At 46.1% G+C, this 110,925-nt stretch overlaps 2 protein-coding genes across 2 annotated transcripts; one reads left to right on the forward strand and one right to left on the reverse strand.

The window, feature by feature from the left end:
- The first annotated feature begins 955 nt into the window (after positions 1-955).
- On the forward strand, positions 956-19,194 carry NIPAL4 (NIPA like domain containing 4). The gene is made up of 6 exons (XM_043913412.1): positions 956-1,268; positions 4,471-4,710; positions 8,783-8,839; positions 10,922-11,012; positions 14,943-15,103; positions 16,484-19,194. The coding sequence occupies exons 1-6, from the start codon at positions 1,232-1,234 to the stop codon at positions 17,110-17,112; spliced, it is 1,215 nt and encodes a 404-aa protein (XP_043769347.1). The 5' UTR covers positions 956-1,231; the 3' UTR covers positions 17,113-19,194.
- Positions 19,195-19,863: 669 nt separating this feature from the next.
- ADAM19 (ADAM metallopeptidase domain 19) lies at positions 19,864-106,135 on the reverse strand. The gene is made up of 23 exons (XM_043913411.1): positions 105,797-106,135; positions 103,094-103,179; positions 98,388-98,458; positions 72,386-72,464; positions 66,951-67,027; positions 57,030-57,213; positions 56,172-56,237; positions 50,557-50,628; positions 46,970-47,136; positions 44,927-45,011; positions 44,112-44,251; positions 42,018-42,195; positions 40,108-40,197; positions 37,528-37,723; positions 36,189-36,297; positions 34,761-34,965; positions 33,700-33,777; positions 33,473-33,581; positions 32,254-32,398; positions 31,338-31,422; positions 30,822-31,046; positions 24,271-24,423; positions 19,864-23,446 (listed from the first exon to the last, which is right to left on the reverse strand). Exons 1-23 carry the CDS (start codon positions 105,861-105,863, stop codon positions 23,393-23,395), a joined length of 2,721 nt encoding a protein of 906 aa, XP_043769346.1. The 5' UTR covers positions 105,864-106,135; the 3' UTR covers positions 19,864-23,392.
- Between the last annotated feature and the right edge of the window lie 4,790 nt (positions 106,136-110,925).

The raw sequence follows: 110,925 nt of genomic DNA on the forward strand, positions 1-110,925 counted from the left end.
AGAAGCTATTTCCTCCAGGAGGCCAGTGACCTAACAGAACTGACCACAACATGGCACTCCCATGTCCTCACTACTTGGGAACACACGATTATTTTGGCCTAAAATGCCAGGCTTGGTGTGGCTGCTAGGAGCATGCATTTCATTTGGGCTCTTCCACTTCCTAGCTGGGACCCTGGGGCAAGTTGCTAGATCTCTCTGTGCCTCAATATCCTTTCTTTAAATCATAAAGCTGCAAGTAAGGTTGTCGTGAGGATAGAATGAACTGGAGACTTTTCAGCACTAACGGCGGTGACTGGCCCATAAGCAAGGACTGCCCAAGTGTTTTTATGGTCCAGTTCAGTGTTTCTTGAACTTTTTACTAGCCCCCACAGTAACAAATGTACTTTCCCTCACCTCCATTTTTCTTTTTAATGGTGATTTGGAAAGCCCCAGTCTCTGGGGAGTTAATCCCATTTTGTTTCCCCTATTAATGATACATAAGGGTCTTAGGGGATAGGGAATATTTCTGATTCATTTTGATCTCTAAGCATTTCATTTCCCTCTCTCATTCAGTTTACAAATTTTCCACCCCTCATTCATTCCACATATATGTATGGACCATTTGTTGAGTACCTACTTTGTTTGCCTGTTACCTATTAGTGTCCCCGTGCTGATCAGATGTAGGTTGAATGAATGAATAAGGCAGGGAGGCGGGAAGGCAGGCAGAAAGGGAAAAAAAACCCAGGATCCCAGACACCCCTGGCCCGAGAGGGCTGCAGCTAGCAGCAGAGCCCCCGTTTCCACCCCCACATTCCCACTTCCACCTCGGCCAGAAAATTGCTCCCTCTGCAGCCACGCTGCAGTTCATCGACTGTGTCATCGGGACGGAACTGGGTGTCGTCTGGCATCGCGCGGCGGGGCGGCGCCCGGGGGCCCGCCCTCTCGCACGCTGTGGTGTGCGGTGGTGATCCCTCGCAGTGTGCCAGGCAGCCTTCACACCCCAGGAGGGCATGCACCCCTCCGCGCGCAGCTCGAGCACAGAGCCCCCGGCCGGCGGAGTTGCCCAAGAGGCCGGGTGGCTCCTCCCCGGGGACCCTCCCCCTCTGGGGCGCGTCATTCTCCCCACCCCCGGTCCCGACCCCAGCGGCTCCTCGCACCCCGGCCACGCTGGGACAGTTCTCAGCCACCTGCTCCGGAGCCGGGAAGCCGGGGCGCCGGCAGCCCGTGAGTCGGTGCGTGTGCCCAGAGCCCCATGGAGCTGCCGGCCGGCAACAGCAGCTGCGAGAACGGTGCGTGGGGCCGGCGGGGGCCGGCGGGGACCCGATGCATCCTGCGCTTTGCCTTCCCGTCGCGCTGCTCCTTTCTTCCGCGTCCTCTCCTGCTAGGGGACCCCAAACGGGGCAGGGGGTCCTCACTTGTCCCCCCACCTGGTTCTCAGGCCCGTCTTGAGAAGGAGCAGGATTCTGGCTGACTTTCCCCCTCTTTGGACCTGGGGGGCGGGGAGGGGGTGAAGGGGGAGTGGGAGAAGGAGGCGTGGCTTGATTGTTTGGAGCCGGTCCATCTAAAGGATTGAGGGGAGGGTGTCGGGGTTTCTTTTATGTGTAGTTGCTTTGGATATTAGTACCTGCCCAGGCCTGTCTCCCTGGGGCTCACCAGAGATAGGGGAGTGGGCACAGAGCCCCACCACCCCCAAACCCATATCCACCTTTTAGGAAAAAGAGGGAAGGAACAACCCGGGAAAGGAAAAGGAAAGATGCTGAGCCTCATGCTCGAGTTATGAACCTGGGGAGTGGACTACGCTCTTCACTTGTATTATCCCAACTAATCCTTAACACAGCTCTAGAAGGCAGGTAGATATTACCACTTTTGTCATCATTCCAGAGACAGACAGAAGTTGAGGCTCTGAAAAGTCCGATGTTCTTGCTCAAAGTAATACAGTGAGGATATGGAATATAAAACCAGGGCTCTTGAATTCTAAAACCGGTGCTCACACCACTGTGCTCACCCCATTTTCTGGCATATCTCCATTTTTCTACCTCTCTTGGTTTTGCAGCCTGTGGAATATCCCTGTTTTTCTAACTTCTCTTCTCCAGTGAAGATTTCAAAACAGGCCTGTTGGGTGTTAGCTGTCTTTGGTTTTCTGAACAACAACATTTTCAGCCTCACCTTCCCCTGGGGATACTTTCCCGTCCTAGCATATTCTAGGGGAGAAGTAGGGATCATCTGACCCAGCATCCATTTGTCAGCGGCGCATCCTCCTCAGGATTGAGTTCCTTTTGGCCCTCAGCCTTCCCCCCGCCCCCCTTTTCTTTTCACCCCTATGGGAAGACTTGACTTGATGGAGGGCACTAAGCTCCTTGGCTCCTCAGGCCTCCCCCAAACTGCCAAGTCCACCCTTTGGCTCCACCTGCTGGAAATGTACCTTCAGGAGGGCAGGGGAAGGGCATGGGGATGGGCTTCAACTTCTCTGGGGAGTTGCCTTCCTTGGCCGGCATCCTCCTAGCTCTGGCTCTTTTCCTGAGCTCAGGGAACTCCCAGGACTTGACTCCTGTCCAAGTTGAGGAACAGGAGTGAGCAGTCAGGACAAGTCTGATTAAGGACTCAGATGGTTTCTCGTCTCCTCTTCTCTGGATTGTGACACAGGTGTGGGGAAGAGAGGTCTCCCACTGCAGAAGATGCCTGGGTGTCTCCTGCTGGGTTCCAGACCCAGTTCTGCCTCCAGGCTTTTGTGAGACTCAAGCAAATCCTTCCCCATCTCAGAGCCTCCGTTTTCCCAGCTGAGAAGAAAGAAGGTTAGATGGTCTGCTGCTATTCCATGCTTTCTATGCTGTGGAAGAGAGTTCAACATTGCCCTTACTTTGTTCCACTGAAATGCCACTCTGTGCTCCAGATGTGCCAGAGCTAAAGCTGCCTCACCTTTTGGGCACTGAGGCTCTTCCAGTGCAGGCCCAGAGGTCTGGCTTGGCCTGAGGAGAAGTGCCAGGCCCAGCCTTATATCCTTGGCATGGGAGCTTGGGTCTTTGTAACACACAGTTTGTAAAAGACCTTCTACCACCAAAAGTCACAAATTCAGATGTTTCAAAGGGCTGAGAACATAACAGCAATGACTGAAGAGAGCTGGGTCTGGACTCTGGGGAATCGGAAAGATTGTGTCCTATCTAGGGGCAAAAACCCTTGCTGAGCTGCGGCCAGCGGTCACCTGTGTGAGAGTGTACCCAGCAAAGTAAGCAAAGGCAGCCCTGAAGTGGAGTTTTTGTGGGAAATCTCCTGATTTTTAAATGTTAGCAGTGAGTTCATATTTTAAGATAACCTTCAAGAGGCTAAGTGGAACCCAGCCCCCTTGCCGCCTGCTTTGTGGAGGGTATGTAGTGACCAAGAGCATGGGCTTTGGCATTCTATGCACTTGAGAAATAATTCTGGTTTAACTGCTTATCAACAATGTAACCCCAGGTTACTGAGCTTGTCAGGGCCCCAGTTTCTTCAGGTAAAACCCTGGACACCATCACTGTGCCATTTCTATGACAAGGATGCTCCTGGAAAGTCCTGGAGCAGTGGGCCCTGTGAGTCCCAGCCTGTGTTTTCTACTGATTTCTTGAACCTGAGCAGCTTCATTCTACTGACTAAGGGTCTGCCCCTCATGCCCAGGTTTGTCCTCTTGTCCTTGCTGTTTGGGCCAGAAGAACCAGCAAGAGTGTGCTGGCTGAAGGGCATGAGAACTGATGACTCTTGCAGACTCGGGGACTTGGAAAGAGAGCCTAGACAAAGCCTGTGTGGGATGGCAGGGACCCTGGTTCCTCTGAGGCCTGAAGGAGGCCCCAGCCACTGACCATGCGCATGAGAAGTCTTCGAAGTAAGACCTGGGATGGTTGGTTCTCATAGACAAAGGTGCTGGTATTTCATCACCTTCAGGCCTCAGAGGGGCTGTGCACTCCAGCCTCACTCCCTCCTGTTACTTGTAGGGACTCCCTGCTGTGGCTGGAGTTAAGTATATGTAAGTGAAGAAGCCTCTGGAAGGGGAGAGTATGTGTGCTCCTGAGCTGTTGGAGGCCTCTGTGCCCGGAGGGTGAGAGATGTTTCCTGTGGAGGCTAGGAGGTTGGATTCAGTGATGCCTGAGAGCTGGGGGGACCCCTGTTTGGTGTGTGGGAGCACCTTTCTGGCTTAATGATGAGGTGCTGGAGCTCAAGAGTCAGACAGCCTGTGTTCTTAGGCAAGGTTCCTGACCTCTCATGGCCTCCATCTCCACATCTATGGAATGAGAATCAAAGACAGTGCTTACCTGACATGTGGTTGGAGGGACTTGATGAGTTCATAAAGTCCCTTGTCTGGAGTAAGCACTCCGTGAACCTTAACTGTTCCTTTTTAGTTTGGAGCCCGGGATGTGGATGAAATGCGGCAGTAGCTGAAGGGTGGAGTCTGAAACAGTGGCCAGTCCTAGTGCTTCTAAAGCATGCACATGTCCCCACCTGACTCTCTCACCATGCTCTTCCCAGGTTCCCTGATCAGCCTGTACTGCTCCTCCCAAAGAGTCCTGTGCCAGATCGTCAGTGACCTCCAGCCCGAGGTGCCCAGCAATGTCACCTCCGACAGCTGGCAGGAGAGGTTCAGGAAGAACTACAGCTTCTACGTCGGTCTGGGGCTGGCCATCCTGTCCAGCTTCCTCGTCGGCAGCAGCGTCATCCTCAAGAAGAAGGGCCTACAGCGACTGGTGGCCTCGGGTGCCACGCGGGCTGGTAGGCTCCTGAGGGGGCAGGTGCGGATGGGGTGTTGGGTGGCGAGCCCTCAGCCAGCCCTGTGAGCCTCTATTCATGGGCCCACTGGAGCAGCTTGAGAGTTGGTCCTAGATGGGCACAAAAGGTTTGTTGTCAGTCCCATTGGGAATCTCCTCCAACAGCAGGAGACCCTCCTTTATAATCCAGTAGTTCATGAGAACTACATGATCAGTTAATTGGGGTGAAGACAGGGAAAAGTCCCAGGGCTAAGACTAAGAAACCCCATGTCTAGTTCCATTTTTTGTTTTTGGCTGCCCCAGGTCTTAGTTTCGGCACTCGGGATCTTTGATCTATACGCGGGATCTATATCTGTGGCATGAGAACTCTTAGTTATGGCATGTGGGATCTAGTTCCCTGACCAGGAATCAAACACAGGCTCCCTACATTGGGAGCATGGAATCTTAGCCACTAGACCACCAAAGAAGTCCCCTGGTTTTATTTCTTACCAGTTGTGTCATTGTAGGCAAGTCGTAACTTCCATAAAAAATGGAAATATAAAACTTCTGCCCATAACAGTGTCAGACAGTAATGTATCCTCACTTACTATCAATCTGAGCTCCTCTATAGGCTACAAAAGAATTACTGAGTCTCTGTCCACTGGGATTTGCTTGTTTGGAAAATAAGATGTGTATCCATGAAACAGTTGTTGAGAAAAGGAATCCTATGTAAAAGAATCTCTCCATTTAGGGACATCATTCATTATGTCCCTACTGTGTGTCAGGTGTCATGCTAGACCCGGGGACACAGTGCCCTTACTGGTCATTGGGTTGAGTGAGGGAGATAGGCAAGTCAATGAGCAATTGTTCTGTAGCATGTTAAGTGCTATCATGGGGAAAATGCTATCATGGGGAAAATGGTTTTTCCAGTAGTCATATATGGATGTGACAGTTGGATCATAAACAAAGCTGAATGCCAAAGAATTGATGCTTTTGAACTGTGGTGTTGGAGAAGACTCTTGAGAGTCCCTTGGACTGCAAGGAGATCAAACCAGTCCATCCTAAAGGAGATCAGTCCTGAATATTCATTGGAAGGACTGATGCCGAAGCTGAAGCTCCAATACTTTGGCCACCTGATGTGAAGAACTGACTCACTGGAAAAGACCCTGATATTAGGAAAAATTGAAGGCAGGAGGAGAAGGGGATGACAGAGGATGAGATTGTTGGATGGTATCACCAACTTGATGGACATGAGTTTAAGCAAGCTCTGGGAGTTGGTGATGGTCAGGGAAGCCTGGAGTCCTGCAGTCCATGGGGTCGCAAAGAATCAGACACAATTGAGCAACTGATCTGAACTGATGGCAATATTTTGGAGGGGCATGTAAATCTTAGGCTTGGAGGGTAGGGGAGGTTTTCTGTAAAGGCTAATTTGAGGAGCTGAGGCTATATGACATGGAGATAACAAGGTGGGAAAAGAGAAAGATGTAGAATTCCAGGCAGAAAAACAGCATGTACAAAGAAAGGCCCGGGGTAAGAAAGTGTGATTGATGTTAGAAGTTGCAAGTATCACGGGATGGCTGGAGCATGGAGGCATAAGGGATGGGGTGAGGGCCAGCTCATGAAAGGTCTTGTAAACTAGACTCCAGGGTTTAAGTGTAATTGCAAGTGACGGAAGTTTTAAGCAGGCATAAATGATGTAGTTCGATTTATGATTTGAAAAGACCGCTAGCTTCTGGGTGCAAACGGGATTTGGGGGTAAGACTGGAGGCTAAGAGACAAGTTAGGGGAGAAAAACAACAGAACTTGGGCAAGGAAACTGCGGTGGGGATGGAGACAAGTGGTGAAGTCCAGGGATAGTCTTTGAAGGTAGAAGGTACTGAGTTCGATGGTGCCTGACTCGAAAGGGAGGGTGAAAAAGTGAGTCAGGATGACTCAGAACTCTCCGATTTGAGCAAATGGAAGATGATGGTGCTATTTTCTGAGATAAGGGATTCAGGAGGAGCAGGTTTATAGGAAGATGATGTGTTCAGGTTTGGACGTGTCCAATTTAATGTTCTGCTTGACACTGAGCTTTGGAAGCAGACTCCTTGAGTACCAACTGTAGCTCCTTGGTTCCTGGTGATGTGATCCTGGGCAAGAAAACTCATTTTTCTGTGCCTCAGCTTCCTCGTCTGACAGACTAGGGATAGGAATGGTCCAGGCTAAAGGACTGTTGTGGAGATATGTTGTGGAGTGTGTTTAGAGAGATGCGTGGCATAGACTAAGCACTAGTATAGTATTACTGTGATCCAAGTGGGAGGGCCTGCCACACAGCTGGATACCCAGGACTCGATTCAGATGTGCTCTAAAAATGAAGAGCTATGAGGTTTGGGGATAAAGTCGGGGTCAGTAGTCATTGCTGCTCTATCTATCTCTACTTCCGGTCAAGTGTTCCAAAGGCCGGAGACCTCCTAAAGTCCTAGAAAAACAGCTGCTTGCACTCAGGAGAGAGCAGGGCAAGTATCATTGATCATTCAGAAAGGCAGCTTTCCTGGAATGAGTTTGTTTTGTTTTTTTTTTTTAATCTGCTATTTCGATACCTTCTGAGATTTCAACTCAATAAAATGCTCTCAGAGCTCTTAGCTTTTATGAGAGATTCTGACTCCTTTAAGAACCTGATGAAAGCTAAGGGCTATCTTAGAAAAAATGGGTATTTACAGAAAACCACATTCAAGTTTTAGACAAAACTGTCTAAAACCCATCCTCCTTCTCCTCTTCCTCATCGTTAACCTTGAGTTTTGACTGTGTGCCAGGCTCTGAGTCCATCATGTGACCAAAGCAGACACAATTCTTGGCTTCGTGGAGCTTCCATTTTAGTAGGGGAAATGCCAGAAAATAAATAGATCAAATTATAGACAGTGTCACTAAGGAGAAGAACGGAGTGTGATGAGAGAAAAACCTAAGGGAGGGCATTTTAGGGGAAGCAACATTCAAGCGGATACCTGTAGAGTAAGTAAAGATACAGGCAAGTATTGTTAAGAAGACTATTCTGAACACGGAAAAACACACACAAAGCCCTTAAGGCCAAAACAAACTCATCATTTCTGAAGAATGCAAAGACAGCCGGAGTGGCTAGACTATAGTAAGAAGAATGGTGGGAGATGCCTTTGGAGAGGTGAGCAGGGTCAGAACTAGAATCAAGCTTGTTAGGAGTTCTGGTCTTTATCCTAAGAGTATTTTGAAGCCACTGGCCAGCTCTAAGCTGAGGAGTGACATAATTGTTAAAAACCCCTGGCTACTATGAAAGGGATGGATTATAAAGGGACAGCATTGAGCTGGAGGAATCCTAGGAGGCGGTTGCCTCCACCCAGGCCAGAAGTAATATTGCCTGGGAGCTGGGTGGTAGCAGTGGAGTGGATAGTGTAGACGCTTTTCGGAGACAGATGCACAGGATGGACTGGATGCAGACTATGGAGTAGTGGGAGGGGCCAGTGTGATTCCCTGGTTTCTGGATCAAGCAACTAGATACACGGAGATGCCCCTTACTGAGTTTCATTTGGCGGGTTATTGTTGTTTTGGTTGCTAAGTCTTGTCAACTCTTGCGACTATATGGACTGTAGCCCACCTGGCTCTTCTGTCCATGGGATTTCCCAGGCAAGAATATTGGAGTGGGTTGCCATTTACTTCTCCAGGGGATCTTCCCAACCCAAGGATCGAACCTGCATCTCCTTCGTCACAAGTGGGTTCTTTGCCATTGAGCAAACTGGGAAGCCCTCATTTGGTGGGTGGGAGCATTTTAAAATCAAGAGTTCCATTTAGGATAGAGTTTGAGATACCTGTGACAGACCCAAGAGTTGTCGAGTAAGCAACCGGATACACATCAGGGCTCAGAAGAAAGGATCAGGATGCATACATGAACTAGAGACATGAGCATCCAGATGGAATTTAAAACTTTGGAAAGGATGCACTTGCCCAGGAGAGGGCCCAGAAGGAAGCCTGGAGGATGCACCACAGCTGATGTGTATTGAACCTTTAGAAACTGGGGAGTGAAGGGAGGGAAGGAAAGGTCCTGGCAAAGTGTGACCAACCTCTAACTTAGTTCCCATTGCTTTCTACAGTGGATGGAGGCTACGGCTACTTGAAGGACTCAATGTGGTGGGCTGGATTTCTCACGAGTAAGTAGGTTCTTTCTCTCTCTCTCTCTTTTGGCTGTACCAGGTCTTAGTTGCAGTACACAGAACCTTCATTCCCCAAACGTGTCAAACCTAGGCCCCGTGCTTTGGGAACTCAATGTCTTAGGCACTGGACCACCAGAGAAGTCCCTGGTGAGTGGATTCTTTGCTACTAAGGACAGTACCCTATTGATGATAGAGGCAGAGATGAAAGAAGGAATAGATGTCTCTATTGTGCAAAATATGCATCCAAGGGCCAGATTTCTAGGAGGGGAATCCTTGATAGTCTTTGCAGGTAGAACATTTTACCTGGCGTCTCAGGATACTTTCTCCATCCACAGTCAGTCTTTCATCCACAAAGCATCTGTCCCCAGAGAGGTTTGTACAGAACTGGTAATGATAAATGTATAATTTTTCAACTTCCCCTGAAAGGCAGGGAGCTATGACTGCCTGTCAGAGTCTCCCAGACTCCTACAGGGCACAGCCCAGGACTCCTAAGTCAGCTGTCCCATTCCACAAGCAGTTGTTGTCTCACTTAGGATGTGACTGGTCTGCCACCTAAGGTTTGTCCAAACTTGCACGTTCACACATTTCCCCCCACTTTCCACCACCCTTTCTGGCTTTCAAACCCTAATTTTTTGGGTTGGATGGAGAAGTAGTGAGCTTTCTGTTTATAATCCCCTTAGTCAAGGCTATGGTTTTTCCATTGGTCATGTATGGATGTGAGAGTTGGACTATAAAGAAAGCTGAGTGCCAAAGAATTGATGCTTTTGAACTGTGGTGTTGGAGAAGACCCTTGAGAGTCCCTTGGGCTGCAAGGAGATCCAACCAGTCCATCCTAAAGGAGATCAGTCCTGGGTGTTCATTGGAGGGACTGATGCTGAAGCTGAAACTCCAATACTTTGGCCACCTGATGCAAAGAGCTGACTCATTTGAAAAGACCCTGATGTTGGGAAAGATTGAGGGCAGGAAGAGAAGGGGATGACAGAGGATGAGACGGTTGGATGGCATCACCGACTCGATGGACATGGGTTTGGGTAGACTCCAGGAGTTAGTGATGGACAGGGAGGCCTGGCATGCTGTGGTTCATGCGGTTGCAAAGAGACGGACATGACTGAGCAACTGAACTGAAGTCAGGTTTTAATCCCTGTCTTAGCCAGAGTTATCACATTCATTACCTGCTTTCAAAGGGCAGACCCAGGTCATTCTCTATGAGCAGAGTGACAGGAGTCTTCAGACTGAAAACTCATGTGGGGAGAAGACCCTTTAGGAATATCTGTCTAACCACCTGCCTGTCAGCCTAGACTATCCACAACTACACTGGGAAAGACAGCTCCATAGACCATTTGGTACCTGGAGAATTGATGACTGTGGCTGTTTCCTTATTTGATAATTAACACTTTCTAGTTGTTGTTGTTCAGTCACTAAGTCATGTCCGACTCTTTGCGACCCCAGAGACAACAGCATGCCAGGCTTCTCTGTCCTCACCATCTCCCAGAGTTTGCTCAGGTTCATGTCCATTGAGTCAATGATGTCATCCAACTATCTCATCCTGTTGCTTCCTTCTCCTCTTTGCCCCTTAATCTTTTCCAGCAACATGGTGTTTTCCAATGAGTAGGCTCTTTGCATCAGGTGGCCAAAGTATTGGAGCTTCAGCTTCAGCACCAGTCCTTTCAATGAATATTCAGGGTTGATTTCCTTTAGGATTGACTGGTTTGATCTCCTTGGTGCCTCACTTTTTAGAACTTACTTTAATCATACAGACCAATCATTGGTCTGAGATACCCTTAACTGTGCTTAGGCTAGAAGCCAAGAGACCTCTAGAACAAGAAGATGCCATGTGACCCTGGACTCTAGGCTATCTCCTTATCTTTAAAATGAGAGGATTTGGTCAGGATGGTCTGGGCCTGACCTTTAGATGAGATTTTGCAGGGAGAAAACGTAAGGATCGGGATTATAATGAATGCTGGTCTGGGATTCTGTGAAGGGGTGAACACCGAATGAAGCTATCTCCACCCATATTCATTTGAGCTGGAGATGGTGCATCAGAGCCACGGTGATCTCTTCTCTCCCTTCATTTCCTAGTGGCTGCTGGGGAAGTTGCCAACTTCGGGGCCTACGCGTTCGCTCCTGCCACAGTCGTCACCCCTCTGGGAGCGCTGAGTATCCTCATAAGGTTAGTCACCTCTCCTGCTCTCTCTGACTCCTTCATGTTTTCAGTTGATGTCTGAAACTGCCATATGGGGTCAATTGCTACTTGCAGTCAGGGACCTGGGTCAGTCCCAGCTCCCAGAAAGAGGCTCTACACTGGGGATTGCATGCTGCATGTTGTTCTAACATCCCTTTGGCTGCCTGGGCAGTGAAGGGGCAGGCCAAGCTCCATCCAGGGAAAGGGCTGTCCCTGCCACCAGGCTGAAGGTCTCATGTCAGGGTTTTGTTGCCATAGTAGGAGCAGCACACACATTGAAAGTACAAACCCTAGATTAACTGTCCCTGAGTTCTAACCTTATCCCTGACACTTTGTAGTTATAATACATGGCAGGTCACTTAACTACTCTAAGCATCAATTTCCCATCTCCTAAGTGGGGATGTTCATAATACCTGCCTGAAGGCATTGCTTCAAGGCCTCCATGAGATAATGCACAGAAAGTGCATAGTACAGAATCGTCACTGAAGAAGAACCATGGCTAACATGTGTTTAGGGTTTTTGTTGTTCTTGTTTAGTCAGCAAGTTGTGTCCAACTCTTGTGACCTCGTGGATTGTAGCCTGCCAGGTTCCTCTGCCCATGGAATTTTTTTTTCATGTATTTTTATTAGTTGGAGGCTAATTACTTTACAATATTGTAGTGGTTTTTGCCATACATTGACATGAATCAGCCATGGATTTACATGTGTTCCCCATCCCGATACCCGCTCCCACCTCCCTCCCCATCCCATCCCTCTGGGCCATCCCAGTGCACCAGCCCCAAGCACTTGTCTCATGCATCCAACCTGGACTGGGGATCTGCTTCACATTTGATAAGATACATGTTTCGATGCTGTTCTCTCAGATCATCCTACCCTCGCCTTCTACCATAGAGTCCAAAAGTCCGTTCTATACATCTGTGTCTCTTTTTCTGTCTTGCATATAGGGTTTTCGTTACCATCTTTCTAAATTCCATATATATGCGTTAGTATACTCTATTGGTGTTTATCTTTCTGGCTTACTTCACTCTGTATAGTGGACTCCAGTTTTATCCATCTTATTAGAACTGATTCAAATGTATTCTTTTTAATGGCTGAGTAATATTCCATGGTGTATATGTACCACAGCTTTCTTATCCATTCGTCTGCTGATGGGCATCTAGGTTGCTTCCATGTCCTGGCTATTATAAACAGTGCTGCGATGAACATTGAGGTACACGTGTCTCTTTCAGTTCTGGTTTCCTCGGTGTATATGCCCAGGAGTGGGATTGCTGGGTCATATAGCAGTTCTATTTCCAGTTTTTTAAGGAATCTCCACACTGTTCTCCATAGTGACTGTACTAGTTTGCATTCCCACCAACAGTGTAAGAGGGTTCCCTTTTCTGCACAGCCTCTCCAGCATTTATTGCTTGTAGACTTTTGGATAGCAGCCATTCTGAGTGGCATGTAATGGTACCTCATTGTGGTTTTGATTTGCATTTCTCTGATAATGAGTGATGTTGAGCATCTTTTCATGTGTGTGTTAGCCATCTGTATGTCTTCTTTGGAGAAATGTCTGTTTAGATCTTTGGCCCATTTTTTGATTGGGTCAATTATTTTTCTGGAGTTGAGCTGCAGGAGTTGCTTGTATATTTTTGAGATTAATCCTTTGTCTGTTTCTTCGTTTGCCATTATTTTCTCCCATTCTGAAGGATGTCTTTTCACCTTGCTTATAGTTTCCTTTGTTGTGCAAAAGCTTTTAAGTTTAATTAGGCCCCATTTTTTAATTTTTGCTTTTATTTCCAATATTCTAGGAGGTGGGTCATAGAGGATCTTGCTGTAATTTATGTCGGAGAGTGTTTTGCCTATGTTCATCTCTAGGAGTTTTATAGTTTCTGGTCTTACATTTAGATCTTTAATCCATTTTGAGTTTATTTTTGTGTATGGTGTTAGAAAGTGTTTGCCCATGGAATTTTCCAGGGAAGAATACTGGAGTGGGTAGCCTATTCTTTCTCCAGGGATCTTCCCAAACCAGGTATTGAGCCCGAGTCTTCTGCACTGCAGGCGATTCCTTACCAGTGTACCACGTTTAACCCTCACAGTATCCCTACTAATTAGAAAGGAGGGGAGACCTGAGGCCAAGAGAGGTTAAGCATCTTGGCCAAGGTCACCCAGATCCCTGGAGACTGAGCCAGGATTCCCTCCCAAGCAGTCTAATTTCAGAGTCTGGATGCTTAATCACTAGGCCATGTTTCCTGGAAAATGTTTGATGATTTTAAAGATAACTGCTATCACACGTGTGTGCTTCCCATTGCCCTGTTCCTACCAAGCTATAAGACCCCTCCTCTGTGGGGGTCCTGAGTCCCATCTGAAGCTGGCTCTGATTGTTGCCCTAACCATGGTGCCAGCCCAACACACCCAATACCTGTAATTTCCTGTTTTGTTTTACCAGCTTGAAGGTAATCTTGCAACATCTATACAGTCAAAAACCAGATAGAGCCGTGACTCATACTGCATAGTTGGCTGATGTAGCTGTGATACCACTATTGCATATCTGGTTAGTTTACAAATTCCCATTCCAGGTAGTTAGGAGAGGCAGGGAACCCTTCACTTTGTGACCCTTGCCTTTGCTAAGGCCACCAAATGCTGGTAAAAAGGAATCATGGGTAAGATGCTTTTGGTAGTTTTAGAGGAGAGATGGGAGACATTTAGAGGAGCTTAGACAACAGTCTCCTCTTTCCTGACCTTTTTAAGCAGGACTCGTCAAGCTTACTGGCTGACCTTAGGTCAGCCAACAAATTTTTACCCTAAAGTAATGCCACCCTTGTAAAGAAACAGAAGCATGCCCCAGTGATCATACTTGTCTTGTCCCATTTCCCTCCCATCTTCCCTCATTTGCCAGCTCATTTGGAGGAATGAAAGTCATATCACCAAAGAACAGCAAGGAACTAGATGTGTTTTGCCCAGAAAAGACTCAAGTCACAATTCTTCTCAGTGAGATGTAGAGGGAAACACCATAGGCTTTATAATTAGAATTTGAGCTCAAATTCTGGCTTGTCTCTTACCAGTTGTATGATCTTGCCACCATTTAAGCTTCTATGGGACTCATTTTCTCATCTATAAAGTGGGCATAAGTATATTTTTTACTTCTCAGAGTTATAAAATGTTAGTGAGGCAATAAATAGAAAGTTCCTAGCATAATGCCAGTGCAGGAGATGCAAGATACATGGGTTCGATCCTTGGACCAGGAAGATCCCCTGGAGTAGAAAATGGCAACCCACTCTAGTATTCTTGCCTGGAAAATTCCATGGACAGAGGAGCCTGGTGGGCTACAGTCCGTGGGGTCACAGAGTTGGACACAACTGCACATGCAGTGCATGCTGATAAAGTGTGCTCAAGACACAGTGCCTGTAATGGTCATGATGGTTGTTTATACTGGCATATACAAATGGAAGAGGGAGTGGATTTGTTCCGTATGTTGCAAGGAATAAGATATGGGACAAGTAGAAATTACCACATTTGGGTAGTACCTCATAGAATGAACCTACAATGGATTCATCTGCATTGTGAAGGGGTGAGCTGTTTGCCATGAGAGATATACAAGCCAAAGCTGAAAGCATTTAACATTTGTTTGCAGTGTTACAGAAGATGTGCTCATTGGGTAGGAAGTTAGACAAGAGTGCTTTGAAGGGCTCTTCCAACTCTTCTGTTTGGGGATACTCTCCGTCTCTAAAATGAAAGAAATTCACGTGGCTGTTGTCCGCAGTTCCTCCAACCTACACTGTAGCCCTCCCATAAGTAAGTTTTTATTTCAGACATTTTCAAGGGGTCCAGAAAAGCTCCCACGTGGGAGAGCAGTGAGCCCTCGCTCAGACCCGGCCTTTCTCCAGGATGCTGGGGCCAGCCTGGCTACTCTGAGCCCTTTCTCCTCTTCTGCACACAGTGCCATCTTTTCCTCATATTTCCTGGGGGAGAGTCTGAACCTCCTGGGGAAGCTGGGCTGTGTGATCTGCGTGGCCGGTAGCACAGTGATGGTGATCCACGCCCCCGAGGAAGAGAAGATCAGCACCATCATGGAGATGGCTGCCAAGATGAAAGACACAGGTAGGTTCCGACTCCCCTTGAGCAGGAAAGCGCTGGGGGTGAACCCTGGGGAGGGGCTGACTGGGTTATGGCCGTCTCAGGTGCTGCCACCTGAAGGAGGAGGAGGAAGCAAGTTTGGGGAAGAAAACTGATGGGCTGGTACTAAGGCTCGTTTACAGGGTCCCACTCTGGTAGGTATTGATGCTCTTTATTATGTGATGGGTACTGTTCTAAATGCTTTGTTTGCATTGTCTTAGTTCAAATATCATAGACTGGGTGGCTTATAAACAACAGATATTTTTCACAGTTCTGGAAGCCATCATCAAGTCCTTGATAAAGCCCTATAGTTTTGTTCATAGACATCTGTGTCCTCACCTGGTGGAAGGGACAGGGGAGCTCTCTGGAGTCCCCTTTAGAAGGGCCACTAATCCCTTCATGAGGGCTCTACCCTTATGACTTAATCACCTCTCACCTCCAAATACTGTCACATTAGGGATTAGGTTTCAGCATATGAATGGGAGGGGGAAGTCAGTCAATTGAGTATATTATCTCACTTAATCTCACAAAAAAAGCTCCTATAGGGAAGGTCCTATTATTATTCCTATTTTACAAAGAGGAAACTGAGATCTTGGGGGTTTAATGAATAACTTGTACAAGTTATTAAAAAGTTGTGTTGCTGGTACCAGAACCCATGTTTGGTTCCAGAGCCTAGATTTCCTTTTTTAACAACACAGATTTATTTGTCTTTTTATTTTTACTTACTTTTATTTGGCCATGCCACAAGACGAGCTTCCCAGGTGGCGCTAGTGGTAAAGAATCTGCCTGCCAATGCAGGAGACATAAGAGACCTGGGTTCAATCCCTTGGAAGGGAAGATCCCCTGGAGGAGGGCACAGCAACCCACTCCAGTATTCTTGCCTTGAGAATCCCATGGACAGAGGAGCCCGGTAGGGTCACAAAGAGTCAGACACAACTGAAGCGACTTAGCATGCATAGTATGAAAGGGCTTCCCAGGTGGTGCTAGTGGTAAAGAATCTGCCTGCCAATGCCAGAGATGCAAAAGATGTGGGTTTGATCTCTGGGTCAGGAAGATCCCCTGAAGGAGGGCATAGCAACCCACTCCAGTATCCTTGCCTGGAGAATCCCATGGACCAAAGAGCCTGGTGGGCTATGGTCCACAGGGTTGCAGAGTCAGACACAACTGAAGAGACTTAGTTTCCCGACCAGGGATAAACCCACACCCCTTGCATTGCAGGTGCAGAGTCTTAACCACTAGACTGCCAGGGAAGTCCTCCAGAGCCCAGATTCTTAATGTGACATCCCGCTGCCATGGTGGGGGGGAAGCTCTAGATGCTGATGGCATCCTCCCGGCTCAGGTCCTCTCTCTCCCTCCCCCACAAAGGGTACATCGTGTTCGCTGTGTTTCTGCTGGTGTCCTGCCTCATCCTCATCTTCGTCGTCGCCCCACGTTATGGACAAAGGAACATCCTCATCTACATCATCATCTGCTCTGTGATCGGGGCCTTCTCTGTGTCCGCCAGCAAGGGTCTGGGCATCACCATTAAGAACTTCTTCCAGGGGCTCCCAGTTGTGCGGCACCCTCTCCCCTACATCCTGTCCCTCATGCTGGCGCTTTCGATCAGCACTCAGGTCAACTTCCTCAACAGGGCGCTGGACATCTTCAATACCTCCCTGGTGTTCCCCATCTACTACGTGTTCTTCACCACGACAGTGATGACCTCCTCCATCATCCTCTTCAAGGAGTGGTACAGGATGTCGGCCGTGGACATCGTGGGCACCCTCTGTGGCTTTGTCACCATCATCCTGGGAGTATTCATGCTTCATGCTTTCAAAGACCTGGACATCAGCCAGAGCAGCCTGCCCCACATGCACAAAAACCCACCTGCCACTCCTGCCCCAGAGCCCACTGTCATTAGACTTGGAGACAAGAATGTCCTGGTGGACAACATGGAACTCTCCAGCACCCCATCACCAGAAGAGAAGCCCAAAGTGTTTACAGCCCATTCGTAAAGCCTGAAGTAGAGAAGTGAGAGGATGAGCCCCATGGTACAGCCTGACTGCTTGATTTCAGAGCCACCTGGGTTACTTCCAACACAACTCTTACCAATAGGCTCTTTTCTTGAGACTTTCATTTATACCTCATCGCTGTTTCCAGGAGGAAAATCCCTACTCAATGAGCAGTGGTGGTATAAGTTCCTGGAAACAGCCTCAGTGACCAAATACCCTACTTTATTGGTGCCAGCAGGTCCCCTGGACCTCCCTTCCCACTTGTTTCCTCTGTGTTGTGGGGAAGAAGACCGGATTTGACCCACTGAATGTAGCGCAAGCCAGGAACTTCCCTGAAACGTCTGTCATCAGGAAGTTCTCCTCCTGAGACTGACTCACTGGTCCCGAGTCCAAGGCTGAAGTGCACCTGGCTCCCCGAGGCCCAGAGAGCAACTCACCATGCCCCCCATCCAGAACTAATAGACACACAACTCTCGTCAAATGTCTTGTTGCTGTTGCCACCTCATCTTCGGGGACGGAAACAAGACCTCAGCTGACCTTCTTACTGTGAAAGCCGCCTGATGTCTCAGGGAAACCCTGCCACCAGCCCCATTCCCAGAGCAGCCAGCCTGGAGCTTAGCATCTGCTTCCATCCACCCCACCCCCACCCTTCCCTCTGTGCTCAGACTCTTGCAACCCCGCTCCTCTGTCCATGGGATTCTCCAGGCAAAAATACTGGAGTGGGTTGCTGTGCCCTCCTCCAAGGGATCTTCCTGACCCAGGTATTGAACTCGTGTCTCTTATGTCTCCTGCATTGGCAGGCGGGTTCTTTACTGCTAGTGCCACCTGGAAAGGCCCCTTCCCTCTCTAGATGCACCCCAAGGAGTTGGTCACAGAGACATTCAGGTGGTTGTCCAAGAACTCAAGACAACACAACCACCACCACAACAAAGGGTGCTTCCCAGCCGAACTGTGCTGGCCAAGCCCAGAGTTTCATTCTGCCTCACTCTAAGAGAATAACAGTTGCACCATTCTTAAAAGTAGCCTGGTTGTTGAGTAGAATGCACTTTCCTTTTCCTCAAGGAGTAAACCACAATATGATTTGGGGAGACAGGGAGAAGAGTGAGGAGCAGAGTCAGAATTTGGCAGAGAGCAGACACAAGCTCTCTGGAAACCAGGGGCTAACCTGTGTTTACTCTGGTGGCCGACCAAGAACCCCGGTGGGAAAGGTAACCTCTGGGTGTGTGTGTGTTTTTTTTGAAATGCAGCATGCAGGAGCTTAGTTCCCAGACCAGGGATTGAACCCATGCCCCTTGCAGTGGAAGCACGGAGTCTTAACCACTGGACCACAGGGAAGTCCCCTTCTGCAGTGGAAGCTCAGAGTCTTAACCACTGGGCTGCCAGGGACGTCTCCTCTGGGTAACTTCTGGGCTGAAGCCTTAGAGGCTTGGCCAATGGGATCAGCTTTGAACTTCAGTGACCAAGTTGGGGGTGTAAGCTAGGTACAGGGTGTCATTCTGGCCATGGACCAGATTGCCACCAAGTCCCCACTCTACTGATGAGCTGCCCACCCTAGGAGGAGGTGTGTCATAACTGCTGTTCCACCACCTGCTTTGGGGACTGCCCGTGGTCCCCCCACATATGGCTGGAGGCAGTCAAAAAACCAAGAGCAGCTGGAGAGAGAATTAATATCATCTCCCTTCCCGTCTTCTTTCCAGCAGTAAGAATGTGACAGTTGATTCAAGGACCATTGATATGGAGGTAAGGGAGTCAGTATATTTGTCAAGAAGGAAGCCCTGGTCTTCAGCCCCCCGAGATGGTGTAGAGCCCCCCTGTGTAACTCCATACCTGTGCCTGTGTTTACGTCCCGGGCCCTCAGCACAGCCAAGCCCAGGCCAAACTCCTGCTGGCCTTAGAGTGCCAATGAACAGACTGGCTTTCTGCACGCATTGCAGCCTCAAAGCTCCAATTTTGAATGACTGTGGATTTCTCTCTATAACTAAAATCAATGCAACCCATTGGATGTTGAAAATGGCCATGATCTGAGGGCCCTGAGAGTGTGGTCTGCGGGGTCAGTAATAAAGACCTCTGAGTGTGTTTACTTGATGCTTACATCTCGGCCCTCTTTGGACATGGAACAATTAAACTGGTTCTTCTAGTGCTGGGGGTGCCAGGCCAGGCCCCAGTTTCTGGAGAGTTGTGGCTGTCAAGGAGGTCCTGTCCCTCCCGTGTCTTCTGCAGCACAGCCTTCACTAAAGAGGGAAAGGCTGTCTGGGGAATACAGTCCGCTGAAGACTTCTGCACATCCCTTGTTTTTTTGTTGGTTTGTTTTTACCATCCCTTGTTAATGCCTGAGCCCTTAGGAGGAACCAATCACAATGCTAAGAGCCTCCCATGAACACTTTGAAAGTGAAGTCGCTCCGTCCGACTCTTTGCGACCCCATGGACAGTAGCCTACCAGGCTCCGCCATCCATGGGATTTTCCAGGCAAGAATGCTGGAGTGGGCTGCCATTTCCTTCAAATCCTCAAGGTAGGTCTGTATCACTCATGTCCCGAGTGACCCCAGACCTACTTAAACTAGACCAGCCTTTGTCCAGGTGCAAAGACCAGCAAAGACCCCAGGCTTCTCTGTGGCTCAGGTTCTCCCACGGTGGTCTGACAGGCTGGGTGGATGGTCCCTGTGGGAAATCTTCTGAGGAGTCCTCAGGGATGGATCCTATCCAGGCTAGCCAGTACAACATGAAAACAAACAAACAAGAGCTGTCAAACCAGCCAACATTTCAAATGACAATTTAATTAAATACAAACAAGGAAAAAAGGCACCATGGCCCATTCAAGTATTTTGCATAGATATACAAATATTGTAAACAATTAATAGGTGAATGAGAGAAAAGAGGATCTGTTTTCCGTGAACAATCTCCCAAATAAAAAGAAAATTCACATTGCCCTGGATCCCAGACACATACGTACGTACACACAGTGGGTAGTGAGAGAGGGTGTGTGGAGGGGTGACTCTGGGGGCATTGGGCATGGATTCTGCAGAGCCTCTCCTTTAGCAGGTTCCCTAGGGAGGGGTGGGGCACCATTCCAGTTGGCATAGTCTTGGTTTTCTTGGGTGTCCTGCAGAGCTGTTGTACATACATTTAACGCAATCTCTGACTTTAAAACCAGTCCCCAATTTAAAACATGAGAGTCTTCTATGCCCCCAGCAAAAAAAAAAAAACACAAAAAACAAATCCTGACATGGGTAAGAGGCGGCTTTGTTCTAAAGGATTACAGCAAGATATGGAGAGGGGTCATGGCCACAGTGGATGGGGCTACGACATCACTGTAAGATCTACAACGAGACACTATAAGGTCTGCAAGGCTCTCAGAGCTGGGGCAGAGAGAAACTTTTCTTTTACAGGGAGTAGTAAACAAGGCTAAAAAGAACTGGAGGTAAGCAGGCAGTTACCACTGGAGCCTAGTGCCTGGGCTAAAACCCACTGAGACAAGGAGAGCCAATGCGAGCTCCCTTGAGATCCCTTGAGGTTTACATTTCAGAGATGCCTTCCAGGCTCTTAAGGAAAACAAGTCTAGGGTTGAAAAACTGGTAGGAGGCTAAGTCAGCTTCTAAAAAGATTTACAGTCTCCATCTGAACAGAAGGCTGGTTAAATCACTCCACCAAGCCTCAGTTAAGATCCTTTCCTCCCCATCAGACTCTGAGCATGGACTTGCCCACGTGGACTCGCCCTCGGCCAGAGCCAGCATCAGCCCCTCCCCCAAAGGCTGACCACAAAGTCTGTCCCTGAATGTGGTTCTTTCCAGCCATGCTCCCTCCTTCCTATAAAAGGCCTCTTCCTTCCGAGCTGTGAGATGCTTACAGATCTTGCAGCCGCTCAGCTCACCCGAGCATTCTCCTAAAGCAACTGCCCCATGCCCCTGACTCAACATTCCCTTCCCCAGTCTTGCAGTAATCCCTGTGAGTAAAGTCCTTCCTTCCCTAAATCCATACTGGGTTTTGTCACCTCAAAGCAGCACATGGACACAGGAGGGGAAAAGCGGGCCACAGTAGCCAGTCTTGTCCCCCCCTGGGCAGCCTCCCTGGCCTGCCAGAATGGTGCCTCCTGCCTCCCTGAACAGAACCAAGAGAGTAACAGTAAATAGAACAGGTTGCAAAAAGTCTTACCAGATTTTAAAAATTCAACCATCTTCCAGTTCACAGTACAATTTTTATCACATGGAGGTGGTATTAAAATAATGGAAAACAAACACACAAGAAAGCAACAACCCAGGTCTCTTTCCGGTTTGGTTCCAGGGAGGGTGGATTTCAGATTCAAGAGGCTCACACCTCACAGCCTTCTACCTCCTAATGTGGGGGAGGAAAGCTGCATAGAACCACAGGATCATTGGTGAGGCATGGGATTGGGATTAAGGGTGATTTTGGTGGGGGAGGTGTTTTAGCCTTTCATTTTCTGGGACCCAGCCTTGAGGCCTGGGGCATCTAGAGTAGCATGCTTAAATGGAAGGCTGTCCCCTGACTCCACCAGGAAGTGAGGATGATGGACATTGGGTATGGGGCGCAACCAGGACCCTTGTCAGCAAGACAGAGGTGTGAATATCACCAACATCACAACTACCTGATTACCTGAGGGAGGAGAACTTCATTTCCTGAGCTCTTCCTAAATCCACCCCAAGAGTGCCCCAGGTGCACAGCCCAAATCTCCCACCTGTCTCCAAACCCAGAACAATGATTAAGCACCCATTGTGTATGGAGAGCTAGAATGGGGCCCTGGGCTAATGATTGGGGGTGAGAACTCAAGCCTCTTCCTTGAACTGAGGTTTTCAAGAGCAAACATCTGTTCATTGCAGGAGGTGGGCAGCCCCCAGATGCCCAGCACCTTTCTGGGGTGGGAGACAGCCCCAGAGAACCTCACCGGTGACTCTGACAACTGTCCCAGCCTGCAGAGCACCGCACAGCCCCCCTCCCTGTGGGGAGGACAGGACCAGAGGAAAGAGCACAAAGAAGTGGATGAGGAATCGTCTCGCTGGTCCCGGCACAGACTCTGTTCCATCAAGGCTGCTTCTCTAGGGAGCGCTAGAGACAGGTCTGCTCTCTGCTCAGAGGACAACAGACCTGCCTCATCGCTGATCAGCCTGGGGATAGTTGGGGTTCCCAGGACATCCGCTCCCTTCCCTACACCTGCTGCTGTCCCTGAGGACCATGCTTAGATTCAGGGCAGGGAGTGAGAGGAAGACCTGCGCTCTGCTGAGGTCACAAAACCATGGACAGTAAAGCCAGGAGCTCACAGCCATGGCCCGAGGCCATGCCAGTCATCACTCTTGAGAAACCAGGAAATCCCGGGGCCAGCTGTCAGGCAGGACCCTGACCTGCAAGTCACAGCACCAGGTCCCAGGAAGTCGGGACTGCTGGGGAATCGCGTTCCACAGCACCGCACATTGGGCAGGTCCAAGCACGCAAAGAGAAATCAAAAGCATGAGGCACTTGGAAAGTGCAGAAAAGAGAAAACAGAGCAAGCAAGAATCAATGGCGAGCGGATGGCGACCTTTGGCTTGACGGCTCAGAGGGGCCCAGGCTGTGCTCCCCCTGCTGTCTAAACGCCTACAAATAGTACCTGTCTGAGTCAGAGTGACCCGTGGGAATATGGGGAGGTAGGGGTTTGGGGGTGGTGGGGGGTGGTAAGGAGAGGACTTGATTTGTTCACATGTGAGCACTGAGCCAGGAGTTATGACCTTGACCAAGCCCTGGGCAGTGGGAGGGACCCCTCGATCCCAGAGCTAAAAGGGAGGCTAAGTGCCCGCCTCCAGCCAGCCTGGGACCATGGAGGAAGACAGAAGCAATAGAAAGCTCTCACGTGTACCCTCCGCCACAGACGTGGATGGATGGCTTCTCCAAGCTGAGTCCTGGCCTGAAGGTCTAAACCAGCTTCCCAGCTGGGCTCCAGCTCAGACCACCAGCACCAGCTGGACTGGCACCCCTGGGGGGACGGCCCAGCTGGAGGGTGGATGGGGGAGACGCAGCCATTCGTCCTCCTCCGCTTTCCTGTTCCTACCTGGGGCTGCATATTGCACAAAACAACACTTGGATGCCATGGGGTAGTAGTCACTCTGGGCCCCTGAGGAGGCCGAGGAGGCACTGAGTCGAGAAGGAGATTTTCAGAGATGCGCTGGTTCCAGGAGGAGGGGGTGGGGGAGGAGGAGCTCGGAGGTGGCCAGACATGCTTCTTCCAGAGCCCATGGCTAATGGCTCCTCTGTGGTATTCAAAGTCCTCAAGGGAAGGGAGAAGCCCCTTTAGACGAGTCTAGATTTTCGAGCTAGTCATCCCCACAGCCCTCTGTGATCTGTATTCAGGAAACTGGGGCAAAAAAGAGAGGAGGGAGAGAGACGTCAGATCCGTGCGGATTAATGGAATCAGTGGGGCGCTTTTCTCTTGCTTGTGACAGGTGAGCAGACATGACAGACAGTTGGGAACGATGGTTTCTACAGAAGTCTGCCTACGTGTCTTCTTGTCCATCAACTCTCCAGTGAGAGGCATGATGACGCCCCCCCACCCCTCCTGACCCCAGCTGATCAGCTATCCCCACTCCTCCCTCTCAGCAAAGCTGTACCTCAGTCTGCAGAGTTTGCAGGGCCTCGTGGGAACACAGGGCAGTCAGCCAGCTTCCTCACTGGCTCCTGTCTGCCCCAACCCCCAGGACTGGCCGCACAGAATACGTCAGCTTCAGGGAAGATATATTAGGAAAGGCCATTGTGCACAGCCTACCAAAGGCTGGCAGTTAATGGCAATTAACTGCCTTGAGCTTCACAGCAACCCAGGATGGGGGTTGTCTACTGCTGCTTCCTAAAACCTCTTTCAAGATAGGGCATCGGAGACTCAAGAGTGACTTGCTCAGGGCCGCTCAGCTCATTAGCTGCAGAGCTGGTTTGAACCAGAGCTCAGCCTCCTTAACATCAGCTTTCGTGTGAAACTAGAACTCCTCTATCACCAGGGGGTGATACCACCAATTTAAGGGACAGTCATTCAGGCACCAAGAAACGCTAAGCTTTTTGTCCTTGGCTTTTGTTCTGGAAATTCAGCCTTACCCAAGAAGCATGAACTGGTCTGTTTTCTCAACCATATTTTTGCCCCCTGGATCCCTCTGCTCTCAGCTTTAACCTCAGGGGTTTCTGAAGACTCACCTTTGGGGCAGCTGCCACTGGGGTCCGGGTCTGCTGAGGCCCGGAGGGAGGGGGCCATAGGATGGAGGCGCCGCCTGGCCTAGGGAGGTTCTTGCGGCCTGGCACCGGGTTAGCCGGGAGTGCCTTCTGTGGCGGCCGAGGCCTGGAGAGATCCTGTGGAGAAAGCCACAAGCCTCACTCAAAGGCCAGAGGCGCCCGTTCAAGAGAAAACGTCCTCAGTATGTTACAGGCCAAAAGCAGATGAGAAGAGGGATATACCGTTTAAAAAGAATGGTCCCATTTATAAAAACAGATTGTATGTGTACATGTTTACCCGCTCAGGAAAAAAAGCCTTTTTGGAGAGCAAGTTGGCATCTATTAAAATCAGAAATCATGCTCAATTTAGACATGATCATTCTCTGACCTAATACATGATTCCACTTCCTTTTACCCATGTTAGAGAACTACTTGCACAGGGCCACAGAAATGAAACTGCAAGGATGTTCCTCAAAGCACTGTTTGTGACAGCAAAAGAAATTATAAATAATTAAAATTTTCATCAACAAATTACTAAAATTACACAGTGACATATGACACAGCACTTTAAAAGAATGAAGCAGGCTGATAAGTGCTGAGGTGGGAAGATGCCCAAGAGGAATGGCAAGGTGTGGTACAAGCTGCAGGGGAGAGTTGAGAGAAACAAGTCACCCTCCCTCAGCCCCCTGCCAGTGTAAATGCAGAGGGACGGGGGGAAGTCAGAAAGGATGAGGACCAAATTGATAACAGAGGTGAGAGGTTACGAGTGGGCTGTGCATGGTGAGAGGGGTCGTCCAAGTGAACATTCAATTTTTTTTTAACATGACTATTACCTGTGCAAATAAAATTTTTAAAAGAAGAAATCATATTTTCCATATTGGTTGTCTGTGGGTGGCACAATTCTTTCCTTTGTACTTTCACATTACCTTCATGTTTTACTACCTTCTCAATAAGGCCTTCCCTAATGGCCTTATTTAAAATTATAACACCCTGCAAAACACAACCATACACAATCTATGGGGTGCAGCAAAAGCAGTCCTAAGAGAGAGGTTCATAGTGATACAGGCCATTCTCAGAAAACAAGAAAAATCTCAAGCAACCTAGCCCACTACCTAAAGGAATTAGAAAAAGCAGAAACTTGGTTTAAACAAAACTTAAAGTCAGTTTATGGAAGGAAATAATAAAGATCTGAAAGGAAACAAATAACAGAGATTAAAAAACAATAGAAAAAAATCAATAAAACCAACAGCTGGTTTTCTGAGAGGATAAACAAAATCAATAAACCCCTGGTCAGGCTCACCAAGAAGAAAAGACAGAGGACCCAAATAAAACAAGAAATGAAAGAGGAGAAACAATTACAGACACTGCAGAAATACAAAAAATCATAAGAGAAAACTGAACAATTTTATACCAATAAATCAGACAACCTAGAAGAAATGAACAAGTTTATAGAAACATACTGCCGTCCAAAACTGAATCCGGAAGAAATAGATAATTTGAACAGATAATTCATCACTAGAAGTGAGACACAATCTATAATAAAAAACAAACAAACAAAAAAACTCCCTGCTAACAAAAGTCCAGGACCAGTGGCTTTACTGGAGAATTCTACCAAACATACAAAGAAGAACTTACACAAATAATTCTCAAACAACTCCAGAAGATTAAAGAGAAGGGAACACTCCCTAAGTCATTCTATGAAGCCACCATCACTCTGATACCAACACCAGACAAAGATCATCAAAAAAGAAAATTACAGGCCAATATCTTTGATGAATGTAGATGCAAGAGCCCTTAACAAAATATTAACAGACTGAATCCAATACATAAAAAAGATCATACATCACGACCAAACTGAATTCATCCCAGGGTCACAAGAATAGTTCAACATATGCAAATCAATTAATGTGATACACCACACCAAGAAAAGACAAAACCCACATGATTGTCTCAGTGGATGAAGAAAAAGCATTTGATAAAATTCAAGATTCATTCATAACAGAAATTCACCAAAGTGGGTATAGAGGGAACATATCTCAGCATAATAAAAGGTATTTATGACAAACCCACAGCCAACATAATACTTGACATTGAAAAGCTGAAAGCCTTCCCAACTACAATCCCGAAAAAGGATGCCCACCCTCACCACTTCTATTCAACATAGCACTGGAAGTCCTAGCTACAGTCGTCAAGACCAGAAAAAGAAATACAAGGTATCCATTATATGCAGATGACATGATACTACATACAGTAGTACACATACATGATACATACATATAGAAAATTCTAAAGACTCAAACCACTACAGCTGGGATGTTCAGTGGTTAAGACTCTGTGCTTCCTGCAGGAGTGCAGGTTCAATTTCTGGTTGGGGAATGACACGCCCCATGGGGCAGCCAAATTTTTTTAAATAATAAAAGGGAATAGGATTTAAAAACCTGTACCACCCCCTCATTCAGCATTCCCAGACCCCTTTATCCTAATCTACTTTTTCTTTCTTGGTATATATCACTTATCCCATTCCACCACAGTATACTCCCTTATTTTTGATTTTCTCTCTGTGTTCCCCATTAGACCAGAAAGAGGAGCAGGGGTCCTTTTCTGTCTGATTCAGTGATACAGCTCAAGCTTCCTGAACAGGGCCTCGTATACAGCAAGCACTCAACATACATTAGTTGAAAAAAAATAATAAAACTCTGCACTAGTCAGAAAAGTTTAAATAACTATATTTCTTCTGTAATCAAAAAACAAATTTTAAGGGGCAAAGACTGGACCATGCCACCACTCACAGATCCCCAGGCTGGTACGAGAGAGAAGCTGATTCTACAAGCGAGGGTTTCAGGGCCTGCTGACTTGGATGGTTCCCCTTCTTGAGAGGGTCACAAGCGAGCATAAAAATGGCTAAATGGCAAGCATGGGGAGAGGGTGGGAGTAAATCAGAGATTTTCTGCAAGAAGCTTCTCAGTAAGCAGAAAACTGGAAGCAGAAATGAGTAAGAGCAGCAGATTCTTGGGACCAAAAAACCACGCTGTCCTGCTCCATTCCTTCCCCTAAGGACCAAGAGATCCAACACCCTTCCAGGCCAGACAGCTGCCAAACCAGAGCGGCTGCTGGAGGCCAGGACAGAGACATTCTGGCGGAAGCAACAGCTGGGTGCAGATGTCAGGATGCAGTGGGGAATGCTGTGCGTGTGTGTGTGTATGTCCGTGTCCACTAACAGAGGTGATCTGGGCAGGAACCTCGTCAGCATGGCAACACTGGGCCTCCCCGAGCAGGGTCGTGCCACTGGCCACGTACCGGAGGCCTCACCTCCAGTATGTTTTTCTGGGGTAGAAACAGTCCGTGAACTGCTCTGGCCCAATGTTCCCATTCTCAGCAGCAGCACTTGTCAGTCAAGCTGCACAAACCAAACCAGACATCAGGCAGCTGTGCAGGGGGGGATCATCCCCTCCCAACCCTCAGCAGTAACTGTTCCCCAAGTCCTGTCTATTTTCTTTTCTATACACCCCTCATGGGCTTCACCCTGTCAATGCTACCATCACCTCTCCCCTGGACACAGTTTAAACCTTCTAACTGATAATGTCTGTGCACTCAGCCTCATCCCCCTCTGATCAATTGCCACCATAGTGGGCCTTTCATTTTTTAAAACGACTTTTTAATTAAAGTGTAATATACATAAAAAACATGAGTCATAAATATACAACCAAATGAATTATCAGAGTGAACACATTAACATAATCCTCACCCAGGTTTAAAAAAAAAAGGGAAGATTAATAGCCCCAGAAGCATCTCTGGGCCCTCTCTTAGGCACTGTGCCCCTCTCTTCCCTAAATGTAGCCCAAAGTGAGATCCCAAAGCAAATCTGATCACATCACCCACATCCCACCCCTGCCCTGTTCCCACTGAATGCAAATCTGATTTGTAATCCAGGCCCATTGCACAGTCTGGCCTCTCCTGGCTCTCTAGCTTCTTATCATAGTTCCTTGGGCCCCAGGCAAAGGGGCTCTGAAACTCCTTCCATCTGTGGGCTCTCTTCATCACAAAGCTTCCCCACCAGCAGATCCCTGGTCTAAACCTCTCCTGCCCTTCACAACCTGCGAACTCCTGCTCACCCCTCAGGTCTCAGTTCCAATGTCATCTCCTCAGGGAAGCTCTCCCAGATTTTCCAGACTAGATCAAGTCCCCGATAACTCTCTTTGTAAGCAAGCTGAACCTCTCCTTCACAGCACTTACCACTACTGTAACTACACACATACCAGTGTCTTCCCCAGCAGGCTGTGAGCTCCAGGAGGCAGAAATGGCTTCTGCTTTGCTCACCACTGCCAGGTACAAAGTAGAAGTTCACACACATGTGCAGAGAGAGCAGAAGAGGTTAACAAAGCTTGGCCTACCACCTCTCAAGAGGGGTCCATGTCACCAGGCTAGGTGGTGGTGGAGCTGAGACCTGAGAGTGTGGACCCCCCTAGAGCCCAACCAGGACCTGAAACTCCACATGGTGAAGGGTTTGGACTCAGCCCTAGGTGCAAGTCCTGGCTACCCTACTTACAAACCGCCCCATGGCCTGGCCCCTTCAGCCCTGGGAGACAGCCCCCCCAAAGAGAAACCGAGGGCAGCAGAGACTCAGTCCTGGGACAATTCCCAGGAAGGGCGTCTGCCCAGACTGAATCCCTGTAGCCCGCCCTTAGCACTGTTGAGAAATCCCTGTTTGGGCCTGAAGCCATGCTTCGGGTGTGTATTTTGGGGTCCTCTGGTCTCCCCTCATACCCTCGTCTGCGCGTGGTTGCTTTCTTCCCTCTTATTCCCTTTCTCTCTCCTTCTGTGCCCTTCAAAACTCACATGTGGCCACTCTAACCCCAGTGTCTCAGAATGAGAGTGTATTTGGAACATGGCCTTTAAAGAGGTGATTATGTTGAAATGAGGCCATTAGAGTGGGCCCTAATCCAATCTGATTGCCGCCCTTATAAGAGGAAATGTGGACACACGGAGACATTGGGGCGTACACGCACAAAGCAAGCACCACATGAGGACACAGGAGAACGCAGTCACCTGCAAGCCAAGGAGAGTTGCCGCAGAAGAAACCAAACCTGCTGGACTTCCAGCCTCCAGAACTGTCAGGAAATAAGTAGTCTCTGTGGTTTCGGCAACCACCTCCCATCCCCCAGTCTGTGGTGTCTGTTACAGTTGCCCAAGGAGCCTAACACACTCTCCATGTCCTCTTCTCTCCTCCTCTCTCTTTCTTATTGCTTCTTCTCTCCCTGTCAGTCTTTCTTTTCTCTTTCTGTATGGAATTTTCTATCCCACTCCTGCCCCAGATGAGAAAAATGAGAGAGCGGCAGCTTTGCAGGGCTTCCCAGGTGGCACAGGAGTAAAGAATCTGCCTGCCAAATTCAGGAGATGCAGGTTCGATCCCTGAGCTGGGAAGATCCCCCCTGGAGAAGGAAATGGCAACCTGATCCAGAGTTCTTGCCTGGGAAATTCCAAGGATGGAGGAGCCTGGTAGATTACAGTCCACGGGGTCACAGAGTCGAACGTGACTGAGCAAGGGAGCATGCACTGCAGCAGCTTTGCATCATCAGAGAACCAAACCTGTTGCTCCTGGCTCTGCTGAACCATGACACTGCCATGTCCTGGGGACCCCAGGGCCTGGAGCCAACCACAGTCCTTAGGGGCAGGGACAGCCTGGGCCCCCTGGAGTCCTCTGGACCACGCCCAAGAAACAACAGTCCCAGGAGGGAAATGGGCAAGTCCCCTACCCCAGCTGAGGGTAAAACACACAGGTGGTTCCGGAAGGCACCACGCCTGGCCAGCACCCAACATCTGTGTCTGTGCTGTAGGAACTGCTGCCAGAAGGTTCAGCTGGAGCCATCAGAGCACAGACATGCGGGTAAACAGACTGCTGGGCAGGACAGCTCTGCTTCTAAAGAACACCGGTGATGGGGGGTGGCCCAGACCCTGCCCACCCCTCCCAGAGGCCAGGCCCTTTGACCTGGCCCCCAGATGAGCAAGGCATCACCCTACATCCCTCACGAAGACTTCCCGACTGGTACAAGGTACTGATCGGCACAATTTGGTGGAGTAAGTACTATGATGAGAGACATACAGGGACACCAAACTTGGGCCTGGGGGTCACAGAAGGCTTTTTGGAGGAAGCAGCGTTTAACAGGAAATCTAAGAATGAACACAAGATGTTGATGCAAAGGGAAGAAAGTGTATGTGGCAGAGGAAACAGCATTTGCAAAGGCCTAGCGGAGAGTAAAAGACCATGGGGAACTGAAACACTAACTGAACATGCATATTTGGGGTGGAAGATGGGCGCTGGCTTATCACAGAAGAGGCCAACCAGGGAGGAAGTCCTCTGTAGTATATTTCTCATCTCCTCACACTGTGTGTGCCCAATATGGACCAGAATGCAGAAAAGGCAGCCAGCCCAGGACTCAGCAAGCTCTCTCTTCCCTGCCTCCATCATTCCTCATTCCTCGTGGCTGAGGGCTTGACAAACAGTGCTCCTGATGCAGGGTTTCTGAGAAACCACTTACCTGGGAGAGGACGCACTTAGGGGCGGGGGGCACTGGTCGGCTTGGGGGTGGTCCCCTGGATGATTCTTTCCTCTCTACTGATGGTCTGGGCCCTGGGGAGTTTCTAGCAGCCTTGCTGAGGTGTGCTGGCGATGGCGCAGGTGGTGACACGATATGCAGGTAGTCTGGAGGGGGCCGGGGAGGAGGCTGGGAAGGCTTCCGTAGGGTCTCAGGGGTGTTGGTCACCTGTAGGCATAAGACGAGGAATGCCTGAGACACAGGAACCCTTAATGCACTTAAAAACTTGGGGGTGGCCTTGGGTGTCCCACTGGCACAAAGAAAGACCTTGGATTCCAGAGGTCAGATGCAACTTTTAAAGTCATGAGGGGATGGTAGAATCAGCTGACCATCTCTCAGGCCAAGAAAGTGTCGTTTATTACCAATCCCAAGGGGCCCACAAAGGTGCTTAAGGGAAAATCTAGCAGAGTCCTAAGAGAGAAGGTCAAAGTAGCCAAGTTCATGGTGCAAAGCCCTTACCTTTCGCCTGCCCTGGGGCGTCTGCAACTTGAACGTTGGGTTGGCGTGGCCTGTTCCACTGTTCTGAGACACCCTGAAGGGACAACTAGTAACAAGGAAGGAGAAGCACAGGTTGTTCATTGAAGGTCACTGCCTGAGTTCGCTCTGACCCAGGTGTGGCCAGCGAGCAGCTCAGTCTTCCCTGAATCTGCCCTGGTGGAAGTGGGATTGGCCCTCCTGAAGCCCAGCTCCTCAGCATGGAGACAGTGGCCAGTGGAAAACTCCCAAGGAAAGACAGTTGGCCTCATACACGGCAGTGTGCCTCCGTATCTTTTCTTCATCCTTTTAAGACCTTTTCCCCCCAAGAAGACAAGGATGTTACCAGCCATCAACCAATCTCCCTCAGGCATCATTCCAGGAGGACCTGGGATTTAAAATTCTCCTCTGGAAAAAAGTATGATTTATAACAGAGGACTTGGAGACTATACATCTTCAATACCCACAGGAATGGATTACTTAGGGAAAAAATTCCTCTTTGTCTTGAGTTGATGTCTAGCCACCTGTGTGACTGACTTGAGCTAATCAGTTTTCCTCTGTTGCCTCACTTTCTGGGCTTTAAGATGGGGAGGAAATCCATTAGATACAGGATAGGTTTCATTTCATATTTCAGCTTGAATTGGTTGAGGGCATTCTGCTGAGAACGCTTCTGAAGTGATGACCAGGCTCAATCAAGCTTACTTACAACATAAATCAGGTAGTAATGTTTGCCGTGGTCATGGAGTGTAACAGAAGGGGAGAGGGTGACGTGCGCTGGGCATTTGCCTTCCAACTAAATGAGACCCACCACCACCAACTTCTTTTTTTAAAACCAGGCACTGCTTTCAGAAAGCTGTGACCCCCAAGTAGACCTCAAATCCCTCACAGCACCCCATCATACCTGAACTGTTGCCTCAGCTTGGAAGGGAGGGCTAAGGACTTGAGGTAGCCCAGTTTGTTGTTCTGTTTACAGCAGCAGTACATCAGCATCAGGGCCACCAGCACAAAGATGGCTGAAAACACTCCGGCTACCACAGGACCAGCGCCTGCCAGAAACAGAACCCAAGCGGCAGATTTAGAAGCAGTTGGACCTTCAGTAGTGGACTTCAAATAATATGTTCCAGATACTCTTCAGATCCTTGATTTTCATTTACCTTGTATTACTTATTTTAACTTAAAAACTAAAAAAAAAAAAAAAAAAAACAAAACAAACTATAACAAAAAAGCACATAATATGTCCCACTGGGAAGTCACTAATATTATTACTAGCTTCAATAATCAGGTCAACTTGCTTGGCAGAGACTTCACAGTAAAGTTTCTCCAGCTACTTCTGCTTAATTGAAAAGCATTCCTTTTCATATAAGGCAAGGAACTCTATTATTCCAGCTCTATTATTATTTACCATTTGTTTTCTGCCTAAATCATGATTTTCCTGGACACAAACCAACCACAAAACACTGAGACATATAGATTGATCTAAGATTAGAAGTCTCACACATAATCCACAATTTCACATTTGGTTTCACCAAACTCGCCTCAATGTTCTCATAATTATAAATCTAAATGTACAAAATATATATAGACTAGTGACACACTACTTTTAACTGTTTTATATATTGAAGTTTCTTCCTTGAAAGATTTTGCTCAAAAAAAAAATTTTTTTCTTTTGCTATTATTTTTTTTTAAGTTTGGAAACCAAAGAACTAGAATCCCTGAAATACATTTCTGAGTTTCCAGCTCCTCATTTTAAGCTTTGTCCATCAAAGGGCATCTGAGTCACTATAATGTGACCTAGGTTCATGATTAATTTTAAGTGGCTGAGAAGGGGTAGTTGCTACCACTGACCCCCAGATAGAATAGATTATTCAATAACCTGTGGTCTGTCTTAATCTCTCTGTAAGCAGGAACAGGCTCCTCAACAGAAGGGAGACAGACAGAGGAAGAGCAACTGAGCTGGGCCCCACACCAGGCTGGAGCCTGGGCCACTCATCCCACTCAGCCCCTCTTGTTCTCTCATTTATAAAAATCAGGATGACAGTGCTGACTTATTATTCCTCTGCATTACGCCACCCATCCCTCCTCACAAATGTGGGCAGGAGCCACGCAGGCCAGCCACTCACTCTCGGGGGGCATGGGCCCGCTGTCGATGCTGCCCCCTTGGCCCGGCGTGTTGCAGAAGGGTGGGGCCCAGCCCCGGAAGCAGTGGCAGTTCTGGTTGTTGTTGCAGACCTGGAGCAAGGGCAGGGCAGGGAAGAGGTGTCAGCACCCTAGAGAGCTCTGGCCTCCCACAGGGCCTGCCCCCGTGGACATCATCGCAGAGGAGCCCCAGAACCCCCAGCATATGTACCCCATGGCCATTGCACTTCTTCGCACAGCCTTCCATTTCAAAGAACGAGGTGTTCCTGCACTGCCCCTCAAAGCAAATCTGTAATGAGAAGAAAGCAGTCAGTGCAACAGAAGGGACACTGGTTGGCGATCGGGAGACTGAGGTTTTGCATTCAGAACATATGGGACACAAAAAGGCAGCCTGCTTCAGGTTATTATAGTGGAAAAAACAACCTCAAAAGCCAAGGACAGGATGGCAATTAACTAAGTTCTGCTATTTCTCTCGCGATGAGGGAGCAAACAACAAATATTATATTTTAAGAAAATATAATAATATAACGTGTGCATGCTCAGTTGTTACATTGTGTCCGACTCTTTACAACTCCATGGACTGTAGCCCACCAGGCTCGTCTGTCCCTGGGATTCTCCAGGCAAGCATACTGGACTGGGTTGCCATTTCCTTCTCCAGGGGATTTCCCTGACCCATGGATTAAACCCGAGAGTCTCCTGAATCTCCTGGCATTGGCAAGCAGATTATCTACCACTGTGCCACGCCTGGGAAGCCCATATAATAAATATGTGTTATTTCATCCTATATTACTATATATTGGTTATATGTTAATTACTCAATTGTATATTAATATATGCTAATTTAAATATTATACTTAAAGATAATGACCATGGTGACAGCCGTTTACTTTGTGCTAGGTACTACACCGAGTGCTTCAGACGTGTTTTACAACATTATTCTCAAGAGTTTACTCTCAGATAGCCGCTCCAGGCTTTCCAGACTCCTAGTTTAGACCATTTCATAATTCATGTGACAATTAATGATGAGGACAAAAGAGATATAATAGCCAATCCTTCTAAATGGTTTACAGGGATTATCTCATTTAATCCATACAACAATTCTATGCGGTGGGTCTTGCTCTTAATAATATGCTCTATAAAGAATGCAAGCCACAGGGCTAGAGAGGTTGGAGAAGCTGGGATTTGAACCCAGGCATCCTCCAACCAGACTCCCACTTCAACCACTGCCTTCTGCAACCCAGAGGCTGAGTGAGGCTGGAGGAAGGAACTTACGTGATTATGGCCACACTTGGTCCCGGTCATCACCAGGCCAGGGTCCAGCATGTCACCCTCCTCCTCAGGACCTCGGTAGACGTGGGTGCCCCGACATCGGATCTGCCTTCCGTTTATCACAATGACGGTGTCGATGGGCACTGCATTAGACTCCAGGGGCCGGGCCTCGGAACTCTGACACTGGATCTTCCCACACTTGGCATCTCTGAGCCCAGGAGAGTAGGAGGGAAGGAGATGGAATCAGAGACAGAGAAGAGCTGGGATGCCAAAAGCTTTGATCTTTCTTGACTGGGACGGCAGGTTTGTATGGGGGAGAGGCAAAAGGCAATGAGTGTGCTGTAGGGACTTAGCCAGAATTCCTCTGTGTGGTCTTAGACCAAGGACAGGATGCTACATCCTTATTCCCAACCAGATGTAGCCAGAGCGCTGGCCTTGGGAAGTCCTCTTTACCGCAAGAACAACTGCCTGACCTGAGCGACCTAACCCCTTATGCTCTTTGTACCCCATGCACCCAGGTGCTGCAGCCAGAAGCCTGGTGTCATCCCCGACCTCCCTCCTCCGTCCTACATACCAACCCAAGTTCACACCACCATCCTCTCTCACCTAGACACCAGGAAACTGATCTCCCTGCTCCAGTCTTGCCCTACAAGGGCCTAATTTCCAGACTGCTCTTAAGCCAAAGTCCAAACTCCCCTAGCCATGTACTCAAGGTTTCTCATGATCTGGTCCCTGCTTAACTAGCCAGGCTCATTTCTCAGTAGCCGCCCCCCTCCCCACTGCACCCCAACATTATACTTTAACTATGTCAAGTTGCTATCAGTTCTTCCTACCACCAGTTTTTCTTTACTCATTTCTCTGCCTGGGACACTCTCCCAAGTACCAGCACCATGCCTCATCCTGTTCAAATAGATACTTTCTCTAGATCGCAGCTTAAGCATAACTTCCCCTGGGAAACCACCTCAGTCCACTAAGGTGGGTTGGGTGGCTCCCACCATATTTCCTTTTATTATACTATCCTGCTAAGTTCCATATACTCAGCCCAGTATCTGGCACATGGTAAATCCACAATAGATAGTGGATGGGTGTGTAGGTGGATGGATGGTTGAAATGAATGAATGACTGGGCGAATGACAGGCTATTCAGATGAGGGTGTAATTAGTGCCCTGCGGAAATGACCCAAGGGGGCTGATGGGCTGCTCTAGTATAAGGTCCCAAAAGGAAATGTGACCAGCCTTCTAGGAAGCATTGCATCCACACCCTCCCTCTGACTTCCTTAGGGCTGAATGGTGCATTGTCAAAAGGGCCTGGAAGAGATTTACTTAAGGGCCCGCTCTAGGGCCGGCCAAGCTGATGAGTCGGCGGGAGTGACGAAAGAGCAAGACTTGCTTTGTCACCCTCATCTCATGGGGTCTGCCCTATGGTCATCACCTCATGTTGCACTTCTTGTGTTTCCCATTCATGTCCTTCCCACAGTTTCCAAAGGTGTCCCCTGCCACATTCACCTTCTCGAAGCAGAGATCAGGAGCAGGCCAGGCCCCTGGGTGGGCAAGAAACATTTATCAGCACACTAACCAACTTTAGTAGAAGTCAGAAGCCCCCAAAAGACAGAGCTAGCCCTTGGCAAAATCAGGAAGTTAAGGAAGTTTTGTGGAAGGGAATATTCAGCCTTTTCTTTACCCCTATCTGTTATTCCACCCCCACCTTCTCAAGACCTACTCATAAAAAAGGTTTTATATCAGTTCTTTACACTTTATTGAGGTTTTATATCTACAGGAGGTTTGTGTGCTAAGCCTTCGTTCTCATGAAGAAGCCCTGTCTTTTTCAGGTGTTTTTGTTTTTAAATAAAGGTAATACCTGCAGAAGATTTTTAAGAATAAAATATGTCTTTCAGTTTTTTCTGCTTAGTCATTCCAGTTCCTACATCCCTAAAACTTGGAGAAGCAATCAATTAATAGTGTATTTTCTAAAGATAACTTTATCTCTACCTTCTAGATACAATTCTTGTGTATCTTCTAGAGATAATCTATCTAATAAAGAGTGGCAGCATCGTCTATTCACATGATTTTTTTTTTTACTTAGTACATACAGAGCTGTGTCCTTTTATTCAGCTTATGGAGTCCCAATGTATGGGTGCACCAGAATTACCTTAACTGGTAGGATTTATTGAAGGATTTATGGGTTGTTATTGCTCTAACAATGCTGTAATAAATATCCTTGTAAATCTACTTGGCCAAATACAAGGGATGTGTAGGACACATCCCTAAGCAGTAGTTTGAATGGGTCCAATGATAGGTATCCTTAAAATTCTGGTATCTCCAAACTGCTTTCCACTGGGGTTGTACCCATCTGTTTCCCCACATGTATAAAATGGTTTTCTCCACAACCATATTACTATTGTTCTTGTTACAGTACTATCATTCCAACTTATCATATTAATTCTTCAGTCTTCGCCAATATGATACATGAAAAAAAAATCCCATCTCATAGTTGATACTTTGCCCACAGCTCCGTCATCCACCTGTTTTGTTGGATTATTCTTATCCATTCACTCACTGTGAGAATTTAAAGCATCAAGGAACTAGAAAGAACACTGTCTACTGCCTCCTCCTGAAAGTCTACCTTGAGGCAAGGGGATTAAAATAAGGTAATATCTGGAGATGCTCTTTTAGAGCCTGATTTTAAGCAATCTAGAGTGTCTGAAGAGGGAGGCTGGCTAGGAAGCAGTGGGGTGGAAGGAGGGTCGTCCGCTCCCTGGGGAGAGCCTTACCAGGGCCCCATAGCTGCTGGCACTGCTCCTGGTAGGTGAGGCACATGCCGTTGTAGCAGTAGGCCTGGCCGTCCTCGCAAGGGGTGCCGTCCATCTGGTAGAAGTTGGTGGGGCACTGCGGGGACTTGCCCGTGCAGAACTCCGGGAGGTCGCACTGCCGTGCCTGCTCACGGCACAGCGTGCCCGGGGCCAACAGCTGAGCCGAGGAACAAGAAGAGGGGATAAAGTCAATCTCCCACCTATTTATCCTCAGTCCTCCCAGCAAGGGCTCATGAGCATCACTCCCATGGAACAGAATTTCCCATTACCATTATTTCAGAGCACTTTTTACATGACCTCACTAGCTTAAACCACCATAAATCATCTAACACAGAACATCTAACACTTAGTTTCAAGGTGGTTTTACAAATGTTAACTCTACATAGCAGTCTTAAGAATCAGGTAAGAAATAATATTTATGTAACTATTTACAGTTCACTAAGAACTTTAGTAATAACAGCTACTTTATGGAGCTCCTACTTAAATGCCCAGTACAAATAATACTTCATTTAGTCTTCATGACAGTCCTATGTAACATAACATTATCCCTGTTTTACAGATGATGAAATCTCAGGCATGTCTCCAAAGTCTCATGGTTAGTAAGTGGCAGAAGGGCAAAACCCACTAGTATATATGTACAGATACACACACACACAAACTAGCATTCATGCATCTTTGAATTCACAAGCACTCTGGCAATAATACACATTACTGAGTCAAGCTCCAGGCTAAGTATGTTACACATGTTCATCTCATGAGATCCTCACAATACCCATGAGCTAGATGCTGCTATCTGCCCCATTCTGCAGATGAAATGACCTGATCAAATAGCACACCTTGGGCAACTGGTAAAGAGTGAGTTTCTGTTCGTCTTCCAGCCTCCCTGGGTGGGGGGCTGGGCGGTGGGGGTCAGTGTTATTAGCACTCTTCCCATCTTACAGATAAAGAACTCAGGCCTGGATGGCTAATAGGCTGCCCCAAATCACACACAGGGCTGGAAATGAAGATCTCAGACTCCAGGGCTCATCTTTTCCCACACAATTCTCTACAGGGAAACCCTTTCCAAGATCCAAGCTCAAATCCTGGGACTCGGAGACGAGTGCTTTCCACGTTCATTCTCGGGCCTCAGCCTGAGACCTGAGGACCTAACACAGCACAGCCTCTCTGAGGGATGCCAGGTCTGTCTTAAAGTCAAACAGAAGGCGTGGGAGTTCCCCTGAACAGGCAAAGAGAGCTATGTCTGACAACAGCACCCCGCCACACTGCTGGGTGACTCCACACCACCCACGAGGCATCCAAGGAGAGAAGGTGGGAGCAGGCCAGCTGGGCAGCTTGCTGACAGTCTCGGAGCAAGGGTGGCCTTGGATGCATCTCCCCACCCGAGAGCAGGATGGAGGGAAAAAGGACCCACCAACCCTGGAGCCAGTCTGCCTGGGTTCAAATCCCAGCTCCTTAGCCAGCAGACCTCTGTTCATGCACTTTCTCATGGGTGCATGAGGATAATAACCCTCTCGTGGTTATTGCTAGAAGGTCATGCTAGAAAGAATGTTCTAATAAAGCACTTGAACAGTATGGGGAACATAATGAGCCCTGAGCATGTGGTGGGTGGAAGCACAGTCCATGATCCGATCTAAAACCCTGGGACCAGATGGGCACCAGACTTCACAGATTTGAGAAAGCAGACACTACACAGATGTACATACATATGTAAATGTGTATATGTCTCTATATATACATACACATGACATTTGTATATTACATAACCCAGAATCAAGGCCTAGGATTATACCTTATAATCAAACACACTAATGTTTCTGCAATGAAATATACTATTGGCTTTAAGTGTGATTTTTCAAAAAGACTATAATTAGATTTATGTCAATTCAGGTCCAATTTTGCCACCAAATGAGTTAAAAAAATTTTTTTTTTCAGTTTTTAGAACTTCCTGAATTTCCGAATTGTAGATAAGAGATTGTAGACCTATAATAACATTAGTAATAAAAATGGTGTGATCTTCCAATCAATACTAAGAACGTGGGCTCCAGAGTCAGAGAAACCTGGTTCAGCCCTTCCTCACTGTTTAACCCTGGAGAAGTCACTTATACCCTCTGAGCCTCAGTCTCTACATCTTAAGTTGAGGATATTAACATACACCCCATAGGGGTTCTATGAGAACTGAATGAGATGACACATATAAAATTCTCTGCACTGTGCCTGGCACCTAACAAGCAATCCATTAAAGTTAATCAAAACTGTGATGAGGAATATTATGAACACCAAATAAAATCAAGCCTACTCTCTCTGGACATTTTTAAAAAAAATTTCCCACTTTCCAGGAGGCCCACACAGCCTTCTGGGAGATCTGAACTCAGTGAGGTCAAATACAGAAAAAGGCAAACTTTGTTCAAAGGCTCTTTCTGGCTCCATGTTTCTGAAACCTTGACACCACCACTTCCCCAGGACCGAGGCTGAACCCTGACCACCAGCCCCTGCAGAGCCGCGGGCTGTCAGGTCAGAACTCGGGGCGCGGCGGGCCCTTACCTTACAGCGGTCACAGCAGGAGCCGTGCGCACACTCAGCCCCCTCTCTCAGGGTGCAGTTGGCAGCGTTGCAGCAGGGGTTATCGCATTCCTGGGGAGGCAGCGAGAGGGGGTGTGAGACCCTGAGGCAGCAGGGCAGGGAGATGGGAAACAAGGCAGGATGAGGGGCCTGACCCCCATCCTACCTCATGTGTCCCCGGAACTCCAGCTCCCTGGAAAATCTCTACCCAAAACATCACTTATCATTAAGATAGTATGTATATATTGTAGAGAATATACATAAGCAGAATCATCAGTAACACACAACTTAGACACAACTGCATTTTGACACATTTATAAACATATAGTTATTTTACAAAATCACAGTATCCATATCGCTTTTATTTTATTTATTTATTTTTTTGTTATTAATCACTTGGTATTATCTACCATATCGCTTTTAAACTTAACACACTACACCCACTTCTCCTTGTAATCATGGATTCTTCTAAAATGTGATTTTTCGCATAGTACTACATTATAAGGAAATGTCATGATTTGTTTTTCTCATCCCCAATCCAACATCCAGAGACTGTGTCTTCCTGGAATCCAGGCAGACCTGTGTTCCTTCCCTTCTAGCGCACCAGGTGTCTTCCCACCCCCAGGCACAGTTCTCCCACTAGCTAAAGGGTGACTTCCCTCCTTGTGCCCCTCGCTAACTCCTACCTCAGCCTTCGAGTGTAAGGTCAGAGTCACACCCCCGCCTGAGTAGGGCAGCTCCCCTCACATTACATACACTCCTAGCATCATGCTGTTGGCTCTCCTAGTATTTACAACAGTTGTATTTATACATTTTTGCAGCTATTTGGTCAATATATGCTTCTGGCTTTGGACTATATACTCCTAAAGGACAGGAACCACGTCTACTTATTTCTACCTATTTATTTTCCTATCCCGTGCACATGACCTAGTATCACATACTCATCTGTTGAAGGAGAAACTGCTCTGAATATAAGCCACTGGCCAAGATCAGTCATAGGCTGCCCCTCAACCTCACTGGGCCCTCCATGATAATACAACTCTCTCCTTTCTGAAGGGTCTGGGCTGATCTCTCTGAACTCATGCTGGTGCAGGTGGGAAGCCTTTAAATGGTTCTTATTTTATTAAAGTTATATGCTGGCATTTTCAAAAAGTCAAACCATAGAGAAGATTAAAAAAGCAAACAGCTTTTCCCACATAGACAGACCCTCAATCTCATCCCCACAGTTTATTCTAAATGCATATACTGACACATTCTCCCAAACTGTTCTATATGTTAGCGTTCATATTTTCATGCTTCATAAAATAGATATGAAACTATCCAGTTCTGCTTTTTGCAGAACTGCTAGCATCTGTTAGAAGTGACAGAGTTATGATATGCCCACTATTATTCATCCTGAAGATCAGAAGGAAGGAAAGGGCTTGTACACCACCAGTTCTGCTCCTTCTTCCTCCTAGAAGCCCCTTTCAGACTTGACAGGACTTCCTATATCCCCTTTCAATCATTTCTTCTACAGGTCAAAGAGCATGAGCTTGTTATTTTAAGTATCCTCGTAATGCCTAGCTTCAAGTTCACGTATCTGGCTACGGACAGCAAGGAAGCCATCTGTAGCTCCACTGGCCAAGACTGTGGTTTCTGGGTAGACCAGATGCTCACAAGGAGAACTCCCCTGCATTTTAGACACAGATACTGTCAACCTGAAACTGGGAGAGTCTACATAAATGGTTCGTATTTAAGGCTTACTCCCCACATGTTATTTGTGATGGGGTCTTTGACTGCCACGTGTATGTAGGAAATGCCTATGACTAATTTTCAAATGCATGCTCTTTAACCTTGAGATCTGAAGTCAATGTAAATTCTTCCCCTCCCACTAACACGGCACGACACCTTACCTCCTCCTCCCCACAGTCACACTCTTCCCCATCTTCCAGGTACCCATTTCCGCATCTCCGGCCTCCATACAGCGTCCTGGTGTCTGGCATGTTGGAGAGACACATCCCCCCGCCTGACTGCAGATACCTGTCCAGCTCCCTCCTGTTGCATCTGTTGAACACTCTGGGAAAGGGGTGCCTGGGAGGAGAGCCAGGGTGGAATCAGCTAGGGGTCTGAGCATCAAGCTGCCAGAATTTCATCAATCCTGCTGCCCATGAAGCTGATTCCAGCTGCATTCAGACCCTCCACAGGCCCATGCACATACATTCTGCCCCCTGAGAACATCACCTCTACATTAACTTTCTATGAACTAAGAAATATTAACCACCCCATAATGTTTTTTTTCCCCCTCTCTCTCCATGGAGGATTTATTTGAGAATCCGAAGCAACGATTTCAGCCCTTTCCATGAAGGAGTTGCAATAAATAAAGGATAACTAGTATGTTACAATAGGTCTCTTGAGCCTTAGAGCGAAATAAAATTCCAGCCAACCCAAACTTTTCCTGAAGCTGATATTAGATGGAGATTTTCTTAGAACAGAAGACCAGGCCAAAAAAGGCCAAGTTTATGGGTTTAATTTCTTTGTTGGGCCAGTGATCTGATCTCTGCTCTAACGATGCAGGCAGCACTCCAAACTCAACTGCCCAACTCACAAACACATGGTCTGTATTGCAAGAGTGTGAAAGGCCCTGCATCCCGCTATTGGGGAAAAGAATCAAGTCATGCACTCCTTGGTGACAGGTGGGTACCATAATCTGGGTGTACAGAGGAAGAGTTATCCTGATCTCAATTACCTAAACCAAGTAAAGGTTAGACACTGGAGGGTTTCTTTCAGTTGTCAGGAATGTCACAAAAAGCTTGTCACTAAAAATTGTTAAATTACTAAAATGTCTGAACAGTTTAAAACAAATTATAGCAATTAACATAACTCTTTCAACCACCTGTCTACAAATAAGAATTTTAGATTGAGAGAGAAAGAGGTGGACTTAACAGCAAGCTTGAACCCTGTTCAAACAGCAGGGATCTGAGCATGAACCATGGAGCTGTCTCCTGCATATCAACATCATCCTTTGTGTGACACTTTCTCCACAAAGTGAGAAGACACTGGAACACCAAGCAAGCTGCATCTCCTCTCAGAGACACAGCAACACCACTCCCTGAGCAGCATGAGCAGGTTCTGCCGTAGGAAGAACACAAGCTCCCACCATGACGCCTTCTGAAGAGTGACTTGGGTCCCTGAAGAACCCGGTGCTCTCTGCTATGTGAGTCCAGACACTGGCTAAGTCCTCTGAAGCAACTTCAGAGTTCTCTTTCAAAGGCTCTGGTTTAAAGAGCCCTCAGGACTACAATGAGATGGAGCTGCCTTGTCCCTGTTCTTTGTGGTAAACGCAGCCTGCAAAACCCCTGAGGAGTCACCGTGGGGTGTGGGGTTGCTTGCCTTCCTTCTTCTTATTCTGGAGGCGATATCAGCGCTTCCAGTCAGGCCTAGGCGTGACAGCCCTGATCACACTTCCTTCACATGAAGGGATGAAGGGTTGTGGCTGTTAAAAATGGGTTCTCAGCAAAAATTCGTGAAGTGGAAAAGACACATGTGGTCAGACCAATTTTACAGCTGAAGACCCCGGAGGCAGAAATTAAGTGAATCTCAGGTTTCATCAGCTTCCCTGGTGGCTTAGTGGTAAAGAATCTGCCTGTCAATGCAGGAGATGCAGGTTCCATCCCAAGGTTGAGAAGACCCCCCTGGAGAAGGAAATGGCAACCCACTCCAGAATTCTTGCCTGGGAAATCCCAGGGACAGAGAAGACTGGTGGACTACAGTCCATGGGGTTACAAAGAGTTGGACTAAACAATAACAACAGGTTCTACCACACCAAAGTTTCTGCTAGAAGCCTGTGCTGCTTCCACCATTTGTTTTCTTGGTCTTCTTCCCCTTCTCTCTTCACGGCCCACATCAGAAGTATAACAGAGGCTCCCTGGGCCAGGAGCAACACTTGGGCTGCACTGGCCTCTCGCGCTCTGCCCTCCTCCCCATCCTCAGCTTCCCGCCTGACTCACCCGGTGGCAGCAGCCATGATGCACCCACCGTCAGCTGCGCTGGCTGAGCAGCAATCCGCGGAATCGTGGCTCATGCCGAAGTTGTGACCCATCTCGTGGGCCATGGTGGCGGCCACGCCGATGGCATTCTCAGAGTGGTCCTGCTCGGGGAGAGCATTCAGGTCAAAGACAGCTCCCCTCTGCAGCCCTGCCTTTTCCTTAGCCAAGCTCTCTCCACTGATAATATAATTGCTGGGCATAAACGCTCAGGGACTAAAGTCCATGATCTTAAGCACCCTGCAGCATCTGTCAGTAAGCACAGGTGGACAGAGAGGGTGGCAAAATAAATGCACAGCAGCCTCCTTGCTGTCCACTTCACCGGTCAGAAATGAATAGCCCAAACATTCTCAAAAACTCAGAGAGAACTTCAAAAGAAGGCAATAATTTCCTAACTGTGACTTTGAGACAGGCTCTTGCTCCATAAAGATATACAGAACAACCCGAGACTTGTAATAGAAGCATTTTTAATCTCTGTATCTTATAATTCATCAGCCCTGGTCTGGACCATATAAGAGATATAGTGATGTATGATTCATGTAATTGCTTCAGGGTTCTCCTGAGTTTGAGAATTGGGGATAAATGACAATTAATGAAAATCCATCCCTTAGTAACTACATCTCTTAGAACTTAATACTTTCATTTAAAAAAACTTCTCTTCTTTATGTCCAACCATTTTTCCTGTAATACTTCACACACAATTATTTTGAGAAGATGACCTCCTATTATGTAAGGCAGTTTTCCGCTTTCTGCAGCATTAATAATGGCTTGAGGCTCACCATGTTGACACCTCCAGACTGGTACACGGAGCACATGGCCATGAGGGGGGCCAGGCCGATGGTGGTGCCATGAAAGGACATGCCCCTGCGGGAAGGAAGGAGAGAAGGTGACTAGGGTAGGGGCTGAGGGGGCTGCTCCCATGTGCCCAGAAGCCATCATGGCCTTCCTTGGCCCTGCTGACATTCCCAGATCATTCCCAAGGGGAGAGGTCCTGCTACTCTAAGCCAATGCGACAATTCCCAGGTCACCACACCTCTCAATTCCTCTCACCTACTCTCTCACCGCTCTAGACAAACAGAAAAGAAAGCAAAAGGTCACTTCTTCCCACAGTATGGCCATAATCCCATCCCCTGGAAGGAAATGGGCAGGGCTTGCAAAGCTGCATCCCATTCCTGCTACAGAGGAAAAGGTCAGAGGGTAGAGATGACGGAAGGGTGGCACAGGTTCTGCTGCTGAAGTGAATCATGCCCACTTCCGCCAGCTGCCAAGGTCCCCCGCCATATCCCTGGCTCTGTGGTATGTGTACGGTGGGGGGGCGGGCGGTCAGGGCAGCAGCTGTGGGCGTTGATGTTTCACTCTTGAATCACTCTGGGGCCAAGGAAACAGATGTGTCCCATCGGGACAGAGTGCAGCTGGGTGCGAGGATGAGCTGTTTCTGCCTTTGTTTTGCGGCTGTGACCCTAATCTGCCAATAGCCAACTACATTCCCCTAGTTTAATACACTCTTTTCTCAGCTGTCTGCATCCAGCACAGGGGCAAAGGAATGAATAAAATACTGGTGTTTTCGTGCATGCCACAAACCATGAAATTTATTTAAAGGATCTACATGGAAATTCATTACATAACGCTTTCATATCTCTGTGTTTGGCTTCTTATATAGTCCATTATAACTTAGAGAGCCAAGACTATCTTATTTATTTTGGGATCATGAGAACTTAGTTTAGAATCAGACACATAGTGGGTGCTTAACACATGTTTGCTGAATTCAATGCAGATTTATCTTTAGAGAAATAATCTGCAAAAAATAAAAATAAAAAAATACATGCAAATCTCTAGGAAGCCCTATTGGTTGTCTGATAAACTCAGACATGGCACTGAGGAAGTTATACTGGAAACTGGATTCAAGGTCTTGCCCAAAGCAGGACACCAGATTTTCAAAGATCAGGCCAAAGCTTTGGTAATCAAAGACTCTTCCCAGGTAAGTGTGTCATCATGAAGCAAGAACTCAGCAGAGCTATTTCCTCAGTCTCTTTTAAAGCGTAAACAAAGGTTTAAATGATTGTTGTTTCAGAGATATTTAGGGAACAGGAAAAAAAAATGGCTTTATTATGTATGTGCTTTTTGTTATAACTTCCTCAGAATACCTTTGGAAGTCAGCACTAATAAATACCAGATTGTCATCATGGGGGACTGTCACGGGCTGCCATGACCCCATCAGTTTCTGTCCTTTTCTCTCTGGGATTGAACAAACTCCAACACAGCCACCGTCTCCTACCCGCCCCCCCCACCCCCCACAATGTCTCCCTCCTCTCAAACACACTATTCCTGCAACATCTGCCACTTGACTACCTCGCAGTTGGCCCTGAGACCCTGGGAATGACATGAAGGACAAGCCGAGGAGGCCCCTCTCCTGGGCCTGCATGGGGAGATTAACTCCTACACTAGAACAAAATGCCATGAAGATCAGGGTGAGCCCCTTAGAAAGTCTGTTTCAAAGCAGCCATGACAGTCAGTCAGTCACTTTCCAAATACACACCCAGTTGATTCAGAGACTCAACTCAATATGTCTAAGGCACTAATTTTCTAATTTGGGCTGTAAACACTTCTTGGAATTGTTATGACTCGGGCTTTTTAATATTTTCCTGAATATACTGGGCACAGAGCACATGCCTGAGGAATATTTGGTTACTGGAACGCAAAGTCAGCATAGCTTAGTACAGCCAACTGTCAACACTGGGGAGAAAGGACAGACAGCACACGCCCTGGGGGCAGGGGCTTTGCAGCCAAGGGCAAGGGTAACACAAGCGGGAAAGGCTACTTACGTGATTAACTGCGCATTGTCATGGTTCTTCCGGGTGAGCAGTTTGCGCCTCCAGCTCAGAAATGACCAGAGGGTAGAGTACGGGTTCTCTGAAACTTCACACATGTTCCCATGAGTCCACACTTCCAAGCCCACGAGGGCAATCCGGATATTCAAGGATCGGTAAAACTGAAAACACACATGGAAAGTCACAGCATCATCTGTCGGCACCACCTTCCTAGTCCAAGTGCTCGGAGCTCAGGTTCCAGATTTCTCTTCTCTACCTGCCTCCAGGGGAGGAGGGAACAGGTGTTGCTCTTCAGATTTCTGAGAAGGGGGACAGCCTGAGAGAGGCACAACGTCCTGAGAACGGCTCTGCCTCTGGTAGCCGAACTGGGGTGACTCAGCTTAGAGAAACGAAGACTGAGACAGGACACAGAGTTGCTTTCAGACATGCACAGGGCTCTTAGTGGAGAAAGGACCAGCACTATTACACATGAGCCTAAAGTGGGGCTCAGTTAACAGGTAAAACAGACAGGCAGACACATTTCATTTCGAAATAGGAAAAAACTTTCAAAGCTGGTCAAGAGCTAAGCCTCACTGTCATCTGTAACAAGTACCCTTGGCTCATGTGTCTGGTACAATCACCTCACCCAATTCCTTTCATGGCCCTTATTTTTATATATGTCTAAAAAGTTCTCTTGTATATGAATATTTAAAACAACTTTATTAAGGTATAATTTATACATCATAAACCCACCCATTTTAATGGTAATATTTTTAGTAAATTTACCAAGTTGTAAAGTGATCACCATAATCCAATTTTAGAGTATTTTCATCATACAAACAAGAAACCTTATGTCCATTTACTATCATTGCCCATTTTCACGCCTAGACTGGGGTAATAACTAATCTACTTTCTATCTCCACAGATTTGCCTTTTCTGGATATAGTCCATAAATGGAATTATATAATACATGGTCCTGTGTGTCTTCTTTCATTTAGCATGTTCTGAGTCTCATCCATCTTGCTGTCTATATCATTCTGCCACTTCTTTTTTATTGCTGACCAGTATCCCATGCCGTGGATATACCAAATTGTATATGACTTTACTGAAAGATGTCTCCCACTCATTTTGGAAGTAAATGGGTATAAATGATAATATACACATAGATGTGCTTACTCTTGAAATTTCCTTCCCCATCACTGGAAGTTCTCAGGTTTTGTAAAGGATACCACAAACAGGTTGTAAGCATGAGGCTGTAAACGTTCCAGATAATCCTCATGATTTTATGCAATCCAGAGATCCTGAAATTCTATAAATGAGACCTGACTCTTGGGCTCCTTAAGGCTAGAGCTACATCTAATCTTTATTACACGCTATCTTTCATCTCACACACACATAGCAGGAAGAAGGTTTTCTTTAAAGCTAAGTACTGGAAGGAGTAGATACCAGAAATTCCCTGACTGGTTAAGCCCTAGAGAATACTGAGGCAGCAACTGAAAAAAAAAGTCATCATGGGACTTTCCTGGTAGCTCAGTGGTTAATGCAAGGGGGCACAGGTTCAATCCCTGGTCAGCAAACTAAGATGCGGCATGCCTCATGCTTTGGCCTAAAAGAAAAAGTCATCACAGGTAAACCTAGGTCATGTAAGCAGGAGATGTCATCTCAATCCAAAAGTGGCAGGTACAGCCCCTGGTAAAAATAACAATCGTAGCACCAATGTTTATCAAGCACTTTCTACATATTAAGGACTGAGGCTTAGAGAAGTTCAGTAATTTGCTGAATTCTAGGCAGGAAGCTGGCAGAGTTGGGATGAAGACTTGAATTATTAGACCTCAGTGTCTACTCATGACCCTACACTGAAGTGCTGCCCTATTTACCCATCCAGAGAATCAACTTGCCCCCAGGAAATTGTGGTGTAAATGGTCTCCAGATTCAGCAAAATATCAGTTGATTTCAATGGAAATTGTGATTTTCCTGTTTTGTGCCAGGTCAATCATTCCAGAAAATGAAGGGTTTGGATTCCAATTCAAATTTGCTTCACTAGGGAGCTTCTCGAGGACTTGACTTGGCTTTTTCATAGGGAAGGAAAAACATTTTAGACTGGGTTCATGATTCGGCAAATGAGTGCAGTGCATTCCAGTTTTAGTCCCGTAACAGTTCAGTTCAAGGAGCTCGGTCAGCAAGCCTGAGAGAAATGGGCTTGCCTGCCCTCACCCCAGCCAGGGGTGACCAACCTCAGCTGCAGATGAGAGAACCAAGTCTGCTTCACAAAATAAACCAGCAGGCAAGGTTGGGGACTTCCAGCAAGGATGGGGCTGGCTAGTGCCTCTCTTCTTCCACTTTTCACCAGCACCCCCGATTCTAACACCCAGGCCAGCTGCAGAGCCCACAAAGGAGACCCAGCCAAGTCTCCCACCTGCAGCGTCTCCAGAACAATAGACGTCACGTGGGTGATAACAGGGTCTACCCCAGGGAAACAAGCTTTTCTTATTTTCCCAGATGCTGAGTGTTTGGGTTGTGGGATCATTTCGATGTTATTGTTGAGAAGTTGAAGGCTAGAGAGAGGACTGGACTGGGTCCCTGGAGTCCTCCCTTCCAGGAAATGCCAATGTTTGTGTTTAACTTTCACCTGTCAATGACCAGCACTTCCAGAGTCATCTAAAGCAAAAATAGAGGGCATAGACCCTCCCATCCAATGACTCCAGAACACTACCAAATTTGCTTGTAAATCCCTGAAAATATTGAAGTTCTCTTCCTTATCCTCCAACATTAAAAAAAAAATGATTCCCCCTTCAGACTTGGGATCCATGAATCCCTAGCAGACCAAGAGTTAAGCTTCAGACATTTTCTGAGTGCCCTGAGACTGTATAATAAATGTGATCAGATTCTCACAGACACCTGTAATACCAAATGATTAAAATCTACTTCTTAAAACTATTTACTACTTGCCTATCAAGATGTCACTGTCATTCTAGGTTACCTCTTCTACTTTGTTCTGCATTCTTTCATATAAACAAAATATTTCCAAGTCCCAGACCAGCCTATTCTAGTCAAATTAAAGAATCTGGGTATTTCCTAAGAGCACATTTTAAAAGAGCCTGACCTAGGAAAGTTAACCCTCTGCTCAGCCTTTCTAAGAGACAAAACCAACTAATTTTAGAACAGTTTAACAGGCGGAGATGATACAGATTGACCCCAAGCAATCTACTCCTCAACTTTTAAGGCAGGGATGAGGGTGAGGGTATCAGAGGACAGTGCTCTGGGTCCTTAGCCCTGCTTCAGCTTTGAGGAGTCTATTTTCCTGGGACTTTTATATTAGACACTGGAAAAAGGAGTCCACTGAAAAAACACAAATAATTGAAATAGGTTTAAATCAACCATATTTTGTAAATTAAAAAACAAAACCACAACCCAAACAAGACAAGTTACTTGGCGAGGTCCATGCAGCTGAAGACTTGTCGTGAGCACCGAGCCCCTGCAGCATTGCTACTGCCTCCTGGAAGCTGCCAGGGCAGCCGCTCCAGGAAGAGGCAGGCCAGCTCCTACTGGGCAGCTCCGCTAAGGTGCTGGCACCTTTCCCACAAGTACACACCTGGTCTCACCTTATCAACGTAATTGGCGATCTCCATAAGCTTGTGTTTGGTGGCATCTTGGTCCCGTCCATTCTTCTGAAACTAAATGGGACAAGCAGAACTAGGTGAGAACCCAGAATCCTTCCCAGGATCCCTCGTGTGTCCCATTGCTTGTCTGTGAATTCCTTCATTTTCTCCCATCTTCTGTGAGCAGTCATTTCCTTTGGACTATCTCCCTGACACACACATGTCAGCTCAGCGAAGGCAGAACCTGAGTCACATCCATCCTGGTATCTCCAGCTAACAGTTCAGGGCCGGGCATACAGTAGGCATGCAGTAGCTGTGTAGTGAACTGAACTGTCTTCCTCCAGCCTGTGAGGTCGACCCTGTTCTCCTGTCCCCCTAACTACAAGGCCTTCTGCAAACTCCCACTGGGGCTTAGAGGAGGGACCAATCCAGTTCTTTGCCACAATCATCACCCCAGCATGGAGCCCCCATCACACGGATCACCCAAGGACTCCATGCAGGTGATCAGTCAACATGGTCAAACTGTTACTGAAAACCCACAGTGTGCGAGGCACTGCACTTGGTGGGACACAAAGTGTGAGGTCCTGGCCCTAACCTTGAAGGAGCTTCAGTTAGAACACAGAGGGGATCAGAAATAACAATGAAGGCAGATTTTGTATTTAAGGAGTATGAGATCGAAACAGGCTGAGAACACCTGCACAGAAAGAACTGCAATAAGAGGCCACATGAATGACACAAAATGAGTGCTAGCAATGAGGATCTAAGACCCTGGCAAACAGGCTTCAACCGGCACATCACTCAGAGATCAACTGGAAGTGCCTTCCACAGTGAGAAGGATTCTGAGACTGCAAGGGGCTCAGCAGGAAAGAGTGCTGTGTTCGATCAGAAAAAAGTCTGCCACGGGTACCAGGAGGAGCACATTTCCATAGGTAGCCTCACATTCATCATGCCTGCTTCAAAAGGATAGATCATGTTCAGCTGCAATTATGAAGGAATGCTTCATGGCTTAAAGATAAAATTTGCCACAACTGCAGCCTAAATTTGAAAAGAACAGGTATGTCCCATACACTGCTGTGGTAACACAGAATTACTGTGTTACTATCTGAATTACTCTGGATATACATGAATATATGTTACCTCAAACCTTCACATCCTTCCTCCACAAAATCCCACAAGAATATTCAAGAACAAAAAGAACACACACCCTGGGGTATTTGTCTGGATAGGGGTATGTCTCAGCCACGATACAGGGAGAAACACTTTTCCTTTTCTCCCACTGCTTTGGGACCCTCCTGGGCCTCCATCAGAACTGCAACCAACTCACTTTCATGACTGCTTTTTACACAGTTAAATTGCATGTAAGACTCTGGGACTCAGACCTTTCCAAGGTGTCAATCCTGAAGCTTCTCTTTACAGAGTCACTGCATTTCTAAACTGGTCTCACTACACAGCAGGTGCTGCAGCATTTAGCGAATATTCATTAGAACATCAGAGGCAGACTTCATTGTCTTTCAAATATATTAATCCTATCTTCAAACAACTACCTGATAATACCACCACAGTTTAAGGAAAGTATCATGCTGTCCTGAAGAGCTTCAGGCAAGAGTCAGTCAACTTTTTTTGGTAAATGGCCAGGTTGTTAATATTGTAGGCTTTGCAGTCATACTGTCTCTACCAGAACTACTCAACTTGGCCATTCTAGCTCAAAAGTAATCATGGACAGTACATGCATGGGTGTGTTTCAGAAAAACTTTATTTATAAAAACCTGGAGTGGGCTGGATCTGGCCATGGGCTATAGTTTACAGACCTCTGATGTAAAGAAAACAGCACCTCCTCTTTACACTTTCTGGGTAGACCAGACACTAAAGCACAGTGCATGACCTGGTCTTTCCCAACTGGCCCACGTCCTGTCTGTATCTTGAAAGTCCTTGGCAGGCCTGTTCTCACAGCTACCCTGTCTGCTCCTACAACATCCCATCTTGCTCTTCCCCTGTCTAGGTCTCCCGCTTTACCTGAGGAATGAATAAGCTGAAAACCACCCCGGGGAACTTCCCTGGCAGTTCAATGGTTAAAACTCTGGGCTTCCAAAGCAGGGGGAGCAAGTTCGATACATGGTCGGGGAACTAATATCCCACATGCTGCACTGCATAGTCAAAAATAAAATAAAAAGCTTAAAAAAAAAAAAAAAAGTACCTGCTCTACCTTTCTAAAAACAAATAAAAAAAACAAAACAAAAAGCAAAGACAAATCACTCCAAGTGCTCCAAACTAGGCCCAGGGAGCTGCTTGATCATTTCTACTGCTAAAAACCCTCTCTCCAGGCAGTAACGCCATCCTTGTCTATACTCCCGATACCAAGTTCAGAGCCCAGGAGAAAGAAGCCTGGCCTGTCTCAGCACCAGGTTATAAATCACAGATAAGGTAGTCGGCCCTGTCCCTGTCTTTCCGTCCTTTCAGATTAATTCATTGTCAGGAATACATTGCTGCCTGTGGAGGATACGAGGCCACTTGGAGAGGGAGTGGGGGAAGAGGAGGTGACGGGGAGAGGGATTTGTGAGCCTGTGGGCCCAGCCTGGCCTCTCATATCCTCCACCCACCCCTGTCGTAAATCAGCCAAAGCCGGGACCTAGGAAGTTAGCACAGAGCCTATCCACCATCCACAGAGTGGCAAGAATCATGGCCTGTGGCAACACCTGCGAGGCTGCTGGTGGAGGCACTGTCTTCTAGAACAGAAAGACAGTTCTCCAGGGTACCACAGTCCTGAAGGCACCTGGGGCTGACACTTTTCCTCTAGGGGTTTTGCTCTGGAGGTCAGGAGACTAAGGACCCCAATTCATACCCTGCCCTCACTTCTCCAGCTTCTAGACTCACATTCACTGAAATCTTAAAACCTGGCACCAAGAGTCCTCTGGGGAGACTGCAGGGCCAAAGGGCAGCCTCACCCCACCTTTACTTTAGAGCAGCTGTGTTTCTACACGCTTAACTCTCAGGATCCCAGGAGCTGTCATCTGAACAAAGATTCTGTGGCTCAAAGAAAGGATATCCCTGGTCCAGTGGCTAAGATGCTGTGCTTCCACTGCAGGGGGCACAAGTATGATTTTTGACTGGGGAACTAAGATCTCGCATGCCACACAGCATGGCCAAAAAATAGGGGGAAAAAAATGGTTTGAGACTACCATATTAGATGACCTTAGGTGTAAGAGGGTCCTCACCCCTGCTTCAGCTTGGAGAAGTCTGTTTTCACTGGACTTTTATATTAGACATTGGAAAGGAAATCCTACCAGGAAAACAAAAATAATCAAAAGCTACTGATTTAAATCAACCTTAGAGGAGCTCAGCTTTCAACCAGCAATCCTCCCACTAAGGCAGGTCTGTGAGTCAGGGGCCAGGGCCATCAGCCCCTCCCAGACTGCATAGCTGTGGCTTTCAAATCACCTTTGGCTTTTGCTCCCCACACCACTCCCCCAACCTGCACACACACCAGTCTTTGGAAATGAAAACAAAAGGCAAAAAAAAAAAAAAAAAAAGCTGCTGGAACAACCAACACCAACATCAATTAAAAAGCAAAACTCCTCTCAAAGCAGAACAAGATGTTCCATCAGCCTGGAGGGCCTGGCACCTCCTTCTCTGTCCAGTAAATGACTCTATATCCTTGCAGACACCATGGTCACCTCCTGCTGCCTCCAACACTGGAAGGCAGCTCCCCTAGCATGAAGTCAAATGTTCTCCCCCACCCCATACAACCTCCGGGACCTGTGTTGTGGACTAACCACCTGAGAATAAGCCTCTGGGGAGCTGGTCAGGAATCCATCTTGTAATAGGAGGTAAAGCGGCAGGGCACAACTTCTGAAAGAATGACTGAGCCCAAGGACAAAACATAAACCGATTAGAATCAAATGGGACCAAAATGGCAGACAAGACTAGACCTTAATCAACAAGTGAAATGACACACCCAGAGGTGATGTGACAGTTCCACTGTTAAAAGACCAAGGAGTGGATGGTGGCCCAAATCCTGGAAGTCTCCACCCCCTCCCAAAAATAGGTGGAATAATCCTCCCACTCTCTAACATAGGAAATTACCCAGCCTATAAAAACTAACCACACCAAATTTCGCGGCAGCATCCGCCCTCTGTGATGGCCAGGACTCTGTTTGTGGAGTGTGCCTCTCTCTACATCTGAATAAAACCACTTCTTATCTATCACTTTATTTCTCACTGAATTCTTTCTGTGATGAGACACCAAGAACCTGAACCTCATTGGGTCCTGAAACCAGGTACTGTGGGTTTGGGCTGGGTTTGAGTCCCAAGCAGGGTTTTGGCTGGGTTCGAGTCCCAGCCATGTGGGTTTAAGTCCCAAACTGGATTTTGTCTGGGTCTGAGTCCCAGTCTGAGGTAAACGGTTTCTAGCTGGATGGAGTGTGACAGACAGGAGTTTGATGAATGCTGTCAAAGGGAGCCCCAGGTGAGGTGCAACACTAGAACTAGGGAGCGAGCAGTTCACCTCACCTTCCATGCCTGAAAGATACGTCAGTATGTGGTTGAGCCACTACACAGAGTGAGAATGAGGTAAAATACGGCTAACTTAGGCAAACCTGGGGTCTGACCTCGCTCTTTAGGAGTCAGCTTCAGTACCACCCCCTCAGGAAGGTTCCCCCCAGTTCCCAAGACCATGCTGGGTCCCTCTTTATCTGTGCTCTAATCCTCTCCAATGAGCAGTCATCACACTTGGAACTAGAGAGTTTTTATGCTGCTCCTGTAAACTCTGCCATGTGGGGGGCAGGTCTGTATCTCTGTGGTCTAAGCACTGTGCTTGACACATAACAGAGAATCAAGAAATCAATGACTAAATGAAATGAAAGAGTGAGGGACATGAGTGTTTATTAAATTTTAGAAGCCAAGGCACAAGAGAACCTAACTTGAAGAATGTGGAATTAAAGGCCAAACAGCTACTCCTTTAGGTAAGTTGCCTGTGCATCAGGATCACATGGAGGCTTGTTGAAACATGGATTGTTAGACCCCAGCCCCACATCTGGGGATTCAGAATATCTGGGTGCAGACCCCGAATCTGTATGGTCACAAGCCCCTTGGTGCTGCTCATGCTGCTGGACTGGGGATCACATTTAGGGAACTTCAGCTTAGGTACTCATTTGGCACCAACATGATTATAAAATGGATCCACATGTTGGCAGGAAATTGTTTTCAATCAGATAAATGCACTCCTTATCTTTGCAAAAAAAAAAAAAAAAATTTTTTTTTTTTTAATTTCTAGAGAGAATTCATGGACTCCCAAAGAGTAAGCACAAAAACCTAAGGATCTTCCAGATCTGGTCTAGGAGTGTTAATCCAAATAACAGTCTTTGTCCTGATTTTCTGATTAATGTATTGAGATTGAACAGACTTCTCCTTGCTTTTTTCCCCAACTATGTTTAAAATAGCAAAAAGAGTCTTTGGTCAGATTTAAGGTGAAAATTACATGACAAACCGGAAGAAGACGCATTTTTTCATTATTTCCCCCATTCAGCATTTAGCACTTCAACATTTCCCCAAAGCAGTTTGAAGGCTGGAATGGAAGTGATTAAGAAAGTGATTTTTCTGTTAAACCCCACTGCCCCTCCTTACCTCTGCATAATCAGCCACAAGGTAAAGCTCCACATACTTCATGGAGTGTAAATCTTCCCTTTTCATCTAAGGAAGAGACATAAGCACATCAGAGCTATGGAAATGGTGGACTTGACCTCATTTCAAAACACTGCTCAGAAGTGGTGGAGTTAATAAGCTGTGAACCTCATTACCAGGTTCCAGAAACAACTCAGCTATGATCATCTCGCCATCACCCTCACTACACCTTCTGCCCGCCATCTTGGTTATCACTGGAGGCTGCTCTGGGACACTGGGTCCAGCCCTTCAGTCTCCAAAAATAATGAGCTGGCTGTCCAGTGCAGACAGAACAGAGGCCAACATACTGTGAGGGAACATGCTGACAATCAAATTCCCAAAAATATTTAAACCACGTAACTCTATCTTTGGTATAAATAAATACAAACATTTTGTGCATGTGGTTAAGCGGCTATTTCAAAAAGGGAGGCATATATTTTTTTTCTCACATTTTAAAGTTTCTGAAATCAGCACCTTAGAGTATTTTAAATGAAGTAAGGTTTTCCACCAAAGCAGTTAATCTATCAAATACAAGGGTTTCTCACACTCAACAATGACTTAGACTAAAAGGAAAACACTGGGACTTCCTTGGTGGTCCAGTGGTTAAGACTCCACGCTTCCAGTGCAGGGGGTGCAGGTTCAATCCCTGGTCAGGGAACTAAGATCCCACATGCTATGTGGCACAGCCAAAAAATTATTTTTAAATAAACAAAAGGAAAAAGCTATTTTCTCCTTCTTAGCCATCTTCGTTCAATTTAGATCCAAGGAAAGGGTGCTCAGAAGGGATTATCTCCTGGCTGACTCTTGTACTGAGAAACTCACCCTGCGAGGTCGCTTCTTGGTCTGGTTTGTAAACTGGGGGACCCAGTCCCTGGCGGTGGGCTCGAACCCACAGTTCCCGAGAGGCAGCTTGAGATGTTCGGATCTGTAAATACGGTGGTGGCTCTCGCTGTCAGGAAGGGGCTCGATGACGTAGCTGAGGTTACTACTCACTATAATCAGTCCTCTGTCGACAAGAGAATTGGAATCTCTGGTCAAAGACTATGGTAATGGAAAAGCCCCTTGCTCGGGTCTCAGTTTCCCCATATGCAAAATGGCACAGCTGGTTTTGATCACTGCTTTTTAATCTTATTATGGGGTCGTGCACTCCCTGGTGAGAATCTGATGCAAACTTGGACCTCCTCTCCAGAGAAATGTGGACAGGAGATGTGGTGCACAGTTTCAGGGTGTGAAAGCCTACCATTGAGAAACTTGAAGGTTCTAAAAGGGCTGGAACAGGGACTGTTAATACTTGTAAAGGATGGCAGAGCTAGAATTCCAAAAAGCCGCCCAATCCCAAACATGGCATACAGCAAATCACAGGTCAAAACTTTACAGGCTGAGAAAGAGATGGTATGTTGACCATAGGAACAGTGCTGGTCTAGGGGAGAGGAGACCCAAGTTCTAATCTTAGCTCCAATATTAAATTGCCAAACGCTCTTCAACAAACTTCTTCAATCACTCTGTGCCTCAGTTTCCCCAGAGGCAAATGCCAATGTTAATTCCCTAACTTCACAGGACTCCTGGGATGATTAAATGGAAAGACAAGTATCTTTATATTTGGAAGCCAAAGCTAGAGTCATCAGCTACCAGCCCCAATTCCCCTGGATCAGCAATGCAGCTCTGTGGTGAGGTGGTGGCCACAACCAAGCATATGTGACTACTTTTTTCTCTGGGTTACAGATGCTAGCCTTGAACTCAGAATAAAGATGTACATTTGTTCATTATATTCTTTTACTCATTGAGACCTTACTCTGTGTTAGATGTAATCTAGACACAATCCTTGTCCTTGAGTAACTCACATTCCACTGGGGGACAGACAGACATTCATTCCACAAATGCTTCCTGCTATGTGTCAGGCATTGTGCTAGTTGCTAAGGATGGAGAAATAAACAGGACAGATAAGATGCCTGCCCTCATGGAGCTTAGAGTCTGAACATGGGAATAAATCATTGTAGCATGTAACAGAGAAAGCAAAAAGCTTTCCCCACCCTTAACCCTGATGGATTGGACACAGCTGCATGGAATGCTGCATCATTGAGGCTTCTGGGCCCTTTATCTGGATTCAGTGAGAAAGAGTGCCATGACTTATCATCAATCACTATCACCAATATCAATGGAAGGGACAGCAGAGGCCCATGTAGCAGGTATCTACCATCCTTGACACAAGATGAAAACTAGAGCAAGGGAGTGTGACCAGGGCCCTGGGGAAGGAAGATCCCAGCAATGAATCCCAGGAGTCCCATAGCATTTTGTGTGCTCCAAAACCTCAGCTCTATCCACCCAGAAATTTCAGAAGGTAAAGGACCTGGCAGGACCTCTCTTAGGCTGTCTCAGCTTCCATCCCCACCCTGGACCCCTCCAGATCCCCACCCAGGTTTTGCCCTTTGGGAAGAGCCTGCGAGGCTCTCAGGAGAGACAGCGCCAGGTCCTAGTCAGCAGCAGCCCTTCCTGGAATCCATCCCTGGTTGACCTCGTTCCAGTGCCAGGGAGCCTGACGACTTTCCGGCTGCCTCGCCCAGGCTGACACAGCAATCCCAAGCCAGCCCCCAGCGGGACACCTAAGGTGCTCTCTGAGCAGCTGGGGGTGGGGATAGAGCAAAGACTAAGGGTCACATCCGCTCCTGAGTCCAGACGGGAAAGGGCAGAGGGCAGAGCTGCTGCGGGCATCCTGTTCCCAAGCTATCTGCTCATCTTGGTTGACCAAGGCCCCTCCCAACCCCTCAGTTTCCCCCAAAAGCTGCAAACACTGGAAGCAAAGGGCCTGACCACAAACCAGGTAACAGCTTTGTCTGCATTCTGCTGTGGCTATGGAAATAACTCAGTGGGTGGAAAGTCCCGGTGTAGCTGACAGGGCATCGCCTGAACAAGCCTCTAGGCCAAATAGGACAGACCACACAGGATTCTGGTGCACAGTGAACAGCAATCGCGGTGGCTATAAATCACTGAGTCTGTGCCATCGACCATGCACTGCGCTAAGTATTTTACTATTCATACAAACTTCTATGATTCTTACAAATATTATCCTCATTTTACAAATGAGAAAACTAAGGCTCAGAGAGGTTAATTAACTGACCAAAGTCACACAGACAAGAAGAACCTAAGCAGCCTGGTTCTATGTCCTGGGATCTTAACCATGACCTCACACTGCCTCTGTCATAACAGCCCTGTAGAGTGGCTGTCAGTGACAAAATCAGCAACTCTCCTCTGAGGTGTGATTGGCCCTCATCCAGCTCGCTCGTCGGAAGTAAGACACCAGCTGGGAGAGGCATTGTCTACTTTTCATTTTTAGACACCATTTTGGGGAGAGTTAATTATGTGCCAGGCTTCGCAGAGTAAAGAGTCTGGAGTAAAGAGTGCCCCGCCAATGCAGGCGTTGCAGGTTCGATTACCAGATTGGGAAGATACTCTCGAGAAGGAAATGGCTACCCACTCCAGCATTCTTGCCTGGAGAATTTTCATGGGCAGAGGAGCCTGGAGGGCTCTACAGTCCATGGGGTCACAAAGAGTCAGACACGAAGGAGTGACTTAGCACACAATTATATGCCAAGGGCTCTGCATACAATTATTCTTATTTCATTCCCACATTAATGCTATAAAGCACCATCATGGGTCCCATTTTATAGATAAGGAAATTGAACCTCAACGAGATTAATTAACAAACTCTCATGGGTATTGTGTGGCCAAAAATTTAAGGTCTGGCAGAGTCTAGGCCCTACACCCTTAACCTCTGTGCTATCTGCCTCTATCAGTGAGTTTGAAATCTATGAGTCAGAGATAATAGGATAAAAGCTCCCAGAACTATCCATTAGAATACTCTACAGAATGTATTAAAAATGCCTATGTCCTAGAGACTGTCACGCAGAGTGAAGTAAGTCAGAAAGAAAAAAACAAATATTGTATATTATCGCATATATGTGGAATCTAGAAAAAAATGGTACAGATGAACCTATTTGCAAAGCAGAAATAGAGACATAGACATAGAGAACAAACATATGGACACCATGAAGGGAAAGGGGACGGTGGGATAAATTGGGAGACTGGGATAGACATACAATTATATACAACATATAAAACAGGTATCTAATGAGAACCTACGGCACAGCACAGGGGGAGGGGGGCCGGGGAATACCTGTGTCCAGGCCCAGTCTAGGAAATGCAGATTCTGTAGTCTGAGCATTTGCACTGTGAGCAAGCCCCACGCAATCCCCTGCACAGTCACACTCAGCAGCTCTGACCTGGAGCCCAGCCTCTGGAGGGTCCCGTCTTTTCACAGAGCTCCAAGCAATCCTGTTCCAGGGAGTGGGCAGGTTACCACTGGAGAAATACAAGCTCAGAGGGACCTGAGGGTCCTTGAGCAACAGGACTCTATGGCTGCTCTCCGCCCCTCCTTCATGTGGTCCCCCATACTTGTCTGTCACAGCTGCCATCCCCCTACTCCCTAGGGTGGAGAAGAGGCAGGCAGGGACCCCCGCACGTCACAGGGAAGCCAGCTCTGAGAGTGGGGGGGATCTGTGAGAACCTAGTTCCCGGGGCCTCCCCTCTCACCACCCCCAAGCCCTGCTAACCGTCCTGCCCTGAGCACGCCCCAGTCATTTCTCCTCCTAAACATCTCTGCTGATCTAATTTGTGAAATGTAAGCACTGGCAGAGATTCTCCTGGGGGGTGCTCAGGAGGGAGACTCAGGAGGCTGGGTGGCCAGGACCTCACACGCAATTCTCCACTCTGCCCGGCATCCTATTCCTCATTGTTGAGAGCTTGATACAAATGAAATTGTACAGAGGAAGCCTGGCAGGGCAGGGCAGACAGGCAGTGGATTTAACCCCTCAATGACTGCTGGACTCGCTCAAATGCATCCTTCCAGGACCTAGGTTGGAGAACAGCTTCCTGGGAATTAGTCCATTCAGAGCTAAACCTGAAGGGGACGCAGCCTTCTGAAGGCTACATCCAGAGCTTCTTATCACTCCATCACCCTTTCCTTCCCTCAAAATGTGCGAGCGAGTGAGAAGGAGGGGGTTTCAAAGGCAGCACCAAGGGGAGCCAAGAAGGCACATGGGTGAGGTGATCCCTCCGGCATGAGGGTGGGAGTCTGGGCTCAGGACAGGGGACATACCTGGATTCAAAGTCTGGCTCTGCTGTCTGCTAGCTGTGGGGCATGGTACTCAACAAGACTGCCCTCTCATAGGGCTGCTATGAAAACTGAAGTCATAGGCAGTGCTTACTAACCATTAGGGTAATATTTTAAAAGGACAGCCAATAGTCAGTGGGCATGTATTATACATCAGACTGGTTCAAGGCATCTTATCAGTAGCTATTCAACACATATGTACTGTGTGCACCCAACATGTGCCAGGGACAGTTTTAGGCACTGGGGTTGCAGCAGGCTTATATATAAAAAAAAAAAAATCCCTGCTCTCAAGGAGGCTGCACTCATCATCTAGTGTAAACCCACCAATGACGTCACTACTGTTGCTCCCATTTTACAGATGAGAAAACTAATGCGAGAGATCTGAAGCACGGCATCGGGCTTTAAAGCAGGAACTGCCTGACTCCAGAATCCACACCTGGCACAACCTGGCGCTGCCCCGTGAGGGTTTACTCAGTGCCTGACACACAGGTGGCTCGCCTCATTTGTTCTGCAGAAGGAAGGCCAGGCAGGCAAAAGGGCAGCCAGGCACAGCCTGGCTTCTTCTGTCCCGGGCAACCCGCCTCCCAAAACTGCCTCCTCTCCCCGTGGCGCAGAACTTCCGACACTGAAGGATCCTTTCCATGGTCTGGTCTACCCTCCTTTCTCAGACAAGAGGAACAAAAGCCCAGAGACACAGGAACTTGACCAAGGTCACTGAGTGAGGAGCTAGGGGCACATCCCAGGCCTCCTGTCGTCCCGGCCTCATTACTTATGGGCGGGGCCCTGACGCTACCCTCAGCCCCCCACCCAGGACCCGCTCCTGCACCCTGGGCACCATCTAGAGGGCTGAGTGAGGCTCACGGGAGGCAACAGCCTGGCCGATGTGAAGCCGGAAAGAAATGAAATCAACCAGGGAGAGGAACACTCAACAGATCACACAGCCGAGAGGTGTGAGGCGAGATCTGAAACTCAGATCGCTCGACTCTGAACTGTGAGCTCCTTCCAAGCCCTCACACACACGTTCGCACATATCCTCCTGTGCTCACTCTCAGCTTCGTACTCTCTCCCCCAGAGTCTGAGTCCGGGGAGCTGGGGTAAGGCACACTGAGTGTGGGCCCCAGAGCACTGAGGACACATCTGCTATAATCTGAGTGATGCATCAAACAGAGGACTATAGATGATCTACTGTGTGTCTCTGAAAAACTTTACATGTAAGTAAACCTGCCAGACATTAGTACGTAAGATACTATGCAACTATTAAAAGAATGGGTTTGATCTATGTGTGTCTAAGACATAATATTAAATTGAGGGGGTAAAAAAACTGACAGAATGGTATGTACAGGGTAATCTCATCTGGATTGAAGAAATCATATATATATACACGATTGCATATTTCAATTATGTATACCCCTCCAACAGTGATTACAGATGGGAAATGAGGTTGACTGAAAGGGCAGGACAGGGTAAAGAATTTTCACTTCTTTAGTTTTATGCTCTTTGTATTAACTGACTGTTTAACACACCCATTAGCTATATAATGATCACTTTTAAGGAGTATTTTCTTTACAAATAGACCGATCATTCAGGTTAAGAAAATGTTTTTACTGCAATCAATACCTCTCCTGCTGACACACAGGCAGTGAGCTGGGTAAGCTGGGGACACACACATGGGGGCACACACATGTACACACAGTGTCTACCAAAACTCACAGGTTCAGTCAAGGACCTCTCAGCCCAGTAATGCCTAGATTTCCTCACAGATAATCACTGCTCCTAACATTTCTACTTTGTGTGAATCTGCAAAGCATGTGTGCACACAAGATGCTGTGCAGGACATTGAGAAGATGAGTCCTTCATAGAAGACAGGCTTGGGGACTGTGGATACTACGCTGTTATCAGTCACTAAATCATGTCCGACTCTTTCCAATTCCATGGATTGGAGCCCGCCAGGCTCCTCTGTCCACAGAATTCTCCAGGCAAGAATACTGGAGTGGGTTGCCGTGCCCTTCTCCAGTGGATACTAAACATCCCTAAGAAATGGTGTGCCACATCTTTCCCTTGTATAGTTTGTAAGTATCCACAGCTGCCACTCAAATCTCAAAGGGGTCACTAGCCTAAACAAGATCACAAAGCATTATATCACATATCCATGTTTCTTTTTGGAAGGAGTATTTCTAAAAGGAAACACAAGAAAGTGGTTAACAATGACTACCTCTAGGGAGAGGGATTCAGGAAACAGGAAGAGACCTTTTCCACTGTACATTCTTATATTATTTGAATTTGTTTTTACTATGATCCTGTATTACTTCTTCAGTTAAATTAGCCTAAAGTACTGCCTGGGGGAGAAGAGGGGACCCAGCAACAGCCTAGAAACTTAGCTGAATTCCTCTGGATTTGGATCATCACCCTGAGGATCCTACTTGGTATAAATCCTACCTACTTTCTCCAAATCACAAAGTGCTTGTTTCCAGGAGAGAAGCACAATTGCTATGGAGATTTTCCATTGCAGCATCACTTTATGAGCCTTGGTGGGGGGACAACGTGAGGGCTTCATGGGTTTGAAGCCTGCTGCTGCTGCAGCTGCTCCTTGTCCAGAGTCCGAATTGAGCCATCTGGCTTGCGTTTCCAGCTCTTAAATCAGTCAGGCCCACAGACACCCTTGGCTTCTTAAGGTGCGTAGCGAGAAGGCTGGTTAAATAAGGCGGGTGGACCCCACCAGAGGTAAGCATGCCAAACAGAAACACATGGATGGCTCACTCGGTTTTCCCCTGTCAGCATGGCTGTGGGAATGATTTATAAGAGGCTGGGCCAAGTTCCCACTGCTGCAGACCAAGAGGACAGAGGAAGAGGCAGAGAGAAATGAGTTGCACCTGCATGTTCCCTTCCGTCCTCCTTGGGACAGACGTTGTTTACTTGCAGGCTGCAGGTGGCGGTGGCTGGGCCTGTAAACACCACTGGGAGTTGGCTGGGCTCAATCAGGTCACTTGAGCAGGGGATTTGGGGCCACTGTTATGGCCTCCCAGCCAAAGCTTGTTTCCTGCCTAATTCCCTCCGGCCGACTCAGCCTGAAGCCTTACAGAGGAGACGGCTCAATTTATAAACAAACACATGGGATCAGCAGCATGATGGGCCTCACATTGGCATGTGAGCCTGGGTGAGTCTCAGAATGGCTTCACTGTGGTAAGATAATAGTAATCCTGTCTACAAGCTGTAGAGTTAACACAGCACTTAGCATTGTCCACCATGCCTATCATCCATCCCCACTTTACAGACGAGAGACTGAGGGCCCAGGAAATTACTTTTATATGCCTGTCTTCCCTCCACCTGTGTAGGGCATGGGCAGAGAGCAGACACCCAATATTAAGTTGCCGAATGAAAGGAGCAATCATTAGTGTCCATCAATGGATGAATGGATAAAAAAAGGTATGGTACCTATATACAAGGGAACACTACTCAGCCATAAAAAAGAACAAAATAATACTATTTGCAGCAACAAGGATGAACCTAGAGACTGCCATACTGAGTGAAGTAAGTCAAAGATAAACATTATGATATCACTTATATGTGGAATCTAAAGAAAAAACGGTACAAATGAACTCATTTACAAAACAGAGTCACAAATGCAGAAAACAAGTGGGGGAAGGGATAAATTGAGAGACTGGGATCGATGTATAGGTACTACTGTATATAAAACAGATGACTAGTAACTACCTACTGTACTGCACAGGGAACTCTACTCAATACTCCCTAGTAGCCTATATTGGAAAAGAAAGTAAAAAAGAGTGGATATGTGGACATGTAAAACTGATTCACTTTACTGTACAGCAGAAGCTAAACCAAAACACTGTAAATCAACTCTACTCCAATAAAAATTAATTTAAAAAAAGAAATGATTATTGACTGAATCAATCAAGAGAGAGGAAGGGTACACGTAGGAACATCTCCTTCTGGCTCATGAGAGCCAACATGTGTGTATCTTTCCAATGATGCCTTTAGTAACATCACATTGACAGCTTTGAATTGGTCATGGTGGGAATATTTTTATCACTGTATTAGCAAATGCTAAAAATAAGGGCTTTTCTTCTGTTTCTGTTTTCACAGAGCTAGTTTACTGACACACTGGGTACAGGTACTACATAGTATAGGCAATTAAAACTGAGGCAATGAGTACAGACAATTAGGTTTTTCAAATCATCATCCCTTTTCCAAAAGGAGGGGAGGGTGGGAAGAGTATAAATAAATGATATTTATTACTTCAATAGACATGTATAAATCCTACTATATGCAAAGCACCAGGGTAGGCTGGAGGACAGAAACAGATATTGAGACAGAATTCATCTTCTCAAGGGACACACATACTCAGGTATAAACTATAACTTGCACACGAGTCATCTGGGGATCCTGGTAAAGTGCAGGTTATGATCCAGTAGCTCTGGGTGGGACTTGAGATACTGCATTTGAACAAGCTCCTAAGTGATGTTGATGACGCACCTCTTTGGGCCTCACCTAAGAAGCAAGGGTCTGGGAGGTGACCAAGTGCCCGTATGTACGGGCCAGTTAACTATCTGTTAGCACAATCTATGCTCTTGTGCTATCTCAATGTGCAATCCTCACAATATAACAGAGGTCTAGTTCCCTTACCCACATTTTACAAGTGACACAGCTGGTCAACTGCTATTGGCTCAAAGCCATGTTGTCTGGCTCAGAGAATGAAGTCACTCTCTTTCCAACATGCCTCTAGATGGAACTTTTCACATTTCCTGTCCTGAAGATTATCCTTGCTCCTCCCTTCTCTTCCTGCTCTTTTCACTAGCTGCCCATTTCCCTTTTTACTGCTTATAAGCATTTCTACTGGAGAAGAACAAAGGAGAAGTGGGAATAAATGCTCCAACTCATCAATTTCAAGTGTACGAACCATGTCCTTCATGTCCGGTATTTTGGTGCTTTGACATCTGGGACCTTGCCCCTGCCCCCAGGGTTAGCCAGTTCCCTGAGACAGAACTCACCAGTGAGCACAGCATGCTGTTCCAATGGGGCTCTCATTCTCTGGGCCACCACCCTCTTGCCTGTTCACCCCAGGGCCAGGTACCAGGCACCTAGGGACAGCCCCATGCCTCAGATCCCACTGAAACTATTCAAATTAACCAATCCTAAGCCCACTTACCCCACCTTGCCTGTTCTCTTCCACAGAAACCATAATAAAGACTTGCCCATATTCCCTCTCCCCCTCTGCCTCCTGAGTGACCCTTGTGCCCCCCACCAAGCATGGCATGACCGGTCCTCTTGGGATCTGGAGTATAACCATCTTTCTAATGGCAGTTGTCTAATACTCTGTTGGCTTCCACATACCCAAATAATAATAAAACCTCAAGTTCCCCAGGAAAGAGTATCTCAATCCCAGTTAATTTGTGGGTTATTTTTATCATCATCATGAAGGATTATCATTTCCGTTATCCCTCCCGAGCTCAGCCTTTCTCAGAGCTGGTTTGCACACATTCTCTATGGACAGCTTCTCAAAGTCCCTGCCCAAGGCCAGCCCCACTTGTCCTAAACATTCCATTCTTGGGGCCTCTTACCTCATTCCCCGGCAGGTGCTGAGCGTGACACTGGACTGCTCCGCCTTCCTCACTGTCCCGTGGTAAAAGCAGTGATCCTAGCAAGGAGAGAGTGGCGGTCAGACCACAGGACACTGACAAGTCAGCCATGCCGGCATCCTGAGACAGTCAGGGACGATCGTACATCTACCGTAACCTTAGATCTGCAAAGAGCTTCCCCAGCCACTGTTTTATTTGATCCTCATGATATTCCTGGGAGGAGGGACAGGGCAGATGCCATCATCCCCACTGAACCAATGAAGAAGCCGAGGCTCAGAGGAGCAAAGGGATTTGCTGAAGGTCTCTCTGCTGGTTGGAGAAGCCAGGATTTCAGATCTCTTTCTAAGACATGACGCTGGTCACAGGAAACACTGGCTTCTGAAAAGCTTGCCTCACCACTGGAGTCACCTCTGTGACCAGCCTCCATGAGAGCTGAACTGTGTCCCCACCAAAATTCAGGTCTACCCACTCTGCATTTCCAGTGTGGGGGGTACAGGTTTGATCCCTGTCAGGGAACTAAGATCCCACAGGCCATGTGGTACGGACAAAAAAAATTCATGTCTACTCAAAACCTCAGAATGTGATGCTACTTGGAACAGAGTCTTTGCAGATATAACTAAATCAAGATGAGGCAATACTGGACAAGTATCCATATAAAAAGAGAAAAGGACACTGATACACACACACCAAGAAGAAGGCCATTTGAAGGTAGAGGCAGAGATTAGAGTGATGAAACTAGAAGCCAAGGGGGTACCAAGGATGGCCAGGAGCCACTAGAAGCTGCAAGAGGCTACGAAGGATCCTTCCCTAGAGACTACAGTGAGAGCATGGCCTTGGTTTTGAACTTCTAGCCTTCAGAGATGTGAACGAACACATTTCTAATTGTCTTAAACCTCCAAGTTTACAGTACTTCGCTGCAGCGGCCCCAGGAAACTGATCTATCACCCACCTTCCTTGCCTCCCTTGAATCCCCCGCGCACCTGGACCCGACCTGATTTTGCATCTGTGTCCATGGGCACTTGCAGGCCTGCTGCTGCGCTCCCACCAGGGCATATGTCACGGCCATCTGGGCTTCCCAACCCAGCTGGATTCCTCCTGGCTACACACTGCGATGTGCCAGGCCTGGAGCGAGGCCCTAAGACACCACAGTGAGAAGAGTCCAAACTTCATAGGACTTAGCATCTTGTGAGAGCCAGTTGTAGTTTACAAGTCATACCAAGATATAAATCATAAAGAATGGCTTGAAATAAAGTTTGAGGTGTCAGCAGAGTGTTTGGTAAGTAGGGTAGCCAGAGTATTTATGAGGCAAAGCAGGACTCTGCTGAGAGTGATAAAGCGCTAAACCAGACAGACAGACACAAACCAGGGCTATCCTCAGCAGACCTATGGGTGATAACAAGGGACACATTCCTATAAACTTCGTCCCAAATAGGTCAAAAGAGATAAGTTGGAGCAAAGAGAAAAAAGGTAAAATCCCCAGAGCACAGTCTGGTTCTAAGGTCTTAAAAAGGATGTAAACTATGCAGTTGCAGACAAGGAAGCCTTATCTTTCCCCACCAACGTCCTGTGAGCAGGGCCAATCGGGAATGTCTGGCATTCGCCCACTTAACAGTCTGAGTGAGCCATCACCAGGACCACACTTGACTGCGGTTGTTCCCTGGTCCCCAGCAGGCAGGCATGTGAACCAGGAGACAGTTAAGTAAGCCATTTGTCTACATTCTCTGGTTCCAGTACCAACCAGCTCTAGGCGTGACTGCAGTGTACCAAGCTTTAAATATATATAAAGGGTCTTCACACACATCACCACATGACATAATAACGCCTGCCATTTACTGTTATTAACAACAAGAGCTAACATCTACCCAGCTCCTGCTCCTGGATAAACAACTTACAGAGATTTTTTTTTTTCCCCTTTAATTCTGATCATAGTCTTATGAGGTAGACACTCTTATTCTCATTCTCATAAAGTTGGAGAGGTTTCAAGTCATTCACAGGGCCACAGTGCAAAGTGGAGATGCAAACCCCAGCAGCCTGACTTCAGGCTCCACAGTCGGCCTATCTTAGCAAAAGCAGACCCAGCAAAGTACATGGGCTTAATTTGTCAAAGCTCTATTATTGGGACTTCCCTGGAGATCCAGTGGCTAAGACTCCATACTCCCAAGGCAGGGGTGCTGGGGTTCAATATCTGGTCAGGGAACTAGATCCCATATGCTGCAGCTAAGAGTTTCCATGTTGCAACTAAGACCCAGCACAGTCAAATAAATATTAAAAAAAAAAAAGAAGAAAAAGCTCTATTATCTTCCAACACTGACCCAGACTGAGGTGTTAGTCTAAGCCTTGCTGCTCACTGACAGCAAGCAAAAAGGCATGCTCCTTTTTCCCATCTCCTCTCAATTTCCTCATCTGTAAAATGTAGTGTTGGAAGAGATGTTTATAAATTCCCATAAAAATCAGTGATTCATCTTACCCTTCCATATCCCTGAGAGTCATATCTTAGCATATCCAATTTTCAGATGAGGAAACTCAATGTTAATATGGCTGAAAGGGTTTTTCAGGTCACACGGCTGGTTAAAGCCAAGACTAAAACCCTGGCTTCAGACCCCAAACTCTGCAACTTGTTCTACTGGAACACACTCACAGACCATTCCCCCAGTGACCTGACCTAGATCAGGGCTGGAACCCACGGGCCTGGCAATGAGCAGGATCAGGTTCCCAGAACTCCCACTACCCCCAGCCAAGTTTTGTGGGAGAGTGTGGTCCATAACACTTGGGTCAACTGAAGCTAAGTGGTTTATTCCATTCCCATTTCTCTTTGAGTCTTCAGCTCCCAAATAAGAATGCTGACTTCAAGTCCCTGGTGCTGGGTGTGGGCTTTGCAAGAGCCCAGGAGGAGGGGATGTACTGAACAAGAAAACAGAGTCACCCCTACTTTAGCTGGGATGCACCCTGGTCAACAATAGCTTTGGGAAGGAGGGGCTGTCTGGGAGGGAGGGGAAGTTCTCTCACTGCCCTCTGTTTCTCAAAGGCCCTCACAAGATCTCTGCCCAATCCTGAGAGCACAAAGAACAAGTACATGAACACAACAGCCATGAAGTCATCGCATTCCTTCTCAGTTTCTCGGCCTGAGGGGGCCACCCTGAGGGGGCTTTCATAGCAGGAAGCATGAGCTCATGGCAGACTCATGCACTGAGACCCATTCTTCGGCTCTGGGTACAGAAGTGCAGGAGCCCAACCCAGAGGAGGGTGCTTTGTGAGGTCATAATGGCGAGGGGTTTCCGAGGCTTGTCCATCCCCTCCCACCTCGCTGGGGACAGAGAACCAAAGTCTGAAAGGAGGAAGAAGTTTCAACCAGGGGCCGTGAAAAAGGTGTGGAGCCACAGCTGGCCAGCTCCCCCAGAGATGAAAGGACATGGGCTACTTTGCTGCAGGCACTGGCCACTCGCTCCCCATCCAGGAAGGTCTGTGAAGAAGGCAGCACTGATCCTCACATCCAAAGATCCAACATAGCCCCGCAAATACCTACTGACTACATAGACCCCATCGAAAAATAACTGTCCTGTGTCCCTCTCCTCACTCGAGGGCAATCTGATCAACTCATCTGTGCTGTTAACAACTGACAGTGGCTGTCATCATCTTTTAGCCTATTCTAAAGGCTGGCAGGGCTATTTTAAAGATGGGGTCATGTGGGAATCTCGGATTCCACAGGAAGCTGTTGGAGGGGCACTGAGGCACTGTTCTGCCTACACAGCACACCTCCCAGGTCTACACCCATGAAAGCCCATGATGCCCGACCCCAAAGGAAAAAGACACTGCTCCTCCTGCCTGCATCCATCTTCCCTTCTCCTTCACCCCTGCTCTTTGGCATAGAGTCTGAGAGTGCTAAGTCACTTCAGTTGTGTCTGACTCTCTGTGACCTTACAGACTGTAGCCTGCCAGGCTCCTCTATCCATGGGACTCTCCAGGCAAGAATAGAGTCTGAGAAGGATCACTCAAATCTGGAATTTCTCAACTTGGGCACCACTGACATTTGAGACAGGATAACTGCTGTGGAGGGATGCCTGTGCACTGGAGGATAACTGGCACACCCTGGCCCCTACCCACCAGACAGTAGCAGCCACCTCCCAGTCATGACAATCCAAACTATCTCCACACATTGCCAAGCCTCCCCTCCTTTGTTGGCTAAGATAGTCAAAGAAACAAATAGAACATTTTAGTTTATTTTGCACCTGATCAAAATTGGTATAAATCATCATGAAGCATATTTTCCTTGCTTTATTATGTTAGTTACCAACAAATTCAACAAAGGTTTTAAGAAATGACTTAAACCAAAATCACTCCTAATTGAGAACCACCACTCTAATCCTACAAATTCTAACAGGTCACCTGTAGGAAAAGCTAGCAAATCATGAAATGTGTGTGATTCATGAGCTTAAATGTCCACCAGTGACCAAATGGCATGATGAAGCAAACTAAAAGACTAAAACTGAAAGACCAGCTTTTAAATGACAAATCTTTGTGCAAGGGACTTCCCTGGTGGCCCAGAGGTTAAGAGTTCATCTCTCATTGCAGGGGCTGTGGGTTCGATCCCTGGTGCGGGACCTAAGATGCTACCTGTGGTTGCTGTTTAGTTGCTAAGTCATGGCCCACTCTTTTGCAAGCCCATGGACTGCAGCCCACCAGGCTCCTCTGTCCATGGGAATGCCCAGGCAAGAATACTGGTGTGGGCTGCTATTTCCTCCTCCAGGGGATCTTTCCAGACCAGCGATCAAACCCTTGTCTCCTGCATTGCAGGTGGAATCTTTACTGCTGGGCCACCAGGGAAGCCTAAGATCCTGCATAACGGGCAGTAACTAACCCACACACCACAACTAGAGAGCCCGAACACTGCTACTAAGACCCAACACAGCCAAAAATAAATGAATTAAAAAAATTTTTTTTCTTAAATTTCTGTGCTAACAGTCAGAGTCAGTTTTGAGGGAGAAAAATAGCCAATATGAAAACAGCAGCAAAATAAGAAAATCTTCACATCCTAAACTCACACTGACAAAGCAGACCACAAAACTTTACCCACTCATATGAAAAAGCAACTAACACCTGACTGGGTGAAACAACAGCAAATCATTTCTTTTACTTAGATTTTTGTTAGGATGTGGGTAATTCAGTGATTTGTATCAATTTTAATCAGATGCAACAAGCTTAAAATATGGTTTATTTCACATTTTTAGCCAGCAAAGCATTATGAATCCATGAAACAACAAATTCATATGTTGTTTTTCCTGCTCATTCCCTGGATCTCAGTCAGGGAAAACAGTTCCTTCAGAGGAGACATTGTCTTCACTGAGCTTCTCTCCTGGCTTCCTAGGGGTGGGGTTGGGACAGGGAAGCTGCCTGGGAGATATGTGTTGATCTGAACTTACCTCGGATTTCAGGGTGGTGGTTTGAGCATCGCCACTTGGAGTATAACGAGTTTCTGTGTAGGCTGGAGCAAAAAGGTGCCTGAATAGAATAAAAAAAGACATTTGTCTCCTTAGAAGATAGACTTTACCCTCCTGGGAACAGTAGCCAGGGATTCTAACTGAACTTGGTAGAACCACCCCCAGGGATCTCCATGCAAAAGGAACAGGGCAGCCTTATGGAAGGGCTTAAGGAATAAAAAGAAAAACAGAATGAAGGTTGTTATGAATTTTGTGTTCACTGGGATCATCACTTAATCCAGCCACAACCAGATGCTGCTGACCACCAAAGCAGTGATATTAGATCTTAATTTGTTCTGGGTCCTGGGAAGATCATATGCAAACACACTCACAGAATTTCCCAGGGTCTATGGACCCTACTGTATACCTTAATTGATTATTTTTCCAGCACATCCACTAACTTTTGGTATCAGCACAGCAACCATTCTTTAAGGGAATCCCTCCTCCCTGTTGCAGGTTTTGTTAAGACTGACAATCACGGTATCCTACCTAGCCTTGGCCCATTGTGCAAGCCAAGCCAATGGAGTAATGCTGCAAGAACGTAACAGATGGGAGCTATTTATCTGCTCCTTTGTTCCTGCTGCAAGGATTCTGGAAGTTTCCTTTGCCCATCTTTTATGAGACCTAATGGTTCAGATTTCCTGAGTCCTGGTTCTGTGTGTTACCTTTTCAATATTTCTTTTTTTTCCTTTCTAAAACTTGATGTTGGTTTCTCTCCTGTTACAGACCTCTAGAAGTTGAGGTTAAGAATCCCTCGTCCAAGGCAAGGTGACCCGAAATAAGGCTTTTAGAGAATTTCTCTGAAAGTTAAAAGAGAAATAAAAATGCCAAATGGATTCTTCAACTACTTCAGCCACATTAAAAGCAGACTGAATCTAAAGAAAATCGTGGTCAGGAAGCAAAATGGTTTTTAATGGAAGGCATCATTAAAAACTGGAGTCTAACAAAAAAGAATTAAGTGGATCTATATCTTTTACTATGGAAAGATGTTTAAAATGGAGCCAGATAAAGAAAAATTTCAGGAAAGTATGTACTTTTAAAATCCCTTTAAATGAAAAAGTAATAGCAGTATACACTAGGGCATGCATTGACAATAGCTGGAGAAGGACACGCCTATCAGTAGTGGTAGTGATCTCAGGGGATTACAGAAGATGTTCACAATGTAAGCTGTATATTTCTGAAAAACTGGCTGATTAAAAAAAATAATTATCATGTATTTATTTTGAAAACGGAAAATCTAATTTGAAACTGCCTTTTAAAAAAAGAAAAAAATACAAGCTGAGGCCAGCAGAGAAAGCCAAAGGAATCCGCAGGGACCACCCTGGTTTTGTAAGAGGTGACATTTCCCACAAGACAGGGTCACTGAAGAGGGTTTCTAGGGTCACTCCAGAGTCACTTCCAGCTCTAAGTTCTGGGACTCCAGGCTCTCAGATTCCCCTCTGCCCACAGAGCACAGTCAGAAGGCAAATGCCACAAGGATCTTCTCCTGCATGATATCAAGCCCTTCAACATCCAGCCTTGAACAAGAAAAGAAACTCAATAGGGAGATGTAAAAACAAAGCAAAGCAGAAAACCTAGTTTGTGTAGAGAAACTCCAATTCACATGGCAAGTTTGGGTCAGTAGCTAAATTGCCAGATTCTTTCTTCCTCGTTCTCTTTAACATCTAACCAGCCAAGGATCTAAGGGAAGAGTCACTTATTTGTCTGAAGGAGATAAACTCTAAGCCCCAGGAGGGCAGAGGCCAAGCTGTTTGCTCACCAGTATATATCGAGGCTTAACATTTACTCAAAGGAAGGATGTGTTAGCTAATTACTGAATGAATGAATGAGTGAATGAAGGAGGTAGTCACTGAGCAAGCTAGGAGCTTAGGGCATGGTGTGGAATCTGAGACTAAGCTTCAGCCCCTGCTCTGACATTTAATATCTCTATAGCCAGGAGGGAGTTACTTTACCTCTCTGAACCTCTGTTTCCTCTTCTGCAAAAACCTTTCTGCTCAACAGAGTTGTCATCAGAGTAAAATGACATAATGCATGAAAAGAGCTTAAAATCAGGCCTGGCTCAGAGTGGAGCTCAGGAAACGTTAGTGATTATCACAATTGCTTTCAACGGGGATTGTGATGGGAAGAACCGAGAAAAACTGGCGGAATTTACCTATTTCCTTCCAACTCCCCCCAGCCATTAACTCCCCAGTATGTCACTTGAAAGAGGCGAGAAAACAATGAGCTCATTCCTGCAGCCCATTTCTGTGGTCTACTTTCACAGACTGCATAATGGACAGCCAGTCAGGAGTTCAGAATCTAATGGTTGATCCCGGGTGCCAGACTTGACTGTTTCCACAGTAACTGCACTCCTGGAAACACATCCTCAGCCCCTTCTGCATCTTGGGAGTTGGGGGATGGGGTGCAATATTCATCTAGTAACACCAGGATGATCCAAAAAAGAGAGCAATCCAGACAACCTCAGAGGAGTCCAAATGCTTGTCGGTTCTCAGCCACACGTCCTCAGAAGGGTGAGCATCTTTCTACACCTTCTTGTTCTGAGGTTCTACCTCTGTCACTCATAGCCTCAGCATTGAGAGAGACCTCAAGAATCATTAAGCCACACTCGCTAGACTATGTGTTCCTTGAGAGCAGGGAGCACACGGCTGCCTTGTTCAAGGCTTCTCCTCAGCTCCTAGCACCAGGCAGGTTTATTCTGTGAAAAAGTGGATGAATGGATAAATGAACAAACGAATGAATCCTGTACCTTGTGTAGGGATCTGCCAAATGGCCATCCTGCACTGGACGTCTCCAGACCACCCACTCCATTCCTGACCACATACAGTAGTTAGAGAAAGTTGTTACACTGAACCCTTTCTCTGTAATCTGTACCCACCGGCCTCATTCTGTCTTCTGAGTCTACATGAAACAATTCTTCCACCTAACTGCCCTTTTCAGGATCAGCAGCATCCACATCACCTAGGAACTAGTTTAAATGCAGATTGTTAAAAAAAAAAAAAAACAACCAAAAAACAATGCAGATTGCCCGACCTCATCCCAGATGGCCTGAAGAACACAGAAACTGATACTGCAGCCCAATCATCTGTTGTAATAACTCTTCGAATGATTCTCATGCAGAACCACTACCCTAGACCACAAGTTCTCAACATATTTTTAAGGCAGACAAACTTCAGAGATATCCACCTGTATCACCTTTCTGCATCCATCGCACCCTGTATCTTTCTGAGCTAAAGAAACCCCGAAAAGTTGCCATCAAAATAGCTCATGTGTATTTATTTAAGTGTGAAGTCATTTCACCTTCACAATACACCTATGAGGACACTGCGACCTCAAGACCTGTAACTTGTCCAAGCTGTCACAGCACAGCATCAGAGGCAGGTTTCAAAGCCAAGTCTGTTAGACCAGACCACTTTTTAAAAAGTTGTCTGCTCTGTCTCTATTAGAAGTGATAGTTGAGTGATAGTTGCTCAGTCATGCCTGACTCTTTGCAACCCCATGAACTCCTCTGTCCATGGAATTCTCCAGGCAAGAGTACCGGAGTGGGTTGCCATTTCCTTCTCCAGGGAAGGAAAAAGCATATTAGAAGGCAGAAGCATAAAACGAAACCATTGTCAGCAGTAGTTCAAGGCACAATTTCATGGTGACGACAGCAGCTTTGAGAACATGTGATGCCACAAAAAGGAGGCTCCTGGCTCTTAGATGTGAGAATATATGCAGAGAAGAGAAAAGGGGTAGCAAAGCACGGGGCAAGATAAAGAGGATGGACATGTAAGGACTTCAGCGCTACTTCAGTTGCTTTTTTTCTAAATAACCCTTTCCCCAAATGAGGTTGTAATATTAGCCAGGAAGGTTGTCCTTCCTTCTAGAAGCAAAAGGAAGCGTCATGTTTCATCACCACCATCTGTGCAATTGTACTGATTCATAAAACCCTGCTTTAAATGTTCCCCAGTGCCCCCAAGCTAGGTCCATGTATGTCCCCATGCCCAGGAGGTGCCTTGGCACTGCGCTAAGCACCAAAGACAAGCCTCTCAGAGACGGGGCCGCAGAGCCCCTGAGCAGCCCAGCTCAGCCCAGCCGTCCCTTCTCCAACCACATCTTGTTCTCATCTCCTCTCTGACAAGGGGCTGGCTCAGCAGATCTGCAGGAAGCCGTCTCTCACCACTGGAGTGTATTAGGTTTTTCAGGAAACAAGTTGTGAGTGATGTGCGTCCAGGAAGAGAGGACTGTCCAAGATTTCCCACCCAGCCCCCTCCTTTTTCTGGCTTTGATGGAAAAGCAGTTTCTGAAGAAGTGCCTCCCACCCGTGCCCTCGGGGCTCACAAGCCCATCGGCAGGCAGAGATCACACACCATCCCAAGGCTCACTGCAGTGCTCACTTTGGGAGAAACCCTGGCCGCCCTGGCCCCAAAGTCCACAAGCCATCTCCTGACTCTTTGCACCTTCTAAAACCCAACTAGGAAAATAAACTGTCCTCCAACTACTGGACATAAATTTAAGGTCACTCTCCAGAGAAGGACAACAGAATTGCCCGTGGTGGCCTGGAAACTGTACACTCGGCCAGACCCCAAACACACTGCAGTTGCAACAGCCCTGACTCACCTTTTCCAAGGCTCACAGCCCTCAAATCCAGAACTGTCCATTTAATGATTATGTGTTATTGTTTAGTCGCTAAGTTGTATAGACTCTTTGCGACCCTATGGACTGCAGCTCGCCAGGCTCCTCTGTCCATGGGATTCTCTCCATGGGATTCTCCCAGCAAGAATACTGGAGTGGGTAGCCTTCTCCAGGGAATCTTCCCCACCAAGGGATCAAACTTTCACATTGCCTGCTTGGCAGGCAGATTCTTTACCACTGAGCCACCAGGGAAGCCCTTAAGGGCTATGGACTTGTCAGAACAATTTCAAATGCTTCTCTAAGTTTCTCTAAAACTCCTTCTGAGTAAAGAGAAGTGACAAGACTAAAACAAATTTGCAAAACATCTTCCTGAGTTCAATCCCCCTACCCTGCTGCTACAGATAAGCAAATCAGTGAAGACAAAATGATAACAATTTCCAAACTACCTTGAAAAACAACCTACCCAGACAAGCTCAGCATAAACAAACATTACTCTGCTCATCCCAGTAGCTGTTTTTACTGACACCTCCTTCTCCTTCTCCCAGGTCTTGTTTCGTATCTGGCTCTTTCAAGAGCATTGGGGCACTTACACACTGGTGATGCTTGGGAGGTAAGCTGTGCTGGTCCCACTTCTCCTCTCTGGGGGAGCTGCACCCTTACCCCGTCCACCTGTGGTCCTAGTAACACAGGCTCTTTCATTTCTCACTCATATTCCTAATGCGGTCATTATGGGACTCGCCACAGTAATACAACACCCGGAAATGCTGTGGAAAAATATAAAACCCCAGGCCCCACTGCGAATTTAAGTCTCTAGAGAAGGACTCAGAAATCTATCTTTTTAATAGTTTTTCCAGGTGATGCTTTTTCAGGCTCTGGGAATTCTACTCCATTGTACCAATTTTAACATTCTTAATTCTTTTTCTCATTTCTAGCCTCCTAAAGCACCCTCTCAAAATCTAAAGATGACACCAGCCCAACCTAGAGGGCAAGTCCAGGGCCCAGACAGGTTTGGTTTCAGTACCAGCTGCACTCTCCAGTTGTCATTTCAAACCCTGAAAATGAGGCAAAAGATCACGGTGGTGCCTTTCAATGTTATACAAGAGCACTGACAAACTGCAGGCTCTGAGAAGCCTGACTGAGGTTCTTTGGACTCCGTCGGGGGGAATGTAGCTTTGAAAGACTATTTACAATTAATTAAGGCAGCTCTTGTAAAACCCTGTAAGATTAGATGTTAACTTGTAAAAACTTAATAAGATACAACATCGATGCAAAGGATTTCCACCTAACAGAAAAGATAACCTGCAAGGTTATGATTTTATTGCCCCAGGATATTAACCAATTTTATATGTAATTTAGCAATGTTATCTCAGCATTCTCTGTCCACTATTGAAATGTATATGTATATATACACATACACATATATATGTTTCCCTTATCTATCCAATTTTTAAACCAGTTTTATCATTTTGTTGGTTCCCTCATTAATTAGATAAGAAAAACTTAGACAAATACTATTTAGTGAAAAAGAGAACTGTTTTCACTTGAGCCACCTAAATTCTGTTTCCTAGACTGCAAATAAACAATGTGATAATTATGCTCTCATAGCCCCACTGAGAGGATCAACTGAGAAAATACATTCAAAATATTAGCTATGACATTTTTAAGTCCTGTGATTTTGGACAAATTAGTTAGCCACTCTGAGTCTCAGTTTTCTCATCTATAAAATGGGGGAATAATAGAATCTACTTCATAGACTTGTTATACAAAGTCAGAAAAGTATCTATGAATATCTGTTAAATAAAATGAATAAAAGCAAAAGAACTCTTTGCAAAATATAAAGTATTTGTTTCTACAAATATTATTGCCAACATTTTCTCCAGGACTAGCTATGTGCGCATGGGCTTCCCAGGTGGTGCAGTTGGTAAAGAATTCGCCTGCCAATGCAGGAGATGCAGGAGACCTGGGTTCAATCCCTGGATTGGGAAGATCTAGAGAAGGAAAGGGCAACCCACTCCAGTATTCTTGCCTGGACAGAGGAGCCCGGTGGGCTACAGTCCATGAGGTCACGAAGAGTCGAACACAAGTGACTGAGTGCACACACACATCTATGTGCACATGGGGTAAAACTAGGTAATTTTCAAACCAAGACAACGGGTTTCTGAGGTCTTAATACTAGTCTCTCGCTGTTTGGGTATGTTTGGAAATTTTCATATTCATATTTAACTAGAGAGGTAATACTAAGCACGTCACAAGCTCCTCAGCCTCAGTTTCCCTTTCTCTCAAATGGAAATGGTAATACCCAGGACAGGCAGACATTGGGAAGAGCTTTCGAAAACCAGAGAGTGATATTCTAGTATAATAGCTAGTGTCCATATTTGGGACAAAATAACAGATTCAGTAAGTAGTGTTTAGTTGTCTTTCGTTTTCAAAGAGCAAGAAAGAAAAGGGGAGGAGAGAGCTTGATCTGTCTCAAAACCAAGACTTCCAAAGCAGTGCTCATTTCACCTCTGACTCCAAAGGAATGGAAACAAAGCAACATGCCAAAGGCAAGGACCTAGAGCCAAATAAGGGGCCCACGGGCAGAGGCACTCCTTGGGCAGAGGCATTTCTCTTTGAGGGACCAGAAAACCAAGGAAGCGGGGTCTTCAAAAGTTGCTTCTGATATAAAGAGTAGATCTCTACTGCAATCACTCACTTGGATCAAGCATCGTGGCTGCCAGAGGGCCAGCTCCAGAAGCAGTGACACAAAGCAAGATGGTGCCACCCACAAGCCTGGCATAAAGCCAAAGCATGTTGTCTTTCCTTCTATTAAGGAAGTGTCCAAACAATGCCTTAAATCAACACTGCTTTTCACAGACCACATCTCATTACATCTTCTCCCAGTCCCTACAAGACCTGGCACCCTTCCGACCAGCTCCTGGTCCTGTGTTTGGCTTTGTGTTGTTGACCGAAGGATGTTTGGATGAGCACTGTTTACTCCTTTGGCCAGCAGGGCCTTCATTTAATCCTCTTCAGGCCTCACTCTTGGCTGCCTCCATGATGAATAACCTGTCTGTGCAAACAGGGCTGACCTTTTGGGATGGGGATGCTTAACTGTCAGGTACCTAAGAGGCCTGCAGAATGGCTCATCCAAGAAGAGTTTATAAGTTTGTTTTGCAATGTCCTGTAAAGTACCCATATAGGCACTTATGAACTGGATAAGAAGAGTTCGGGGAAATGGGGTACTACTCAGAAGTTTACTACTTCTGAGAAAGCTAAAAAAAAAAAGTGACTAACGCACTAGCAAACAGTTTCTGGTAAACAACCACAGTTATCAAATTAACCCGAAGGAAGAGTCAATGCAAGAGGCAATGGTTAAACTGTATAGTAAACTTTGGGGATAAGACACGGGGCAAGTGAAGAAAAGAAACCTCTAAGACCACAGGACCTTTGAAAATATGCTTAGAAAAAGGGAGTAGGTAGGACAACCCATGAATAAAAGCAAACAAACAAAAAGTGAAAACCACAAACGAACCTGCCCTAAATGTGGGTTCCTGGTCCCTTTAAAGCTCTGATTAAATACCCTAGTAACTTTGATAAACTTTGCCCAGTGTTTTTCAGCATGCTAAAGGACAAATCATAGCAAATGCACACATCAAGAAGATTTGAAAAGTCTTCCAATTCCAAGATCACAGTGGACATGTGTCATCCTGGACTGCCCAGTATCTCTGCCACTTTCCTGGGAAAATAGTGCCAAGTTTGCATTTAGAGAAATAGTCCCCTCTTGCTGCATGCTCAGTTGGGTCACATGGAGTTAGTCATAACAAACTAGGACAATCAGGTCTCATTTCATTGAATTTCAAGATGAGTGACACCTGGTGAAAACGACTGGACCTGAGACACACCATTGGTGGCACCAGAAGAGAGCACCTGACTTCCTAGACCCTGTCATTTTCAAGCCTTATTTCTTCAGCTTTTCCCTCACTCTATTGCTTCATACCCTTCTCATAAAGCAGTTTTTTAGAGAGGAGGGGGATTGGTGAATAAACTTCAGACAGCAACAAAAAAAATCTTTATGTATATAATCAGGCTCTCTGTTCAGTGCTTCCCCCCACCCCACCCTCTACTCTTACCAATGTAGAATTTGAAAAAGAACAAAAGCAACCTACCAACATCACACAATTGTATTTTGCTTCAAAACCCATCAGTCTAAATAAAGTTAGCTAATCATCAGCAGTAAATAATCCAAGAGTTGGGCTATCCAGACACTGCCAGGAGGCAGAGAGGAAGGATGTTCATGAAATCTCATCAATGAATGCTTATTAAGCAGCATAATATGGTACAAACTACAGGGCACATGACCTCAGGAAGGCCAAGTCCCTCCCGGCTTGAATTCATCATGTATTTGCTCTGAATTCTTGGCCAAGGTGTGGTACCTCTTCAGAACCTCAGGCCGTGTACTTGCAGGGCCTCTTTGGGACAGCCATTCCACAAATATGTACTGAGGGCAATCATGTGCCAGGCACTGTGCTAGGTGATGCAGAGGAGGCAAGTACTGCTTTCCTGCCCTCTATGTGGGAACTCGCTCATGAGGATTAGAGGAGGCTGAAGGGGTGGCAGATCATGGCACCCTGGATGTGCAACTTTAGTAAAATGATCATTCTGAGCTAAAGGCAACTGAGAAGAAGCAGATACAAGGAAAGTTCCCTGTCCTCCTTCCATTTGCCTAAAAACAAGACATCAGTTCTCAAAGGTCCTCTACCAGGAAAGACAAAAGCTAATCACCTGAGACAGTTTGAGGCCCCATCAGCCTGGAGACGGTACCAGAGGAATCTACACAACAAATGTTACAAACCAATCTTTATCTACCATGCATCTCCCAAATATTTACCTTCCCACAGTTAACTGCCTTTAGAAGCCTAAAATCTCTTTCCTTTTTCCTGCCATTTCTCTACAAACTTAATGTCTTTTGTTGAAGATGCTACAGAAGCCTGACTTTCAACTGTCGCTTATTTTTCTCTGGGTATCTCCCATGTATACGCTTTAATAAACTTCTGTTTTTCTCTTGCTAATCTCTTTGGTTACAGCTGAGAACTTGAACAGGTAGTCAGAAATTGATTTTTCTTTCTTTCCAAGGCCATCTGTGAAAGTACTTTGAAAACACTAACAGGCCACACAGAAGGTAGGTCTTACTAGTTGGTCCCTAGAAACCAAGTTTCTGTTTTACAACCTATTGGGCTGGCCAAAAACTTCCTTCCTTGCTAGAACTATTGCAAACCAGAGCAGCAGTCAACTTCCAATTTCCCCTAACAAGCTGCCTACACAGCTCTGGAGGAGGGGTGCTTGTGCGTGAGTGTGGGTGTGTGGAAAACACAGACAGGAAGGGCTGCCTAGGGATCGGGGACACCGTCCTCAGCACTGCTAATCTCCTTTTCCACAGCCATACTCCTGTCATCACACAAATGAAAGGCCAGTTTAACCTTTGCATTCTTACCGAAGCCCCAATCCAGCATTAAAGCGAGATAAAGAGCTTCTAGCATACAAGGAGTCTAATGTCTCTCCCAACACTTAGATCCCCTCTTTCTCTAGCACTTCAGTCTTCCTCCAAGGGAATCCCTTCCCATGACTTGTCCTTCCTTTCCCGGGAAGGGGGACTTGGAAAGAGAAACCATGCCTGATATAATACAGCCATTCTACCCCGTGGCCCATCTGGATCTCTCTCCAGGGAGACTGATGCAAGAGAAGAAAACATGGGGGCTGCCAGTTTTCTGCAAACCCACAACCTCAGGGGTGAAAGGAGGAGGAAAAGGGGGCAGTGGGGCACATGGGCGCTACGGAGGGGCCTGGAAGACAGCCATAAGTACAGACGTCATAAAGACCCCAATTCTCCTTAAACTGGCTGAGGAGTCTGGCTCAGCTCCACCCACTCAATGATATCATTGTTTTCAGCACAAGTCAATCTGAGAATCCACAAGGAGGCCCTCAGCGAGGCCTCACCAGTTCCTGGGAGACCAAGTGCTTAGAATTGTAGATAAGGGGGGAAGTCTATATACAAAGAGTCCAAATTATAAAGATAACCAGGGTAAGAACATACTTTGCTTCTGCCAGGACTTTTAGGGTCAGGGAAAGAGTATCGGATGCTACTTTTCACACAGATTTTATCAGTGGATACCCAACCACCACAAGCCTGCAAAGTTGACAACTAGGGGTTGTTATCTTCAACTAATGGGAAAACTAAAGATCTGAGAAGAGAAGTGGCTTATCCAAGGTTCTGCTACCAGCTAAGGACAAACCCTGGGACTCAAACCACTGTCCTGCTACTTTCTCGAGTCAGGAACCTCAGATTGGCCTTGGAAGCCATCCTCTTCCTCAGCTCATATTCAAGCCATCTCTCGGTCTCCATGATGCCACCCTACACATATCTCTGGAATTTGACCTCTTCTGCCTATATCTGCAACCTCTTCCCTAAATTAGATCACCATCATCTCCCCCTCAGATTCTAAAACTGCTTTTGAATGGGTCTGATTACTATTGCCAGTCTTGCCCCTTTCAATCGATCCTCCAAACTTCAATCTAAGTAATCTTACTCACATGCTTTGGATGCTGTCACTATATGGCTTTTAAAATAGTCTTTGTCAGCTTCCTGTTGCCCTCAAGATATACACCAACCCTTTTAATGAGCCTACAAGGCCCTTCAAGGACTCTCCCCTGCCCACCTGGACCATTTCTTTCCTCTTGCTTTCTATTCTAATTTCATCATCAACAAAGGCCTTTGTTCTTGCTACTGGCCCTGGGTGGAACTCACCCCCTTGTCAAAGCCAACTCTACCACCCCTCTACCACCACCCTACTTCTTCCTTTTACTTTACTTCCTCCTCGAAGGCTTCCCCAACCCCTGAGCCAGGGTAGGTTCCCCTTCCCCATTCTCCCACAGTACCTTCTACTTCCCCCCATCATAGCCTGCCCCACACTGGTCAATAATGATTGGCTTATCTTTCTCCTCCACTGAGCAAGCACCAAGATAGCAGATAGTGTCTTGCTTGCTGTTACTCTTCCAGGAACACCCAGGACCTAGCCCAGTGCCAGCCACATATCTGGTATGAAGAGTATTTGTTAAATGAAGGAAGAGAAAGTAAGAGAGACAGGAAGTTAAGAACTCCCAATGATTAATCCTCAAATAATAACTTGAGTAATAACTCAAACCCAGTACACTGGAAACTCTTGTTAGAAAAACCAGGAATTCTCTGACCCAATAACTGCTCCTAGGTGAGTTTGAGCAAGACCTGCAATTTGCTCCAGGGTAGCCAAAAGCCTGTTCATTCAGCATTCAAGGTATCAACCAAAGGTGTGTGTATGCCACTGAGTTCTAAATAGAGAAAGAGTAAAGGTTACCTTCTTAAAATCCGAATAAAAATGTAAACGTGGCTTCATTCTCAGGACAAAACCAGTCCAGAGGCCTCAGAACTGGCCTCCTCCTCCCATAGAGAAGGAGAACTCTTCCCCAGATAATCATGCTCCATTTCCTAAGCACAAACGCTGAAGAGCAGAGATATCCTCCAGCTTCCAGAGAGTCTGGATGAAGAATCTAGGCACATCCTTGAAGATGAAAAATTAGGTCTGTAAGGTGGGACTTCAAGCACATCTCCCAAATCCAAATGCATAGCCATACGTCAACCTGCATCCTGGTCTCCAGGCCCTGCTTCTCAGGAGACGCCCCCCACCCACTCTGAGTTGTAGAAGAAGCTATATTTGCCTTGGACCAGCCCCTCTCAGGCCAAGGCTCCATCCACCAGGTCCATCTCCATTCACTCAGCTCAGCCCAAATTTCCCTTCAATGGAGAGGGGTGGAGAAAGGGCTTCTACTCATCGAGGTACAGGAAATACAGCTCAGCTTTAAATTGCACCTCAAGCCTCTTCCCTAAAAATATCACACCTACCTCTCTGACCATGTGGTTTTACCAGAAGCAAGAGAGAATCCAACTCAAGGTCAAAAATAAGAGGACCAAAAAAAAAAAAAGTGAATTCTAAGTCACTCAAATCCTCAGGTAGCCCAACTGTGAAAGGGCAAGAAACCCCTTCCCCACTGCCACATACCACTCATCTGAAATACAATGATTTGGCTAGCTGGAATACTGAATTCCTAAGAGTTTATTAGCACTACAGTTTTGGTTCCCCTAGATCCAGACCAAATGTTTATATATTAGTTTCTCAGTCTGAATTCCTTTCTCATTCTTCACCTCATTTCTCCTCCCTCCTTCATCCAAAGCCTCCCCCCCTGGCTCCCACATGACAGAGCTCCAAGGAGCCCTCCTTAGGGAAGCTTTCTCTAGCCCCCAATCAGAAATTCTTCCTTCCTTATGGCTCCCTCAGCACTTTACTTTTAACTCTATTAAGTAAATCTATAACCAGCCTCTTATTATGCTGCGTGAGTATATTCTCACCCACAGAGAGTAAACAGCTGGAGGGCAAGGATGTGGTCTTTGCATCTACTCCCTAGAACACCTAGCAACAGGACTTTACACATAGGTGCTCAATCAACATTTGCTGAAATCAATACTTCCAAGCTACAGTAATCCAAACAACATGGTATTGGCACAAAAACAGATACGTGGATCAACAGAACAGAGAGCCCAGAAATAAACCCACACACCTACCATCAGTTAATCTTTGACAAAGGAGGCAAGAATATACAACGGAAAAAAAGTCTCAGCAAGTGGTGTTGGGGAACTTGGACAGCTGCATGTAAATGAGTGAACTTAGAACACATCCACTCACCAACACAAAAATAAAATGGATTAAAGACTTAAACATAAGACATGGCACTATAAGCTCCTATTAGAGAATATAAGCAAAACATTCTCTGACATAAATCATACCAATCTTCTCTTAGGTCAGTCTCCCAAGGTAATAGAAATAAAAGCAAAAATAAACAAACGGGACCCAATCAAACTTATAAGCTTTTGCACAGCAAAGGAAATCACAAACAAAATAAAAAGATAACCTACAGAATAGAAGAATGTATTTGCCACTGAAGTGATGGAAAAGGGCTTAATTTCCAAAATACTCAAACAGCTCATACAACTCAACAACAAAAAAACGAACGACCAAATTCAAAAGTAGGCAGAAGACCAAAACAGACTTTTCTCCAAAGACAACATACAGATGGCCAAAAGCACATGATAAGATGCTCAACATGACTAATTATTAGAGAAATGAAAATCAAAATTACAATGAGGTACCATTTCACACCAGTTGGAATCGCCATTATTAAAAAGCCTACAAAAAACAAATGCTGGTGAGAATGTGGAGAAAAGGGAACCCTCCTACACTGTTGGTGGAAATGCAGGTTGGTACAGTCACCATGAAAAATAGTATGGAGGTTTCTCAGAAAACTAAAAATACAACTATCATATGATCCAGCAATCCCACTCCTGGATTCGGATCCAGACAAAACTATAATTCAGAAAGCTACATGCACAGGAGACATGGAAACACCTAATGTCCATTGATAGATGAATGGATAAAGAAGATGTAGCACACACTGCTATATTTAAAATACATAACCAACAAGGTGTACTGTAAAAAAAAAAAAAGAAAAGATTAATTTTAAAAAGAACTATGTATGTCAATAAGTGTTAACAACATGAAAAAAAGATGTGGTATATATATATATACACAATAGAATACTACTCAACTATAAAAAAGAACAAAATAATGCCATTTGCAGCAAAATGAGTACCACTAGAGATTATCATACTAGTGAACTAAGAAAGAGAAAGACAAATACCATATGATATCACTTATATGTGGAATCTAAAATACAACACAAATGAATCTATCTATGAAACAGAAACAGAATTGTGGACATAAAGAACAAAGTTGTGGTTGCCAAAGGAGAGGGGATTTTGGTTGAAGGATGGAGTGGGAGGTTGGGGTTAGGAGTAGTGAACTATTATATATAGCGTGAATAAACAACAAAGTCCTACCATATAATACAGAGAATTGTATTCAATATCCTCTGATAAACCATAATAAAGAATATTAATAGAATATATATATATATATATATATATAGCAGAATCACTTTACAGTACAGCAGCTGTTAACATACTATAAACCAAGTGTACTTTTTTAAAAAATTTGCTGAAATCAAACTTGTAGAGTGGAGTCAAGTAAGCTCTGGTTTAAAAGACAGGAGATCCATCAACTGATGAATGGATAAGCACAGAACATTCATACAATGGAATACTACAAAGCAATAAAAAGGAATGAGATACAGATGCATGCTATACAACATGGATAACACTCAAAAACATTACACAGTGAAAGAAGCCAGTCACACACACACCAAAAAAAAAAAAAAACAATACTGGATAATCTCATTTATATGAAATATCCAGAGTAAGTAAATCTATAGTGACAGCAGATTAGTGGTTGCCTAGAGCTGATGGCATTGGGCAGTGGGGAGTGACCGCTTACATTAGTTTGTTAAGGCTGCTTTAACAAAGTACCACAGACTTAGAGATTTAAAAAATAGAAATTTATCATCTCACAGTTCTAAAAAGTTAAACATAAGATTAAGGCACTGGCAGGGCCATGCTCCTTTGAAGATACTGGGGAAGGATCTGTTCCAGGCCTCTCTCCGAGCTTCTAGTATTTCCTTGGCTTGTGGCCACATAACTTCAGTCTAATCTTCATATGGCATTCTCCCTCTGTGCACTTCTGTGTCCAAATTTCCCCTATTTATACGGACACCAGTCATACTGGATTAGGTGCTATTCCGGGATGACCTCATCACAACTAATTACATCCACTATGACTCTATCTCCAAATAAGGACACTGATGTACAAGGGGTTAGGACTCTGACATATGACTTTGGGGGAACACGTTCAACCTGTAACACTGCTAATCACTTCTTTTTAGAGTGAGGAAAATGTTCAGAAATTAGAACATAATGATGGCTGCACAACTCTGTAAATATACTAACAAACACTGAATGGCATATTATTTAAACAGACCAACTTTGTGGTATGTAAGGTACATTTCAATAAAGCTGGTTAAAAAAAAAAAAAGTTTAGATTTAAAGCAACTGCCCAAGCTCAGCAACTAACCTGTAGTGAGAGTGAGAGAAACAACTTCTCTCAACACAGGCAGTGGGTTTAACTTACACAGAAGCTAAAAGCAAAGTGCCTTTATCTACCTACATGTTCTGTGTAAATTCCCTGTGACCCAGTGGTTCACATCTAGGAAGTGACCCTCCAGAAGTGCCTCTCAAAGAACATGAAGGTGTCCACTCTAGCACTATTTGTAAAAATGGGGGGGAGGGAAATGAAAGGAAAAAATTGCCTGAATACCCATCAAAATGAGTGATTAAATTAATCATGGCATCTTGATTTTTACTGAATCTGATGGGTATATAGGGATTCATTATATCATTCTCTCTATTTCTGTGCACATTTGATAATTTTCCATCATCAGTTCAGTTCAGTTGCTCAGTCATGTTGGACTCTGCAACCCCATGGACTGCAGCACGCCAGGCCTCCCTGTCCATTACCAACTCCCAGAGTTTACCCAAACTCATCATAAAAAATTTTAAAAGCTAATTATGGCATACACATACAATGTACTATCATACAGTCATTAAAAATGATCCCATAAATTTACATAGAAATATATTCATAATATACTCCCAAACTGTGGTACAGCTTTTGAGGAGGAATCTGTGGAATGGGAAGTACAATTCTTCAAAAGTTAAAACATGTTAGACATATATGCCATATGACCTTGCAGTTCTACTGCAAGGTATTAATCCTACACTAATACTTGCAAATGTGTTTAAAGATTATGCATAAGACTGTTACTGCAGCTTTACTTGTAATAGCAAGGAACCATTCAGTGGAATCCTCTGTCATCATTAAGAAGAATGAAATAGATCTATAAATAAGCTAATGTGGAAGGGTATTGAAGCCAAATAATAAAAAAGCAAATTACAGAATGGTACACAAAGTATGGTCTCATTTACTTTAAAACCTTATTTTGTTGTTCAGTCACTAAGTCGCTTCCAACTCTCTGGTTACCCCATGGACTGTAGCCCGCCAGGCTCCTCTGTCCATGGGATTTCCCAGGCAAGAATACTGGAGTGGGTTGCCATTTTCTTCTCCAGGGAATCTTCCCCACCCAGGGATCAAACCTGAGTCTCCGGCATTGGCAGATTCTTTACTACTGAGCCACTAGGGAAGCCCAAAACTTTATTACTTGTGTAATTTTTTCTAGAATTTTATTATCAAAGTTTCAAACACTCCAAATATTTCTTCTGTAATGTTTAAAAAAATAATTGATGATTCTCATGTTGTATTTCAAAATTTTTTTTAAAAATAGATAATAAAACTTAGGTTATACTATGACTCCATTTGGATAAATTTGCATGGAAATTTATACAGAGTTAAAACTATGCAAAATAGTATGTTCATGGTAAATGTTCACTCATTGGATGCCAACTATCGTTGTTATCTTAAGGTAAACAGCTGATGGTCAAGGGTTCCTCAAACTCAAGAATCAACTCCCGACTTCCTCCAAGTACACAGCTTCCCTTCCCTCTGACAAGGGTCCATCTAAGGCCAACAGGGCAGTTGACAGCTTCCTTCCATTCATGTTACCCTGTGCTCCTGCTGAAGGGCTGCCAGGAGAAATAAGCTGGAGACAAAAGAAAACCATGGACATCCTTCCTGGCTACACAGGCAGCCCTGGCTGCAGGTCCCTGGAAGGAGATAGAGCCGGAAATGGTGAACAAATTCTACCTGCTTATCAGACAGCTCAGAGCCTTGCCTAGGGAGGGCACAGACTCTGCAGGCAGAGACAAGAGGTACAGTTTGGCCGACTGGACAACCCCGCAAAGCTGCATTCTGGAGATACAGTTAGGTCAAACTGGGCACAGCGGGGGAGCAGAAGTGAGTTTCCTCCCAAGGGCAATGGACTTTAAGGTCGTCTTCCTAATTACATTTGGAAACCACCTCAGGGGAATTCCCTCTTACTACATTCTTAATTGTTTTTCCCATCCTGCAAAACACAAATAATAGTGACTCTTGGCCTCTCACAGTGCACCAGGCACAGAGTAAGTCCTCGAAGAGCACTGCGTTATTGAATAACACACAACATCTAACAAGGTGGCCACTATTATTGGCCCCATCATGTGGATCAGGAAACTGAGACTTGCAAAGGTAAAGCAACTTGCCAAAGTTTACACCTCCAGTAGGTACAGGAGCCAGGCTCTCAATCTAACATGCCAAGATTACATCACTACAATCGACTGAAATCCAAATCCAATTAGTGAAGGCAGAAGGAAAGGGAAGAAGGCAGGCAGAATATCAGAGAACACCAAGTGTTCATTGAAGAAGAGCATACCGATTAAGGACAGGGCATCCATGAGGCAATTTGAGGCCACAGCTAAGAGCCTGGGCTTGGAGTCAAAGAGATCGAGCTCCACCCTTCCCACCAAGGTGACTGTGACCAACACGTGCTGCTCCATGCCTCAGGGTCCCCATCTGCCAAACAGTACTAACACAGGTAACAACAACCCATAGGGTTGCTGTGATGATTCAATTAGATGAACTATGTAGAGATTGCACAACAGAGCCTGCTATAAAGGCATCTCCTACTTTGTAGCTATTACCATGACTGACGATATTGTTATCCCTATCTGATGATCAGTCCTCAGCCAGAAGCTGCCTGAAGGCAGACTGCATCATACAACATGACCTAGAACTCAGGAAATGCTGACAAACTGTAACCACACATGCTATGTCTCAACGTGTTTTTCTCTTGTCATTCTTACTTGAAAACACTCACAGGGGCCATATGCAATGGTTTGCATCACCAAGACACTTTAGAAAACATCTGTTCATGATTTTACATTAATGAAAGTTAACATGTACTGAAAACCAGCTTACTTATGCACTGTAGTGATACTAAGCACATTGTAATACATTATCCCTAAGGCTCACAAACAGTGGATTTGTTTCCTAAGCCCAGTGTGTAACAAATTACCAGAAACTGGGTGGCTTGAGACAATAGAAAGTTAGCAACTTCCCCGGTGGTCCAGTGATTAAGACACCATGCTTCCACTGCAGGGAGCACAGTTTCCATCCCTGGTCAGGGAACTCAGAATCCACTTGCCCCAGCCAAAAAAAGAAAAGAGAAAAAAAGATGAAAAACTAGAAAGAAAAAAAAAATTTAAACAACAGAAAGTTATTCTCTCAGGGTGCTGGAGGTCAAGAAATGCAAAGTCAAGGTGTTAGCAAAGCTGCGCTCAGTCTGAGAGGTTTCATTCCTGGCCTCCCCCACCTTCCAGTGGCTGCCTGCATTCCCTGGCTTGTGGCTGCATCACTGCTCTCTCGGTGGTCACAATGCCTTCTCCTCTTCGGTCTGTGAGCAAATCTCCCTCTGCCTTCCTCTTACAAATACCAGTGACTGAATTTACAGCCCACCCAGAAAATCCAGAATCATCTCTTCTCAAAATCCTTCACTAAGTCACACTTACAAAGATTATTTTTTGCCACATAAGGCAATATAGTCTCATGTTTCAGGAATTAGAATGTGGGTCTTTTGGGGGTAGGGAACGTTTCTCAGCCTACCTTACCCACAATGAAGTTATTTTCATTTTGCCTTATGTTCTCACAGCCTTCAGAGTCAACACATCTGTGGGAGGTGGGAGGGAGGCTCAAGAAGGAGGGGATGTGGGTATACCTATGGCTGATTCATTTTGATGTACGGCAGAAACCAACACAATATTGTAAAGTAATTATCCTCCAGTTAAAAATAAAAAAAAAGAATCAACATATCTAGATTATTACAGTTGTGGATGCTGCCTGATACTCTCTTCCAGCACTGTCTAGCTGCATCCACCCAGATCACCATTTCCAGTTACTGAGACTGAGTTTACGCAGTGGACCCTAACAAAGCAGTATCATGTTTCTAATGATTCAGAAATAATGGAGCCCCTGCTTAAGCAGGGGTGGGACTGAGAATTTAGCTTATAGAAAGACAACATCACATTGGCTGGCAATCCAGTCTGCAACTCCGAGGGTTCTGGGCAACATGGGAATCATGAGATCAATCTCCATCTATAAAGCTACAATTGGAAGCTGCATTTCAGACAGGACTATATGGTCCCCCTGGGGCAAGGTGCCTAACCTAGCACTTAGAATTTAAATCCACTTATGCATTCACTGCCTGAGTCAATGCAACAGGGTTAATTCCAGTTCCTAGTACTTCAAAAAAAAATGTATATATATATATATATATTTGAAGAAAATTTCAGCCACTTGGAGGCAGCTCTCTGCAAATTCTGATGTCCCCACCCAACTATCCAACGGTTTCCTCGGCACTGGTCTACCGGAGTTATAGGATCTCAGCTGCGGGGAATGGGGAGCCCAGCTGTGTGCTGAGTTTGGAAAAACATTTTGAATACTTTGGATCTGCCAAATACTTGGTTAAAGAACGATATCCTCCAATTTCTTAAGCCATGTGTATTTTAAGTGAAATGTAAGCCATATGTCTGTGACTCATTTAAATGCACTTCAGTGAAGCATGGTTTACCGAGAGTGCTGGGATATGCCTAAGCCTTTCTTAAGCTTCTCTTTGATACAGGAAATTGAATTCTGCCAACAATAAATGAAGCTCCTGACAAGAGAGGGTCAAAGAGAGCTGTCCTTTATCCTAGATAAGATGTTAAAGTCTATTCCTCACCCACAAGGAAGCAGGGAGCCGGGAAGAGGTCATGGTCTGGGTGGTATGTGGAGTTTTGCTCCAGATCAGCTGTGTATTAATATTACCACCAGGCCTCCTTGGAAGAGAAGTGCAACGGTAAGCGGTGGTGACTAACCCACCCAATCTATTGCTGAGAAAAGTCCTCTTCTGCCTCTTTCTCCCATTCTTGGGTTCTCCGGTATTACATACAACTCAAATAGGGTTGAAGAAAAAGAGTCAAGGAGCTGGATCACTCCATTAGCAGTGAACAAATTTTCATTTTCCAGGCCGCAGCTTGATTTCCAGGATGACAAAAAGTCCCTAAGATATCTCCCGAGGGACTGAAAAGAAGTTTGAGATACGAGGAGAGATGAAAGTTGGTAGGGGTAGGTACAATAACCAGTAAACCTCCAAATACCTAAATTCTGCCTTGACAATTACTGTTCCCCCTGAGCTCTGAAGGTAGATATACACACAAAAGAAAACAAATATCCACTCTTATAAGCCAGTCTTGTACAAACTCTGTTTCTCTTTCGCTAACAGGGCTGTGGTGAGACCAAGGGATATCTCTCCCTTTCCCAAGCCAAAACCTAAATCTTAGCATCATTTAGACTCAAGGGAGGAAGTCTAACGAAGAGATGACAGTTCCAGAACGTGTTTAAAGGATGAGCAGAGAGAAGTAGGTGGCCAAAGGTCCTCTGGGCACAGTGCCCACTGGTTGGGCTGCTCATCTGTTTTTGAAGGTGACCTTGTAATGTAGTAACATAGTCAGTGAGCATCCTGCAAGCAGGTTCAACAGTTCAATGTACCTTCCTTTGGAAAAAGTGAGAAGGGAGAGAGTCAGGGCCTACATCTTCCTGGAGGCATCCAGATGTCCAGATGCCTACAGTGAAGAAAGACTCCATTTGATTTCAGCAAATAAGTTGTTGTCCAGTATGGTTTCTGGATTGATGAGGCAGTCCTCAGTGTCTGGGGGAAATTACATGGAGGACAAATATTATGGATTTATGCCTCAAAATTGTGGGTTATGAAAATAGCAGCCTGTAATTTCTTCCCTGTAATTTGCCTCCTTGTGTTTATGGTGCTTAAACAATGGGTCCTGAGCTAGCAGTTCATTCTCAGCTTCTGTGGTTTTGGAGGTATTTGTCTTTATCCCACTGCCCCCTCTTTCCAGGAATGTCTCCAGAACTGGGGAGCAAATGCCCTGAGGCAGGGACTTCTTTTTCATTTTCCACTTATGTGGTGTCCCTTAAATAGGTAGTGCAGGAAAGGCTCTTAGAGCCTAACTGGGACAAAACTGCCATGCAACAGATGAGAAGGTGGAAACCCAACAGGGCCAACTGGCTTGCTGACCAATTCCACATCACCTGTCTCTGAGCTCAGTACTCTCTCCACTGTACCACAGAGTCCCAGTCACAAGTCAGGTTCTGCTAACCACAGCTATGCACCAACATTTGCAAATGATCAGTATGGGTGTGAATAAATATAAAATTAGTGAACATATGCTGAAGTTGAAGTTCCAATATTTTGGCCATCTGATGCAAAGAGCCGACTCACTGGAAAAGACAATGATGCTGGGAAAGATTGAGTGCAGGAGGAGAAGGTGGCGACAGAGGATGAGAAGTTTGGATGGCATCACTGACTCAATGGACATGAGTTTGAGCAAACCCTGGGAGACTGTGAAGGACAGGAAGCCCGGAGTGCTGCAATCCACAGGGTCACAGAGTCAGACATGACTGAGCAACTGAACAACAAAAGGGAACATACATGTTTTTAGAGCAGAATACTACCTTCATCACTACAGTTGAGTCTATAAAAATAACTGTGGAGCAATATGTAACAGTACAGTCTCATTTCTGCTCTTGCATCATCACAAAAGTAGCAGCCTGGCTGTGCTTCTGTGTGACTGTGCCTACGAGTATCTATGTGCATGCTCTCACACACAGAGAACAGGTCCATGGTGAGCCCACCAACCATTCACAGTGGATTCTCCCTGTGGGTGGGAGGCTTTCATTCTTTTACTCATTATATTTTGGTATTGCTACATGTTTTACAATGAGTATGCATTGCTTTTGCAATTAAAAAACCACAAGCAAAAAAAAAAAAAAACCACAAGCAAGAAAAAAATAATAGCTGCCACCTACAAAGTATACAGAGTACAAGTCAGGCACTATGCTGGCCCCCTGACAGGTGCCATCTCATCTTGTGCTCCCCGTGGCTCCAAGTGTGGAACTCAGACATATTATATTCCAGATAAGGAAACTGAGGCTTGAAGAGGACATACAGTTAGTAAGTGGCAGGGTCAGGATCCAACAAGGAGGCCACATTCAGATTATCCTTGTGATGTCACTCTTTCTCACCTGCAATCAACAGGGGAAAGGGTGTGTATCCCCCATGGGAATGTCAGCCATTTATCCTGAGCTGCCTCACAGTGGCAGAAGGCTGCCGCCGGCCACGTTATAGAACTAAGGCATCTTGGGGTGTCTGCTGCCTGAGCTGAACACCCATTTGCTATGCCCTCGCTCCTGGCCCAAGCCCCACACTCCTGCATCCTCACCATTGTTGGCAATCTCTCCACATGTGAATTCCACTAAACGCTGGCTCACTGCTATTTTGGGCCACGCATTAGCACTTGGGCTTTGATTAAATGAGAGAAGGCCAGACACCTCGGGATGATGAGAAAGAAATGAGAAATGTCCTCTCTCTGCCCTTACAGTTCCAGGAGTCCTTGTCCACTGCTCCTGGGAGGCCTGAGAATCTAACATGGGGGGGAATGTGGTTGGGGGTGGGCAGAGGGAATGGAAACCTTCATAGTCTAGTAGTGTTTTTGAACTTGGTGGCTGTCCCTGCTCCTTGGAACTGTCATCTCCCCCCTGTTCCTGTGGCTCACTTCCTCATTTCCTTCAGGTCTGGACTCAAATATCAATTCACCACCAAGGCTGGCTCTGGCCGCCATTCCAAACAGCACCTCCCTCCCTCTTTGGAGCCCTAATGCTTCTTTGTTTCCTCCATAGCAGTTGTCATCATTTGCTTGTTTATTTACTGCTCACCCCTACTGGAACACAAGCTCCAAGAAGGCAGAACTGTTTTATCCACAGCTGGATCTGCACTGCCTGCACTGGTGCCTAGAGTACATGGATCCGAGATGGGAAAGATGAATGAATCAATTGAGGATATTAAGAATCAGAGCATGAGGATCCCTTAGCACAGGGCCTAGTTTCCCCTCAAATATCATAGGATGATAAAAAGTTTACCATTTTTTTTAATAAAGTTTGAAAATCAGAAAAGCAGCACCTCGTCCAAGCCCCTCTCCACCCCCCAAGCTGTTTTGAATCCAGGCTCGCACGCATCATGAATGAAAAGGCTTTGGGAAGTAAACACACTGGGAAGTCGTGTGCAGTTGGAGTTCCGCTTGCTAACACATGTTCAAAAACAAAAAGCCCAGTTTAGACGAAAATAGCAGGAAGCTGTCCCTAGGGATACCTGGTGAGGTCATATTGCTTGGCTCTGCTGCTTCCATTTTTGTCAGATCTCCTGCCTTCTGCCAATTGGAGGAGGCCAGGAACTATATCCAGCCCACTGCTGATCACTGGGAAACAAGAGAGCTGCTCCCGGCAGCAGACAACTGAACCACATTTCCGGGCTCTCCTCTGGAACCTCAGAATGGGACAGTAAAAAAAAAAATCACAATAGCAGTCAATTACTTACCGTGTGCTCTGTAAGCACTTTGCATACATCACTGCATTGAGCCCTCATAGCCACGCTTACGAGGCAGGTGTTACTATCCTCATTTTATAAGTAAGGACACAGACTCCAAAAGACCCAGCAATGTGTCCCCAGGTTAATCAGCTAGTAAGTCGAATCTGGGTTTCTGTGACACAAATGATCCTCATCTCATCTCTCTCATTTACTTGCTGTGTGGCCTTAGACAAGTTCCTTTCCTTCTCTGAGCTGAAGTTTCTGCTTCAGTGTTTTCCAAGGCATATTAGTGCCCTAACTTCCTATGACCTCTTGTAAAGATTACAAAATATGAGGGAAGGATGAGTCCCGGGATCCTTGCCTGGCCAATCCAACTCCCAAGAGTTTGTCCATGCCACCAATCCCATCACATGGGCAGCCCAGAGGAAGCTGAGGAGTCAGATACTCTAAATGGAGGCAGGAGAGGACAGCTGAGATGGAGGTAGCAATAGGAAACCTTTAGTCTAGAGCCGGACGGCTGGGACTGTAAGAAACTGAAATAGACCCTGAGAGAGACTAAGAACACACCCTCTGAGGGGCTTCCCTGCAAGACCAGAGGAAGACAGTGCAAGGAGAAATCCCAGGCAGACAGGGCCCACACTCTTGGCAGACACAGCCAGCCAGGTCTATTCCAGGGAAATGGAACAGAAAGAACACATTTCTGGGCCAGTTTCACTTCAGGAGGAAGGCACCAGGAAAGGACTGCTTTCACTACAAGGAGGAGAGCAACAAAAATGACTGAGATGCCCATTTTTCTGGCTTCCTAAAGGCCACCGCGTCCCGGAGGCAGAGGAAAGACATGGATGAGCACTGCACACACTGCTTAAGTCATGCTTATAATGCACTTCCAACACCACTCATCCTCCTCCGCGAGTGTCCAAAAAGCCCAAATTTGGAATAATTTATATTCTTGCTTTCCACCCAAGCTGAGCAGTCATTCCATCCTTCTGGATATGGGAAGGTCCCTATCTATCCCTTTCTTGGCAGTGATGTGTGTGATTACTCATCTGCTTCCAGGGGACTCCACGGGCTGCCAAGAGGAGACAGGCAGTTCTCTGAGCCATGCAGCCTTATCTGCGAGGTCTGTGTGGCAGAATGTAAGCAGGACTGTTGATGAGGAGACAGCAGAAGCCTTCAGAGGGCCCTGGCCAAGTAAGGAAAGCTCTCCAGTGCCCAAAACAGACTGGGATTGGTCAAAGACTGGGCCACACGCAGCCGTGCCTTACGTCTATTTACCTGCTCGATAACATCAATCAAGATACAACTGTGCTTGACGGCCAATCAATGTGGAAATGTTTCTGAGCGAGGCAGCCACCCAAGAGAAATGAGGTTGGGGATATGGAAGAACCAGGCCGATGAAGCCAGGAGACTGCTGACTATGCCCTTATTGGCAGAAGCTCAGATGTAGCTGACCCAGAAGAGACGGAGCAGTCAGGGTGTGAGCGTCAAATCCCAAAACACCCCACCTCGCCACTCTCCTCTCTGCTGCTTTCCTCTAATCTCCTTCACTTCCTGCCATGCGCTGTGCTGGAGCGAGTAAGACAGCTGCCCAAGTCCTCCAGCCCATCCCTTCCTTAGTGTCTTTCTGTCTCTCTCTCTCTCTCACACATACACAGTGAACCCTAAGAGGCCCCAGAAATTTCCCCAGCTTGAGGAAATTCAAGGAAGATGGTAAACAGTCCAGCAATTTCACAGCAAGTCTAGAGATTGTGGAAATGCAGGCTTTGCAAGAATGCTCCCAGCAAATGAACCCCAGGTTGACCGCCTGGGTCACTTCATTAACTACTTCCTTCCAAGTCAGTGGCACCTGCGTCCGGCGCTGACACACAAGTGGGCTGTCTCGTTTTAGACAAAGGAGAAGTCCACTTACTCATTCTTCTCCAGGTCCAGGATCAGCTCTCGCCCCTCAGCCATCACCCTGAGCTCCGCTTTGAGTGGATGCTAAAAGAAACAACGAAAGAATGTCAGATCCAAAAAGCAGGGGCCGAGGCTCCCAGGGAGAGGCTAAGGGTCCAGCACAGAGCTGACATGGATGGAGCCACAAGAAGTGAATGAGAAAGGGTCAACTGCATTTGCAGCCCAAACATGAAATAACTTCAGTCCCAGAAGGACCCATTTCTCCTCCCCCATCTGCCTTCTCCTTACAGACAAAGGAAAGAAACTCCAAGCCGAAATGTGGTGTAAGTGTCTGCATGCAGGCCTGGTAAAGGCAAACCCTAAAAACACAATCCTGGACAGCAAATTTGAGTGGAAGTCAGATCTGGGATCAAGTGTAGGCTTCAATGCTACAGCTGTGGAATCAGGCATGTTACTGAACCTCCCTACAGCTCAGCTTCATTTGTAAAATAGAAGTAATAGTCAACTTTGTGGGGATAGCGTAAGGACTAAGTGACAAAGTAAACGTAAAGAATTTGTTATAGTGCTTGGCACACCAGAAGCCCCTGTTACACGTTGGCTGCTACTTAAGATACCAGGGAAAGCCTCTTCATCATGGACTCTTATTTTACAGTGGCTCTCAGTTTGGATACCCCTCAATCATCTCAGAGGAGGCAACTGGAAGAACCTCCAAGTAAGGTTTTAAAGGTCCAAAAGATAACATTTTACACAAAAAATTTACTAAGAGCCAAAGTAGCTAGATACCCAGAATAGACCATTTAAGGTATCATACAAATGATCAATAAGCATTAAAAACATGTTCAGCATCGCTGGTAACTGCCCCCCCCACCCAAAAGTATTTTTTAAAGATATCTTTTAAAAAATCAAAGCAACAAAGATTAAAAAAAAAACCATAAATCACAATGCAGCAGAGTATACTATAGAATGGGCACTCTCACACCCTACCTATGAGAATTTAAATTGATACCTGCTCACCAGAAAATAATCTGACAGTATGAACCAAGAGTTTAAAAATGTTTAGACCCTCAAACCCTATAGAAGATTCTATCTGAAGGGAACAAATGGAAACACAGGCAATGGTTTATACACAAGGATGCTCATTACTTACAATAATAACTAATGAAACAGAATCCAAATAATCCAAATGTAGAAGAATGGTTAAATAACCAATAATCCATTCATATGACAAAACATTAGACAGCCATTCAGAATGATGGCTTTCAATCATTTTTAAATTATCAAGAAAGTATACATGATAATGATTAAGCACAAAGGTTTAAAACATAACACTGTGTGCTTTATTCATATATATTTTTATAAAGGGACAAAAGTAGAAATAAATCAAAAGGTTACCATAGTTACTTCTCATTAGTGAGATCATCTGTTGCTATTTAGTTGCTCAGTCGTGTCCTACTCTTCTACAACCCCATGGACTGTAGCCCACCAGGTTCCTTTGCCCATAGGATTTTCCAGGCAAGAATACTGGAGTGGGTTGACATTTCCTTCTCCAGGGGATCTTCCTGACCAAGGGATTGAACCTGCATCTCCTTCAGGTTGGATTCTTTACCACTGACCCACCAGGGAAGCTCAGTGTGATCATAATTCAATTTAATTTTATTTTTTGCACTTTCCCATGTTTTTATAATGGCCTTTTATATTTTCAGAAATGGACTTTTAATCCCGTTTTATCTAATTATTGTGGAAAATTTCAAAGACATTAGAAATCCAAGTCATCATAAACTTTCATCCTTTAACAAAAGTTCAATTTAGCACAGCTGAACTTTTCTTGAAGGCAGAAATTATTTAATTAAAACAGGGTATTTACGTATTTAAACATTTTTAAAAAGATTGATTCTTTGGGTGTTTTAGATGCACGTTCTCCAACTTGGGACCAAGGAACTGATCAACTCGTGAAGTCTCTTTCAATTCACATGAAGCTCTTGCTAGAGGAAAGCTTCTATCCCTTTTAAGGTCAGCCTCAAAACTTAGTTTTGGCATGTATGAGCAAGTGCGTCACCTGCTTTGCCACCTCTGGTTGGGGGCCTCCCTCTTCCAAGCACATTTCTCTTATCAGCTTCAAACCCCATTTCCCATTAGGGTCCTGGGCATCCCTGAGGCTTTTGTGCCACTGAGGGCTCTGATGTGGTCCAAACATTGTGATCTCGGATGCTTGTGCAACCCTGTCCTTTGCTTTGTTTTGCAAATTTATCCTACTCACTTCTCTTAAGGAACATGTCAAAAACACGGGAAGAGGAAGTGACAGGGATGTTATGCAAAAACTTGCACTGAGAAATTCACTTCTGTATTTTCTGACTCTTGGATTCAGCTCTACCCATACCTATTTCTGGTTTGTTGCTTCACTCTGGGGAGTTGTGGCGCGAGGGCCTTGTCCAATCACATGAAGCATCAGGGACACAGTCCCAAGTGGGCACTTGAGGAAACACACACAGCAATAGAGCTGTATCTATTCCCTTATCCAAGAGAAAGGTGGCCTAGAGTCCACACACAAAGAAGGAAAGTTGACATAAATCAAACCACTGTCACTTCTCCTCCAGAGAGACACAAGCTGCAGCCTGAGTATGAATATTTAAGTGGGTAATCCAAAACTATTGCTCTCTAGTCTGGAAGATGATATCAGACACTGACATTTAATATATGATGTTCCTTGTTTCCAGGAGATGTTTCAAGCAAAACAATGAAACAGCACTACAAAGATTCATGTAGCTTCCCTGTTCCGATTTACTCAGGTTTTTCTCTCGCAACTCCACTCTGTGCTAGGAAGGGGCGACATCACCTTTCCTAGGAAGTGAAGGGAGCTGACCCACTGTTTATACTTCCCCGGGGCAGGGTTTTAAATGCCTTTCTCTTTTGAGGTAGATTAAATAGATCTTCAAGCTGTACAGCATATTGGAAATCTATACTACGTGTCTACATCCTCCCTAAGACATAGTCATGTATATTTAGTATGTAGTGTTCAACTAACATTTGCTAAATGAAGTAATTACATGAATGGGAATAAGATGCCTGAGTGAGACCTACTTCTCCTCTCCCTCTCTGACATTCATTCATTTATTCAACAAATATTTACGGTGCCAGGCTAGTCCTACAAAGGACAATGACCTGGGCAGATTCTAGGCAGACAATGGCTGGGAACAAAGACAGGATCTGAGCTCCACTTTGTTTCTCAGGCCCTTCCTGAGGATGCCGGGCATCCCACATCTGGAGAGAACAGAGAGGCATCTATAAAAGTATCAGATCCATTCCTCGGACAATAATGGATAGGCTGGGATATCCAAGATCTTAATTTTTAAAAATAGCCTGCCCTAGGATGTCCATTCATTAATTTGTCTAGACTTTTCCTGGAGCTATTTTCATTCTCTCCTAATTTTGGATGAAATGAACTCCATGCATTTATTATCTCTAGGATAAAATATTATTTGCTTTCATTTGTCCTAATATTTTTGCTGTAAGTTTCCTCCAAATTGGAGCACTTTTTTGGACATGTCTGCATTCCTCCAGCCATAATTTCACGGATTCTGGGCATTTCTACTCTCCATTTACCTTTCCAGACTCAAGGACTTCGAAGTCTGAAATCTTTCCTGACACTGCTCTCTCCTCTCTTTCCTACTATAATCTTGCTGTTATATGTTGCCCAATAAATCACTGACCGTTTGAACCCAAAGCACTCTTATTAAGCACCCCTCCTCTCCAGCCCTCTTCCTTCTTATCCCCTCTAAGCCCTATTTTTTAAATGAGGAAACAGGGCTCAGAAAGTGAAAGGTCCGATAGCTGGTTATTGGCACACAGCAAGCACATCTTCCTTTCTAGTTCTTTCCTGTCTCACTTGAGCTATAAGAACCAGAACCAAAGACTATCCTAGATGCACAGGTCCTTCCTACAAGAACAGGGTAATGTTTTCTGTCTTATTCCCAATCCGCTTGATGAGGCCTATGCATTCTGCTGGTGTTGTGGCCCAAGGAGCCTATTGAATTTTAAGATTATTGGATTTTAAGACAGACTTAAGGCTGTACTAGATCCCTGTGTGTGTACTCAGTTGCTCGGTCGTGTCTGACTCTTTGCAACCCCATGGACTGAAGCCCCTCAGGGTCCTCTGTCCATGGGATTTCCCAGGCAAGAATATTGGAGTGGGTTACCATTTTCTCCTCCAGGGGATCTTCCTGACCCAGGGATCGAGCCCACATCTCCTGCATTGGCAAGTGGACTCTTTACCACTGAATTACCTGGGAAGCCCTACCCTGCCTCTTGTTTTAAAAATAGTTTGGATTATCATTTTTCTCTCCAAGTATATCATCTCATCAATAAAGTGAAGCACATATTATGCAGAGCAAAAAAGACTAGTGACAACATTTAATCAATCCCAATTGAGAGTCAGTGATTTTTGTGAAACATACTTGCATTTAGCTTATGTCGGCATTAACATGGATTTTCATTTCCTCAACTACTGGCATCTGGAAGTGTTATAGTAGGTTGTCACACAGTGAAGGAAAGTCCCATCGAGGATTTCCAAAACTGGAGTACACAGAGGACAGAGTGGGCCAGAAACAGAACTAATGGTGACAACCATTAGCACCTCCAGAAAAGTCAAGTAGGTGGCCCCCAAGCCCCACAGAACAGAGTTGTCAGCTTCTGCCGGTGAAAACGAGATGCTTTGAGTCTTACCTTTTCTCTCATGGGGCTTTCTGCAGTCTTCCACTGAGGTATTATCAGTTCATGCTGCAGCTGGGGGCTGCCTTCCCCTCTTCCTCCTGCCAATACAGCAAACACATCACTGGAATCCCAGACCTCTGTACCCTAGCTAAGCCAGGCATGCAGTGCCAACAGGGAAGACTCCACACTGGGGTGTTAGGAGACCTGTCGATTCCAGGCTCTCGGCACTTACTATGGGTCTAGCACTCTGCCAGGTACTGATAATAGAGTGGTGGATCTGTGGATACTTCACTGGCTTACTTTCTAGAGATGGGAAGAGATGACACAAATATTCTCATATGGTACAACAGGGTCATGAAATAAACAGACACTGAAGAGGGGGTACCTATTTTAGGATGATCGTTAAGGATAGCATTTAATTGAGACTTGAGGGACCAGAAAGATGCAAAGATCTAGGGGTCTAAGAGTGTCCCAGGGAAAAGGATCAGCAAGAGCAGAAACAGCTTGGCCTGTTTAAGGAATAAGCAGAAGTTAGAAGTAGCTAGAACTGAACAAATGAGAGGGGAAATTGGCAGATATGGTCAGCAAGACAGATATGGGGTCTGCTATCACAGAGGGCATGGAAAGTATCTGGATTTTATTACAAATCCTGTGACTTGGAAGGCACTGAAGGGTTTAGACACAGAGCAATATGATCTGTATTCGGTTTGCAAAAGATATGACAATTGGGTGGAGACTGAGAGGATGGAAGTGCTGTAGGGGCAGGGGTGAAAGTAGAAGCTGGAAGGCAAGGATGGAGCCTTACGGGAGCCCTGGTCAGAGGTGCTGGGAACTCGGACTAGAATGACGTCAGTGGAGAGGAATGAAGTGTTTGGGTTCTGGGTATATCTGGAGGGCAAGCCCCTGGGTATTATTCACATTGTGCTTCAGTTTTCTCATCTGTAAAATGATACCCACCTGCCCATCTCACAGCATTAACGGGGAGAGTTGCTGTGAAAGTGCTTCCCAATCCACAAAGGCATCATTGCTTTAACCTGAACTCCCATTTGCATATCATTTCCTACTTTCCAAATAATTCTCACCACCCAGACCTCTGTACTCAACACAGCCCTGGGAGGTAGGTAACACGATTCCTGTTTTTCAAGAAAGGTGAACTGAAATCTGTTTGGGGACAGACTTGTTCTAGGCAGGGCAGACTTCAAACACTGGTTGCAGACAATCTTAATAAAGTGGTAATTGCTCAAGACCTAAGTAAATTAGTCTCTGGTAAGAATAGGCCACATCCACAGAACTCTTGAGGTCCTAAGTGAAGACTCCAAAAATCTGTTCTTTCTAAACCAACCACATGAATCACATAGAATATAATGAGTTACATAGAAGATGGCCATATTTGTTCTGTTACACTGGCCCAATGATGGGTGATGAACTTCCCTTTCAGATTACTGATATGATGCATTCGCAGTCAAAATATATCCTAAAAAAAAGTCACTAGACTAGCATTAGTGTTATCAATTTAGTAAAAATGAGAAGCAATGCATTTATTTACACATTTTCTGACTATAGGCCAAACAAACACTATGCTAGATGCCTGATATTGGGGAATCAGAAAGACAGTTTCTGCTCTAGCGGCTCTGATAAATCTAGATTCTTTGCAACAAAAAGGAATTATGATATTTAATAGAACATTTAAAGGGATGAAATGATCTTTATGATTGCAAAAATTATGGAAAGCTAGGCTCAGTAATAGAGAAACACAGTACAACTTAAGAAAAACTGTTTAAACCTTGGAAATAAAGCAAAAAAGAACAAGTAGGATGTCTTTTCAATGTCACATTTGGAGCATTGGTTAGCAGGCCTTTTCACAGGTCAGTGAATTATCCAGGGAAATGTACCTTTGTTTGCCTTTAATAACTAGTAATTAAAGGGTATATACTCTGCGAAGTTTTGTGTTAACTATAACTTTCAGTCTGGTAGAGATGCAAATAACTCCAGCATAGTAGACAGATACCTAAGAATTATGGTTGTTTGGCCCCATGGAGCACTGACCACTTTTATATCTGTCCCAGCACAGGATTTCAACAGTCTCCAATGCCCGTATCACTCCTTTTTTCTCTAATGCTTTAAACTAGCTTTATCATTCTATTCACTGACTCTCTGAAGAATCAGATCAATCCTTGCCAATCTTCCATCCTGTATTTGTATGAGAGTCGTGTTTTTAACTTTCTGAAAATTGTACTTCTGCAATTTCTTGGCGGAATTTACAATCATTGAAACCATGTTGTTGGAGAATGTAACGATGTGGAAATGCTCATAAAGTGAAGTGGAATATGCAAGACACAAAACCGTACATATGGTATGGTTCCAATTTTGTCCAAACGTATTTATAGGCACACACACAAAGACTGGAGAAAAGAGGAGAGACTCGGAAAGCAGCGGAAAAGCCAGAATAACAGAGGAAAAGGAGAGAGAGGAAGGCAAGCCGGGGAGGGACCCACTGTTTTCTGCCTGCTCTGGATCTCCCGCATCTCCACCACCTCCCGGGGCGCACAACGTGGGAACAAAGCCGGGGCTCCCGGGCGGGGGAGACAGCAGGGGCGCGGCTCTGAGTTGCTGAGGGGGATCCCCAGGTCCCCCAGTCCACCCAGGTCCCCCAGTCCACCCACCTACAAAGCCCCCCGTCACCCACCCCCCCACCCCCTCCGCTCCGCTACTTACTTCGGGTCCATCCAGGCAGGGCGAGCACCAGCAGCCAGAGCTGGGCGACGCCCACGCCCCGGGGCATGGTGGCAGCTGGCCCCTCGCGCAGTCGGCGCTCACCAGCACGCGGCCATGCCAGCCCCCTAACCAGGCCGCCGCGCTTCTGGAATCCGCCGCGCTCGCCCAGCAGCTCCCAGCCCGCTCCCAGCCATTGACCGTTCGCTCCGCCCCTCAGCTCCACCGGGGCTGGAGGAGGGGCGGGAGGAGGCTGGGTGGAAGCCAGAGCGACCCCTGAGCCTGGCGCGGGGGTGGGGCAGGGGCGGGGGAAACTGCTCAGGTGTCGGCGATCAAGGGAGGGAGACTCTGAGCCCGGGGAAGGGTGGGCGCTTCACGGTGGGCGCTGCCTGAGGAGGGTTGGGGGCTCGAGTTTGTAGGAATTAAACTGGACCCTTCTCTGCACAGCCCATTTTCTCTGTCCCACGCCGGGCTAGACGCCTTGGGTGTCACTCAGGAGGCTGCTCACCCAGCACCGGCCTCCACCCTTGGAGGCAGGCTCCGAAAGAGTTAACCTGGCACAGATAACTAAGTGCTATACGGAGTTGTTTTCTTAGCACGACACAAATCGAGGATCCTTTCCTTCTGACTGGGAGGAGCGGGGTGGTGAAGAGAGGATTCCCAGAGGAGATGACATCTGAGCTCCGGAGGAGGCGAAATGGAGCAGAAAACCCTAGACAGACGACTAGGGCGGGAAAACTCGTGGGTCGAATTGGGGGGAACCGGCATTTGGGACAGTTAGCATTTAGGGTTTTGAAGGAAATTGGAGGGAGATGAGACTTGAAAATAATAATAATAATGACTGTCACTTACTGAAGGCTTCTGTCTACTAGAAGAAGAAAATAATAACTAAGACCGATACAGCATTTCCTAAGTGCCACCGTTCTCAGCACTTTACATATGTCAACTTATTTAATTAATCTAGGAGAAGAATTACCTTTTATTGCCCTTTAAAATCTTCCAGGGGCTTTATATACATCATCTCTTTCCATTAGCCCAATAATCCCCTGAAGTAAGTACTAACAGTATTCTGGTTTAGAGATGAGAAACCAAACCTGAGAGGCTAAGTAATTTACTCAAGGTCACACAGCTAAAGTCTGAGGCTGGATTCAAGTCCATATCTGAATAGTTCCAGAGCCTCTTACAGCACATCTTATTTTACAGATGAATAAACTGGGGGTTCCCAAGTGGCTCAGATGGTAAAGAATCTGCCTGCAATGTAGGAGACCGGAATTTGATCCCCGGGTCAGGAAGACCCCCTAGAGAAGGGAATGGCTACCCACTCCAGTACTCTTGCCTGGAGAATTCCATGGACAGAGAAGACTGGTGGGCTACAGTCCATGGGGTTGCAAAGAGTTTGACACGATTGTGCAACTAACACACAAACTGATAATCAGGAAAAAAAACTGTCTTGCCTAAGATCCCTGGCAAAGTCTGAGCCTCAGATCTGTTATCTATTCCTTTCACTCTGTCTCCTTCTTCAAATCCAGGGTTGTACAGCTAAACAAGATGCTGTGTTTTGGGGAGGTATTAGTAGGTATGTCTGTTGAAACCAGTGGGCATAAATAAAATATATTGCTGTTGCCACTGATGCATTTAGAGGCTATGTTAGTCTGTTCACGCTGCCATAACCAAAAACTAAAGACTGAATGACTTGAACAACAGGAGGTTATTTTTTTTTATAGTTTTGGAGATTACGGTGTTGGCTTGGTTGCATTTCATATAAGGCCTCTCTTACCGGCTTTTAGGTGGCTGCCTTCTTGCTGTGGCTTCACATGACCTCTTCTCTACTTGTTTGGAGAAAGCAAGCTCTGCTGTCTTCTGCTTCTTAAGGACACTGATGCCATCAGACAGAGCCCTACTCTTATGACCTTCTTTAATTTTTACTACCTCTTTATAGACTCAATCTCCAAATACAGTCACACAGTATTTGAGTGGTGAGGGCTTCAACATATGAATTTGGGGACATAGTTTAGTCCATAACATTCTATTCTGTGGCCCCAAAAATTCATGTCCTTCTCACATGTATCAACTGAAAAAAATGCACAATATGAGAGTTGTGAGTTAAGGTTTATCTGGGACAAAATGAGGACTATAGCCTGGGAGACAGCATTTCAGGTAGCTCTGAAGAGCAGGTCTGCTCCGAAGGGCAGGTCAGAATTATATATGATTTTGGGAAGGGGGGGGGGGTGCATGCAATCAAGCACACATTTTGAGAGATGTTTGCTGCTAGTCACGAGGAGCAAATGTCACCGTTAATGATTTTAGTGCTTTTGTAGATATGAGGAGATGCAAGAATCTGAGCTCATAAAATCTTCTCCTAAAAATATCTAACTATCTCTCTAGAGGCCTGTTCTGCCAGTTTTTCCCAGAGCACAGGTGCCTCATTCTTGATTTCCACCCTTACCTCCTTTCAGGGAGTGTTGAAGGTCAGCTACTGCAGTGGCTACTGACTTGTGTGCATGCATGCTCACTCCTTTCAGTGGTGTCTGACTCTTTGTGATCCTGTGGACTGTAGCCCACCAGGCTCCTCTGTCCATGGGATTCTCCAGGCAAGAATACTGGAGTGGGTTCCTGTGCCCTCCTCTAGGGGATCTTCCTGACCCAGGAATTGAGCTTGCATTTCCTGCACTGCAGTCAGATTCGTTACCACTGAGCCACAGGGGAAGCCCAACTAGTGATTTATTTCATTCTTATAGAGGGAAATGGCAACTTTTAGTTGACACATGCAAAATACATTTATCCCATCCCAGCAACACCAAAAGATTTGACCCATTCCAGCATCAGTTCCAAGCCCAACATCTCATCTGAATATCATCTAAATCAAGTATGGGGTGACTCAAAGTATGATTCATCCTGAGGAAAAAATTCTTCTCCATCTGTGAAACTGTGAAACCAGACAAGTTATATGCTTCCAAAATACAGGTTAAGAGGACTTTCTCATTCCAAAAGAGAGAAAGAAGAAAGGAGTCTCAAGCAAGTCCAAAACCTAGCAAGGCAGATTCTAGTAGATTTTTTTTTTAATTTAAATTTCTTTATTTTGATTACACTGGGTCTTTGTTGCTGCCTGCGAGCTTCCTCTAGGTGTGGTGAGCAGGGGCTACTCTTTGTTGTGGTGCACAGACTCTAAACCAACAGGCTTCCGTGGGTGCGGCTCACAGGCTCTAGGAGCATGGACTCAGTAGTTGTGGCCCAAGTGCTTTGCTGTCTCGAGACATGTGAAATCTTCCCGGACCAGGGATCGAACCCATGTGCCCCTGCACTGGCAGGTGGATTCTTATCCACTGCACCACCAGGGAAGTCCCCACTAGATCTTAAAGCTCTAGACTAACCCTCTGGCAGGATGTTCTGCCTTCCCAGCGCACTGGGGCACCAGTGTCACCCGCACAGCCCACGGCAGTGGCCCTGCCCCCTCTGCTCTGGCGGCAGCCTCACCCTATGCCTTCTCGCTGCCCTTGAGGTACTGAGAAGGGGAGGACTGGCTCCCTGAAACCAAGAGGGTGTCCCATACTCTGAAACCAAGGAAGAAATAGCCTTTGCCCTCTGCGCCTGGATGCTCTATAAATAGTGAGAATGGCAGTCCTGATGCTCTCTCAATCACCTTCAGGTTGTTCTCCCCTTTTCTTAAAGGACAAAACATATTCACAAACAAAGAGCTGTATTGGCCTGTCCTATGGGTCCCAGCAGTTCAAAAGCCCTCACATTATCTCTGTTCTCCTTGGTCCAAACTGGCACTGTCTCTGCGAGCATAAGCGCATCTCTATTTCTGGTAGCTGCAGAGATAGCTGATAAATGGCTTGAGTCATCTCCGTATAGAGTACTTGTCCAGCCACACCTTTGGTATCCTCTCTAGAACATGTGTTCTCCTTTTTTGTAATGTAGATGGGCTGAGAATTTTCCAAATCTTCAAGTTTTGGTTCTTTGTTGCTTAGAATCCCTTCAGTTTATCTCCCTCCTCTTGTATTTTACTGTGGGCAACAAGGAGACACCAGGTCACACCTTGAATACTTTTGCTCAGGAATCTCCTTAGCCAAATATGCAAGTTCATCACTTGGAATTTCTACTTTTGCTGCTGAAAGCTCAGCTTCTCTGTACATGGGTGCCAAGTCAAATCTCAGAGACAGAGTTTTGGGTGAATGAGAAAAGCAATAGCTTTATTGCTTTGCCAGGCAAAGGGGGGACACAGTCGGTTAATGCCATCAAAACCATGTGTCCCAATTTGGGAAAGATAGTGAGAAGTATTATTATAATAATTGCTCAAAGAGGGCATGATCAGCTTGTGGACATTCTTCTGATGGGTTAGCAATGAGGTTAAGTGGGAGTCAGCATCAACCTTCAGGTCCAACTAGTGTGGGGTCTATATGCTTGTGGGCAGCATACCATTAACTTCTCCCACCTGGAGGGGGTTTCAGTATCTGCAGAATAGCTCAAAGATATTGCTGTGTGTATACCTTGATGGGAAACAGGACCTTGCCCCAAGGCTGCTCTTGGCTGTTTGTTTCTCCCTGGTCTGGCATCCCCGTGTGTGTATGCTAAGTCACTTCAGTCATTTCTGACTCTTACAACCTCAGGGACTATAGCCCACCAGGCTCCTCTGTCCATGGGATTCTTCAGACAAGAATACTGGAGTGGGTTGTTGTGCCCTCCTCCAGGCCATCTTCCTGACCCAGGGATGAAACCGGTGTTTCTTATGTCTCCTGCATTGGCAGGCAGGTTCTTTACCACTAGCACCACCTGGGAGGCCCTGGCATCCCCTCCCTTCCCTAACAACTGCTTGAATCTTCCCATTGGAATTCAGGGGAAGTCATGGAGACTGAATGAAGGTTGTTTCCTATAATCAAAGAAATAGGGTCCCAGAAAGGCCTTGTGCACAGAAGCCCCATTGGGCCCTGCACGATATCACTTTCCACAAAACACTAGGACACAATTCAACCAAGTTCATTGTCAATTTATAATAAGGATCACCTTTATTTAGTTTCTAGTAACATGTCCTACCTTTCCATCTGGGACCTCACCAGAATCACCTTTAACATTCATAGCTCTACCAATGGTCTCTTCAAAATATGTGTCTTCTCGAAAATGATAGTCACTTT

Source organism: Cervus elaphus, chromosome 9 (assembly GCF_910594005.1).
Source record: "Cervus elaphus chromosome 9, mCerEla1.1, whole genome shotgun sequence".
Lineage (NCBI taxonomy): Eukaryota > Metazoa > Chordata > Mammalia > Artiodactyla > Cervidae > Cervus > Cervus elaphus.

Coding starts and splice junctions, on each gene's coding strand:
- NIPAL4 (XM_043913412.1), top strand. CDS start 1,232: ATGGAGCTGCCGGCCGGCAACAGCAGCTGCGAGAACG. Junction 1,269..4,470: donor CAACAGCAGCTGCGAGAACG/GTGCGTGGGGCC, acceptor TGCTCTTCCCAG/GTTCCCTGATCAGCCTGTAC. Junction 4,711..8,782: donor CTCGGGTGCCACGCGGGCTG/GTAGGCTCCTGA, acceptor TGCTTTCTACAG/TGGATGGAGGCTACGGCTAC.
- ADAM19 (XM_043913411.1), bottom strand. CDS start 105,863: ATGCCCCGGGGCGTGGGCGTCGCCCAGCTCTGGCTGCTGGTGCTCGCC. Junction 36,298..37,527: donor CCAGCAGCTATGGGGCCCTG/GTAAGGCTCTCC, acceptor TTGCCCACCCAG/GGGCCTGGCCTGCTCCTGAT. Junction 33,582..33,699: donor AGAAGTGCAATGGCCATGGG/GTACATATGCTG, acceptor CCCTTGCTCCAG/GTCTGCAACAACAACCAGAA.